The sequence below is a fragment of the Apis florea genome, unplaced genomic scaffold, assembly GCF_048593485.1.
Source record: "Apis florea isolate Af1SG1 unplaced genomic scaffold, ASM4859348v1 contig_3367_pilon, whole genome shotgun sequence".
NCBI classification, from domain to species: domain Eukaryota; kingdom Metazoa; phylum Arthropoda; class Insecta; order Hymenoptera; family Apidae; genus Apis; species Apis florea.
In genome coordinates this window covers 4,932,996-5,077,174 of record NW_028256746.1, presented here as the reverse complement: position 1 = coordinate 5,077,174, position 144,179 = coordinate 4,932,996, and the positions used below count along the sequence as shown (strand labels likewise).

The 144,179-nt window shown below is 37.9% G+C and overlaps 10 protein-coding genes across 22 annotated transcripts; 5 read left to right on the top strand and 5 right to left on the bottom strand.

Moving 5' to 3' along the window:
- The first annotated feature begins 82,729 nt into the window (after nucleotides 1-82,729).
- Nucleotides 82,730-85,135, top strand: LOC100870278 (mitochondrial import inner membrane translocase subunit TIM50-C). The gene is made up of 8 exons (XM_003695545.4): nucleotides 82,730-83,236; nucleotides 83,488-83,828; nucleotides 83,896-84,015; nucleotides 84,108-84,215; nucleotides 84,299-84,430; nucleotides 84,499-84,622; nucleotides 84,700-84,803; nucleotides 84,901-85,135. Exons 1-8 carry the CDS (start codon nucleotides 83,095-83,097, stop codon nucleotides 84,991-84,993), a joined length of 1,164 nt encoding a protein of 387 aa, XP_003695593.1. The 5' UTR covers nucleotides 82,730-83,094; the 3' UTR covers nucleotides 84,994-85,135.
- Nucleotides 84,900-88,693, bottom strand: TAF1C-like (TATA box-binding protein-associated factor RNA polymerase I subunit C-like). 3 transcript variants are annotated; one of them, XM_086911825.1, is made up of 13 exons: nucleotides 88,508-88,693; nucleotides 88,083-88,438; nucleotides 87,900-88,001; nucleotides 87,683-87,813; nucleotides 87,502-87,592; nucleotides 87,313-87,432; nucleotides 86,908-87,106; nucleotides 86,705-86,840; nucleotides 86,318-86,538; nucleotides 85,965-86,230; nucleotides 85,715-85,888; nucleotides 85,219-85,613; nucleotides 84,900-85,099 (listed from the first exon to the last, which is right to left on the bottom strand). In XM_086911825.1, the coding sequence occupies exons 2-13, from the start codon at nucleotides 88,324-88,326 to the stop codon at nucleotides 84,998-85,000; spliced, it is 2,181 nt and encodes a 726-aa protein (XP_086767951.1). In that variant the 5' UTR covers nucleotides 88,327-88,438; nucleotides 88,508-88,693; the 3' UTR covers nucleotides 84,900-84,997. The 3 variants fall into 3 exon arrangements, with proteins under 3 accessions (XP_086767951.1, XP_086767953.1, XP_086767952.1); XM_086911827.1 differs by having other exon boundaries at nucleotides 88,083-88,184; nucleotides 88,508-88,691; XM_086911826.1 differs by lacking the exon at nucleotides 84,900-85,099 and having other exon boundaries at nucleotides 85,122-85,613.
- A 256-nt stretch (nucleotides 88,694-88,949) lies between these two features.
- Nucleotides 88,950-94,056, bottom strand: LOC100870155 (lysophosphatidylserine lipase ABHD12). 9 transcript variants are annotated; one of them, XM_086911832.1, is made up of 11 exons: nucleotides 93,999-94,056; nucleotides 93,096-93,178; nucleotides 91,849-91,931; nucleotides 90,729-90,847; nucleotides 90,552-90,657; nucleotides 90,286-90,485; nucleotides 90,035-90,170; nucleotides 89,844-89,961; nucleotides 89,585-89,746; nucleotides 89,378-89,505; nucleotides 88,950-89,311 (listed from the first exon to the last, which is right to left on the bottom strand). In XM_086911832.1, exons 3-11 carry the CDS (start codon nucleotides 91,917-91,919, stop codon nucleotides 89,272-89,274), a joined length of 1,080 nt encoding a protein of 359 aa, XP_086767958.1. In that variant the 5' UTR covers nucleotides 91,920-91,931; nucleotides 93,096-93,178; nucleotides 93,999-94,056; the 3' UTR covers nucleotides 88,950-89,271. The 9 variants fall into 9 exon arrangements, with proteins under 9 accessions (XP_086767958.1, XP_086767955.1, XP_086767956.1 ...); XM_086911829.1 differs by lacking the exon at nucleotides 93,999-94,056 and adding an exon at nucleotides 93,545-93,683; XM_086911830.1 differs by lacking the exon at nucleotides 93,999-94,056 and adding an exon at nucleotides 93,368-93,605.
- Nucleotides 93,842-94,623, top strand: LOC100870393 (U6 snRNA-associated Sm-like protein LSm6). Its single transcript, XM_003695546.4, has 3 exons — nucleotides 93,842-94,089; nucleotides 94,277-94,367; nucleotides 94,449-94,623. Exons 2-3 carry the CDS (start codon nucleotides 94,277-94,279, stop codon nucleotides 94,595-94,597), a joined length of 240 nt encoding a protein of 79 aa, XP_003695594.1. The 5' UTR covers nucleotides 93,842-94,089; the 3' UTR covers nucleotides 94,598-94,623.
- LOC100868808 (TIMELESS-interacting protein) lies at nucleotides 94,520-95,882 on the bottom strand. Its single transcript, XM_012489124.3, has one exon. It carries the CDS (start codon nucleotides 95,880-95,882, stop codon nucleotides 95,091-95,093), a length of 792 nt encoding a protein of 263 aa, XP_012344578.1. The 3' UTR covers nucleotides 94,520-95,090.
- LOC105736021 (uncharacterized) lies at nucleotides 94,615-96,341 on the bottom strand. Its single transcript, XM_086911836.1, has one exon. It carries the CDS (start codon nucleotides 96,339-96,341, stop codon nucleotides 96,105-96,107), a length of 237 nt encoding a protein of 78 aa, XP_086767962.1. The 3' UTR covers nucleotides 94,615-96,104.
- A 1,271-nt stretch (nucleotides 96,342-97,612) lies between these two features.
- Nucleotides 97,613-107,016, top strand: bgm (acyl-CoA synthetase bubblegum family member 1). The gene is made up of 13 exons (XM_086911822.1): nucleotides 97,613-97,747; nucleotides 101,511-101,578; nucleotides 102,501-102,549; nucleotides 102,619-102,823; nucleotides 102,901-103,035; nucleotides 103,518-103,713; nucleotides 103,781-103,882; nucleotides 103,976-104,122; nucleotides 104,358-104,833; nucleotides 105,294-105,508; nucleotides 106,019-106,170; nucleotides 106,247-106,372; nucleotides 106,706-107,016. Exons 2-13 carry the CDS (start codon nucleotides 101,516-101,518, stop codon nucleotides 106,898-106,900), a joined length of 2,061 nt encoding a protein of 686 aa, XP_086767948.1. The 5' UTR covers nucleotides 97,613-97,747; nucleotides 101,511-101,515; the 3' UTR covers nucleotides 106,901-107,016.
- Nucleotides 107,017-107,512: 496 nt separating this feature from the next.
- endos (endosulfine alpha) lies at nucleotides 107,513-110,796 on the bottom strand. Of its 2 annotated transcripts, XM_086911824.1 has the most exons (5): nucleotides 110,670-110,796; nucleotides 109,060-109,220; nucleotides 108,898-108,961; nucleotides 108,555-108,671; nucleotides 107,513-108,356 (listed from the first exon to the last, which is right to left on the bottom strand). In XM_086911824.1, the coding sequence occupies exons 3-5, from the start codon at nucleotides 108,937-108,939 to the stop codon at nucleotides 108,186-108,188; spliced, it is 330 nt and encodes a 109-aa protein (XP_086767950.1). In that variant the 5' UTR covers nucleotides 108,940-108,961; nucleotides 109,060-109,220; nucleotides 110,670-110,796; the 3' UTR covers nucleotides 107,513-108,185. The 2 variants fall into 2 exon arrangements, with proteins under 2 accessions (XP_086767950.1, XP_031773576.1); XM_031917716.2 differs by lacking the exon at nucleotides 110,670-110,796 and having other exon boundaries at nucleotides 109,060-109,376.
- Nucleotides 109,377-110,644, top strand: LOC100869718 (uncharacterized). Its single transcript, XM_086911823.1, has 3 exons — nucleotides 109,377-109,441; nucleotides 109,595-109,671; nucleotides 109,756-110,644. The coding sequence occupies exons 2-3, from the start codon at nucleotides 109,654-109,656 to the stop codon at nucleotides 110,527-110,529; spliced, it is 792 nt and encodes a 263-aa protein (XP_086767949.1). The 5' UTR covers nucleotides 109,377-109,441; nucleotides 109,595-109,653; the 3' UTR covers nucleotides 110,530-110,644.
- Nucleotides 110,797-127,937: 17,141 nt separating the features above from the next.
- On the top strand, nucleotides 127,938-138,730 carry hbn (aristaless related homeobox homeobrain). Of its 2 annotated transcripts, none has more exons than XM_086911865.1 (5): nucleotides 127,938-128,434; nucleotides 132,789-133,078; nucleotides 136,514-136,601; nucleotides 137,305-137,802; nucleotides 137,880-138,730. In XM_086911865.1, the coding sequence occupies exons 1-4, from the start codon at nucleotides 128,362-128,364 to the stop codon at nucleotides 137,766-137,768; spliced, it is 915 nt and encodes a 304-aa protein (XP_086767991.1). In that variant the 5' UTR covers nucleotides 127,938-128,361; the 3' UTR covers nucleotides 137,769-137,802; nucleotides 137,880-138,730. The 2 variants fall into 2 exon arrangements, with proteins under 2 accessions (XP_086767991.1, XP_012344573.1); XM_012489119.3 differs by having other exon boundaries at nucleotides 127,959-128,434; nucleotides 137,305-137,756.
- Nucleotides 138,731-144,179: the final 5,449 nt, after the last annotated feature.

The following is a 144,179-nucleotide window of genomic DNA, read 5'->3' as shown; positions in this document are numbered from 1 at the left end:
CGCGAGCAAGTACAAATTCACAGTAGCAGACGGTAGGGACGCTCGCGAATATTTATGCTTTCGAAAAACGGAAGAGGGTAATATCCCTGGCCGAATGAAAAATTTATTCCGCGAATCGTTGTCTGTCATTTTGTATCTTCCTTAAAGGGCGACGCCCGGAATACGATAATATCCATCGCGATCCGTAATATTTCCCGACCGAACAATATTTTCTTCCCGATTCGAGAAAAACAATTCTTTTCAACTCTCGTTTCCAACTTCATCGATCGTCCGCTCCATAAATATTCCACACGATCGAAAAAAAAAAACCGATCCACCCACGAAAACACGTATCGTTCCCGTGTTCATCGATCCAGAGCCTGAGCGATAAACCCCTTAATCGTCACCCGATCGCACGCAAATCCTTCGCTCGGAAAGATTTACTTATCAACCGTCGTGTAAGGCGGTAATTAATTATTTGGCCCCGAGGCCTACGTGGCTCGCTCGCGCGCGCACACGCTACGAGAGACCGAAATTAATTCAATTTAATCCACGCGAGGCGGCCGCGAAGAACTCCAGCTTCTTCGTCCCTTCCTTCGTTCAAGCGCAAAAACAAACGGGCCAGCGGAGCCACTTATGCAAAACACCGCCGATGGCGATTAAAACTAAGTAACAATTAGACGACGAAAGAGTCGACGAAATCCCTGCCGCGTGACCCTTTAACGACGCGACGCAAAAGCGGATCCTTGGCCTCTTTCTTCCTTCCGTCTCGCGAATCTCCAAAGAGATCTCGTATCCGAGTTGTCCGCTTTATTCCTTTCTTCTTTCTCCCACGCTCGTTTCTCGACTTCGCGCGCGAACCACCTACCCTCTTAATCCTTCCGCGACTATAGTCGCTTTGTATAAGATTGAGCTACTGCAAGCGATTGTAGTAGTTCTGCATAAGACTTCATTGAGGTATTACGAGTGACTATAGTCGCTCTGCACAAGATGCCACTGAGGTACTCTATAAACGACTATAATCGCTATATATAACATGCCAATGAGATATTAGAAGCGACCATAGTCACTCTGCATAAGATACCACTGAGATACTACGGACGATTATAGTCGTTCTGCATAAGATATCACTCAGGTATTATGAATGACTATAGTCGCTCTGCACAAGATGCCACTGAGGTACTCTATAAACGATTATAGTCGCACTATATAAGATGCCAATCAAGTATTATGGCCGACTATAGTCACTCTGCATAACGTGCCATTGAGATATTAAAAATGACTATAGTCGCTCTATATAAGATACCGATGAAGAACTACGGGCGACTATAGTCGCTCTGCACAAGATGCCACTGAGGTACTCTATAAACGACTATAGTCGCTCTATATAAGATGCCAATCAAGTATTATGGCCGACTATAGTCACTCTGCATAATGTGCCATTGAGATATTAAAAATGACTATAGTCGCTCTATATAAGATACCGATGAAGAACTACGGGCGACTATAGTCGCTCTGCATAAGATACCACTGAGATACTACGGTTATAGTCGTTCTGCATAAGACTTCACTGAGGTATTACGAGTAACTATAGTCGCTCTGCATAAGATGCCATCGAGCTACTACGAGCGACAATAGTCGCATAAGATGCTGTGTATCGTATGATATGACGAACGATCAAAATTATTGCACACAGAGTATCTTTCTTTGTACGAAACGTAGCATCGATATTTTGTTTTCCAATAAACACCGTCAAAGAATTGTGATGCGATCTTTCTCGAGCACCGTGCACATTTTTGGTGCGTTGAGCGAAAGCGTCGCGGCGGAGAAGTCGCCCGAAAGGGTTAAGCATGGCTCTCGGTACGCAAGTTGGGGCAATTTGACGAACGCGGAGTGTGGAAACCGCGACGGCAGCCAGAGAGACGGTGGCCACGCCCCCGAATGCGAGTAACGTCGAGTAATAATTGGCGATATCAATTAAAAAATTTCCCCTCGTCACTGGCAATTAATTCGGACCCGTTTCGAGTTTCTCGTCGAGTTCTTTCTTTCTCTCTCTCTCTCTCTCTCTCTCTCTCTCTCTCTCTCTCTCTCTCTCTTTCTCTTTCTTTTTCTCCCTCCATTACTTCGATCCGGAATGAGTCTACGTTCTTTCGTCGCTGTTCGTTTCAATCGTGCGTTACCCGCACGAATTTTGCATTCTTCTTTTTTCATGGAACGAGGGTTTTATACGTGTATATGATATTTCGAAAGAGATCCGTTAAGAGATCCGTTGCGATCCGGGAAGACAAGAATAATATAAGGATGGGATAAGTTGCAGCGTCACGGAAACGTTTGACGGTATTCGTTTCTCCCGGAGGTATGCTTGCAAGTGTCGTACACGAGCCACTTTAATACGCAGTTAACAGGGCCGTTTACATTACCTACGTTACAAAGTGTAATCGCTGTAGATAGGATGGGAAATATTTTAACGGGAGGGAGGGAGGGAGGGAATAAAACATAGAGAGAATCTTCCGTTCCTTGGCTGAAGAAACGCTGAAGAAAGAAAGAAATTGCATAGGATTGAATTCCACTTCGCCTTGTAATTAAGCAATAAACGGCCACGAACATTCCAACGACGTCCGCCGATAAACGGAAAATATTTACGAGCCTAATGCACGCGCCTAAAAATTCTACGCGCAATTAGCGTGCTGCGTTTCGCGTAAAACGTACCCGTTCCTGCGAATTGCCGCGCAAATTTATACTCAGGAAACGTGGTCGAAAAGGGAGGAGGAAGGGAAAGTAGCGCTTAACGAACTCTTACGGATAATCGGTAATGAGAAAGGGGAGAGAGGGGAGAGCGTCGGTGCGAGCGCGAGAGAGATCGTCGTTGCGTCTGCGGGTAATTATAAGTTTTTCGAGATGGGCCGGGTGGATCGCTATTCAAGGTCTTTTCCATCGTGAACATCGGGCCAAGTGCGATCAAAGTCGTAACGACAGCTCTCCAGGCACAAACTCGAAAGTTTTCGAAGGCGGAGTGTACTTGCTCTCGCCAAGTTAAATAAACGATACCTGTTCTCTCGCGTCAAATCTTCCCCGTTATGACGAAGCTATGGGAAGGGGGGAGGGGGAAGAAACTATCCGATTTAATCGATCGACGTCGAAGAAATCTCGTTCGTTTCCACGAAGGATCTCGTTTATAATCGAACGGTCGAAACTTCGTTTTATTCTTGCGTAGTGTAACAAAGTTGAGGCGAGGCGGAGCGAGTTCTCGAGCAAGGGGGGAGGGTGTTCACGTAGCATGGGTACCCAACGGAACCAACGCTGTAATTCGGCCGGCCCGATGATCCGGTCGCAAGAACTGTCAGTAACAAATGTGCAGTCGGCCGCGAGCAGCACGGCCGAAATCGCGCCATCAGAAGTCACGGTAACTTTAATTACCAGTTTTCAATTCGTTAGCGGTGCGCAACCGCGATACGTGACCGGAATCCGGCCGTTTTGCCGGGCAAAAAATTAGCATGCCTCCCTGCGACGTACCGCAGTCCGGTTAATTTGCAAAGACTCAAGGAATCGATCGGTCGGAATTGTCGTAGATTGGCCATCGAAAGGGGGAGGCGAGTGGATAATTTGAAGCGGCCCAACTTCGAATCGAATCGTTTCACAATTAAGTTTTTCCTTCCTGGACTGTTTCCATCCGGAAATGTGATTGACGTGATTTCGTTGATGTTTCGTCGCGTGCATAATTCAACTTCGAACGAAATGCGTTTAATCGTCACTCTTGGTCGTTTGTTGATTTGATACCCGATCTTAAAGCTTCTTAAAGTTTACGAGTAACTTAATCGCGTTGCATACACGTAATTGAAACGGGAGGCGATTTGATTCGAATTGACACAGACGATATCCTTTACATTCTCGATTCTAACTAATCGCGTTGGAATTAACATAATAAGTGAATATCGCGCCAATTTATCTCCAATTTTCACAATACCGTTAATTATTATTTATGATATGAACATTCATCCATCACGAGGATGCGGTTAAACACGGTCCATCGTTTTCGATTTCTCATCGAGAAATCCCCGAAGCGCTGTCTATCAACACAACGAAGCGTTGGATAAACTCATCCCCGATTCACGCTACGAGTACGAACTATCTCGCGTGCATCCACGTATAAATAGATACTTTCACAGCGAGCAAACGCTCGAATTTTAAATTAAACGTTCGATTCGCGCAAATTCGTCGTTTCGCACGGATCTAAATGCGATAATTTTAATGCATTTAAGCTCGCGGATAACTCCTCCTTTCGCATCGAATTTCTGCCACCGGACCTAACACTGCCGCTGGCCAATATTACGAGTCGTTCGATCGTCTAGATTAAAATTCAAATGAAAACTCGGAACGGGCGAGTAGGACGACACCGACGTTTACGAGAATTTCGCGTGCACGCACGAGGAGCCGTTGTGCGAAATTGGAAATTCGAAACGTTCAAAGCCACCGTGATACGATACGCGCGTTAATTTTAAATAACGATACAATTGATACGTTTACATAAATTCAATTAAGGGATATGCGGCTGGAAATTATCATTTACCCGCATCACCGTAACGCGAGACGCATCGAAAAAACAAGTGGTCGGGGATGGGGATAACGTGGGCCGCCGTGGGCGTTAGCTTGTGTGCGAATCGTAATCGCGTTATCGTAACGCCTGCCGCCTCCCGCTCCCAACAAAGGGAAATTCGATTTTGAAAATACCACGGCGCAGAAAACAATGCGTTTACCGCATTGCGAAATAATTTGCTGCCGGTGTTGTCGTTACGCGTTCTCGCGACACTGTGCCGCGAGAATGTAATCCAATGCCGTATCCCCCCCTTCCTGCCGTATATCCCCGCTTTGTTACGAGGGGAAACGGGGGGGCTAAACATCATTATTTGTAAACGGGCGGGTATTGATTGATCGAAAAGCGATGAAAGTCGGTCGGGCATCGTGCCACGCCTCGCCCCGGCGAAAGATAGATCGACGTGGAAACGAACGCCATTTCCTGCCACGGCATAAATTTCGTTTCATGGAAATGAGCGAAACTCGTCTGGGCTTTTGTTTAAATCTGTTTCCGCGCGGAACTTTCCACGCCGGGCCCAGAATTTATTTTGTTACCACGTAACGCGATAGACGGAAATTCTTCGGACTTCGTTTCGTTTCGTTTCGTTTTATTCGATGATATATCGCGAGGAATTCCTTTGTCGAGGTTCAATCCCGATTCGATGAACTTACTTTCCAATTAAAATCGTCACCCCTCCCCTCCCCCCCAAGTATTATGAAATATGAAATATTTCCAACGGTATTACCTGTTGGTAATTAATCAATTATTTTTCCCACGGTATTTCATTTATATAAATTCGATAGACAGTCAATTTAACGGATAGATTCATTCGTTATCTTCGCTGTATTCGTTTTCTTGTTCGGGTCGAAGTGAATTTATAATTGGAATAAATTCTATTTCGTTTTTTTCTTTTTTTTTATATATATATATAAACTTCTATTATAAGACGTTCTTGGAAACAAACCTGTTCCTGGAAAGACATCGTATCGTTACACGCACAATCCGTGTATCGGTCCTCTCCTTCCAAAAATCGTCGAGCTTAAATCGCTCGTAACAAAGATTTAATTGAGGCAATTAACGAAGACAGAGTTTAGAAGTGGGGAAACGAGAACGAGAGTGACAGGGAAGTGGTGCAAGAGAAGGGTTGTCTGGTCGATCGAAAAAGAGAGAAACGAACACGCGTGTGCCTCAATATTTATGTACAAGGTGTTCCAACAACGCGATTTCCAGCTAAAAGGGGCAAATTAATCGCTGTTATTACGAGAGAACGTACACGCCTGTAAGAAATTATTTACACACGAAGTAATTCCACTGATAAAATTCAATTAATACGTCCTTTGAAGCCGAAATTATAATTAAAATATTGATTGACAGGCGTGTTTTTCCGCAGGCGTCCGACGAAAGCTTTTTAAAAGCGTCAAAGATGGATTTAATGTCGCGCCTCTTTATAACTCTATTATAATGTTGGCTGAAATTTTTAAAATAGTTGCGAAATGAACCCACGCTTTCATTGTTCGAACGAAATTCTATTTCGATTATTCTTACGAATATTCTCCGTGCACGTGATTACTCTCGATAATTAACTAATTTCGTTACTGCATCAAAGCTTAATGGATCATGGGGTGGGGGGAAAAAAAAAAAAAGAAAAATTAAACACTCAATCATTTTACGCTAATTGCAAGAAGCCAGAATCGAGTGATCGATATTCAATCATTAGGGAAATTTAATCATGCAGATACAAATAAAAAAAAAAAAAAAAAATAGACGACACTCGGAATATATTCGAAACGAAATAAATGTAAAAGGATTATAAGAATTATATATATGCGTATGAATATTCATAGGATAAGTTGTAGTGGGTCAATTTCTTCCATTTTGGAAAAAGCCATAAACGATACCATCGTTATTAATCGTTCCAACTATTTGTTATTTCCAGAACACCCTGTACGTCACGGCCAGCCACATCTACACGCGCACAAGCCAATAGATATACAGCGGAGTGTGAGACGGTCGGCGTAAGGGTGGAAGTCCCTGTGAAGGGTCCTCCACTTTGCCGAAAAGCAAAGGACTTCGAATGCGTTATTTGAAAAGGGACGTCCGTTCCGTTGGGGTGGAGAGAGACGAGGCCGAGAAGTGACCCTCCATGTATTATTCCCTTCGAACGTCATTTCAAAAACGGCTTATCCGCCGCGAGACTATTAATGTCAAGCCTCCTCTTCGTCGACGCGTAAACGGAAGGGAAGGAACGACGGATGACGAGGACTACTAGGACGACGGACGGCGAAGACGACAACGACGTGAACGACGATCTGATTTGTCCAGAATCCTTCCCGATTTAAGGCGACCGACCCCGGATTTAAATCCTTCCGACCAGCACTCCGCCGTAATGAAGCTGACACCGAGCTCGCCACAGCACATTTCTCTTCACCGGAGAAAGAGAGAGAGAGAGAGAGAGAGAGAGAGATTTTTTTTTATAATAATTAACACGTCCAACACGCTGAGAATTACGTAATTTTCGATGAAATAAAATATCATCCGGCTGTATATTACGGTTTTACCGTCGATATCCATGGCCCGACACGAAACTGGCCGGATATAAAATTATTCGTGTTCCTTTGCGCACGATTATTCGCGTTCCGTTATGGAATTTTCGTCCAACGTTACACGCCGCGTTTTACCTGCACGCGGTTCACGTACGCAACGTTGATCGATTCAAGCGCATCAAAGGGGGATCAACGCGCGAACGTGTTACGCGCTTGGCTGTGAATCGCTGTGAATAACCGACCGTTCACCCTTGAGCGAGGAGAGCCGTGAAGTCCGCGATTGATTCACTGTGAATTGGTTCACAGGTGAATTTCAATCGCTTGTCTTGAATTTTATGAAGAGAGATTATAATATGTAAACCGTAAAAACAAATAGAGAGGAATATCTCAGAAAAGGTATTTAGGTACGTAATTAATTGTTCGAATAAAAAAATATATATATCGAGGAAAAAAAATCGTAATAGAGAAATAAAGCACAAAGGCAATCGAAAAGTAGAGAAACAATTCGTGCGCGAAATAAAGCAACCTCCGACAATCGTGGGATCCTCCCATTTGGAAGGATTAGAACGTAACATCGCATTCTCGTCGTGAATATCTTATGCTCTTTTCTCTCTCTTTCTCCCAACCTTCTGAACCCTATGACTTCATAAACGTTTTCATAAATTCCCGCTTGAAACGCGGCGCCACGACGAATGGGACATAAAAATCGGCCGATTATTCTAGCTACGTGGGGGGGACAGTTAAGCGTTATCCGGCAGATTGTCTGCAACGTTCGAACGTTTCCATCGCGGTACGGATAAAAACGCATCGCTTACCGATATCGAAAAATCGTTAGGAAGAGCGTAACCCCGGCAGATATATACGTCGAGAGATTGGCCGGCGTCGCGTGTATAGGAGGATCGAGGAGAGACGAGTCGCGTATACCTGCTACAGTCCATACCCTAGGCTCTCACGCCATTTCAATTATTCTTCGTTACAGATCTCGCGGCCGCGAAACGTTTTACTCATTTGCGAGCATTGCTCGCGATCCTCCGTGTTTGCTTTCCGAAGATTGCCGCGATAAATCAACGCTTCCACTGAGAGATCGGGAGAATCAAGGAGGGCGTCGAGTTTTTTATTCGGTTCGATTTTCCAGCGAGCAAGCATGAAGGATGGCAGCAGGATAAAGAGAACCGAGTGGACGTGATTTACCGCACGAGCTCGTTTGTATAGTTACGTAACGAGTTTGCGTTTTAATCTAAATATTCTGTTTCTATTGTGCCGCCCGTGTTCGTAGCGCAGACATGATTTTTTCGCAGCTCGGAACATCGATTCGAACGGTAAGATAAATAAAAAACGAGAAAAACGAGAGATGTTCGAGACCGTGTCCAGACGTCGACACTTTTATTATGGCAATCGTAAAATAAGTTAGCGATCACCTGTGTTCGATTGATCAAATTTATGCCGAGGCTGATTTTATATCGTATCGAAAAGGATTTTTCGTATTGGACGACGTTCACGACGCGTTTTCGTGGCGTTCGAATGAAATACACAAGATATGTTTAATTACGATAAAAATTACGGACGAGAACATCTTATTTTTAATTCCGTCGAATGAATGTGTAAAAATCGTGAGAGCAAAATGACAACAGAGGGAAGAATGGGGTGCGAGACTGAAGGAAAGAGCGCTTACGGTTTTGTTAATTAAATTTCTAAATTAATCCAGGTCGTCGCGACGCCACGGGCGGGCTAATAGTTTCTCTTTATGCCGGCACAACGAACAGCTGAGAAAGTCGACATTTCTAGCACGTGCGACTACGTTCCTACGATCGTTTTCCACTTGCCTGGAAAAAGGAAGCTTGCTTTTATGTCGACGAATACACGATCGTCGATCTCGAGATTTGCTTTCGATGACGAAATTATGAACGATCAAAGAAATGAATTGAATCGATAATCTTACGATATCTCGACGATTGGATTTATGTTAAATTTTATAAATTACAATGGAAGCTTCCGAAAAAGCTTAATGGATTGAAATTTTAATGTACCATATAATACCATATAATAGAGGTAATCTTAATATAATACGGTATTTACATAATATTATTTTAATAAAACATAGTTCACAAATTATAATAATGTTCTTATGGTCAATATAACACGGTCAATATAAATTTTAATAATACTGACGTAATAATACTGTAATGTTTTCATTTTATAGTATTGAATAAAATTGAAAAAAAAATTTTAAAAATACAAACATTTTTCTCGATATTAAATCCCGTATTATAGGATTAATACCGTGTATAATAATATGTATATACGAAAATATGAATAATAAGCTATTTTCGTTAAATTCGTTAAACGAAAATATTGAAATCAATCGAGTTACTCAATCGTGTCATTAATTAAATGTTTTCAATAAATATTCATGCACTCATAGAAGTTACAAACTTACCGCATTCGATGAGATGTCAAATCATCGCGATTCGATAAATATTTACACGATGAAGATTCTCCTTTGCAAACATGCTGTGCCAGTAGTGTTCATGCGTGTAATGATATTAAGTGTATTTAACCTATATCCTGAAAATAAAGCAGAAAATTAATATGAACATGAATATTGGATTATTATCATTAATGACATCATTGTGTACTAAATTAGTGTACCGTTTAAAGTCGTCAGCATTTCCAAAATAAAGATAAAATATACACATTCGTTCTCGAAATTTGTGACCGAAAATACGACATATTTAACTACGCAGTTAACGTGATTCACGTTATTATCTTTACGCGGGAACTCTCATTGGAGTCTATAAACGAACCTCAAGTTTGCGTCTTGACGTTTATCACTTTTCACTACTCACTTCTTGAAAGTTATGAACTTCTCTGAAATTATGAATCACAAACAAATGTCGTTATTTGATTCTAAATGTACCGAACCGAACTGGACGAAAAGAACGCAAAATTCCAACATGGCTGACAAAGGAATGCGCGATACGTCTCGCGCATCAAATTGCGCATACGTCTTGCGCATAAACCGCGCGAATCGCGTAGAGAAGAATATCAAGAGTTCAGTATTAAATTTCATGATAATAAATTACTAAAAACATTTGCAGTCACGATGGCTGTTAACAAAATTATATAAAATAATAAGATACGATTACGTTTTAATTATAAATCGATTAGATAACACGATATGATTATAACGTGATCAAGAAAAATTTTATTAAAGCGGCCTTGTTTTTATGTATTTTTTTTTTTAAATATCCATTTTTCACTGCTCACTTCTTGTAACTTTTCTAAAATTATAAAATTATTATTAAACCAAATAAACGTTGTTCTCTTTCGAGTTTATATATACCGAACTAACCAAACGAAAAGAATTTCAATATGGCTGATCAAGAAATGCGCAGTACGTCTCGCGCATCAAATCGCGCATACGTCTTGCGCATCAAATTACATATACATTTTACATATCAAATCGTGCATATATCTTGTATATAAATCGCGTGAAACGCATAGAAAAGAGCATCAAAGCGATAAATTATTTTAAACAGTTATATTAACGATAATTGCTAAAAAAACTGCACAAAATAACAAGCTGTGATCACATCTTGATTATAAATCGAATAATACGATGTAATTATAATTTAAGAGAGATTTTATTATATAGCATCTTTTTTTATACGTCTTTTTTTTAAGAATAATCATTTTCCATTGTTCACTATTTGAAATTTTTTGAAATTATGAATCATAAATGAACATTGTTATTTGATTCTACATATACTGTATCGAAAAAAAGAACGCAGAACTGGCTAATTGAGATGCGTTTCGCGCATTAAATTGCGCATATATCTTGCGCATCGAATCGCGCATACATCTTGTACATAAATCGCGCCAAATGCATAGAAAAAGACGCCATTGTTGACGTCAGTGTTAAATTTCGTGACAATAAATTACTTTTTAAATCGTGTTAATAGTCGTGAGAGAATTGGAACAAAATAACGAGTTACGGTTTTAAAATCGGGTAGATAACATAATGTGGTTAGAATTCAATCAAAGAAGTTTTTATTAAAGTGTCTTCTGTATTATTATAACCTCTTTCAACTCAAACTTCACGCTTTAAAAAGTTCTTATTAAGAAAAGTGTGCAACAAAATTGGATGCAGTGTTTGATTGTTCTATTCAACTAAAATAGAAACAAGATTCCAAGGATCTCAAATATGGATACAGAGGTACGTACTCATCTTTGTCAGAATAAAGGAGGTGTTCATGAATTTTTCATGAATATCGCAAAGACCGCTTTTCTCTTTATTGAATCTCTATTACGCTGTAAGAGAGAGTACATTCTGCTGTACTCTCTCTGTATAACTTAAAAATTCATAAACATATCATTTATTAAACGTTTCGTTATACATTCATTCTTTCGTGTTTAGTTCGAAAACTATTAATTTTATACAAAATGTACCATTTCGTATCAACGAATGATACAATTAAACAAGTATTACGTACTTTCAATAAGTAAAAATAACGTCTCGTGTCAAGAAATCGTCGTATATCGTTATCATTTTTATGGGACTAAATTTATATTGAAACATTAATATATTTTACAAGTGACTATGTCCTATGTGTATCCGCGCAAATCATAAGAAAAAAACGAATAGAAACTAAGAAGCAGTATCGTCGGACAGGGAATGGGAATGGCAGCCCTATCCTTGTGTTTGAAATACGATTGCGACACTGATATAAAGCATGTCACAGGGTTGGAACTTTTATAGCGTACTAAAACCACAGGATCGAGAATGATCCACAGGATAAAGATTCGGAGACACCGAACGGCTGGAGATACTCGATCCTTCGACCTCGTACACACGGGACCGACCAGCTGATTGTTCGACGTCGACGTGATATCATTTCCGTCGCGATATCCACATACAGCTCGATACATCGTATTTGAACATTGTTTAAAGGTTAAATATCCTCGTGTGCACGAGATATAATCTTATTTAGTGTTACCGATCGGTGACGATTTTAAAATAAAAATTTAGATAATAGAAGTAAAATATTATTTGTTAGACGTTAAAATTTTCCCGTATAAGTGTAAATCTTTATAGATTTTGAAATTAGATTAGAAATTTTGAAAAAAAATGTGATTGTCCTATTTTGTAATTTAATTTTTTAATCGGTGATAAATATGCAAATGAAACAACGCAAAGAATAATCTAAAGTTGGAATAAAGCAAAGGATTAGAAGAGGCGATGAAAAATGTCGTTAAGAGAAACGATGAGAATTGTAATTGCGCGAATAGGATAAAAAACGAGGATTCATAATGGAACACCGTGGTCGTAGAAATTTCTTTTATTCGGCAATCGAGCGGGCAATATATCGCCTAAGAAAATTAGCGATCATCGATTTATTGCAACTTTTTTTTATCGGTCCCGAGTGTTTTCCTACGAATAAAATGGCGATGAGGTCGTAAACGAACGTCGAAGAGACAAGAAGAACGATGCCACTTCACGAGAGCGGCCGTTAAGGTTAAGTTGAGTTATCGTCGTGGATTCTTGCAACGGATCGACGTTGATACATCGTTTTACAAGCTTACATGCCACCCATTTACAATAAACTAACTGATCAAATATATATTTCCATCGATATAACGAAACTTGAATTTATCGTGGAAAATTTTGATAGGCAAGGCATGAAAAAAAGGAGAACATTTATTTTATCTTCGATCGTGTTGTTTACGAATCGAGAATCAATTGACGTTCAAGCAACGATAATATACGCGTAAGTAATGAAAAAAAAGAAAAAAAAAAAAAAAGGAAGACGAGACGAGAAAAAGTAATGGGGGAAGGGAAAAAAGGCAAAAGCAAGAAATAGTCTTTATTCGAGCGATATTTAAACGAAACGACTGGATTCTCAGCACGATTCATCAAACGATTCGACATTTTAAGAGCGGATCAAGCTCAAATTTATAACGCCGTGGCTCAAAACGGACGGTAAATTTTAATTCGGGATTCGTAGCTCCCGGCACAGGGATTCTCATATATATTTAAATCGTTAAATTACAATGTAAAAGTGTGTGACCGTTGTTAGCATCGACACCACGGCAATTCCATCCATCGTTTCGCCGCGCAAAAATAATACGCGGCTAATGGAGCTCGTACGAATCGTAATTATGACACATTCAAACCATCGATACGAACCGAGGGGTGTGAATAACAATTTACGAGCACAGTCGCGTTTAACGAGTTCAAAGACCCTTACGATCCACGTCATTACCAGCACGTATACCGCGTAGCTTGATGTTCGCGCGTTGCAATTAGATTCCTTGCATATTATTCTTAATCATCCGGAAAATACCGCTCGCTACGTACTCGTTGCCACCCGGTTAATATTAATTCCATTTTGAATTACGTTAATGGGGGAAGTTAATTTACCTCTTCGTCGATCATTCTCGACATTTTCACTTAACCATAAATTCCCGAAGGAATATCTGAAATACAGTGTGACACGACGAGCCGTCTTGTTAAGTAATATAAAATATAATCCAGAAAAAGATGAATATTACACGCAAAAGATATTTCATCCTATTTCATTTTCTTCTGTTCGTACCAACGTATTCTCAATTTCTTATCATACTTATCAATTTTTTCACTTTGGTGATATATGATTTCGATTTTTTTTTCTTTTTTTTTTTGAACTTAACGTAGACACATTTCCTCTTCTGTATTTTGTTTCTACAAAATTCAATTGGTAGATAGATAGATAGGTAGAACAGGAACGCGACATTGTGTGAAATTTTGCGCATCCGTTATATCGTCTATCAAAATGAAACGCGACGGAAATCTGGAGAAAGTGTAACCCGTTAAGCTCGCGCTCGCTAATATTATATATCTGTCCGCGCTAGACGGCATATCCAGCTCTCTGCACGTCTATATAACCATTCGTTTCTCCAGAAAAGCAACAGACAAGCCAGCAGCAACGCCGTTACACACCACCCACCGCGAATTTTATCGTCTGCACGACCGCGGCAATAAACCGCTATATTTAGTGCGGCCCACGAAATCTCAACGTCGAACTAATGAAAAGCTCGGAGCACACGTTCGCGCAATATCCTTGAATCGTGCTACACCCTCGGGGAAAACGTCTAATTGGGTCAAGGGGCCGTGACCTCTTAACGGCTAGCATGTGTGCCTATCAGTTAAGATGGGTTGAAAAATGGGAGGAAAAAAAAAAAAAAAATAGAGGAGAGAGAAGAAAGGAACTGCTTGCTTGGCAAAGTTGGAAAGGGTTGGTTGGCGACCGAGTCGAGTTGGAGGCTGTCAAGGTCGGATTATTATTATTTTTTTTCCTCCTATTCGGCTAAAAAATTCTCCGTTCTTCGTTCTAGTCTTTCCTTTATTTATTTCCTTCTTCTTTTCTTCGATATCTCTTCTCAAGTTACACGTTTTTGATTTATTAATTCTGATAATTAATAATTAACTCAACTCGACTGCATTGGTATTTTCGTCCTTTGTTTACTTTGTGTATTTACTTATTTATCCTTCGAGACGAGATTTCTTGTTAATTAAAAAATTGTACAAGATTTCCTCCCTTAATTGCCATTGCCGGGGAAGGTCTCGTTATTGTGCCAAAGACAAGGTATTGCCATCAAGGCCGGGGAAGTTAGAAACAGTGAAATTTCTATTCAGCTACGATATTAAAACCATCCCCCGCCGCTTTGTGCAACGGTTGAATTACGAAATTACTTAAAGGATCTCCGGGTAACTTCTACCGAAGACTCTTTTAATTAATAGTTCGCCAGCTACGCGTTGAATACCCACCAGTCACCCAAGTGGTTATCAAAGTAATCCCTGTTCAACGTACGGAGAGTTAAACGAGATTTTTCTTCAACTTATCCGCTTCTCATTATGCAAAAAATAAAACCGATAAAGTCGAACGAACCGATTATCGAGGAATAAATCTCATCGTAAAGGTGCATCCTCGATTACCCTTTTATTACCCTTTACAATTCCAGACACGGATTTATACAATATTCTTATTTTAATACATAGTCGTGTTAACAAGACTCGCTCGATACGTTTAACCACACGATCACAGAGATATTTAAAATATGGATAAAATATACCTTCGTATATCCTGAAAAAACAAATTCGATCGTCAATATTATAAATTCGTAGGCCTTGTAATTCGACGAATTCTCGATTCTCGCTTCAAGATTTTCATCGTGCAAGAATAATATTGTAATCGTAATCCTATATAAAAAAAAAAAAAAAAAAAAAGAAAGAAATCGATCCAATCCGAATCATTTCCATTTTACGTGTCATAAAAGAGGACGAATGTATCAACTACGGTCGATTCTCGATTCGCATAATTTGAAAAGATCGAAGCTACGTTTCCTCGCCGCTTTACTCGTTAAACGACCCACTGACCTAACTCCCCTTTCGAATCATGTAGCACGCCGGAATGAACGGAAGCGCCTATAAAAAGCGAAGTCTGAGCAGTAAGTCTGGATAAGAACCATCGACAGGGTTAGTGCTCTTAAAAATGCATACGATCCAGCTCATGTGTTTTTTATGCACCTCCTCCCTTGCTATCCCTTCACCGGCACCCTTTCGGCTTAGCCGCTGCAGCTGTGCGCGCTCGATTTTTCGTACGAGCCGTGTCAGGGTTTCTCAACCCCGATACATCGTCATTATCATCATTCGAAACGAAGGCATTCGAAACGGTGTCGACGTAGGTTACCCTCGATTCGTAACGACACGATTCGGATCGATCGTTAAACGTAAAACTGCGAGCGAAGATGATTCGGTGGAGTCTGGGATAAATAAAGTTAGCCAAGTGTGGAATATTACGAGGTTCGTGCAACTCGTAGCTGCGAATGCAAGTAGAGGCATCAATCTCGGTACAAGCTCCCATAACTAATTATAAGTTTGTTTCACTTTGGTAGATACTAAGCACACCGTACTCTCCATTGTTTGCCAACTTCAACAAGGGGCGTTGTCCCTTTGTGTGCAACGTGAGACTGGTAGCTGACCCATCTACTATCTTCGATTCTACGATACGACGGTATTAATGTTCGGAGAACTGTTGCCAACTAATGACGAGACCGACCAAGGAAAATTCCCTTCGTAGCTAGGTGTACCTAGCTTGTTTATATTAAAGCTGACTATTGTGTAATTCTAACTAACTCTACAAGTTGTAACGTTTATCGTTGCGAGAGCTGGAATGATAAGAAAAAGGGGATAAGAAACTGGAAACTCCAGTAGCGATCGTTTTATACGTTTATACTTTGTTTTTGCTCCAGTAACCTTCTTTTCGAAGGGAAAAAACCGGGGGAGGTTGTCGAATTAAACGATATCCAACAACACTCGTCGGCCGACAGAAGAGGAAATGATTAATTATCGAAAGTATATCGAGTAGAAAGCGAGCAAGAAAATCGATGAAAGGGGATATCGAGTAGGAGCGAATTAATCATCGTGACAAACGATGCATGACACGCTGACAGCAATAGTTAAATCATACTTCACGGCGACCATGACTGTTTATAATCGAGCAACACGTATTATGCTCCGGGAAAAACGCGGCCTCACCACCGGTGGCATAAATTAGTTTCCGATTCCATATTTGACCGATCGATTAGCCGCTAGAACAATCTGCCATCCTTCCGAATTTTCTCCTTCTCTTTTCTTTTTCCTCTTTCTTTCCCGAATCGATTCCTTCGGTGAAAACCTCTGGCCCCTGGAGAACCGGCCATCGTAACCGCTTTAGCATTGCTGGATGCACTGGGTGTCGTTACGATGTCGTAAGAGAGAAAAAGAAAAAGATAGCGAGAGAGAGAGAGAGAGAGAGGGTTCTACAATTTATTACACTTTCCCGTTAAATAACCTCGCTCACAGGTCGGAAGGAATTTGATCGATGGAAATGTTGGCCTGGAGCCCAGCGATAATGCAATCTCCTTTATCATTATAGCGGCTGGCTTATGTAATTATACTCGAAAATGCAACTCGAATGCAGTGTGTAATGATTTTTGAAGCACGTTTTATATTCCCGGTCAATTCTTGTTGAATATGTATGAAGCGCGTAAAGATTGGGAATGTAAATCGAGGGTGAAAGAAAACGAAACGAAATGGGAAAAGAAAAAAACTTACGCGTTACGAGCGTTACGAGCGTTCGACAAACGAGACGAAACGAGACGAAACGAAAGGAGAGCGAACCTCGTGCCTATGAATTTTTTAAACCGACATTGTTTCGCGTGCATCGAGCTTTCTTCGCCGATATCGGCGAGAATCGATACGATCAACAAATGGCCCCGTGCCTTTCCATCCATTTGGACGGAACAGAGAAATCACGATTCACCGGGGGACAGATTTAACACACTGTGGCAAACGGAAAGCCACTGGACCGACGATATTTTCCCGTCATAAATCAGGGGCAGAGGAGGGGAGGAGAGGTTCCCGATTACGTCAGTCCAGGTGGTTCCTCGAACAAAAGATGGAGAGAAGAAAGAAAGGACGTGGAAAGTAGCAAGAAATTCCGAAGCGCGTCCTGACGCGAGCGGATTTCGCAAGTAAGAAAACAAGGGAAAGGGGAGGGGGGGGCGGAAGGAGGAGGGAAAGAGAGGGAAAGATAGGTGGAAGGCATTAATTTCTAAGCTTTATGCGGTTCTTATTAGAATCTCCGTGGAGACGGTGGCCGGGCGGCCAGCTGCCCCCAGAAATATGACTCTATTTTTCGTCTGGCGTCGACTTATTTGCGCGACTTGGTGAAAATCGTCAGGGTTGGGGGAACGACTAACAGTTTATAAGTTACACGAAAGTGAACAGTGGAGATTTGATCGTAACGTTACTCACCCCCTTTCTCTTTTTCTTCTTCCTTCCCTCCATTGACAATCCCGATATCATCTCGCCTCCTCCCGCTTGCCTCTTCTCCTCCCTTATATTTGACGCGGTTATTTTCAAGCGGGTTTCACGACCGGGCGGGCGATATATCGGCTATACCGATAGCGTTTTTAAAATTCTCTCCGCCGCGTGGTTCCTGTAAAAACGTCAGGATAAAATGCCACGACTTAATTAAATGCATTAAAGTAGTTTTTTGTCGCTCCCGCCCGTTTCTTATATTATCACCATATTCATGAAAGTAATGGTAATTACATACGAGACCTAAAACCGTAAAAAGCGTAATTTTTCACAGGGAGGGAAGGAAAAATGTTTCCCTGATAAAGAGTGCGTAATTCTTCCCTCGCACCCACTACTGTTTGGCGCGCACGCACGTGCGCATTTCGCTGTGCCTTTACGACGACTGTTCCTTTACCTTTCTCTCTCTCTTTCTTTCTTCTCATCGCGCTCGAAAATAAAAAGATATTTAATATCGAAACTGTGCACAGTAATATCGCACAGAAATCAATTGCTTTTTTCGCTCTTCCATTTATTTATTTCTTCCTTTTCTTTTCCTTTCTTTCCCTTTCTACTTCTTCTTCTTCTTCTTCTTCTTCTTCTTCTCCCTACTTTTCCCCCGTTGCATCACAACGGGGACGACGTATCTATCCACGCTTTTACGCTTATCTCTCCCCCTTATCTCGTTCTTCCCGCGTTTCATCCATACGTCGAAGACGTCCCGATATTGGTAGTCAGTCAACCGAACGGGTCATATGAAATTCTGCGCCATCGTTTTCCACCCGGTAATAGAGTATTTCTATACAAGGCAGGGAATTTAATTCAACGATCCTTTGAATGCCGCGCGCTTTTCCCTTTCTGAGCATCGCGGATGAAAAGTTGGAGGGGTTCATAAATTCGGTTGCAAGCGGAGAAGCATCGCGCTTATGCGAACAAAGGGATCCCGGGGAAATCGGCATGCATCCGGGGCCGTGCATAACTGGAAAAGAAAAAGTTGGGGGAGAGGGAACGGTAAATAATTACGTAGGGCGAATAATGACGGAAATCTGGCGTGGTAACTAACGCGAACGCTTAATTATACGCGTTAATTTGAGTAACAATTTTCCCTGCTAAAATACACAAAATCAGAATCGTATCACTATTTTTCCTGTGTGATGAAATTGTAAAATAAAAGAGAGGGGGGAGAGGAAGAAGAAGAAGAAAAATAGAAATTTTTTGAACGCTAACCATCGGTCGTATTCGCGACCTATTCCGATAATAATCCATGGAAAATCCTCTTTTTTTAACGATGAACTCGAACCGATATCGCACGGATGATAGACGAAAAACCTACTCGATTTCGATGTTGCTAAAAGCCTTGGCGATCAGATAACAGGGCATAAAAATACGCTCGCCGGTTGCAGTAATAAAATGAGCACAAAAGATTATTTACGCTCGCTGCACTTACATCCAATAAAGAACAAGTATTGGACGACATCAGCATGCACGTGGATCCAATATGTTCCCTTGTGTTGGATACCGATGTGCACCACCGCCACGAATACAAATAGCAAACGAGAGAGACGAGGCGAGTTGGACGCCTGCCCTTTTAACCAGACTTCCAGAAAAATTGATATTCTTGTTTGCGTATCCGTCGTGCATCCGTCTTAAAGCGTAATAAAGCTTATCCGATCGACCAGCAGAGATTTGCAAGCGTGGCGGATCATTATCACAGCTGGAATTTAAAAGATCAATCGTATAATTGTCGATTGATTGTTTCGGGGGGTGTAATAAGAGAGGGAAAAATGTCGTGAAATTTATTATCAGTTCAATTTCAATCTCATCGTGCTCGAAAAGAGATGGAATTTTAAGAAAATTGCACGGTCGTTGCATCGAGAGATTTTTCGTAGAATTTCTATCCGTGATATAAAATAACGGACGTATCTTTATTCTTTTATTAAAAAATATTACTACAACGAGGCGTATCGGAGATAATCTAGAGAAGAAATGTAAAAATTTGGGGAATAAATAGTAGAATAAATAAATGTTGTTTGAGCTAAGAAATACTAACATCTTCTTCTTCGTTATTCTTTGTAAACAATGGAACGAAGAAATTAAATGACAAAGAAGATACATGGTGTATTTGTACGAGTAACAAGGACACGAAGCGAGCAAACGTTAACAAGAAAGAGCTACGGAAATAAAAGTAAGCACGATAAAGGATAGATTCATTCTGGTAGTAACCGTGAACACGTGATTCTTACAAAGATGGAACAAAGGAAACAAAAGAGGCGAAATTGAGAGATAGAAAGATCTTTTGTAACCGTTAAAGAATGGAAGAAAAAGGGTATCCGAATCTAAGAGCGCTTTTAAATCAGCGTAACCCAACGTATTGCTTGCGGCGTTCACCTGTGGTAATGGCTGCATAAACTCTAGACTCCGGTTCACGTCCGTTCTTTTTCCATTCCGTCGAGAATTATTTGCTTGTACTTCTTTCTTTTTACCTTTTCCTACCGAACCCACGTTACTTATACTTCGCTTATTCGTATCCGTACGTGATTACTTATTCGCTTCAATATCCCATTTTTTCCCCCCTTTAATATCGATGGAACAATTATTTATAATATAATTTTCAAAAATAAAAACGACCGATCAAATTCCAATAGAATTCTAAAAGACGTCGACACCGAAAATCTAAAAATATCAAATTTCGCAAAAATTTTTCATAAAATTTTCAATCGAATTTACATTTTGAAAGAAGCAATTAACCAATAATTCTTTCGATGTGTTACCGATTCCCTTCGTAAATGGGGTCCAACTTATCGAGAGATTAATACCAACTCCAGACGACAAAAAAAAGCATATATATATATATATATAAATAACTGTTGACAATTAATAAGCTCGAGGATCGAGAATGGAAGATACCTCGTTCCGTTTTGCGTTATACCCACGGTATAATGGCGAGGTGGTCTGAACTGGCTGGTGTCGGAAAGATCCTGCTTGCACGAATTAACCATTATAAGTACGAGCAGAGCGGACCAGGATATCGGATCATTTGTAAAGCAATAACGCCGTATAAATCTCCATCCTTTCATTACTATAAATTCCCGGCCGTTGCGGATTTTTGTTCGTCGCCACTCCGACCGGTCGAACGGCCGGCAATAAATGTTATATAGGTATATAAAATTCAGGCTGCATCCGCGCGGCTGTGTTGTATATAATCACAATTAGCGTCCTATTAGGCGCCGAATGTGCCTCCTTATTTATACCGTGCATTAACATACCCACCTCTATGTAAACTTATATCATTTCCATCATCCCCTTCCAAGCGAACACGGGTATATCACGCCCCACCCGAAACGACACGATCCACCTCGTGGAAAGACAACAACAACGGGCTCTCCACTCTTCTTTACCCGCCGATTTACGATTATCCGCACTTACACCTGGCCAAACGTTAAATAACGTACACGTATACGCGGCACTCTTTATAAATGGAATTACTCTTGTAAACACTTTGTTCCGCGGACGGGAAGCGGTCGTTTCGCGGAACGTACGATCTCCACGCTGTTGCAACGAAGATTTTTCGGATAACGATATCGGTAATGATGGTTCTCAACATAGTCGATTACGTGGAAAAGTAATATTTGGATTTTCTTTTTTCTTTTTTTTTTTTTTCTTTTTTTCTTTATCGTATTTCGTGTATCGTGGATATAGATATTGGATGAAAAATTGCAGGAATTCTTGTTTCTCTCTCTCTCTCTCTCTTTTTTTGATTCTCTGAGACGAGTTAAGTTATATTGTCTAAGCGACATTTCTGTGCCATCGTGAAAAGAAATTGCACGGATATTTGATTGGATAGATAATAGCTGGCTGGAGAAATCGAATCGAGAAAGAACAATGAAAACCACCTCTCGCGGTGTGGTGATGCCGCAGTTGCCCAAGAAACTCAAGAACCACTCCACGGACCGATGGTGAGGCCCCGAGGTCAGGGCCTTGCCCATGGAGTATCGTGAGGACCCCAGCAGGGTGTCCATGCTTTCCTCTGTATTAATAACATGGCCCGGCCGCTGCCAGCTATACATTAAGGAAAATAATCATCATAATCGTGCGTAATACGTCCGGTGAATCGCAATTTTCTCTACCTTCATCCGGCTAGACGCGAATATATCATCCCGAGATGTATAAGCATCTCGAATTCATCGAAAATCTCTCTCTTTCCGCACGATATATTCGAATCTTTAACCAAATCTTCCAAATAGTAATAGTAATCGATTCAACGATCATATCTATCAGATTACTCGCCAATGCACAATGAAACAAAATTTCCAGAAAGATTCGAATCGACTTAACGAACGATTCCATGAACCAACCCATCCCCGACTAACCCCTACTTTACTAAACCGAAACTACGTACTTGGAAAAAGTGGATCGAATCGGCGCGAAAGGAGGTCGATCGTGTTACCGGCCGCTGGTAAACCAGCGAATAAAGGAGGGGGCGAGCCTTAATAAACAGCGAAAAATTATATTTGCTTTTTAATCTAGCCGCGCATCGTAAAGCTCGCGCGCTCACGTAGTTCGTTAAGGGGCACGTATTGCTAACAGGGTGTATATGCAAATCATGTACGGAATTAATTTTTCGCATGCTGCGCATACACGGTCGCGTACACGCACACGCGCGCGGGGGCGCACCGCGAATCCATCGGGGGGATAGACGCGGATATTGCGAAATGCTAGGGCAAACCGATGGCCGCGACTATGCGTACAATTGATTACAGACGTGATCGTCATACCGCGCTAAATCCGCGACATTCTCCTCAATCTTGGCTGCGGATTCGACCACGTTCCCCGATTCTAACCCGGAACAATCGATATTAAACCTCTCTCCTATCCCTGACAAAATTTCTCGCGATTCGATCGAAGAAATTTTCTGATTGATGGGATCGCGTGCGAGACTGTCCTCTCAAATTTAATGGAAATTAATACGAGAATCGCCGTTCGAGAAATGGACTTGATACGTTCGTTTCCTATATTTTATATAACGTCATTTTAAACCGAGGTGAGTATTTTAATACCCATCCATGGTGAAAATTTGACACGTTTCAAAGATTAAGGTTACTCTTCCCGATTAGAAAATGAGATTTATCGAGTTGCTACGATACGATACCTCGTACAATGTAGCTCGAACTATAAATTACACGCCATATCCGTATAACGAATTATAGAATAAGGAATAATGAGATTCTTGTTAAGAATATAATACAAGAAGACGTGTTACAAAATTAATTCTGACGATGATTAGGTTATTCATTTAACTAATTTCTATCTAATTTAAATTATTCCGTATATACGTATATAAGAGAAGGTCGTTCTTAATTGTGAAACGGTCGGACGATATAAATATAACACTACTTAACGCTAATGACTCACCAAACGGTTTAAACGTAGACACACGCGGTGCTCCTTTGCCGGCGGGACACGTTTTCAATAATTCATTTTCCGGATAAGGTATATCGGTAATAAAGTGACTTATATCTCGGTGTAAGCCGACGACAGCACGCGTGACATTCGTTCACGTGGAATCACGGCCGGTTCCCGGAGAACTCTCTCTCTCTCTCTCTCTCTCTTCTCCTTTCGTACGCCATTTCTTCCTCTCCTCTTCGTTCCCCTTTGTCGTCGTTCCAGTTGTCGTCTCCTTTCGGAATCGCCCATACGCGATTCGAGTTACCCGTCACGGGGCTTTGTTATGTATTTATGTGCATATTCGCCTATTTGTCGAGAAATTCCAGCGTCGTGTCGGCTCTAGGCTGCTCACGACTCGTTCCATGCTCACGATCCGTCGACCCCGAGAACCATGTGTTTACCCGGCGTACACGCGCGTCCTTATACGCTCGTACACGCGAACCAGTGTGTTGTGAGCTCGCCAGACGCCGCGAGACTCCTCGAGCACTGTGTTGTCTTCTCCTCTGTTGTGTTCACGTGACTCCAACGTATGGAAAAACCGTCGTCGTGCCCTCCATAACCGGGACGATTTTTCACGGATTCCCCGCCGTTTCTTCGCCGAGCACGCCCGATCGAACGAATGTTTAAATCTATTCGTACGATCTATGAAAACCAGGTGCGCGAGATATGCATACGTTCGAAACCGCGGCTTTCTTGAAACGAGTCGAAACGAGCAACACCAGATTATTTATCAAATAATCGTACGAATTATCAAACGATGCGTTTCAAATTTGATGGAGGGAAAAAGCGAATACACTCGATTTTTCGTTGCTCGATAAACAGTGTTATCTGATATCGACGAGCGGAATTTATGGCGTAAAAGTTTTCGTCCGTGATCAGGATCTATCTGGACAGATATTTATATTTCATTAGCAAACACGTGTATCTTTTTTTCTAGAAATCTTTTTTTTTAGTCGACGATATATACGATTCAAAAGAAAGGTGTTGAACACGACGAAAGAAGAAATAAAATTTTAAGGTGTATTATTGACGAAATAGTTGCATAAACAGTTTTTGATTCCACGAAAAAGTGTAAAAAGTGCGTAGAGAGAATCTTTGAGAGGATGTCGTTTGTTTGTCGTTTGTCGAAGATGAAAAAGTTAAATTTCCATAACGTTGCCAGCGAACAATTTTGTTTAAATAAACGCGGCCGTGTGAACGTATTATAAGCATGTTGCACAATGATATAACTGGTTGTTGACTTCTCCGCGAAAAACGTTGTTCTATGTGCTTTTCATCTGCATTCTTTATTGTCGATAAATTATCCGGTGCGAGTGCTTGTTGCCTCTGCCTGATAAAGTATTCATCAACTTTGCGGAACTGCCGCCGAAACACCGTGCGTACACAAGATCTTGGGAAATTTTTTATCGATGAAAGTCATTCTCCACGCACTTTTGATTACGACGAAATTTAAAATGAAATACCGCCGTGTAACATGAAAAAAGTTACCTATAATATACACCCTAATAAAAATATATCTTTACTTACTTACTTGCTTGCTTTACCTTATTTTACTTTACTTTACTCACTACTTACTACTTATCGATCATATCTTTGGAACGAAGACAAATTAAGTAATACGTTTACTCGCAACATTTACTCAAAATGAGTTATTCCTCTTATAACGCGCATATAAATAAACGTTCCATCAACTTCGATTTACTTAATATCGAAGGTAAACAAGAAGCAAAAAAAAAAAAAAAGAGAGAGAGAAAAAAAAGAGAAAGAGAAAAGAATCTGTTCGAAAAGATGTATATAAATGAAATAAATCATCGAGATACGAGTGTGGACCGAAGGAGAAACATATTTCTTCCAAGGAGCGGCGGTGTTTTGCTTCGTTAAGGATCGATAAAGGAAAGAAGCGAGGAAGGAAGGTTCGAGGATGGTGGCAAAAATACTCGGAAAATTGATGCTTTTTCCAATGTGGACTGCGCGTCATCTTGTAAACACTTCTTTCTCCTCCCTTTCGGTCGTTGTAAATAACGAGCAGGCGGTGCTCCCGGCCCGGAAAAATCTCTCATTCCGGTTTCCTCGCAGCGTAGAGGCGCTACACCGCGGCGAGGTCGTTCTCCAGATTTATTGATTACAAATTGCACGGCGATCAATCGCTTAATGGTACCGGCCGCGCTCTCTCGCCAGATGTATTTATGAATCAATACAAAATATAGCCTTATTAAATCACCTATCGCCCCCACCGAGGCCTTATCCAGAGAAGGGAGGGGAGGGGAGGGGAGGGGAGGCCCTCTAACGTAACGTAACGTCGTGTTTGTACCGCGATTAATGCGCTTTCGAACGCGATCCTGACGGCTATTATTTTCTTCGTAACGCGATATAATCGAACCGCAACCGAGATCAACATTTCGTGCGGAAGAAAGGTTCGATCGAAGGAACGTTCGAGGAGAAAGGGATAGGGGGAAGGGGAGGTGGCGAATTTGCATTTAACTTCTCGACACCCTCTGCATAAATTTTTCCTCGTAAATTGAAATTCTTTACGGTCCCTTGATTCGTTCGACGCGATTTTTTTAAACGATCGATCGTCGTTTAACCCTTGCACCGATATTACTCCGATTCCAATAATTTTTTTTTTTTTTTTTTTTTTAATAAATAAATACGCCGAGTATATATGGAAAATCGCGTGCTTGCTTTTTCTTCGATGGAAAAATATGTCAGAATTTGTTTTAAAATCTTAATTTGTGTAGAAACAAACACGAAATCTATTTATTTATGAGTGAATTTTTAAAAAAGAAAAATTGACAAAAAGTTGAATTCTCTCTTACCTCGACGTCTCAATTGGAAAGATCGAAAGTAATCATTTCGTTTAACGGAGAAAAAGTTTGACGTATCCGTGGTGAGAAGAAAACGAACCGGTTTACGTATCTTATTATACAATTTCTGACAGAGTTGGCGAACGGAAGGAGGCGAGGGCACAAAAGAGGCCGGGGAATGCGAAGAAATAAGATCAAAGCTAACGATCGATTCCTCGGAGACTGCAGCTTGGCACGATCCTTTGCCAAGATCGTTTCCGGAAATCGACGACTCTGTCGACGTTAAAATTCAATCCCAAAAGTAGGAGGGAGGGAAATAAAAGTAGAGGGAGAATACGCAGCCGAGAGGAATTTCTTCGCCTCTCTTGCGAGTCGAATCGCCTTTCGCGATCGATAGCTCCGTTCTTCCATGACCATTACCCGCTTAATAATAAATAGATAAATTTTATAATTTTCATATATTTCCCTCTTCGATAAATTATTTTTAAGAGTTTAAGAAATAGCGGAAATTAGAGATGCGCGATAATATTTCTTTTCTAAAATTTTATCGAGAACCGAATCGTCGTACGAAAACGTCGTAAACTGTGTCACTTTGGTTTATCTTCCATCTCTTTTAACGATCTCTTAGCGCAATGATAACGGGACGAGTTGTTTCAAACGTCGCCTCATCGGCAAGGGAAAAAATAAAGGGAAGGAAGAAGGGAGGTAAAGAGAATAATAAAAAAAAAAAAAAGGAAAACGATAGCGAATAGGACGGGGAAAAGAAGAAGTTCTTTTCCCATGGAAAAGAAAAAGTCAAAGCTTTGAATACTGCACTCGAGGCCCCCGTGCCGGAGCCAATTGCCGGAAATCGGCGGCTCCTGGGCGACGTCAAAGTCGAGACGAAACTCGACATCGTCGTCAAGCGACAACGACGAGAAGACGTCGAGAACAGAGGAGGAGGAAATGGAACGAAACGGGCGAAGAATGGAAACAACTGGACGACGATGAACAGAGAGAAGGAGGCTAGTCGACAGCGCGAAACACGAGGAAATAAATAAATCAACGAGCGAGGCGGTCTCCTGGGTTGAAAAGTGGAAGAAAACGATCGACGTCGTGGGGTGGAGACGAATAACAGGGGCGGGACGAAGGGCTACGCGCGAACGAATTCGAAACAGGGTTGTGTGTATATATATATATGCGCGACTCGGTCTTCCTTCTCTTCGTTCTCCTACTTCTTATCCCTCTGGCTTCATTCAAATGTAAGAACTCGAAAGGAAAACGCATTTTCTCTCTCGCGATCGAGAGGGAATCGATCTTTTCTACCACGAGCGGAAACGGAAAGGAGGCCTTTTCCAGAGGCGCCGCAGAGATACAGCCGTGGAGAGCGGAGGATACTCGGCCGATACTTCGAACACGGAATTCGCTACACGGATCGCAACGTAGCGTGCACGTGCGCGGAAGGGATGACGAATATTTGTCACGATTATTCCGCTTCGAATTACGGATCGATAGAAATTTGAGAATCGTCGACGTTAATTCGTTTGCCCGATCGAAGAAAATGTGAATTGACGAAAGTTGAAGGAATCGAATAACGCTTTAAAATTTTGATAAAATTGTGTCCAATTTATCTCGTGTTAGCGCGCTTTTCGTCTCTAACAGAGAAATTCACGTCAAGATAATATTTTCCGTAAGCGGATGGTTTATTGTTAATTACGTATAGAGAGAATATTAAGCTGCATAAAAAGGAAGAATTGCATCAGAAATTTCGTATCTACCTATCCTTTAAAATTAAGAAAATAAACGAGTTGATAAATTGATAATATCTAAACAAGGAAAATCAACGATTTTAGTCATGTACTTTGGTAAATTTCATGAAGTTTGTACCGGCATCAGAATTAATTACCAGGAATCTAATTTATTCGGGAAGTTGATAAGCGGAGGAAAAGGATAATTGATAGTGATTTTGTGTGAGTGAATAACATGGAAGCGCTCTCTCGTACGAAATCCAGGAGCTAGAGCCGTAATCGGAGAACACTAAAACGAACTGGTCGTTATGTCAGAGGATTTACATATTAGAACTCAAGCCCCCGAGATTACACGAAATTTGGGGAGAACTAATTTCCCTTTGCTCGCGGTATTATTCGATTATTGATTTCCACGCGAAAATTTCCTGTTTGAAAATAACTCGTTATTTGTACAATTGAAATGTTCGTGAAACGTTCGCTTTTGTACACGCATATATATACACGCACACGCACGCACACACACACACACACACACACACACACACACACATACACATATATATATTTTTTTTTTAACTGGAACCAAATTCGAAGCATTCGTACAAAAGAGGAAATGTATGTATAGATCTAGTACGTTTCGTACGTTTCGTAATTGCAAAAAAATAGACATTCAATTTATAGTGCGCTATTTGCTTTGTAAAAATATTACGAATATCGAATTTTTTTGTCGAAACAAAGAGAAGTGTAACTATGCACAAACGCTAAACATAGTTGGATAAAAAAACGAGACAGATATTTTCGTTCGTTTTGCATGTAAAGTAAAATAAACTAATTAAGCGTTTCCTCTTCTTTTTTTCTTTGTTTTTTTTTTTTCTTTTTTTTTTTATTCGTCTCTCCGCATTTTTCTCGCGTCTCGCAAGAGCGTTCAAGAGTCTAATTTTCAACGATGAGCAACAAGAGCAACGTCCCCTGACAGGGGAACGTATTAGGGAACCCCATGTAAAATTCAGAAGCCATCGCGCACTATGACGTCAATAAACTAGAGCGTAAGCCTCTGGTGATTTATTCTCTGCAACCATCGCGGTGGCAATATACGCCATATTTAATGAATTATGATTGGCCACTGCCAGTGAGATTCTTAATCTCGAGGAGAAATAAAATTCTCCCTCTCCCTGCCTATAAAAATTCTCCCTATCACCTGCCTCGAAATATCGTAATTAAACGAAACGTAATTAAACGTAAATTTCATCATTTCGATCCGAATAACGCGAAGAGAAAAATTCGAACTCAGGATCAAATAGATATTAAATTAAAATTAAAATTAAATCGAACGGAATTAAACGTGGATCGAAACGTGGAATCAAGCTCAAATTGGAATTAAAGCGAGATTAAAAAATCCGGGGATGGGGGTGGGGGAAAAAAACTCTCCCTTATCTCGACTAAAAATTCGAAATTCGCTTGAATCCACGCCCAAAAACAGCCGAAAAACGCGATTGATTAACCGAGGGTTTGGTTAACGAGTTTGGTCAACCGGAAGAAGATTTTTCACGATGAACAAGTAGAAACGTGCGTAAGACTGTGGAGAGGGGAGTGTGTTCTGGCGACGTCTAGGGCTCGGTTGTCATCCTGTTTACGGCCTCTAGAGCACTAACTAGAGCGGAAACCGGGTGGCCAGCATTGTGTATCCGGGACTGGCTTTAACCCGCGGGCCTCCGGATTAAGTCAGCGTCGCTGCATACACTCTGTGCGTTTTCCTCCGGCTTCTTTGTCCCCTCGCGGCGGTGGTGGCTCGAGTTAAGAAACTTCCCCTCCCCGCGCCCCACCGCGTTTCCCTACGCGCGTGCCTCTAAAAAAGGTAACAGGTGCGGAACGCGCAACACCGAGAATTGTCCGTCCTCTCCCTCCTTCCTTCTCTCTCTCTTTCTTTTTTTTCTCTCTTCCTCTCCACCGTTTCTACCCACCGTTTTCCCCTACCAACAACCAGAACAATGCTAATTTATTGCGCGGCCGATGCGCTCTAAAAGACGCCGCGAACGATCCTAGACAAACGCGCCAACAATGCGACAACCGGCGAGTTTGATAATGCCAGCTCGAGTGACTTCATCGTTCCATTTTTTCCACGAGCTTTTCTTAGGAATAGAATAGGACTGTTTAAGAAAATTATCGATATCGAATCACGTGGAATTCCAAATATTTTTAAACGACGAGACTGGGAAGAAGAATAGGATGTAAAAAAAGTATAACGGAATGATAATCAAGGATATCGATCGATACCTTTCATTAAGAAACGAGACTTGATAAAATTGGCATTGGCACGGGGTATAAAATTGGTATACATCGGGAAAATTATTCGTTTCAAGACGATTTTCAAAGAGCGATTTTCCGTGCAATTGGACGTCGTTGCGTGATTAGAGGAGCCAACTCCAATCCGGGATTCTTCGACGGCGTAGACAGCTTGGTTTTCGTATCGCGCCACGGTTTTTTGCCGGCGCACAACGAGATGGTGCGCTACGCCCTCGCGCATTCACAATGCGACTCGTCCGGCTTCTCGTCCCTTCGGCAGATGCGCGAAGCTTGCCCGGAATGCTCGAGAAAGAGAACACCGCCGAAGAAATCGAAGTAAGAAAAAGAGAGAGAGAGAGAGAGAGAGAGAATGAAAGAAAAGAAAGAAGGAAGAAAAAGAGAGATATTTGATTGATGAAGTGCGCCGTACGCGGAAGAGAGAAAAAAAGAAGGAAAGCCTCCGTCCGGCGCAATTACGCATTCGAACTTCGCCATCAATCTTAATTACCACGGCCACGGACGAAAAGAGTTCGTTAAAATATTAAATGTGCGCGCTTTCTTTCGCGCGGATAATTAAAAACCGAAAGAGAGTAATGATCGCCGGGTTTCCTTCTCGCGATTACTTACTATTCGAAACACGATCCGATCAAAGGCTATTAACGCTGCACTTTGTACACCACGTTGTCGATCAATCGTCCAGATATTCCGTATTGCAAATACTGGATCTATGCCATCTATTACATTGTTCCACGGTGAGTTCCATCGCGTTTCCTCGATCGTTTCACAAGAATTTAGAAAGTAAATATAAGCGGGTCCTTCGGAAAATTTTCTCGTTCTAATGTCGGCACTTCAAACGCGTGTAATCGGCGATAGTAATAAATAAATTCCGCGCGGAACGGGTATTACGGCTTCTTTGTACGTTCCTCGTGATTGGTATAAATTAACGGAGCCGGATCGGTTTCAGCCCGCGAAACAGCCGTGTCAACGTAAGATTTATCGTTGGTTGGCGTGGAAGAGTTGCACGCCACTCTCGACGGAATGGGCCGTCGAATTAATTGCCGGTTATCTTCTCGCGCAAACGTTCGATCGAGATGCGATCGCCTCGATATTATTTCCAATATCGTTTTTTGATTCGAGAAAAAATCTGTGAATTAAGTTGTTCCATTCACTTCCACTCGCGCAAATCCAAACACGATTTAACACATTCGTCACGTCTCGATAATTGCGTATAGATAATTGGTTGTAATATTTCAAATTTATCGTTACACGACTAAATTTGAATGAAGCAAAGATTGAATCGTTTATAATTGAATTCGATAATACGTATCTCTCTATCTGTCCATCTATCGGTGTGTATAATTTGCAAGAAAAAAGAAAAAGGACGCTCTTCGTTCGAAGCAATATACATATATATATATATATCGAGATATAAAAATCGCATTGAAACGAGATAAAAATCGAGAACGACGAATAACGAAGGAAGGAGTCGGAGGAACTACTTTGGCGGACTGTACATGGGCAAAAAAAAGGCGGCCGATATCTATATTTATAAGGCATCGGCGAAATACTGACCACCCCTCCCGATCTTTTGTAATTAAAATAATAAGATTAATGTTTCGCGCGGTGGCGCGCAAATTGAGCATTTATACATATGTAACTGTCAGCCGGCGAGACATAATGGCTTTGCCTACGTAGCGTTATATACCTTAAAACGCAACTCCTCCTTTTTTACAACCGCTTTAATTGTACTCATTACGCAGACACGAGGGACACGCACGGCATCATATCAATTCGCCCGGCGCTTAAATCGATCGATTCCAGATAATGAACTCCAGTTAAGCCTAATAAGCATCGAGGGAGAGACAGAGAGAAATGTGATTTAAAACGCACGATGGTGCGGGAACACGTTTCCGTCTCGTTCGAGATAAAAACCGGCCACGTCTCAATTAAACAACGTGGCTGATCGAAACGCAATATTCCAATATCCATATTATCCAATTGACGGAGGAGAAACAGATTTTCTTTGCTATCGTATCGACCCTTACAAAGTAAGGTCGAGTGAAAGAAGGGTGAATGAATAGAAGAGGGAGGGAGATTCGTTTTATTTCGCGTCGAGTCGACACGGCGGCGTTGAGCAGAAACTTTTACCGCGGACTGTGCCCCGGCCGAAGGCCACAATGCATGCATAAAACCTCTCGCGGGCCGCCTAATCGAAATGCGAGGTTCATTTGACCGCGGGGCTGCGATCGCACGAATCCAATCGGTAATCGAAAAAACTCGGGGGTCGGTCGGCCCGTTTTTATTTTCCTTTCGCCTCGGACCGAAGCCCGGCCCGACCGAAGAGAAGTCGTTCGTTAGCTATCATTTGCATTTCGCCCGTTCGTATTAGTTACATCCGACCGGCTGTAATCTAATTAGCCGTCCAACTTAGCGGATCGTTAGCACGTCCGCTATCGTGCGCATTATGCGCTCGATCCGAGAGGAGGGCGAGATGAGAGAATTATCGAAATTATCGGAATCGGAAGGAACGGAACAAGAGCGAGCGACGTGTCGTACAAAGTGTTCAACAACTTAACTCTGTTGACCCGAACCTGTTCTCCAACGTTAATTCGTTCGACGACATCGAGTTCGAAAAGTGAACGACCGCTTCGAATCAACGGTATTTCAACCGTATTTCTCATCGATCGTGTTTGTTATCTCTTCGAATGTTTGTCTTTAGATAGAAATTTCAAGGATCGATAATCACTATTCTCGATTCAATTCTCGAAATCGAGCCGCGTGAAAAATGTAGCGCGCAATTGGTCCGATGAACCGTCAAAATCGGTCAAAACTCGGGCGTGTATCGGGGCGTGCGGTTTCCGAGACAATCTGCGATCGCGGTTGCGGTTTCAACGTAGGCGGCCCAAGATTCAGGGAGCGCATTACGGATCGTGACGACCGCAAACGAATATGCGCGCGTTCATTCTTCGTTCGCGCCATCTCTTTCTCACGCCGCGCCGATCTCCTTGCCGATGCCTCCGTTCGCGAATTAAAACGTCCTGTCATTCATTCGCCAACCGTGGAACGTGGCGTGAATACGCTCCCTCCTCGTGTAAATTGTTTCATTGGCGAGATACCTAGAGATCTTTCCTCTTTTTTCCACGCGCAATTACAAAAGACAGGTCGGCGGTACCACTTTATGGTATCCGGCAACGGGGCCCATTCTTCGAACGCATAATATCCTGCTGGTCAGAAGAAGAATAGGTAACGCACTCGAGGCTCCAAGTGCTATTGTTCTAAAAAGCTCTCACCTCTTGCAAGCAATGCGGGCAAGTCCTTAGTCCGCCTCTCTTTAGTCTCACGCGCACCCTTTCCTTCTTCCTATCTCGCCGCGCCCTGCACTCCTTCAAAAGAACAATCGTGAGAATTATGAGAATTACGAATCAACATATATATATATATATATTGTACGTATTACTTAATACGTATTAAAATTTTTGCTTTTCGCATTGTTAGCTGGAATAACGACCAACGTTATTATCTCGTTGGTCCTTGTGGTAAAAAAAGATTAAACAAATATTTTTAAAGTTTGGTAACATAACATCGTTTCATTAAAAGAAGAAGAGAGTTACTTTCGTTGAAGAAAGAACGGGTTCGCGGCGTGAAAGGGAAAGCAACGTAGTTTCGCGTCTTGATCTCCTATTTGTCCGACATAGTTTCAATTCGAGCAACGAATTGTCGTAAAAAACTATCCCCAACGACCAGTTCTCTCACTGCAACATTTACGCTCGCTTTTGTTCTCGCTACGATTTCGAGCGAGCAGGCCTAGCCTCGCTCGAGCCGCGTTTATTAATAAATAAACGAGACGGAGAGCAAAGATGGATCATTCTTGAAATATGAATCGGGTTCCGTCGAGTTTTTCCATGAAGAGCAAACTTTGATTCCGCGAACGAGGAGGGGGAATAAAGCCACGATCGAGAGGAGGCTGTTGAAAGTTTGGAAAATAAAGGAAACGCTTCTGTCGTGCAATCACCGGGAAGAGGCAGACGCGACTGGAACAAAAGCGAAGGGATGGCGACGCGTTGCTTCGAATACATATCGCGAGGCAACTTCCTCGTCTCGAATAACAGCCGAGCAGATTGCTCGTGCATAATTAAGGAACCAAGTTGATTTCGTGGAGAATTCATGGAGAGAGAAAAAGTGGCGCCGATCTCCATCTCGAGATCGTTGCTGAATTTTACGTTACGCGAGGAATCGAGCGAGCGCCGATTGGATTACAAGGATTTTCCATGTGAATGAAATATCATTGTTCACGAGCGACATGATAGAGAGTGCAATATTCAAAGAATTTTCCATTGAAAAATCGAGAAGAAGACGTGCAAGCGCAAAAGAAAGAACGAAGGGGACGAGTCAATTAGAGGGACGATGAAGATTTCAAGAAGCGAATACAAATACGAGGGATTAAAGGATGTAAAAGTAGGTGGCTATAGGGTATAGGGCCCAAGTATGGGGAAGTATCGGCTTCGCGCACAGAGATTAAACCGGTAAAATGCAAGTGGCCATAAAACCGGTAAACGCTGCGCCCTCATCTCCAGGGCGCCGGGACGTCAGTTTAATGACGGGAATAATTTTACTTGTGACCCGACCGAGCGACGAGCCGAGGGAAAACCGGTTCTGCTACCGCAATACGTCAATAACGCGCCGAGGCGAAATACGAGATATTCTTCGTGACAATTCTTCAAAAAACAAATTATTTCTTCTTCCATTTCTGTGAAATGGAATTCTTTTTTTTTTTTTTTTTTTACGAATGTCGAAGAGATTGTCGTTTCGTCGCGTTATCGTTTATTCGTAATGATCATTGTAATTTTTTACATCATATTCGATCGTAAAACGGGAGAGGCGTACGTAAATCAGAAATGTAAAATCACGACAATTTCATCGGCAATGGGGATCGAACGGGATTGATTAGCTTTCGAGTTAAATTTCCTCGAATAAAAACAACGTCTACTCGTGCTTTAACATCTGATTTGCCGTGTTGATGAATCGAAACATCGGCAAAGCTGAGCACACACGATCGCATGAGAGAAACTCGGTAAATCGGGGATCACTGTGGATTAACCGACATCCCGTGCGTGTAATTCGACCCAGGACCGAATCGGCCATTAAATTTCCCCGAAAATACCCAAAGATCCGAATCTATAAACGCTTGATTCATAGCTTTTCGCCTATTTCAAAATTCAATCATTCCACGATGAGAAAGAGGAGGAGGAGGAGGAAAAAGAACAATATCGAAGAAATAAACAAATTCGTACGAGAACGAATCGTGGAACGGTGGTAAAGTATTTCCTCCGTGATATTTTGACACGACACGATCATTAGCGTAATCGGCCGAGAGAGAGAGAGAGAGAGAGAGAGAGGAGAGCCGATAAATCAGAGATCGGTCGAGATTAGTCGACATTTGGTATGCGCGATTCGGTGTCGGGTGAAAATCGGGCAACGGACTGAAGCTGCGCAAATATACATGAGTCTCGGCAAGCATGGCCGCGACAAACATCAATTCCATCCGCTGCTTATGCCGCCGGTGAGAATTCTCCTCGCGTATCGGGCATCAATGCCACGTGTAATACCGGCAGAAACACATACATACGTACATACATACATACATACATACGTATATTGGACGATGGAGGCAGCGTAACGTGGATCGAGATCCGGCATTAATGCTCGAATCGATCATACGAGCTATCGGTATTAAGGGGTAAATCATTTGCCTTGGCCGATGTTGGCGGCGGTGGTGGTGGTTGTTATGGTGGTGGTTGTGGCAATGGAGGTGGCGTTGGCTGGAAGCGTTAGAAAGTTGTTGCTCGTGCGCTACCACCGCCGCTGTACCAAGTAGCAATTGCCGCTCATTTGTCAGCCGCGCCACTGAAATATCGTGGCTGAAATAGAGGCAAACCAACCGCGTTTCCTACTGCCTAGCCGTAGTATCGGTCACTTTACGCTTTGATCACCATCCTACACGAATTTCCTTAATGGTAACGCCGTTTCACGAGCTGGCGTGCATCCGGGTAGGGGGAGGGGAGTAGGGTGGCTCGATAAGGGGTATTAAGGGGTTGCCTTCAGCTTTTAAGGATTTAAGGGTCGATCGGGAGATTAAGTTTGGATGGAGGGAGATTTCAATGCTCGTGACGCGACGGATATTTTGCAAAGAGATGATCGTTCGAAGTAAGAAAAATCTTTTGGAACGATACACGGTTACGTATTGAAGTAATTGCTCGCAATATTTCTTTTCCCTAGCGAGTGGTATTTTTCAGAGTTTCGTAGATTTTTCCCTTCTTTCCCCCACCCCCCCCCCGCTCCTCTTTTTCTTTTCGAGTTCCCCACCGACGCTCTCCTCTTATTTTTCTCATTGCTCTTTCACATTGCGTGTATTCCTCGAGTGCCTTTTGCCTTGAGCCTACTTTGACCAAGTCCTTATACAACTCTAATCCGTAGACAACTCTCCACAGTACTGAAGAGGTCGAAGGATTTACGGTCGAGGTACCGCGCACCGTTCGAGCAAAAGTGAGAAGGATAATGCGAAGGGTGGGAGGGAAGGAGAGAGAGAGAGCAAGAAACCCAAATGCCGAGTACTATCGCTTCAACTAAAAGGCATTACTGTATCCTAAGAAGCATTTATTCAGCCACTCGTTTACTTTAGTAAGTAGCTTTATCCCCTTTGTTGAAAAACCACCATTTAATGATAGATCGCTACTTCCATTCGCCGTGTTCGGTATAAATAGTATTACGTATATAAAACAAATTTTTTTTCTTCTTTTCTTTTTTTTTTTTTTTATATCCTTCCAACAAATCCTCGAGTTTAAAAGCCAATTCAAAGTTTAAGATCCACATTTTGCGATTTTTCCACGATAAATTATCGTGCCCTGTCGCGATTTTATTCGTGACATTGAAAAATTCATATGACGGTATGACAAATGTTACGAGGGAGCACGTCGTGTCCCGTCGTGTATCGAAACGTGTACGAGGATCCCGAAATCGGATCTCCTCTCCTCTAGCTTCCATTCCTTCGCGTCCAGGTAAGAACACGGTGATGGCATTTCGTTCAATGGAATTCCAGCGTCGAATTCTTGGACAGCAATTTGCCAGTTGCGTTCGGATTTCGCGAATTCCTAGCCCGTGTATCGGGCCAAGAGGTAACCGCCGTAGTCGATAGGTATAAAAACGACTCGCATAGACGCACGGACCACCCCACGTGATCATCGTCCACACCATGTTAGCGATCAACCTTGCAAATATATATATGTATATATATTTGGCCGGATAACGTCGGGTTGATTCATCGGGTTGATTCGGAATCCGAATTATAGCGCGTGGATTCAGGATGAAGAGTGACACGACGCTGATCGCTTGGCGGACTCGTAAAACACGGGAGAGACGATCGATCGTTTGTCTCGGTTGATCCAATTGCAAATGGAAGGCAGGGGCTTCGCGAACTGTCGGACGTTCCCATAAATAGCGGGGGTCGCTCCTCGCGCCACGACGTCGAAAAAAAAAAAGGGAAAAAGGCGAAGAAGAGCGATAGAAATAAAAGTATGGGACTGTCAACGGTGGAAAGTTGGCGAGGCAAAACGCCTCGTTTTCACGATCGATCGTTTGTCCCGTTTGATCCAATTTCAATCAGGATTTCGTTGCTCTCGAGCAACCATCATTTATCTTTCAAAGTTCCACTCCAGTTAACCGATAACACGACGAGACCCGTGTTCATATTTTACTTTCCGCTCGCTACTTTTAATCAAGCCGTTTTTTTCTAATCCGCGAGTCACTGTTCGCCTCGAGACACGTTGCCGGCCAACAATGTTTCAATTTCAGCTTCTCAAAGGGGAAGATTAATTGAAAAAAAGCAAGAAAGAAAGAAAGAAAGAAGGAAGGAAAAGTAATGGAAAATTGCGCTCAACGCGATACGATAAATACGATAAATTAAAAAGAGAAGGAAGGAAAGTTGGAAAGTAATGGTTCGTTATATACTGGGTCCGATTCAACAGGAAAATTCCCACAAACTTGGGATTGATTGGCGGGCAGCGTATATAACTTAATAACGCCTATCCGAGTTGGAGCGAAGCATCCGAAAGTATAGCCCGAAGCTCGTAGCTCTCGGGTGGAATCCGCGGACGTGGCCGCTCGCTGGGCCACGCACGCACGCATATGGGAGGCGAGGGAACGCTAAGTCGGAAGGGTTATGATACGCGTGTCAAATTTGGACGGGGCCCCGAGAGACCGCCCACGCGGCCGAATGGAGCAGAGTGAAAAGCAGCTCTGCCGCGATCGGGGCCCGAGCGGCTCCTCGGTTAATTATCGTACCTACGCCACATTCGTGCGCGTAAATCACTTGACGATGCCTTCGGACGTGAGATGTTTCCTCCTTCCTCCCCTCCCTTCTCCCTTTCGCCTTCTTTAACTTCTTTTAACGCTGATTCCGATCCCACTCCGCTTCGTTACTCCAACTCGTTTTATTCTCCCCATGTCTTAACCCCTTTTCGCGAGCAGCCTCTCCTCCACCAAAATACCACCTCCCCCACCAAGGAACGCATGCATCTCTCGCAGCCTATACACGCGAGGCGGCCTAAAATATGAACGGGCCCGAAGTTAATACGGCATTTAATCGAGGATGCGTAGAGGCACAACATGGTGGCGTAGCATGACGGAGGAGTGCGAGTGGACACGGGGCCCCTCCGTGCGCGGAAATCGAATAGCCCCGTGTGTGTGTGTGTGTGTGTGTGTGTGTGTGTGTACATACAACGACGTACGGGCATCACGGCTAATTATGAAATATTGCGGGGCCATCGGCAGAAGACCACCGCCGGCTCCGAACCGTCCACGCGCGCCTATATGTCACGCGTGTGTGACCTCGCCAAACTTGCCTCCCCTCTTGCCCTATGGCCCCGAATCCCGAACACGGGCCCCAACCGCTGGTTCGCACGCGAACCGAGACTTTTCTCCTTTCCCCCCACCTCCACCTTCTCCCAAATTCTATTATCGCCGCTCCTTCCGACCGAGCATACGGAATTATAGGGGATTAGCCACCTACTTCGTTGCCCCCGCTCATATTTATTTGACCGGCGATAATACGAAAAAAATCTTTCCGATCTCTTTTCCCTTTCTCTTTCATCTCACGCCTCTTCTCACGCTCGCTACGCGATATAATAAAACTCGGTACATTCGGCCCACTCCTCCTCCTCCTCCTCCTCCTCCTCCTCCTCTTTCTCAGTGATTTAAACGCGACCGCAAATTATCGAACGGTCCCTTCACGGTTAATCAGAATTGTTGCTTGAAAAATCGTTAAAAGCTCGGCCGATAATTTAACACCGTACGTTTCACCTTCTCTCGCCATCCTCTCCCCTCCCCTCCTCTCTTCGCGCGCGCGTGTTCGCGATACGAAGAAGCGGCCTTTATAACCTTGTGAATGGTGCACCGTGCGGAAGAATGATCGGTAATGTCGCCGTGGAATCTCGTTTGCGTGCGTGAAACGCTTCTCCCAGGGAGAGGACCGTTTCGCGGAACGAATTTGATTTAACTCGAATCGCGCGCACGCTTTATGGCCCCGGCCCAACTTTCGGGGATAAAGTCGGATAAAAGCCCTCCTACTCGCGCGATTCGTCGCTTGCTCGCAATTCTCGCTGCCCTTTTCGACTACTGACAACCGAGTAACGTAACGTTGTAATTGACCGGATTGAATGGAATCGCCGTTTCTCATCCCCCGAGCGACCGATCTCAGGATCTCCTTTAATGGAAAATGTGATTTCGCTCTCGAAAATCTCTTGCGTTCACGATACAACCTTGGATACGTTATTGACGATTATTATATCTTGCGGGGGAATTCGTTATTATTTTTTATTCAATTATTTTTGTAGGTATACCAGGATATTTATACGAGATACTTTTTTTTAAAATGCTGTCAACGTGCGCGCAGAATTGTTCGGGGAGGGATTAGGTGTAAAAGGCGAGTGAAAAAACGAGGATATTTGACGAAGGTCATATTTATCGAAAGCGCCGTTTCAACAATTACGCTTCTCTATACGAAAAACTGGCTGATATTCGTGCATCGAGACCGCTCCTGTTTGGGTAAACGCAAAAAAATGATCACCTAAACGATGCACCTTCAAAGTGCAGCTGCGAGAGAAACGAGGTCGTAGGGACATAATCCTTCTTATTACCGTTCAACTTTTTACCCCCGACACTTTTTCCCGTCATCAAGCAAACAAGAGATACGATTCGCGTGATCCTCCGCGCGGTGTAAGGATTTTTACAATGGAAACTGCACGGGCCGCCGCTGTTGAATATTAACGACCTCGTCCAAATGACGGAGATCCTCCGTTCAGAACAAAACATCGGGCCGCGTCTTTTCATTACCGCGACGCTGCTTCATCGTTTAAATAATGTACACAAGTCTTTGAGAATACGGCCAACATCGTAAAGAGGTTTAAATTAAACATCTGAGAGATACAAAGGGCAACTGTATAGAATCGTAATCTTCCTTGCCACGATAACGGATTCATCGATTCACGAGAATTTTATAACGAGTTTTAAAACGAAAAAATTGTGTAACGAGAAAGTCGTACCTCTAAAGATTCTAAAACCGCAATGATATTCTTGGACGTCATCTTCTTATTACATCATCTCACAATTTTCCTCGAATGTTCCACATATAAGTAGGAAAACGATCAAAGCGTGGTCCTACAGTTGACAAAACGAGGCAACTTCCCTCGAACATTCATATATCTCCGCGCAAGAATCTTCTCCATCTTTAGAGAGCGGCTTGACCACTCTCTGGTGGCTTTTCGAAAACGTAACGCGGCGCGACCGCAGAGCGTTCGTTTGTGCGACACCGCGGCGACGTGTACGCGCGGGCCAGCTACGCGCCGCAAAACCGCAGGTGGCGCGAAATTTTCGGCGAGGAGTATTACTAAGTAATTTGTTCCCTCTCCTGTGTTAAAGTCTGCGGCGTAGAAAGAGGGATCGTCGTCGGCCATAAGCCGCAATACTATAATCTCGTCCGCCCTCCCTTTCTTCTTCTCCCTCTACCCGTGAAACGATAGACCAACACGTGCAAGGAAGAAACCATCTCCTCCCCTTTCATGGCCACCATCGACGACCAAGAGTAAGGTAATTAAAGCGGACAATGTCTTACACGCGAAATTAAAAAGTCGCCCCCCCGGGTAGCGAGAAATACGATACGCGCGAGTTAATGCACGCGAGCTCGTCTCTACACGCGGCCTTATATTTCCAACGATAAGTTATTTTCGCGGGGTTATCGCGCGAATTTGTGCGTGGCATCGAGGCGCGCTGAGCGGGTGAAAAGCCGTCGGATGGATTATTGGACGAGCAGTAGCGCGATTGACGAAAATCTGACGAACAAGGGGGATCACGATCGAGGCTTGGAACTATACATGGAAACGCTATTAAAACCTAGAGCGCGTCGATTCGTTTCTATCCTAGGCGTGCTTGAGAATACGTAGATGTTCAGGGTTAACTGCGCGTTTCAAGATCTCTTTTGAAGAATCTTTCCGATGGTCGCAGGGAATTTTTCAAAGTTGCCGGGTGTCGAAACGGGTATCGAAGGAGTGTTGCAACTTAGAAGGAAGGGAACGATTCGAATGGTCGGTCATCGAGACGTTAATCTCCGATAACGGTAGCAAAGACACGAGCTTTTTAGGTGTTCTATAGAATACCGGTATGAAATCGAGTGACATCTTTTCAATTTCGACCGATAAACCGGTCCAACGGTGGGTCCAAGGGATAAACAACTTTTTTTGCACAGCGTCCCGAAACATCGGTGCGCAATTAAAACCGGGCTTACGTCTTACCCGAGTGACGTTAATCCTTGATAATGGCGGCTAGGACATGGCTCGCGAGATCTTTCGGCGGAGCTCGAACTCGGCCAATGACGGTTGCGACGTGTTTCGTATCCCATCATTTTAAAATGCAATTTAATCGTGTATCGATCTTAATATCGATTTTATTTCGATTCAATTTCTCCATCTACTTTCGTACGATGGAATAATAGAAGTCGAAATTAATTGCGCGGATATTTTCCATATTTCCTATAATATTTTTCTTCGCTTCTTTCGTCGTAATTATAATCGAAATTGTTGAAACGGTTTCGCTATAAACTCCGTTGGCATTCCGTTATTGGCGTCGATGTCCATCCTTCTCGCAATTACAGACGCATCTCCCGGAATACGAAGGAATACGAAGAGGCGAGGTACAGGCCGAGAGTCATAGAAGACTCTTCGTGTCGTCAGCGCTTTCATCTCAATCGACACACTGGCGTGGAGATAAAGACATAAAACGTAACGGGTGTCCGTGAAGAGAGTGCATAATGGTTAGCTCGCGCTTGGACGAAACGATCGAAAACCGATCGACGAGAAAGAAGAAAGAGAGAAAGGAAGGAAGGAAGGAAGGAAGAAAGGAAGGAAGAAAGAGGTTCGGTCGATGAACGATCGAAGCGATCGAGCAAAGATGCTTTCTCTTTCCATCTTTCTCCTCCGTCCGCTTCGTCTTCCCTCTCCCTTTCATTTCGCTTCTTCCTGTCGACCCGCTTCTTTCCTTCGTCTCTTCTTCCCGTTTCTTCGTTCGCGATGCGACGATGTGTGTGGTCCATCGTGGCAGCCGCCAGGGTCGACTCGCTAATAACACCTCCCCCCCCCCTCTCTCTCCCTCCCCCTTCCGCTCACCTTCTCCCTCCCTGTCCATTCTCTTCCATCCCTGACCCATCGTCCTCCCCGTCATCTCCTACTCTTTGGCCCGGTGCCGGCCAAGGAAAAGGGTAAAAAGGTTCCACCAAAGATTCAGAACCCAGTCCGCAAATCGTCTTCTATGAATGCCTCCACGAGAGAAGCCCGAAGGCTCCCGCTCTCCCGTCGCTTCCACGCGATTCGTCATCCTCGTCCCACCTTCCCATCTTCTTCCACGTTCCTGCCCCTACCCCTTCCACTTCCCGTCTTTCCCTTCGCCGCGTGAGAGGGGCTCGCCGAGATCACGCTCCTTCCTTCCTTCCTTCCTTCCTTCCTTCCTTCCTTCCTTCTTTCTTTCCTTTCTTTCTTTCTTTCTTTCTTTCTTCCTTCCTTCCCCTTTTTGCAACGCGCTCGAAAACGCACGAACGCGCGTCCGCTTGTCGAGCTAGCGAATTTTTCGCATTCTATCGCTTCATTATAAAGGCCGGCCCCTTACACCGGCTCCCGATTTCGGGGGATCGAGACGCGACACTGGCCACGCAGTCGAATCACGCCGTCCTTTTAGAATGTACGAACCTGTTTTCGGATCCTCTCTCCCTCCCCTTCCGACCGCGTGCAACGTCGAGGAGGCATCTCTCTCTCTCTCCTCCCTTTCTCCTCTTCTCCTTAATCGTACGTCTGTGAATTCGCGTGGTATCGACGTGGCTCACGATTTTGCCATTTTTCTACGAATCCTTCCTTCTTTCGAGAAATATATATTCTTCGCTATGTTGATAGTTGATTTTAACGTGTTACTCGATCCTTATTCGATCGAATATCTTATTTTTATATTTTTTCCAAGGATACGCTAATTTTGCGAGAATATATATATATATTTTCTCGCAAAAGTCGTAATTAGACTATGCCGTGTGTAGAACAGGCGAAACAGGTTGAAAAATTTAGCAACAAATTGGCCGTGGAATCGTATAAATTTACATGGGGCGCGCAGCCGCCGATGGTCACGATAAGTCATTTTGCGCGGGTAGTCACGGTTGTCTGCCAATTCTTGGCCCGCGCTGCCAACCAACGAATTATCTATTCGCAAATTAGCAAGGGAGGGGAAAAAGAATTATGGCTGCTTAAAAGGTTGGCCGTTTCACGAGGGCCATTTTCTGCTTTATCGTTTCGCGCTTGGCTATCCACGTAAGCGCAAAGTAATGATCGATTGTTCGCCTCTCCCTTAAACGTCGAAAATTTACGTTTCGGTTTTTACGAGATGCTCCTCCTGTCAGCTTCCATCGAATTCCTCCGCGTGTAATCTCAAACGGATAAAAAGGGAAGGGAGATGAAAAATATAGAATCGTCCTCTTCTATTCCGTATCCGGAACCAAGACGACGAAACGAAACATTTTGAAATTGAAATTTACTGCCTCGAATTCGGTTATTTATCGATGCCGCTCGAGCTTCCGTTTTGTGAGCGGACCCCTCACACGTAACGCGTCCACATAAACCGCCTGTCTAAAACGTTTTTTACGATTACAGGGTTTACTAATACCGATGAATTATATTAATGATCCGCGATACGAATGGGTGGTGATCGTTCACAGGATACGCGTCTTTCCGTTGATTCTCGATTTTGTTTCTTTCGGCAATTTTCGATCGATTCGTTCCTCCGTCCAGAGTAATTGACGCAAAATTTCAATCATATTGATTGCGCCGCCGATTTAAATCCCGAACACCGGCCCGCACCGACTCGCGTCTTTTTTTTAAGTCATTAGTTTTCGAAAGCCATTAGATTTTGATTCGGGGTAGCCAATCGCAATAACCGTCCCGTGACTGCTATCGATACTCTGTCTGATCTTATTGCATGTCTCGCCTCGTGGATTTACGTGGGCAAGTTGGGCGGAGTCATCGCCAGTGGTTCTCCGCTTGTTCCCCAAATCGAGGCGTGTGCGCTCGAAATATTCTTTTCGAATTTTGATCAAACGAGGTCTTGACAAATCTTTCTATTCTCCCTTCATTCGGATTTTCTGAATGATCTTTCGAACAACGATCGATATTGATCAGCCAGCTTGCTGGTAATTTTAAGATTTGAATTTTAAATGTGATGATTTTTGTTCGATCGTTGAAAATTTATTCGTAGATTCGTTAACGCAACGTTTCGTACAACGCGCATCTTTTCTCCCGATAAGAAAAGAAAAAAGTTATAGCATCGAGTTACGCATATACTACTAGTTTTAACGCAAAAATCCGCGAAACAGCAACTTCAAACGGTGTCAATCGAAAAGTAAATATAAAGCTGCACAGCTGGATTTATCAACGATCCCGTGCATACACGTATCTCTTCCCCAATGCTTCTCTCTCTCTCTCTCTCTCTTTTTTTATTTTCGCTATGGCGACAAGTGCGATCCGCGCGAGTCCCATCGTTCTATCAGAGAAACAAAAAATGTGTTGGAACGTTTCGAAAGGATGCGTTTAGAAAATGAAAAACGTGAAAAAAAAAAAAAAACAACGATGGGAATAAAAACGAGATCAACCGTGGATGGGGTTGACAAAGAGGGAAGAGAATGAAGGGAGAGGATGAAGGGAGAGGAGAATGGAGGCGAATTCTGCGCGGCGAAGTCGTTCATCCCCGACGCTATCGTTCGATTCTCGCTCGTCGTACTTTGTCATCATACCTCGTGTTTAACGATTTGTCCACGCATCAGATTCCAGATTCTCTCTCTCTCTCTCTCTCTCTCTCTCTCTCTCTCTCTCTCTCTCTCTCTCTCTCTCTTTCTCTCCGGATCAACTGTCTATCATTTTTCCACGTGGCCCTGTTTCCAGCCGTCTCTGGCCGGTGACGAGCGTGCCATGCCCTCCAAAAAGCCATCGTTAGAGCAATATTTTCGCCTCGCATAAAAAAGCAAAAACCAGCTCGTGTGTGTCTGATGGCGCGAACAATACCTGGCGATATCGATATCCCGGTAAAATCGATAATACATTTCCCTGGAACCGATTGAACAGAGGCTAACCTTTCTGATCCCTCGCTTTTATCCCTTCTTCCGATGGTAACCCGAACTACTGATGATAGTACACCACCTCCCCGATACTGTGTCACTGATAAACGACCGTCCTCCCTCCAACAACAAATTATTTTCTCTCGATATATCCGAACGAAGAGACCGAATATTTTCCCCGATTCTCTCTCTCGTTCGATGACGACGATTAAATCAGCGTATCGATCCTGAATTTGAATTCTAATAGAAGCCGATTATTCGTATTCCAGTCTTGAAACGGAACAGTTAAAAACTCGCCATTTGTCAAAATTCCAATTTCAATTATCATTTTAATTCCAAATTGGAGATCTCAAATTACAAGATCTCGAAAGATCCGGACGGACAAATTTCAATTATTTCACTCGATCGTAAATTTCATCCAATTAGATACGTCAAAAGCACACGCACGCACGCACGCAGGAATAGAATCTGCATTACGTAAACCAGAGGGGAGAAGGATGGATTCGATTGACGGAATACTCTTCGAACTTCGGGCAAATATCTCCCTCTCGAATGTACACGTGGACGCGAAGCTAAACACCGTTTTCTCTCCCACCGGTTTGTGAACCAGACGACGCACTTACGGCGGCCATTTCTCACACACGGTCGGACAAAAGCCGGCGCGCGATATAAACACGATACGTTACAGCGTCGCCGATCTAGTTCAACGGGTTAAGGCGCGTGGTCGAAAAAAAAGAAGAAGAAGAAGAAGAAGAAAAATATCCAGGTGCGCACCGTTCGGCTCTTTAATAATTGGACAGGTGGACCTTGTAAGTGACCGGTAAAGACTGGTATTTTCACGCACGATTAACGCGATCGGCGCGTGCTACCATCGAGGCACGAATCGAGGGCGTTCGAGCGCGCCTATTATTCTCTTCTAGGCTGCAACCCACTGACATCGCTCGAGCTAAACTCGACGTATTTGGTAACGTTTCGAGAGTTATATATATATATATATACGCGTTAAAGGATAACGATTTACGGGTAACACGGTGCGCGTTGAGAAAGGGAATGCAGCCGAACCTTTATAAGCGGGGAAGGAACGAGAGAGAGAGGAGAGAATTTTGTTTCGCTCGGTTTCGCTTCGTCGATTAAAAACACTCGCAACAAATAAATGTGAATAAACTTTCGCGCGATTCGAATTATTTGCCGCGTATTTATGATATGTCGTTTTAACTCGAATCTGATGTAATCCTTTCCACAAGTTGAAATTTATGCACGTAAGAGAAACTTTTATCATTATTGTGTCTACTGTCGAAGTAATTACGGTGTCGCAACTTGTTGGCGACTAGTTATTTGATAATACGTCTACGATAATACTTTTTTTTTTTGTCTGTCAGAATTGAAAATTATAGTATTTTGAAGAACTCGTTATTTGTAAGTTGATATTTATAAAAAGGGTTTTCTCTTATTTCTCTCATTTTAGCATTGCGTTTAGTTTATCGATTTAAAAGAACGGGATATCGCGCTATAGTTTTATTGGTTACGTTTTCGTCATGTTATAATTTTCGATCATCCAATCGTATCGAATACTTGAAAACAAAAGAAGACATTTGCGAATTTCTCTTTTTTTAAAACTCTTGGAAAATTATTGATCAAAGAATTCCTTTAACTCGAACATCTCTTTCTTTCGGATTCGAGTTCCATTTTGCAATTAATCAAATCACTTAAATTTACAATTTCCAATTTCTTGGAAATTGGAATTAAAATAAGGAAGCATCGAACATTTTGAAAAGAATAGAGAATAATAAAGAAGCGTAACAAATCTGAAAGCTTATTTCTTCCATTACGTAAAAATCTTATTTCTCTCGATATTGAAAAAAAAGAAAAAAAAACGTGTCGAGTATTCCTTATAATTTGGTTGCGATGAAAAGCGCTTTTTAGTACACCGTTCTTCCATTCTTTCTCTCTTTCTTTCTTTTTTTTTTTTTTTTTTTTTTTGTTACCATTAACGTGTGCGACATGTGTTCCTTTTCACTTGAAAAGCGCGAGCTTTGTGCTTTTGACGCGAAATACGAAAGAAGAAAAGCGGTAATTACTATAGCAAAAATTTCGTTGTAATTTTACCGCAAGAAAGGGCGAAAGAAATATTATTCATTATTAAATCTGATTTGCTGGGAACCATGAACGAACAAAAGCGTTATTGTGCGCGTACGTACTCTGTGAAACGAGTCATTGTCAAATTTCGATCGAGAAAAATCCAAAACTTTTTATTACGCGAGAATTATAATGAGAAACAGTGTTACATCACTTGTATAATTTTCCAATTTTAATATTTCAAAGATAAATAGAGGGGGGGAAAAATTAAACAAAAAAAAAAATGAAAAAAATACATAGTTATACGCAGGAAACGAATCGGAGAGAAGGTTTTAGACTGGAAAACCATGGAATGATGAACGAGGAGAAAGGTGGCGGAGAACGATCAGAGTGACGCGCGATTATTAAAGAGTTAGTTTCAAGAGTGACACCGCGCCTCATTGCTTATTCAGGCTGCATACTTTATTAGGCTGGAACGAAGACATACGCAGCAAGATTATGAGTCGGTCTCATCCTTGATGGCGTTAAAGGAAAGGACAACGACGAGGAGGAGGAGGAGCTCGAAGGAACGGAAGGAAACGCGGGAGGGAAGGAGAGGAACGGTAAGGAGGGAGGGAGCGAAATGGAAGAAGGACAGAGTTGGGTACACAGCCGAGTTGCAAGGGGGTAACTCGGATAGAGCTTGTACAGAGCTACTGGCGTTTAACTTCTAATTGAATTGTGAATCCCAATGCTGGAGCGTTGGTACAGAAAGACCCGGCAGTTAAATCAACTGTGTGAGCCGTCTAATTGAATTATCAATCCCGGTATGGCGGTGAAGAAGGAAAAACCTCGGAAAGATCCTCCGTGATCGAGATAACGAGGTTAAAACGCGCAAGGCAAGGATATATCCGGACGTATATATATCGGTTTTGTAATGCAAGTAATAACCGCCATTACGTATCCACGCTATTCGAGTTCGATACACACGGATTCCGTGGATCAAACGTCACCCGTAAATCGAGGAGCGAATCGAGGAAATGACCATCCTCGAACGAAAACAAATTTAAATCGCGATTAAAGCTTATTACGATTGACGCGTAAATTTGAATTTCTTATTCGAAATGTTACGTTGAAACGATATTTTGGAATGAGATTTCTTTTTTATCGCGAACGACTTAATGTAATGTGCCTCTTCATTGATAATGGAATCGAGATCGTTTTTAAAATATACTCCAGTATATATGTTCCCCTCGTGATGACAAAACCTGTCTCCGATCCGATCTCGTTGCTAACTCGTAAAATAATACCTCGAAATAAATCTCATAAATCGTTATCGGGAGACTCTTTGGTCAAGTGTTTAGAATAAAGCGAAAATGAAGGGGACGGGGATTTAAAAAAAAGAAAAAATACCGCTATATATCTTTCTTTAAATAAACGAAGAAAGCGAAAGAAATCGTTAAGAAAATTAAGACGCGAGAAGAAGGGAATAGGATGGAAAAAGATTTCGCGGAATAATTAGCCTCGCGTGTTAGAAAATTTGACACGGCTACACCGGTGTACCGGTTGAACACCGGTCGCGTCGCTATTAAATTATCGAACAGACGTAGACGCGAGCTTTTGTGGAAGGGATATACACGTGGAAAGCTACTATAATTGTAGTAACTACGGCTGGTGAAATGAAGTTCAGCTTCAATTTACGATCGAACGCTGAGTTACACACACCGTCTGGCGGCCGAATTGGAACCAGGAACAACTTACGCTTCCAGGTAATTAATCAAATCTGTGTGCGGCGGCGACAGGTAAACTTTAATGAACGAACAATACGGCGGTTTCCGTTAAAATCTCTTAACCGCAAATATGCTCCCAGAAACAAGCGTACAATACCGTGGAAATTATCGGTTAAAGCAGGCAAACACACCTCCCCCTCCCCTTCCTTCCTTCCTTCCTTCTTGCGCAACATTCCGATCGATGATTTTGTTGTTCGTTCGAAAGGAAATTACAATATTCGCCTGACAACTATAACTTTCCCCTTAATCATCCTCCCTTTAAATATGCTCGCGATGAAAATATTGTACAGGTAATAATATTACTTCACGATTAATTAAAACGGATGAGAACCGGATGAATCGATATTCGATTACGATACGCTCTCTCTCTGTCTCGTAAATATTTGTCAAACTCGATGGAATTGGATCAAAGAACTTGTGTCTCGACACAAATATATTAACTGCGCTCCTTAAAACGCATACGATAAAATTAACTATATAGGATATATATATATAGAAATTTCTTCCATCGACCGAGTTGTCAGTTGGGGAGGAAGAAAGGCGCGATCCAGGATATATTCCGATATTTTATTATACACGGAATAAAGTACACGGCGCAAGCTGGTAATTTATGACAGTTTACCTAGCACGCTCGAGAAAGCTTGGCTCGACATTTGCAGCGAAGCGGGGCGAATTTCGTCTACGAAGCAAGACGAAAGCGACAGTCGGCGTACCAACTATATTCGAGTTCCACGCTTCGCCTTCTCTCTAGCCGTGCAACACTCCATGCCCTCTCCCTTCCCCCTTTCTACCGTTTTCCTCTCGAGAGCGTAACAACCGGAAACGAAGGAACGTTTGTTGGAGGAACGTTTAACGCCTGCCAGAAAGAAACTGACGTTTATCGATCCGCGTGCATCGAACGTTCCTCTATTCTATATGCCGACCGAGGGTGGCACGGCGCTGGGTGGAAAAACGTCGGTAACGAACGAACGAAAGAACGTAAACGAGGGCGTTACAATTAAGCGAGGAGAAGGGAAGGGTTATGCAAAGAAGAAGCGCGATCCGAAAGGGGATCACTTTTTATTCCACTCACGTAATCGTGTCCGCGATCGCGATTTTTTCATCTCGGGGGGGGAGGCCGGTTTCTCACGAACGGTTTCTGCTTCCCGTCTAATTAAGGGGCCGCGAATGGGGCGCATAATCATCCTACTATCTCGTATGATCCACGAAACTTTTGAGGGAGGCTGGGAATCGCGATTATTTTTAATTCGATCAACGTCACGCTCGAGGAAGTACTACGTACTACTCCCTTTCCCCTTTTTCTGTATCACGAGTCGAGGAGGAGGGGGAGGCGGATTTGAATACGCACATGCCAAATGTCCGCCGCGGCGGATTCTCCGCTCGTTCTGCCCATCGATCCGTTTGTCCAGCCTCGCTCGTGATCCCGCGGCAATAAATAAGGGGAGACGAGACGCAGTAGGACAGTCGCGATGTCGTGCGGAATGCATCGGCTTCTGTCAAACGGGCGAGTGGTGCGGAGACAACGAGGACGAAGAGAAACGACGAGGGGGGATGGGCGACGACGATGCGGCGGTCCTGGAGAGGGAAAGGATGGAAGGAGAGAAGGGGGAGGAGGAAGGAGGAGGACAAAGACGACGAAGACGAAGACGACGACGACGACGACGACGACGAAGGGAACGGCGACGGGCCATTGAACGGGCAGAGGAGCACGTTATACCCATCCGCTGATCCGAGTCTAGATTGCATTAAGGCTTTTCCAAAATGAGCGATCCCTTAGGTCGAGAGAGTGGAGAGAAAGGGAAGGAGAAAGGGAGAGGGAAAGAGAGGAGGCCCCTGTGCAGATCCTACTAACGACTCCCAAATGCGGACAAGCCGAAGGTCCAAGGCACGTAGACCTCGTCACCTTTTCGTGCTTTCGGCCGAGATTTCGTGATATCGAATACGGGACGCTACGAATGGAACGTAGCTGCCATTTTAACGATGCAAATGATTCGAAACGATGCCGGATGGAACGGCATACCGATCCTAACGTATCCGAATGACCTCTGAACAGGAATCGAACCGCTCTTTTTAAATCGTTCTTCGAGCGTCCAAAACGAAGTCGTATCCTCGATAGAAATTTCGGATCGACGACTATCGTGATATAGAGGAGGAGTATTCGTGTTATGAGGATTATATTTTTCGATCGCGATTGAACGGAAAGGACGAGGAGGATCGTGCCTCGTGGTAGTTGAGCAATTTTACGATCGAGTACCGGGCTTAAAGAGATGATACTTTTGCGCGAATTTCGCATACAACTGATGAGACACCGCTAACAATGCCCAGTCATACATCCAAGTCGCCAAGGACACCGACGGTCCGCTGCATACAAAACGAAACGAGAATGCACAGCGATCGTACAGCGACACAGGAAGAATCGAATACGAATCGGGCTTTTCTTTAATCATGTATCGATTTCTTATTTTTTTTTCCCCTCTCTTTTTTCTTTCTTTTTATTTTCTTTCTTTCTTTCTTTCTTTTTTTTTTTTTTCTTGTACGATCCCTGCGAAAAATGCCGCCTGGTTGTAAATCGTCCGTTTAGTGCGCTCTTTCGGGGAACGAAACACCGCTTGAATCCTAACAGTTTCGCCCGTCCGTTTCTCATGTTGGTCTGCCACGTGTGCCTGAACCTTCGACATTGTCGAATCGAAGAAAATTTAACGTGGAAAATTTAACGTGTATAAAATCCGGTTTCTTCCGGATTTTTAACTTTGGGACGGATGATATAATTAAAGGGGAATGCGCCTTCGCTAAATCGAACGAGAGTGCAATAAAATGGGAGGAAGGGAAAGACTGTCGTGAAATGAAATTACGGGACGCTGAGCAAGCACGTAACACTTTTCACGACGACGTATCCCCCTCTGAAAATCCTGCAGGAACGTAGGAATTCAGAAATCAACGTTAACGAACGGATATTGCATCAGACGGCAATCAAGGAATTAGTTTCATTAAACCGTCTAAGGGTCACTCGAACTCCGATCAGTTTGAAAATTGACACGTTCGATGCGAGGAGGAAAGAGGACGCTCCGTCGAGGACACTTCCGTGAACTTTAATCCAGCGTGTATCGTTGAATTTATCGGAAGAGGAAGATATGTCGAATATCGATAATTTAATTATAACGTATAACGAGCACGAAAGACACGGATCGATCATACTCTCCGATCAAATTCCTCGTTTCGTTACTCCCGGGCTATTAAATACCTGAATCGCGTAATTTTCAAAAAAATTCCCTATATATATATATTTAAAACGCGATCTTCGAGATTGATCATCGGATGAAAATTCGAAACAATTGATATTAAAGATGAGAAAATTTCATTGGCAATATATTCGAATATTCCAAGAAGAAGAAGAAAACAAAATGATATCTTTCGATATATATATATATATACATACATAATCGCAGACGAGCATAATCCTCGATTCTCCAATATGCAAATCCGATCGAAAAGGGCGCGAAGATCGGTGTGAAGGCCGTATCTCGATTTATACTTTCCATATATTATTCCCCGGGCATCGTAAAACGATACTTCCACGGAATGAACACATTGCCACGTGTGACAAAGAGCCACCACCGGCGACCACTAAACGCATTACGTTTCCTGTCGCGCGCCTTCCAACACCTTCCACCACCGTGTTCCAACCAATCTTTCTCCTGTCGCGTACGCAAATACGCGTAAACGGCTGTAACTATCCGTATCCAACCGCTTCTGCTTCCTCCTCTTCTCCTCGCTAGACGGACGATCGTCAGAGGAGAGAAATATCCTCTTGCTTCGATATATTCGAATAATAAACGAACCGTGAAAATATGTATCCAACCCTCGACTCGGTGTTTCCCCGTGCAAACTACTTTTATTGTTTGTCCGTTGGTGGAAAATTGGCGGAGGGTAGGGGAGAGAAAAAAGGGGGAGGAAGAGGTGGAAAATAGACCTAGGTCGCCTGTGGGGACGAATTCATCCGGAGATTCACCCTCCCTCCAGCGTTTCGTCTCGAAGATGAAATTAAACTTCTTGCTGTTTGCGCCGCGGTTTGTTGTTGCGCAATTTAAAACAGCGAGGGCAAGCATCGATACAAATCGATCGAAACGTGCAACAACAATGGGATAAAACGTCTTTCGAAACGATCTTTTTAAAAAAGTTCGTAACTTTTCGAGAACGAATGCACCATTGATTGATTCGTATCTCAACTTATCGTTTCAAAGTTTCGTTTCTGAGATGAGTAAATTCGAAAATTCGTTGAATACAAGCGAAGAACCCGATTATATGTCGTCAATTCGAAACGTATTAACCATCTTCTTGTCTGTCTGGAAGATAAAATATCCGTGTTAGAATTCGAAATAGCGAAACAGGGCAGACAGGATGACTCGACCTACATTTCGCAACACCGTGGATGCAAACAGCGGGTGATTCGGTGGCGATACCGAGAGTATTTTTGAAAATGATCGGGGGAGGGAACGAAGGGAGAGGGAAGGAAAAGAGAGAGAGGGGGGCAGGGAGACGGGACGATCGAACAAGTGAGTCTGTCTCTCGTATGCACACGCACACACGTGGGCCAGCGCTCGTTAAGCGCAGTGCGATTCCTCGAGATATCGTGCCGGCTTTAAATCAAGTCCGTCTGCCTCTCAACTGCTGACTGACTTTGAGCCAAGTCCACGGGCGTATACGTAAAACAAAAGAATCGTTAACGTCCACCGCGACGATGCACCGTGGAACCGCGGCGCATTCAAATGAGCTATTGGCCATTGCAAAAATGACGACGAGAAGGGGAGCGAGGACCCGAACACGAGGAGGAAATCGAACCTGATTCGACGAGAAATAAACCTTGGCCTTCCCTCGCCATTTTTTCCCCGTGAAATTTCGAATTTCAGTTATTCAGTTTATATGGAACGTCGATGCATGAATTTCTGTGTATTAATTACGGATAACGGAAGGGAATTCAATGTTTTCTCGTTTTTTCTTATGTGTGTGTGTGCGCGTGTGTGTGTGTGTATAGCATGAATTACGCGAAATTTCGTAATTGCGGGTAGGAAATTCAATATTTTTCTTATATTTTTACTTTTTTGTATGGACGTAATTATTAACGGATCACGTGGAACGTGTTTTCAAAATGTATTTGGAAAGAATCGAATATTGGATTTTGTGAATGTGGATTTTAGAGAATGATCACGTGCGTGATTAATCGCGGCGAAAGAAAGGAAGGAAGTAAAATTTGGTTTTATTTTCGAGTAAAAGGAGCACGTTGAACCGTTCGACGATATAAAATACCATCAATATATTTGACAAGTTTAAAAAATACCTACCATCTTTTCCTGGCCTTTCCCGGTGGTCCACGCACCCTGAAATTACCTTATAAAAGATCGCGGAGAACGTGCAATGAATTAACATTTAATCAAGCTATATCTAAATGCTTTCTCAAAGAGTACCGTATCTTTAATCGGGTTATAGAAGTAATTGCCTTAATAGCCGTCCAATGACCGTTTATTTTCGATCGTAAATTAATAGAAAGATGACACGGCGGACATATTCGACAAAGTTGTTCTATAAATTGTTAAGATTTACGCGTCAATTAATAGGGCTTGGGCAATACGGTTTAATCGAAATCAGTGTTCGCGCGATGATCGCCACGCATTTAAACAAGCCGAGGTGGAAAATCAATGGTAAGAAGAGTGTCGCGACCACCACTCTGCCGTACGGTATGTGTTACATGGACGCGATCCATGCACGAGAAATCAGACCGGTTTGTCGATGAGGCGAGCTACGTGTGTCCACTGTTCGTACGATAAATTTTAACACGGTACTATTATGCCGGGGATTAATAAGGATCTACATATGATTTGCCCTCTTGTTCGTGTTTTGCGATTCCTCAATTCCCACGAACACGGAGAATGACATTAGTCGATATCATTAGGGAATAATTTTATATATCGAAATTGCATTAAGCGAGCAATCGCGTCAGATTATGACGATACAAATTTTTATAACGGCAAGATTTTGATATTCATTAGAAAAATGGATTAAATGGATAATCACAGGCAAAATGGCTTCCTTCTTCTCTCGTAAACTTATCTAAAGGAAACATCACTCGCGACTGCGGTGAAAGATAGCATAATACTTGGAAGAGAAGAAGGAAAATCGATCCGCTAATTGCGCTTAAAAGGGATCTAATTTCACGAGCATCTTCTTCCATCTATTACCGATACTCCTTCGATAAACGATCAACGAAACTCCCCCCACCCTGGCGCTATCTCGCGCGAAACGCGTCATGGTTGGTCGCGAAATCAAAAGGCGCGCGTTACCGCAAGTCGCTTTGAAGTTGCATCGAGTCGAGATTGATCTTTGAGAAACTCCATTTCTCGACGAGGGCCACGCCATCCCCGATGCGGGGATAAAGGGAAACGGACGGGCAACAGACGGTAGAGATTGGTATTTCTCTTAGCGGGTAACGACGTTTCAAAAACACGCGGCTACCGTGTCGATAATTGGCAGGCCAGAGAGGGGGGACAGATGGGGGACCACAGTGGGTGGCCAAAAGGTCACGAGGATAGGTGAAAACGTCTTGAAAAAGCGGAACGTTAAACGTTCGTTGATGGACGAAGATGAATTGGCTCAAGCGTCCACGACTTGGAGGGGTGGCAGGTTTCCAAGTGACGGCTCGTTCGAGATCGAGGACGATAAACGTGAAATCGTTGCGTCATTGAACATCATTTTTACCCATCCACGTCCCATCTAACGAGGGAATCGCGCGAAACCGCGTTGCATTGAAACCGATTTCAATGAAGTTTCTCCCCGCGATACGTTTCGCAATACCGTTCCGCGTTGAATACAGACGCATATATAATACTCGCCTAACACGTTTAATTTTAATCTCTCCCGCCTATTTCTACTATTTTTACTCTACTCGTATCGACGACAAACGGATGAGAAAATTCTAAGATTACCCACGTCACGGAATAAATTCGTAAGAAAGAAAGAAAAAAGAAAGGAGAAATTCTCCAAGCCCTCTTCTCGAGGGCTCCCTTCTTTCCTTAAACGCCTACGCGTGGATGGTGGACGGTCCGTTTAATTTAATCCACCTTACAATCCGGCGGCATTCGAGGAGGAAAGGGAAAAAAAGAAAGGCGCGCGGGCACGCGTGTGACAGTGTACACACGCAAGGATGGGGACACGGCGCTGTGTAAAAGAGGGATAGAGCGGTCGATGCAGAATTGGCCGGTGCTCATCTCTACTGCCTAGAAGCCAGTGCATCTCCGAATATGATTAGCATATGCATGAGTCGGCCAACCCCTTTTCTCGAACGAGTGACCGCGCATGTCACCGTCAACCTTCTCCTCTACCGCCATCCCTCTCTCTTCAACACTGGTCAACGTGCACGCACGTGAATCTACGCGAATGTACGTGTGTGTGAACGTGTGCGCGCCCGCATACACACCAGAAACTTCAATAATACCTTCCACGTCCCTCAATTACCTCCTATTTAATTACAACGCCGCATAATTAACGTCGCGAGAACACCCCTCTGGGTGATGCGTCGCCGCTTGTCCGGTCAACTCGTGGACACTGGCAAGGTCGTGTCCTATATCTAAGTTGCCGCACATTGCGGATGAAATCGAATCTCGAGGAAGGAATTTTTCGATTTGGAAAATCGTGAAATTTGTCGTCCAAGGACGATCTTTGGTAGAAGGAATTTGAATGGCGATCGATACGAAGAAATAACGTGAATCAAAGGAAATACTGGTAAATACTTGCTAGTATTTTTTAGATTTTACGGAGGGAAGAGGGATGTTCGTGTGTAGAAAAATTGATAATTTTTTTTCTAAAGGCAAATCATATATGGATAAAATTTAAATTCTCTCTTGAAAGAGGGAGAATTGAAAAGATGCACGAGTGGTTTCTCACGCTTGAGGATAAATCGGGCGAAACTGTTTGAACAGCACGAGCAACGAAGCTCGAAATTCGTCGAGTACACGGAGAAAACGAGACACTTATCCGCTCTTCCGATGCACATGTCCGTAGCATTCCTACGGACGCGGCTAAAAAGATCACGCACGCTCGATAAAACTTTCAACAGAGATCTCTGTCGGTTGCATAATGCACGAAAGCATGGACAGTGAGAGGCGGCTGCGAAGACGCGAGCAGTTTCTCACGTTGCATCCTTGCCAAGGAATTCTGTTCTCGCGCGGTGCTCACCTTCGTCCACTTAAGGAATCCTATGGACGGCAGGGAAATTAAGTTAGTTGAAAAGAATCCGAGGCGAGCGAGTCCGAGATTTAGAAAATAAAATTCGACGGATAGAATAATCATTCGAAAAAGAAGAGAAAATGTAAACCAGTTTGAGTATCGCGCAATTTTGTTACCCTAATTTATCTCTTAGATACGATCTCTTCTTCTGCGTGTATCATTTTAACTAATAATGATAAAAAATACGTGGAAATAATTCGAAATGTATGCTTGTCCATCGTAACTCTCATTCGAAAAAGAAGAAACAAATTCTAAGCAATCAAGTTTTTCCCTTTTAAGTTTCGTCGAGGCATCACCTGTATAGATCCGTCATTCTCTTTGCATCGTGGATTGAGCGTCCCGCCTTTCTCTTCCACCGCTGAAATCACCATTGAAAGGAAGGAAATTCCAACTCCGCGACGCAGGAGTTGGCCGCCATTCCAAAAAAGGACATCGTAAATTGTGAAAAGTGGAAGGAATGCTCGGATAAGCGTGCGAGATCTCGAAGGGAATACCTTAAAGCGAAAGGCTGTATACTTACACAATCCTTACGTATATGTATATATATATTCGACCTGAGTTTAGAACGATCGAGATATTGGACTAATTTGAGGATAATCGCAAATCGATGAACGATCGATGAATATAATGGAAACGTTCTAGGACAGAATCGGAGAAACTGCATTACCAGGCGGAGAGCGTATATACAAATGGATAGCAGGTACATAATAGGAAACGATTGGTCTTTAATTGGCCACATCTGATTGGAAACGACCCTCCAGCCATTCGCCACTTCTATAGGCCGATTATAAGCTTGAGAGAGAGAGAGAGAGAAAGGGGGGAAGAAACGTCATAACGTTTTAAGCGCGGTTAATAGCGCGACCTACCAAAAACATGAATTTCGCCTCGGTTGAACTTCGTAATCGGTTCAGCTTCGATGCTTGGCCAAAGAGAAAGGAAGGATCGAAACGGGATGCTCTTTACGAGAATCTCCATAATTGAATAAAATTTGAATAACATTTTCGGAAACAATACTCTTAAACGAATAAAGTTAAAAGCTAATTGGCCGAGGTAAAACGTTTAGCCAATCGGCCCGTCTCTTTCAACTTGGTTCGATACCCGTTCGAACGAATCGCGCCTCCTCTTTTTATCCCCCCCGCTGCGAATAGCGGGGAATTTGAAAAAAAGATAATCGGAACTATTGCGTGAAAGCCGGGCCGATGCAAATGAAAAACTGATTGAAAAGTGGGTGCCTTAACCGTTCTGATGGACTATCGATCGCCGCGACAAGAGCGAAAGATACAGTTTTGACCCGACTGGGCGGGTAATTGTCTTCCCCGGGATTGGCATACAATTTCCGGCCAAAAATGTCTCTTCCAGACCGGATTATCTCTTCTCGTTCAACTTCTCGGTTAAGCGTTTTCCGGGGGAAAAAAAAATAGACGGTTTCAAACATTCAAAATGATTCTGTCAACGATGAAAGTCAAAAGCAGACTTTTTTTTCTTCTTCTTCTTCTTTTTTTCATCCTTTCTCTCTTAACGGGCATGGTAAATCGATATGAAATGGCTATCAAACTCGTTTATCTATTCGTAAAAACGAATAGATTCCAAAAGATTCTCCCTCTTTCTCCCTCTCATTCTCTCTCTCTCTCTCTCTCTCTCTCTCTCTCTCTCTCTCTCTCTCTCTCTCTCGAAATAAAAGTTTACCGAAGAAAGAGGAACAACACAACACTCCGAGTTGTGCTCTGTATCTTCGCTCCTCTTGGAAACGTTAGGGCACGAAACGATGGACGGGAAAGATTGGGGAGAGAAACCGTGGCCCTTTCACGCGGCAGCCTTTCAAGGCGGCGGCGCGTCGAGAAGTGACGGACTTAGATTAACTTAGGAAAGAGGCTGGTGGAAGTTCAAAGGGGCGTCACGGCGCCATACGCCACCACGAAGTATTCGAAGAACGGCGGGGAGAGATTCGGCGGGCGTAGTAATCTGAATCGAGCAGCGTGGGGAGGAAGGGGTTGGGCAACGTCGCGCGGAACTTTAACAAATTTACGCGCTGCAGGGTGCAAGTGGCGAGGCGCGCGCGTGTTCCCCAAGTTCGTTCTTGCGCGGCTGGTAGCGCGACCCGTGACACCGAGTAAGCGCCACACTTTCGTATCGATTATGGAGGAGAGACGAGGAGAAGAAGGAGAAGGAGATTATACGAGGAGAGGAAACGACAACAACGAAGCGAATTCACGATATTTGGCTACCGATGACCGACTCGATGATGGTCGCCTCGAATTCGTGCGTCTCTTCAGGACCCTCCTCCTCCCTCCATTTCTCGAAAAGACGACGTTAGACGCGGCTCGAATACAGAATTAGCTACTCGGAGGTAATTGATCCTTTAAATGAACATCTTGAGGGAGCTCGCCGGGATGAATTCGCGATGAGAACACGCTAGTGCGAAACGGTGTCGTCGTTAACGGTTTGTCGGGTGAAGGGACTTTATCAGTTCGCCGTAGACGCGGCGAAGTGTCTCGGAATTATACGGGTCCCAACGTTCATAAATCATGTAGAGCCGCGCCGCTAAATCATATTTCTGGGATATGGCCTTAAACCAGCCTGCCCCTTTCCAAGGAAAGCACGGGGAAGCGAAGAAGCGTACAATTCGACAAGTGTCTCGAAGTGGAATACGAAGATCCCTTGTTGAAAATTCGAGCGAGCGATCCAACTTATCGATAAATTCGCGGAAGAAAGCTGATTGAGGGAAAATTTCCCTTTGGATAGGTTTTGATGGTGGGGATTCTAGAGTGTCTTGATTCGAATTTTTTCACAATTTTATACAAGAGCGCGAGAGAAAATTTGAAATTTCGACATTTTCACGCTCGACGATACCTGTTTAAAATATTCACGTAGTTTTAAAAGCGGGGAAACATTGAAAGTTTGGGAAAAAGTAGGAGGGAATCGTCGATCCAAAGAACGACGCGTCGCGTCGAATTCTCGAAGCGAGTATGTAAACGACGAGATTATATATAGGGAAAGTGTGTACAAATGTGTATAAATAAATGTATCGGCCACTTCGTATGGGTGATGAAACGCGTGTGTGAAAGGGGTGGCGCGTATCCGTGAGGCGAAGAGGAGCGAGCGAGCGAGCCATTTAATAATCAGTAAACTAGTTACAGCCTCGCATACATTCATGCAGAAACGGCCTAGCTCGGTCGCATGTGCACCCTGAATTATTTACACGGAGGATGACCGCTCGCCAAAATGGACTTAGAATTCGCAATTAAGGTGCACAGCTCCATAAGCCCGAAACGCATTATCGCATTATTATTAAAATCGAGTAAAGCCGTCGCGTTCACCTTGCGTTCACCGCAAAATGCAAAGACCTTGGTTCGCTTTAAGCGGAAACGGAAGAAGGGGCGATCGAAGAGGGGAGGGAAAGGCACAGGCATAAACGAGAACGAGAATTGGACGGTGACGAATTGATATAAACGTAGCCGTTTGCGAGAACGCAACTTACAACAAGCTGGATTAAATTTTGATCGGAAAGGGGGAGGGAGTATATAAGCTATACGTATAGGTGCACACCATAGGGGAGTTGGACTAGGAAATTCCGGTACAGAAGACTTGTTTGTACAACAATTTTGTTCACGGATGGGTGTAACACTCGCCACCACAATGCTTTCGAATAATCGAAATTCAATCAGAAAGCATTGCAATGTATACAAGCGAAGCGGCAATCAAGTGTGGTGGGTGTGGGGCGAAATGAAAAAACTCGTGGATTAACGCGTAGCGGTGTGCGTAGTAGATCGGCGTAGATACGCGATCAACTTTCTCTACCGAGCTGATTGATATTTAAACAAGCCGGAAATGCAAATAAACAAGTGAAGATGTGGATAAACAAGCTAAAAATATGTAAACAAATATGCGAGAAATACAAACGGACAAACTGACACGCGTGTTCCAATTTTAATACTATTACAAAAAAGTTTACACCCCTGTTTGCAAATAATCGGAATGATGATTATTCCGTTCGTAACGCGCGGTATCCGACTTAGCTTTTGGAATGGATTTTTTCCTATAATTTTTTCCGGATCAAGAGTGCAAATTCAATTGGGGCAAACAGGTAATGTGAAAATTTAATTAATCAAGTGGACTTTTCCATTTTTGTTAAACCATTCGCCGTTTATTAATAACAGAGAAACGTTTCGAAATTCAACCACCTTTGAATTCATCGAGTGGACGGGCCGCGTTTGCTCAATTTTCTCTCTCTCTCTCTCTCTCTCTCTGCTTCCTCTTTTTTAGTATTATTTAGCGCGGAAACACAGTGACCCCTGGACACGCAATAACGGAACAAAAATTTCCTAGAACGTTCCGCGACGCCAAGTGCAAAGGCTTTTTATTGAAACGCGCGGCCGAATGGATTGCGCACACATTCGAGACGGACCACGGACCGTGCGTGCAAATTTTATATAGGTTAAATAGGGCAAGCGACCAGTCCCAGAAATAATTATCCCAGTCTCTCTCTCTCTCTCTCTCTCTCTCTCTCTTAATTCGTTCGCTTTTGTCTAACCCATCGTTGTTTTACACGATGTCCTCCAGTCTTCGACCGCTCATATCGACGATCGAAAAATCGTGTAAAAATTTCCAGGAAATAAATGATTTTGATTTGATTTTTAAGAACAAGCAAAAGAAAAAAAAATATATTCGCATAATTTCGAGATGAAATTACTTTTCGAAGCGAAGATCCCGTTATTTTACAAGAAATAACACGAAGAAATATATTTCGAGGTACAATTAGCAAAGTAATTTATATTTTCGAAAAAATGATACGTTCCGTTTCAAAATAAATTAATTATCCTCTAATTAACTTCGAAAACGCTTTCTTACGTCGTAAAAGTTCTTAAACGAATCGAGTCGAGTTTTCTTCTCTTCCGAGAGACTTTACGTTCTAGAGAAAAGAGAAGGAAAGGATACTATCTATCGTATCTATCGTTTTATATATGTGTAAAACGAACGATCTTTAAGAAAAATTATTAAGACGTTTGAACCCGACGCGATATTTAAGGATACGAGCGATACGAGCCGGTTGAGCTACGACATCGGTTGAACCGTCGCTGCTAATTCCCAATTTCATGCGCGGGAAACTATAAATCTACGCGGAGGGAGGGGATTTAAACGGCAATAGGTAAACCGATCGGTGTACGCTCGCGTTCCTACACACTGCATAAATCCTCGGTAAGCTGTAGCCCAACTTTGCCCTACGTGCGAATCGCGCGTGGGCATTGCTTTTCCACCGACTCGCCCCCGCGAATATCCCTTCACCGGAGGTGACCGAGCCCCGCGAAAGTCTGCAAATCGTCGAGCGGTTCTAGGGAAACGGGCGCATCAGACTCGAAATTGATCAAATCCCGAACGACGATTAAATTTCTGCGACGATAGATTCGATGCGACGAGGATCACGGAAACAAGGCAATTGAAACAATTTAATGTATAGCAAGTTTTATACGAAATTTTAATTTTAATTAGCTCGAAGATTTTCGTTTTTTTTTTTTTTTTTTTTTTTTTTACTACCAATAATTCGATTAATCTTCTGTACCGTATCAACTGTATCAACTGCCGATATTACCGATATTATAACGATACGATGTGATAATACTTGGCTCGTTATATAAATAAATGAAAAAACTTTTGGTATCTTTTTTATGCAAATACGAGAGGATATCGTAGATTTTAAGAGAGGGGGTCGAAAAATATTAAGCAGCAGTGGATTAGACGGTAACGAGTGGAAAGAAAAATTTAATTCCAGGCGTGCACGCTTACCTCTCCGGCAAATTATCCTTCCCCCTCCCTCCTCCCCCTCCCTCCTCCCCCTCCCCTCTCCCCCCGGAATCGCGGAAATATGTAAGAAATGTGCGATATAAAATTCCTGGTCGGTTGAAACGAAAGGAAGACACTTTTCTCTCTCTCTCTCTCTCTCTCTCTCGCTCGCTCGCTCGCTCGCTCGCTATTCCTCGTATCCTCGCGCGGCAAAGGAGGAGGGGGCGTGGGTAACTGCGCGCTAACTGAAATTAAAGTAAAGGAAGGAAAGTGCGCGCGAATTTAATAAGAGGAGTGGCCGGTGGTAACCCGTCGCGCAACATATTACAACGAACGTTGGTAACGCGTGGAAAATATTACGCGCGTCCGTGTAATCTCTAAACATCCCGTTAAAGGGGTGCCCTCATAACGAATAATTAATTAGCCTCGGCCAGCCCCCGTCGTCGGATATGGACACATATAGTCGAAAATAGTGCTCGATCCTCTCCCCTCTCTCCTCTCCTCCCCCTTCCCCCCTCCCTCCGTATATCCCGTCGGCAATACCTTAATTCCAGCCACCGCCTAGGAAGTAATTAAACGTCCGATGATTATCTATTTCCTACCCAGACCTCTCCGTCTATCTACCTCCGCCTCCTCCTACTCTCCTCGCCCCCGGTTCCCGCGCTAGCCACCTTTGCACAATGACGATGCCGCCACCAGTTGAACCGGAAATTGCCACGGAATCAGGGTTCAGCTGCTCGCACGCTCGGCAACATCACACATCGACACGTAACGCGCACGAGTTATATGCATACACGTGCACGCCATTATGGGGAATCGGGTAAATTCCTGGCTGGGATGGTACCTGTACCTGAATTAGCATCCCTGCTCGAAACAGCCGTTTTGAACTTCCTAACCCCCTCCCTCCCTCGCCCTACCACACGGATCCTACTCCTTTGCCATCAAACGCACAAATCGCCTTCCGACGACGGGGTTTAACGCCCGTAGCTTCGAGAATGGGAACGACGAGTTCTCTCGATTCGGGACGCAACGATCTCGTTCGACCTCGTTGGGTTGATTCGTTGGTCGTCAGTTTGAAATATAGGATGTTTAAGAATATAGGATGTTCAAGGAATAAGGGGATAAATTATTATATACCCCCGGTCCCGATAGGAATTGAGAAAGAGGGGAGAAGAAATCGGTGCATGGAACAAGGAGGAGAGGATTCTATGAAAAGTGATCAATGAAGGGGCAAATATTTAAACGGTGGGACCGGTTCGATTTTAGATATTTGAGTTTCGGGGAAAAAATCCAACCTCCAACGCGGAGGGAATTTAATTTAAGAGCCGGGGTCAGGCTCTCTCTCGTCTTTTTTCTTTCTTCTCTCTCTCTCTTTTTTCTTTCTCTCTCTCTCTCTCTCTCTCTCTTCTCTCTCTGATTCCTCGGTGAACTTACGAACTTGTTCTTTAACTTGCGTCGAACGAACGTGAGAAAGAATTCAAACAGCGAGCTCGAAGCGCGCCGCCTCGAACCCTGCTTTAATTCTACGCTCCTACCGTGATATAATTTACCGTGTAATCAAGTGAAGCATCGCAGTGGGTTACTCGAACCATTCCTAGCCGTTCCCGCCTCGAATTTTTCCGCTCCCTTCCGCTCGCGATAATGTAAGGTCGAGTAGGGTACCGATGTTTCATCATCGTTTCGATAACGCTACGTTAATAGCGCGCCGTTGCACGTGCGCGAATGTAAGTGATGATGGTGATGGTGGTGGTGGTGGTGGTGGTGCACGTCGCCACGTATTAATTTCTCATCCGTTCACGGTATCGAGAATGAAACATGATCGAAATCATCGGCGAAAATGCAGCTCGAGTTATACACCTATGATGATAACACGCGATCCACAAAAGAAGAAACACGGTTTACACATACACGGAGTAGTATCCTTCCTCGTTTTTCTTTTTTTTTCCCCTTTTTTTCTTTCTTTTTTTTTTTCTTCTCTCCCCGTGAAAAATAATGAACAACGAAAATATGCACGCGCATATTCGACGAAAATTGAGACGATAGCCGAATCCGTAACGAAACATTCTTTCCAACGAATCGTTATGAATGAAACATTTGCGTATTCGTTTTTTTTTTCCTCTTTAATCTCTCTTTCTCTCTGTCTCTCTCTCTCTCTCTCTCTCTCTCTCTCTCTCTCTTCGTTTCTTCTTTTTTTTTTATCTTATATACCATACACGATGTAACATTTCAGGGGGATAGTTGTGAAATATTCAGAACACAACGTTTGCGTGCAAAACATGGGTTTTATTATTCGTATCCTCTCAAATCAATCGAATAATCTTTGAGAGAGGACAACCACGTTATCTATTCGAAAGTAGCAGAGAAGAATAACGGGGTTAAGGAATTCCTCCTGAAGACGCCCCGACGGTACTCGAACGTCGGCAATCCGTTTCACTACAGACAGACAGAACGAAATCCGTTGTCACATGTTTCAATGAATAACGGAGCAAAGCGTCCATCTTACCAATTTACTCACCATCTTTCCTTCTTCCTTCCGTTCGAATGCGAGGCGATGCTCCGTTACTTGCAAGCGCATATTATGTACAACGATGCGTGGTAATAGATTATCCATATCACGATGCATATTAGGTAGAGGGTCGCGTACATGATCGAGATCCGGAATATCCATACGAGGAAACTGCTCTTCCAATTCAGAGATTGATTCATGTTCGTTAGAGAAGAGAATCGATCCACTTCTTGCCAACGATAAACGCTCCGATCGATCGGAAACGCGAGGAGAAAAACTTTGGACGTGGGCCAAAAAAGAAACGGTCACGTGTCACGCGATATTACGAATTCACGCATAGACGCGGATGCCACCGTCGTCGTCTCCTTGCTGTATCCCTTTCCTTTCGTTCACGCGCGAGGAGAGAATGAGAAAGGGTAAGGAGAAACCTCGTCGAGAAACACCGCTTCCCTCCTTTTTAATAATCGTTTCAGGATAAATCTCGAAGCAGCGTGAAATACGTGTGCGGTTACAGCCGTTGCTCGACATCGACGGTTTCAACAATAACTGTTTTCGCGGCTGTACGCGGAGCGTGAGAAAGCAGCGGAAACAAGCGACTGTAAACAAACGAGGATCTCGTCTCGTCGTCCCGTTTCGTCGTCGAGCATACTTCGAATTTGTTTACGGGACGAGCGAGGCCCTCCTTCTGGACCCCTGCCCACCCTGATCGACATTGTATCAACGCGCACGTACAATAATTTTCGTGTTAGCCATCGTATCGAAATCGTATACACCGAAACATTGATTCTTTGATTTAACAGGATTCTGTCTGGCCAATCCATCCGTATAATTGACATTTTTCTTACCGATTATAGGTTAAATATGTATAATATTTATATATATTTATTATATTGAATATATTGATTCGGATATATTTCATGAAAAAAATCGAATAAAAGCTCGATATTAATTTCTTTGATATTCATCATCACGATCGTATAATATTAATAGTATTGTATTGTATCGTTCGCTTTATTGTAACAAAGATGAAATCGCGTAGTGATGAAATATATAAAAGGAACGATGTAGAAAGAACCAAGTTTCTTTTTCTTGGGAAGAAGAAAATACGATATCAAAGTTTAAAATATAGTTTAAAGCTCTTCGCACACGTCATTTCACTCTGTCTTTATCCCATTTCATCTAAGGCAAACTTAAATTGGTTATAACTCGATACATAAATTCGACATTTCGTCCACTTTTGCGTTCGTTTTATCCTTTGAGAATCGAATGTTCCAAACGTGTTCCACGAATATCCAGTACCACCAGACATAAGGTGATTTAATTCTTTGCAAATTGAATTCGTGATTGGATGACGAAAAAAAAATTGAACCTGTTTCCCAAAAACGAAGCTCGATCGTAGAATTTTCGAAGCTGATATTTCAAAATATCAAGATTGACGATTATCATCGTTCCTTCGGAACGTGGCTACCGTTTTTGTGGCGGAGGATCTGTCGGAACTCGTCAAACCGTTTAAGACGAGGTCGGTCCAAAGTAGAAACTGCAACCTCATTCGTTAATTTACACTGGTGGAAGTTATTGCCAACAGCTCCCCCACGGGGCAACTGTCAATTCCTGGTGGGTGGCGCTTGTGTGTCGTGTAACGAGGAATTCTCACATAAATCAGAGTTATTAATGGATCCAAGGGTGTCGGGAAAGCGTGTTCCGGGGAAGAAGATCGACCGCGCGGTAATGCGCGTATGACCTCGACAAACATTTAACTAATCTTGTGTACTCAGCCTCAAACGAGCCCCCTAATTTAATAACAAACGTATGCTGATGCCAAGCATCCGAGCGTGTTGCATATTCATCCTCGATTAATGATCCTCATTTGGAACCCATTACACCCTATATAACGTGAGAAAAATCAAATTATCTTGGTATTAATATTAATTTAAAGTGGTAGCATTTGGTAATAAATTATTTCGCAAGTGTATTCGCTAAATTGTAATAAATAAAATTTGAATTTCTCTCATCGAAAGAATGTCGTGTTCGTTAAAACAAAACTTTTCAGATATCACGATCCTTCGAAACGAAATAAAACGTAAATGGTAAAAATTCCTATTTCCAAAATGTTCGATAAATATTTTTTTCTCTTCGATCTTCAGGGAAGAGTCTTCAGGGAAAAGGCTCAAGAGCGGCGCGAAAAACAGCGTGATTCTCGAAGGAGAAAAAGAAAGGAGAAAAGGAAAGTCTGTCAGGAAAAAATAAGGAAATTGTAGCGAAACAAAGGAGGAGGAGGGATAAGATAGAGGCAAAGAGGGAGCCCCCTATTCGTGAAAATAATTACTCAGCAACTACCGCTCTTGTAGTTACCATTAGCAACGCAGCGAAGGCAATATTCCAAGCATCGGTAATCGTATTTAAAATTGACAAATTTGTCGCGTTCCTCCCGTGGTGAATGCTCGTCGAATCTCGTCTCCTTCCTGTATAATTTGTGTCCCGGGGTACCGCGCAGGGGGTTCGTTAACGACGAGCAATTTGTTCGTCGAGTGTTTATCGGGACACTCGTTTCAGGGAAATGTAATGAGGTCTGAAAAGAAACTGGCTCGGAACGAAAGTATCGGAACTTTTTCATCGGCCCCTCCTATCATTTTATTATTAATATACAATCTCGCGCTTGATTTCTTCTCCTCGATCGGGACTAGCTAACGATTGCTATTTAACGAGTTGAGAAAAACGAGCTACCGAGCGGGGAGGGATGTTATAACGGCTGGGAAGTAACGATTTCGTTGGATGTTCGAGGTAAAAATATTTAGGTCGGAGGTTGAAAAACCAAGGAACGGAGAATGAACGAGAAAGAAAGAAAGAAAGGAAGGAAGGAAGAAAGTAAGAAAGAGGAGAGGATTTTTTTCTTTCCATTCCATCTTCGAAAATCGACGTCGATTAAAGATAAATCGCGTTCGAATTAACGGATGTGACGAGAAAAATGCAACAAATTGCATCTCGTCGATCCTTTTCCCCTCCCTTCTCTCTCTCTCTCTCTCTCTCTCCCCCAATTTCGTCTCGTTTCGGTTTCGTTTTTTGCGTAAGGGAGAAAATTTGGGCCGGCGAGCGACGGCCGCTCGTTGTGCCGGTCGATTTAAACGAAAAGAGTTCGAGTAACAGTTGGGGCGCACCGATGCGTTCGCAAAAGCTCAACGAGTTAAACCACGAACTCAATTGGACGTCTGAAAGAAACTCTGCAACAAATGCGCAAAGTCTGGCCCGGGCACAGCCAAGTGCTTAGTCGTTTGACTCCTCATTTCTGTTCCCGCAAAAACCTGGATAACGACCACCGACTTTGTACTTGATTCGCTATCGACGTTATAAAACTTCCCTCCCCTTTCCCTCTCTCCCTCTCTCTCTCTCTCTCTCTCTCTCTCTCTCTCTCCATCTACGCCTCCATCATTGTACATAACACGAATGTTCACGTTGTGTCAATACCGAATCTCTCCGGGGTGGGGATGTGCGAACAGGCTAGAAAATGTATGGAATAATATATCTCCATGGCGATAATCGGAAAATTAATTAAAACGATGCAACGGGAAATCGTGCAACGGGGGGAGATCATTTTGACAAATAGTCTATTTAAACAAATAATTTTCGATAGTTTGGTATTATAATTTCCATTCGAAAATAGGATATTACAAAATATAAAATGAAATATAATACGAAATGTTATAAAATGGAATAGATATTATTCGTATTATTAGATTTTTTATGAAAATACGCATATTTTACGTGAATGAATATATTTTAACGTAATAATAATAATAATAATAATAATAATAATGCATTTAATATGGGGATATTCCGATTGTGAAGACGGTATATTATATTTAGAAGCGATAAAGAAAGGTTATCGCGTGATACATTGTTAAAAGTTGGCGATCTCGGTGGCACGCACGTATCGAGCGAGGGGGATGGAAGAAGAACTTTGCAGAACAAACCGTTCGGAAGGATTACCGCGAAATAGGATACACAAGGTGTGGCAGGGAAGCATATAGGTACTTGTAAAGAAAACAATCTCGCGTGCGCAAGAAAATATTTTCAGAGAAAACGGTTCTCCCGCGTAACGAAATTAACCAGGTTGCGTACATGCATGAACCGAGTATAGTAAAATTCCTGAAGCTTAATCCCCAAAGATCACGCTTATTTTCACGAAACGTAAATGAAATGGATATTTTATTGTTCCCGTTTTCGTTCAAAAAAATTCTTATTCTGAAAAATTAACACGGTTTTATATATATATATGTTGTAAATTTTTTCCAACGAGTATCTCAAAAGTTAAACGTGATTATAGCGATCGAAATAGATTGAAACTTTTTAGATTTTCATCATCGCACGTATGTTGCAACTCTATATTACAGTCATCGTTAATGAGCCATTATCTCGTGCACGGAATAAGACGTTCGGCCTCTTTAAAATTCAGCTGACTATCACTGATTCTTAAGCCACGGCGCGAGCTACCATCTGCATTTTTAAACGTCTTGAGCGTCCGTTAAGCGATGCACATACGAACGATGCTTCGTCGATGGCATCGTTTTAAGATTAAGGTCGACACTGTGTGACACTTTCGCGTATTAACATTCTTGAGTGGCAACGATTTGTTCCCTTTCTTTAGCCCCTCCTGCATCTAATAATCCGGATCGCTAGCGCTGCAATCCCGTCGTAAAATATTGTCTTGTCACTTCTATCTCTGGCTGGATTAAACGTTCCATTCAAGGGAAAAAATTCTTACTTTACTCGAATAATAAATTTTTCTATCTGTGCCTTCCTTCGAAACATTAAAACTTTCCCCTTGTATATTCTTATAAATTAATAACTATAGGAAGAGGAAGAATAACGATATATAATATCATCGTTACATGTAGAAAGAAATTGATGGTTAATCGCAGAGCGGTCCATAAATGTTCATAAACGTTCCCTCTGAAATGATTACAACGAGGGCACGTGGCAGCTCATTCAGCCGTGCAGCAACCATGTTGCCCGATCCAGAGATAATATCGTAATTTTTACAAGCGCCTCTTCCACCGAGCCCCCATTGTTATATCTTGCACCGTGCAACCCTCGAGGTGCACATTGGCCGAACACTTTCACCGGGTTATCCTAAGAGCTTCGTGATCGAACATCGGGTCGATCGAAGGGCGACGAGGGTGATAACGGGTGGCCTACTTTCCCTAATTTATTTGTTTTTGGTTGGCGAAACGTTCCAAACATGGTTCCAAAAATTGTTCCATCTCTCGATCGAGGTCGAGGATCGAGCTCGTGTGGATCGGCCGCTGGATGATCCATTCACGAACGGAGGAAAGTGTGGCGTGGATCGCTAATTAATCAAGCGAAAAAGCGATTTAATTAGCGCAAAGATAGCGTATCTGATTATCCGGCGCAAGCCGCGTCAACGTACTCGTGCGAAAGTGGCGGCGGCCTAATGATCGCATTCCCAGAAATCCCAGGCGAGGGTGGGTGTCGAGGACACGCGCGCAACGCTTACGTACAAACTTCGGTGGACATTTCGTGTCGTAGGCGCGTACGTGTCACGGAGAATTATGCCGATCGATGCCGAATCGGCGGCCGAAGGGACGAAGGAATACGAGAAAGAGAGAGAAGAGAGAGTGTGTGTGTGAGATAGATAATATTGCATGTTATTTATTATGTGCATAATTAGAGCGAGAAACAACGAGCGAGCTGTTGGAAACGCTATTCGAGAAGACGCGTTTCTTCGCACCATGTCGCCGAACAAGTCGTCGAGAAATCACAATTGCTTTGGGGGAAAGGGGCGTTATATAGCTTTCTCCGTGCCGTAAATAATTTGATGGATTCATAAGATAGATAGAAGTGGTGAAAAATTGAAAGCTCTTCGCGATCGATGTTTCGTTAGAATATTTAGAAATTTGGGGAAATTAGAGATTTTGCATTGAAAAATTGAATACTAGTTGTACCGCATTTCGATCTTTTCTTCGCGATGTATTATATATACGTGCGCGTGTGTGTATAGTATTGGATGGAAAGACTTAATTTGAAGGAAACAGTATCGATGAAGAATATAATTCATGCATGAAATCAGTTATCTCTATTCATTCGCGAGACTTGACTGATTTATGAGGCATAAATTATATAGTATATTTTGAACGGAGACGATCAAATATAGACGAAACTTTCGATTTAATTAAAAACAAATAAAGTTCGATCGAGGAAGATAATCGTTTTATAGATTACCTCGACGTTTATTCATGAAGTAGCTAATTCCTGCTAGCAACTATAAATCATCGATGGCAATCGAGGTCGATGCTCGAGGTAATTAAAATATCATTTGAACGTTCAACGAGAATTATCGTAACGGTTGCTTAAACGGAACGATTACTCGGAAACGTAGTTAGATTCCAGGTGTCGAGATTCCTATCTCTTATTATTATCCCGATAATAATAACGGTAATTAAACCATTTCCAGCAATTCGTAGCAACACTTTGCGCGTAATATGTGTTTCTGAGTCCAAAAGCAGCATATGGTCCAACATGCTCGCCGTCCCAGCATCCTTTAAATTCCCCATTAAAGTATGTTACGCCGTTTACATCTCATGGCAGATATTTCGCGGGGTTTATCGATCATTCCTGCTGACGAGGGGTGTAGCTCAATCGAAAAGGGGTCCCTTTTTCTGGCTTCCATACGCTTCCTGCCTCGTTTCCAATATTCTTAAGAGACGAAAATATATCTGTCGACACTGATATAGAGGATATTCATTTGACGAAACAATCAATTACGAGTAGAATGGAGATTTTATTCGCTGAATATCGAACCCATTTTGAATAATCCTCGTAGATTCCTTGCTAGTATATATGTCTACTTCTCTGATATTTTCGTGTACTGTATCGTCAACACGCGACGTATTTCAAAATTCCCCTTGTAAAATGAATCACCTCGAAATCGTGCACACGCTATATTTAGATTTAAATAGCGCAAAAGGATATTCAAGATATTAAGATATATATATATATATATATATATATATATATATATATATATGTTTTATATATTATTTATTTACGTATATATGTGTATATACGTAAAATCAATCCTAAAACAAAAAATAAATTTAATATGCAAAGATGTACATTGGACAGTCAATGCTTAAGAAATCTAGAAAATTTTATCGATAAATAAAAATCAATAAATGAACAGCTTTACGAATGAATACAACGAAGACCTTGTGTTTGCCTCGTCCCAACCTCGATATAACTTACGAAACTTCACCCCTTTAGCATCAGCCCTTACTCTCTCTCTCTCTCTCTTTCTCGTGATGTAATGGGTGCATAAATTATACAGTTTGAAATATGCTAATGCTAGGCTTAACCGGAGCCGCTATATCAAGGGACGTAATCTAATAAAAAAGTCGGCATCCTCGGAGGAAAGTCCGAGAAACGTTCTCGTATTCAATGCCGTTTCGTGGCCAACGATAAGATCGGATGGTTAAAGCTGCGCGCGCAGCTTTTCTGTATCGCGCTAATTACGAATCGTTCCAATTAATCGGCAAAAATCAGCATCAAGGTTATGTATCAACACGCGATCGTATTGCCGTGTTTATTAAAAGCGCATACAATATTGCCTCTCTTTAGCGATGTACAAAAATATAAATGCAATTATTTAATCTCTGGTCGTGATTGCCTATAACCGGTTCGCCGATAAAATATCGTATATCGAATAAGACATTCATGAATATTTAATAAAGCGTAAACGTTTTAAATATTCGATAAACTGTTTCTCAAATTATCACTTACGAGCCTTTCCAATGTAACCTTTTCGCATATCTTTATCTTTTACCGGCCAAGGATAATTTTTCCCTGACGTGTTGCATTAAATAACAATGTGTCTCGCACGCTCATGAGAATTCAATTCGATTCGTTGTGCGCCACACCTGAGAGATCTCGTCTTCCATTGTCCAAGTATTTCTAATCACGATACAGGTGCGAAATGGAAAACATCGTCAACGATCAACACATGGAAATGTTAATAATAGAAATACCCCGCCTGAAACCTAATCTTCAAATCTGAGATAACTTCCCCATTGTTCGTGGTTAATTAAAGCTTCTCTGATCTGAAAAGAGAATCGAAATTGATATTCTCGTGTACCTACGCTATTAAAAATCAGCGTTTAAACGCAAGGATTGAGATACCTTGGTGAACACTCGCGAAGATAAGTTTCGTGAAATCGCTACAAATTCATACAAACGGTATTTTGGAGCTCGGCCAAACGCAATACGCCGGAACACGATACCTTCCCATTATACATTCCCCATTGTTTCGCCGCGTTTTTCAACCCCACGAGGAACTATTTGTTTCTTAGCTCTAAATAGAAATTCTCGTTCAATTCTCGGCCGACGACAAGCAGCCCGTTAAATGGTGAAGAACGAAAAGAGAGCCAAGGTTTTAACCCCTCGTCCGTGAAAGTTTGGGAAAACCTATTTCACGAGCTGATCGCTTTCCTTCGAGTCACGTCAGAGTTCGTCTGCTTTCTCCCCTGATTCTTTTTCTTTCCTCTCCCCCCGCCCCTCCTCCTTTTTCTTCCTTCTTTCCTTTTGTTTCACTTCTTTGGTCTTTCTTTCATCGGACAAGGGATCGTTAGTTCAAGATAACAAATTAAGGAAGCAATGAGGGAACCGAGGGAAAGGGAGAAGCGGATCTCACAAAGGTATATTACATTCATTTTACTGGCAAACGACCGATATATCTAATCATTAGAAATCTGCATAATGGTCAGTTAGCGTGTCTTGTAACGCGCATACACACACACACACGTATACACCACCTGAAATGGTTACCTTCGTCTGCACGTTTAGAAAGAAATACCCTAGGCAGGTGAACAAAAAATTTTTCGCTTTAACGTTCATCGAAGCGCCTGTTTTATTGCGGCGATTCGCCATTAGCACTCCTGTAAAAACAAATTTCGAAAGATTGATTGCGAAGAGAGCAATCACCGTGATAAATATTTAATCAGTTAAAAGTCAAATGTTTATGCGACATTTAAGCTTTCGGATTTTTAATAGCAACGTACCTCCGCGAAGTTTCCGCTTCGAATGATCGAAAGAAGGAAATACTAGCGACATCTATCCGTACCGTACTCAACATTCTCCCCGATCTCGAATGGTAACTTTGCGGATTATTTTTAAATGTACGTACAGAAATTGTTTCGACAATGATGATTTAGAGAAAGAAAGAAAAGTATTGAAGCGAAAAAAATCATCTATTTTCAACGATTTTGTTTAATTAATATTTCCAAAAGAGATTTTCTTTCTAATAGCATCCATCTTGCACTCGGATCGCTCTCGGTTTCCCATAAATTTCCCTAACTACTAAATCGAGGATGTTACATATTCGATCAAGGGTCAAACAAATAGAAGAACGAAACAATGAGGTTGACCTGACACGTCCTACTTTACATATAATGGGATGCCATAAGTTACAATGTACAGAGGTGGCAATACACCATACTGGTGTGTATATATATATACCGTGGCTTCATACCTTGTTGGCACAATTGTGCACAATGGTCCAAAGTTACGATGGACCAACCGACCGAAAAGTAAAAGAAAGGTAAAAAAGAGAGAGAGAGAGAGGAAAGATCATAGAGCAGAAAAAGTCGAAACATTTGGATCCCACTTACCGAGCCGGATACAATGCATTGATTAATGAAGGACATCAAGACCGACACGCGGTACCCGCTAAGAATTTAATATGGGCCAACACCGTGTGATGCCGTCCGAATGTTTTACTAGCGTATTAAGCCTGTCTAACGATGCCCCGGGTGAGAGACGAGCATATTTTCATCTTTGATATACGTCCCCTTGTCAAGGATGTCAGGTGGCGGATCCACTGAGAATGATTGCTAATAAAGAAGAAATAATGATCCTATTTCTTCCCCGAGGTTACCTTTCGGTAAAAAATGTACACGGTAAGTCGGCCTATGTTGTTTCGAATAACTTAATGCTTCATTTCGTATCCTATAAGAGAAAAAAAAGAAAAAATTAGCCTGTACCAAATTTTACTTGTGATATTCTTTTTTTTTTTTAAGTATATCGAATAACGGTTTTCAAACGATTAACCTTAATTACCAATCGTTTCACTTACGGATCTTTTTGTCAATCTTTTATAATCGGGATGAAAGTTCCTTCTGGAGGATTTAATTTCTTCTCGAGGTATAAATAAAAAATTCGAAGGTGTTTCGAAGTCGGGCAAAAGTGGTTCAATCTCTCGATCCATCCTGGCGATAATGAACGCGAAACAATTTCTTGCGTCCTCCAACCACGAAATCGCGGTGCCGCAATAAATTCTCCGAACAATGCGGCCAGCGCCCTCGTTTCGATCTATATATTTTTTTGATCCGCCGTTTTCGCGAAACGTATCGGTCTACGGTGTCCAAGTTATTGCCGCGTGGATGAGCAAAAGGTATTGTTCGATGCGTATAGATCGCAAGAACAAAGTCACGTTGTACCGAATGGAATGAGAGTAAGGACACGCGGGCCATTCGTCGTGGTACGCAACGTGGGTGAAACGATGATGGACCATTAGTCAACGAGGTAGAGGAAAAGCGCAGCTTAAGGCTCGCCGCTCGTGATAGAGTAATAAAAACGCCTTGAAAATCTGACTGGCTTCCACTCCGAATCTTTCTCTTTTCCCTTTTCTATTTCCCTTCTTCTCTCTCTCTCTTTGAAATAGCTCTGATTAACTTCATTCACGTGCTCGTGGAAAATCGCTTGAAATAATTACTGGCAGACTTAATTTACTCGATTCGCTCCGAAAAATTCTCTGGAAATTCGGAGAAATTCGGCCTCGTTTGAGAGTCGCGTGTTCTGAAATGAAGCGTGGAACGGAAAGAGTTATGACAGAGAATATTCATGAATCTTTACCACGTTCCTTTTTCTTTTTCTTTTTTTTTTTTTTTTTCTTCCTAGGTTTTTCCATCAAGGTATAATTTTGTATAATTGTATTAACGGAATTTTATGAATCCAAGTTATTAAAAAAAGATTCAATTGTGTACCAATAACGAAATGAGATAAATGAAATGTTATGATGCATATCTCACGAATTATTTCTTCAATTGTTATCTAACAGATTTATTTCTCTATTCGATCGTGACTTCGATTCTCTGATATCAAACGTGAAAGATATTCCTATGTATTCCTATATGTATTCGTCTTCAAATAGAATAACGTAATAAAATAATGCAATGTACGTAATACAATATAAAATGTGATACATTACGAATTGAAATACGTCTACCAGCAGCGGATAAACGTTCGCAAATATGTTAGACATTTTGATCACGTTCCAACGCGTGTACGTGTACGCATGAAATTTCATTTGCTAAGTATTCACCGTCGACGTAACGCAGCATCACGTACTGTAATCGGTCATTCCTACCAATCGTTATTATCTATGCAAATATGTGAAATATATAACAATTAATTTTATTGATCGCTCGATGAGAACACGCATCGGATTGTATTATCGATAATATTATTCGCGTATTCTTTTTTTTTTTTTTGTATGTGTGAAATTCAACTGAACGAGTCTTTTACAAGAATTATACCATCTTTTTACAATTTGTCATTTTTTTCGGAATAATAAGGGGATATATACCACCGAAATTCTTCAAGATTTCGTGTACTATACGTTAAAAAGTTTCGCGATTCTTCTAATATATCGCTGAACTCGAACTAACCCGTCTGTGCTAGAAGACCGTCGTCAAATTTTTTTTCCCTCCGATCTTTTTCCCTATTATCCGAAATGGTCGTCGCGTACAGCTCGGGCAGTCTGAAAAATATGGCCGTCCCCTACCGCCACTCATAAGACTCAAGATTCAAAATGACGTAGAAACAAGTAGAAGTGTAAGAACGATTTTATTCTCCCAAAAAAAAAAAAAAAAATTATTCTCTTCCCGTCTTAACGTAATAATTCATCGTAAACGCAACGCCCGACACAAGAGTTTTTTTGCCAACAAGTAAAAAAATTTTTGCAAACGAGATTTGCAAATAAAAATATATATATATATATACGAGATATTAAACAAATTATTCGATCCCCGCAGTCGGCTGGAGAAATATACATGGTGCAGTCTAGTCGGTCGATTCGCAACTTAGTTACTTCGAATGCGATATATATTTTTATTAAAAATCGATTCGTGGCTGAGGGCGCGTGCGAGGCTCAGCCGTACGATAAATTACAGCGTAATATCCGCATAGAGGGCGAAACAATGAGAAAGGATCACGTTGGAAGAATAACACCGCGTTTGAACAAGTTTCCCTATAGATACGGTCGCGATGTAAATTCACGCGAGACTTAGGCCGGGAGGGGAGGCGCGAGCGGAATAGAATTGGCGGAAGAGAGAGGGAGAGAGAGGCACGTGAAAAGCATCGTACTCTGTTGGCCGAGCTTTTGTCGCCGCGTTCTACGCGCGGTACGAAACGAAAGAATGAAATTCGCACTGTCCCGAATGGTATTGTCCGCGGGAGCACTGTAATCGATCGTCGCTCGATGAATGGCCGGGAATAGAGAGGCGAGATCGAAGGATGGAGGAGATGGGCCGCTACCGCGTGCACGGACAGATACGCAGAGCCGATTTTTATTGCGAGCCACCGCTTCCACCAGCTTTGTAATTCAGATCTATATGAAATCTCCCCGGCCATCCTTATCCTCCGTATAAAGGAGAGAAGTCTCGGTATCGAGGAACTCGATCTCTTAACACATTTCTCTCTCTCTCTCTCTCTCTCTCTTCAACGATGGAATGTTCGTCGAAACGAACAGGAGGGAAGAAATACTCCCATTTTTAAATACCGATGGATAGAGGGCAATGAAAAAAGTTTCATCGAGTAATTCGGAAAAAAAAAAAGAAAAAAAAGAAGAAGTAATTCTTTTTCGCTTCTCTCGCGAAAGCAACGTTGAAAGCATGACATACGGGAGGGCGTATAAATACTCGTTTTACAATTTCAACTCCCTTCCCCCTCTCCAATTCTGGTCTCTATGAGCGAGGGGGAGAGAAAAGCAATTTTTAGGTTAAAAGTGGGACGCAAAGTAGCGCGAAAAGTTAGATTATTAAAGTCTCCGAATGGGTGGAGAGAAGGCGTATTATCCGCGCTTTGGTTTACTTCAGATTAAGAAAGTTCAGGCCGGCTCGTTTTCGCGTCAAAACCTGGTGAATCATAATAACGATCCGCAAATTCAACGTGTACTTGAGATATAAAAAAAAAAAAGACGTGAAAGGAAAAAAGAATAGAAGAGAAAGAAAAGGAAAAATGGGAGAACGAAGAGAAAGGCGGAGAGGGGAGGGGCAAAGAGGTTGTATATCGGAATTATATCGAAAAGTATCTCCCGACAAGCGAATTAATAGTTTACTCAAACACTCAGGATGCAGGATGATTGGCGAACGTATATATATATATATATATAAGAAGTTATCGTAAGCGTGTTCGTTCCGTCTAAGTCTCGACCGTTATATTTATGCCAGCTCGAAACGTTACTTTCCCACGCGAGGAGAATTACTCGCGTATCTCACGCACACGCTTTTACAACAACGCTCGACGAACGCTGATCGACGAAATATCAGATCGTAGCCGATAAAAATGTCCTGCCTTCGCCGTACGTATGTAGGTACGTTTGTTCTCTCGCGTAATGGAATTATCGTTCCGGGAGCACGCGATACTTCGATTACGCCAAATGCTCCCTTTCGCGGCCGCCTCGCTCGCAACCCTCCACTCTGCGCCACCCCCACACACACACTTACTCCATCCTTGATGCTTCGACGCATATAATTCCTGCTTAGACGGGTCGAAAATTACGACGCGTCGCGACGGTCAATTACGATCGACGCTTAAAAAGAGAGATTAGAGGGAGAAACAAGGAGAAAAAAGATTAGGGGAAGGGAGGGATCTCGCGTCGTGATCTGAGCTTTTTTTTTCGAGAGTTTCGAGATCGAAAGGTGAATCGTCGTTGATTCACTCGTCGGGAAGGAATGAAAAATCGATGAAAGGGAAAAAAAAGAGGGGAGGGGGAGAAGGAATGGCTGGTGAATAGTAGCGACGCGTCCCTGACAACTTGAATGGCTATTCTGGGCGCAGAGAAGGAATTTCGAATTGGAGAATCTTTCTCGACGCGAGACCGTGTGTGCAAATAGCAGCATCCGGGTCCGAGTGAACGAGCACCGCCAAGAATGACGTTTACAGGGGACGTAGATTTAACATAGATCCCGAATGTAAGAATTCTGTTTTAGATGCTCGAACGAGAATAATAATCGAGCATTTAAGAAGAAAAAAAAATAAAATATTACGAATACAGGATAGATTCGTGTTTGTGACGGATTACATGAAATCGTAGATTAATAGGCATTGTTTAACTAACCAGTTATGATTTGCATCGAGATTATCCGGTATCACATGGATGAATGGAACAAAATATCAGAATTAAACGATTCCTATATTATTATACGTATAACGTATACGTATATGCGTGTTGTAATTGTGAAAAATGGATCGAAACGGTCCATACATCCTTTTGATTATGCAGTCTTGAATTTTTTAAATTTCAATATAAATTTCACTTTAATACAGGATTTTCTATCATAAATATTTAGCAGAATATTGTGCCAGACACAAATCAACGAAAAAAAAGTGAAAGGCGAACGTAAGCTTGAAAAAGAACGATCGGTCTTGAGATGTAAAAATGCAGGAACGTAGTACGAGGAAGAAATAGGTCTCTCGCCCGAAGGCAATTTGTCGCGAAAAACTTGACGCGCAATCTGAAAGGAAAACAGAAAGCGTGTAGGGCAATGGCCAACAAACGGTATACGTATACGGTATATACCTGGCCTTTTTGCAATAATATGGAGGTGTGCGAGGTGTGTGCGGCTCGCTCGTCTGCTCCGTGAAAATATTTCACATATTTTTGTTAGGAATTAATTCAACCCGTAATACTCGTTGGCCAGCGTGCTCACCGCTGAAAATTCTCTTGACAAACAACCCTCTCGGCTGCATTCGTAACTCCGTCTCGCTAAAGGGCGAATCGCTTTTGTATTTGTACGCTTCTCGCACAATGTGTAGAGGGGCTACGCGACCGTGTGTATAAGCGAGCGGTGAAAACGCGGGTAGATCCAACGAAATGGTCAGCAGTAACTTCCGCCTCTTCCTCGGCAACCTCCGCCCCCCGTTTGCAATCCCTTACACGCCCGCGCGTCTCTACTCGTGCCACATGGAATTCCTCAAGTTTGCCCAGGGACAGAAATTAGTTGGAGCGACGTAATTGCTTGAATGTATGCGTTCGGCCGTTAACATTATGGCACCTCTCATTACGGTCCTAACAGCAGCTGACACAAGCAGCAGACGGGTTCATCCCGCGCGTACGGTTTATGTATTGCGGGGACAAAAATTTAAGCGTTGTCCTGGGAAATCCTGGAAAAATTCAGCGATAAATTCGTCCCTTAGTCGTGAGGACCCTATTTGCTTTTTTCTTTTTTTTATTTTTCAAACGATTATATGTTCCAAGCCTGACAGAAATGCAACCATTGTTAAAAGAGGTTCGATATTATTAGGAACGTATTTAGAAAAATAAATAAATGGAGGCGCAATGATTAATATTTTTTATCGATAATACATCACTTAACAATGGTCCCAATTTCGTTGGCGATCGTTATTCGAGATTGACGCGGTGAGTGAACACTGGCAAATTATTGTCATTCCATTGGGTCATCCCGTTAGTCATGATTAAGCAAATTTCATACCCGACCTATTAATATTAGAGTGGTTGACCACGCGATGTCCACAAAATTCCCCTGGCTAGTATAGAATGCATATACTGACCTGACAACTACCGTCCACTAGCAAACTTCCTCAAGTTGATTAAATCAAGCTTCAGATGTTGCATCACACGTTGAGATAATTTTGTTTCGGACAATTAAACCATTGTTATTTAATCTGTAATAATATTTACGAATAATTAAAACTATATGAAAAAAAATTGTGAAATTGCTATTGTATCGCTATACAAATTTTAAATAATTTTAAATATCACTTTGAATATTTATTAACTTAATTTAAAACTGAATATTACTATAACGTAATAAGCAAAATATAATAAAAAAGTAAAGAAAATGACATAATAAGAAAAAAGTAGATATTATTAATCTTAATAATTCAATATATTATATTATATAAAATTTGAATTTGATATCATATTCATGTAACTATAAAAAAATTTCTTTCTGGATATATAAATATAATATATTTATGAAACAGTTTTGAAGAATCGAGTAGAAATCAAAATAAATACAAATATTGATATGTAAAAATATCGATTAAGACTTATTTGTTAAAATATAAGCAATTTAAGTTTGTATTAGATGAAGTGAGGCGGAAATAGAACGAAATGACGCGACAGTGGAAAAAGAGCTATCTCATTCTATCTGTATCTCGCTTCATCTACAATCTTCAATTGCTTATAATTTACTAAATAAGTCTCAACCAATGTTTTTGTATATCAACTTTTGTGTTTTTTGGCCCCTATAATCAATCCTCCAAAGTTATCTCACGAATATATTAACACTCTATATATTACAAACGATCTGTGATTTTAACTTCTTGTAAACTGCCTTTAGATATGTTGGAAAACTAGATTTCTAAAACATCGACTCTGTCTAACATATCAGAAAATACGAACACGAGCTCTTTGCGTACATCTGCCAGAAAGCTCATGATTTGTTTAAAGTAATGGCATTTGCGACAAAAAGTATACGACATTTATACAAAATATACAATGCAAATACAACAACGATATACTCAGCACTTCGTCTACCGATCGCTCGAATATCAGTTGTTCAAATGGCGCAAAGACATTATTATAACACTGAAGGTAAGTAAATACAAAAAATATAACCTTATTATAAACCGAAACACGCGCTAGCTGCATGTTGTTTATTGTGAAATTTTTTCAATGATATATGAATGAAATAAATCTTTATTAATTTTTTAAATAAATAATACATTAATATTATGTAAATAATTTGTTTTCAAATTTTCAGTTTCTATACAATAAAAAAATATTTAAAAAAAAAATAAATAATATATAATAAATAATAATTGTTTATTATTTTTCTTTTATAGCACATAGACCAAAAATAACAGGTAGTCTGACAAATATTCAATCGTCTGGAGGAACTGTGCAATCTTTAACGCAAGATGGATTAGATAATAAAAAGTTAGAAGAAGAAGCAAAAGAAGAAGCAGAAGAAAAAGAAAAACGAGAACAATCACAAAGAGTGCTTAAATATAGTTTTGCATTCTTGGGAGTATTTACCACTGTTGGACTGTCTTATGTAATATATAATTTAACAAAGGCTAAATATGATGAACATGGAAATGTTATCGAAGATGAATTTTCAAATTTACCATTTTATGAAAGAATATATAAAATGCTTAAAAGGGAATTTAATTATTATACTAAGGTATCAAAAGTTTAAAATAAAATTAAAAGCACATATTTTAATTGTAATTGAAATATATGTTTTTTAGATGGTTCAAGAACCTAGTAGAAATAAATTACTTCCAGATCCACTCAAATATCCTTATATTCAACCCCCTTATACTTTGGTGCTAGAATTGACAGATGTATTAGTACATCCTGATTGGACAGTAAGTAGCTTTTTTTTTTTTTTTTTTTTTTTTTTTTAATATATTTTTATTCATAAAAATTTTATGAATATTTATTTTTATTATTATCTTAGTATGAAACTGGTTGGAGATTTAAAAAGAGGCCTGGTGTGGATCAATTTCTAGAGGCTATAGCTCCACCACAATTTGAAATTGTAGTTTATACAGCAGAACAAGGAATGGTAATTGAATAAATTGTCAAAATTATTTTATTTATTATTTTCATATATCATTTATATATATATATTTAATATGACTTTTATAGACTGTTTTTCCTATCTTGGATATTTTGGATCCTAATGGTTATATCATGTACAGATTAGTAAGGGATACAACACGTTTTGTAGATGGTCACCATGTTAAAGATTTAAATGCTCTTAATCGTGATCTTAGTAAAGTAAGTATAGAATTTTTATCTTAATAAAGAAAAATTTGTTATATATATTTTATTCATTATATTATTAGGTTATAGTAGTTGATTGGAATCCAAAAAGTACAAAATTTCATCCTGAGAATACTTTACAATTACCACAATGGATTGGAAACGATGATGATACAACGCTATACGATTTAGCTGCATTCCTTAAAAGTATGTGTTTTTTTATATTAATTATTATAAATTATATACATGTATAATTATTTATTTTATTTATTCTTATCCTGTAGCTATATTAGCAACAAATGTGGAAGATGTACGAGAAGTTCTTAATTATTATAGACAATTTGATAATCCATTACAAGTTTTTAGAGAAAACCAACGAAAATTTTTGGTAATAATTATATTATATTGACTATAAAATTAACTATAAATATTATATCATTATATTATATTAAATTTAATTCTTATTATTTATAAAATTTACCTAGATGCAAATAGAAGAAGAGGAAAATAAAGCACAGCAAGAAAGTAGTAAGGTACTTACATCAAAATGGAAACCAACATTTCATTGGAATCGCTAAATCATTAAAAAAATGCAATGTTGTAAAATACAAAAATTTGTAAATTATCATTAACATATTCGTTCATTTTGTCGATACATATTGTGTAATTATTGTATAATTTTTGCTATAAATAAATAAACAAGTAATTCATATGTCGAAATATTTAATTTTATTATTTTATTAAGAAAATATAATTTTATCTTTATTATATATACAATTATTAAATTCTTTAAGTATTCATACCTTCCGTTTTTTTCGTATATTTCCTTTTTTTGAATGTGTAGTTTTAACTTTTGGTAAAAGATCTTGTAATGTATTACTGTCATCCAAATAAGTTATTTCTTGAGATACACTTATTAATTCTTGTGTATTTGGCATTGATATATTCTCCATTTCTTCTTGTGATAAAATTGGTGCTTTTGGATCTGCAGATTCTAACCAACTTAAAACTTTTTGATGAGGTGCTGTTGTTAAAGGTAATGGAACTTCCTCACATATTTCCCACATAGCTAAAAGTTCAGGTGCCAATATATCCATATAAGTATTTAATTTCTCAAAGGATTGTTTCCAACTTGGTTCAAAACAATTAATTGAATTACGTTTATGATTTTTCAATTGTAATTTTTTATTTGTAAAACCTATTAAATTAAAATTATATATGTATATATATAATATTCAATTTAAATAAATCTATATAATTTTTAATCTTTTTAGGATGAAAAAATTATTATTTATTTACTCTTTAAAAAATGTTCCACATTTAACTTATTAGATATTGTAAGAGGTACTATAGTATCTATTTGTGCAGATACTGCATTTTCCCAAGCATTTAATAAACAGCATGATTTACCATTAATAAATGAATATTTGTCTAATGCAGTATCATGTGTTAAGCATTGATAATATATATCTCCTAAAAAACATATTTTCATTAAAATTTTTAATTAGTGAAATATAATAAAGCATAAAAATAAATATTAAATATGTACCAATAGAATTTTGAAGAAATAAAAATATATTCTGATTAATATCTTTAATAATAAAAGAACCAGTATTTGATAATTCAAATCTATCTCTCAAATATGGATTTAAACACATTCCTTGTATTTGAGATTCATTTAATGTCTCTTTAATATGAGGAGGAGTATATGGATAATTATATGAATGTGAAATTTCATTAGTTGTCCAAGTATTTACAATAATTGTAGTTTCACCAGCAATTTGACTAGATAAAACAACAAATTCTTTATCTTCTCTAAAAGCATAAATTTATTATTACATATTTAAATATATTTATATTATGAATAATTATATATGAATAGTTTATTTAATTTTCTTTTACCTATTTATTACAGAACCAATAAGTGGTGGACCTTTAAATTGATGAATCCATTTTTGTTGAACACTTTTTTGTGGAGAACGATTATCACACATTAAAACACTATGATAAGTTCCTATATATCTACAAAAATTATTTTTACTAGCACAATCTAATGAAAGATATTCACATTTTTCTAAATACAATTTTGGACATATTGTTAATGTTGGTCGATCAAATGGAACCTGTTACATAAAATTAATATATCATTAATTAAATAATTTTATTATTAACTAAGTATTACATTAATAATAATATATATTTATAATATATTTATAATATATTTATATTAATAATAATAATAATAATATAGACAGAATATTAAAAAATAATTAATATTTGTATTCTTACGCGAATATCAAGATAATGTAGGCAGCATCGATCTATAAATAAAAGAACATTAGGATCTATAGATTGAAATTTTATACTACTCCATGAATCATCTAATAAAGTAGTGTTCAATATAGTACTAGAGTTTGTTGATTTCCTATAAAATTAAAAAATATATATATAAATTTTTCAATCATAGAAACATGTATATTTACAATATTTACATTTTAGTCATATCCCATAATGTCACACATCTATCAACATCAACTAAACAATATTGATTTGCATTAAGAGGATTTAAATCTGCACTAATATAAGGTATTTTTGATATTTGTGTATGTACTTCTGTAAGATTACACTTATTATCACGTTCAGATAATATATAAAAATTACAATGCTGTTTATATCTACCTAAAATCATACCTAAAATATGAATTACAAATTATTAATTTTATAATAAAAATTTTATATAGTAATAATATATATAAATATATTCTAAAATTTATACATTAATATCATATCATATATCATATCATATATTATATATCTCCACAATAATGATATATATATATATATATTATTAATATTATTTTTCTATTTTAAAATAACTTTAAATATATGTTACTTACAAATATCAACATTAACATTATGTTTTAATTCATACAATGAACCACCGAGTTCACATTTAGCTGCTTTTTCCAATAAAGGTTTCCATAAAAACTCTTCTATATTATCAAGAGGTGTACTTACTAGAAATAAATTAAAAAATTATATTGCTAAATTATGAAGAAATATTTTTATAATAATAATAATAATACCTAATTCTCCCATAAATGGAAAAAGTAAAATGTCCTTATTATGTAAATTTACATGGTTCATAGATCCACCAGTGTAATACCAATTATAAGCCTAAAAAAAAATTACATAAATTTGATTTTGTATTATAAAATTTTAATAGTTTTATTACAAAAAGAATTAAAGCATTAATTTTTATCTTACTCCTTTAAAATAAGGATCTGGATCTTTATCAATAATTTGTGCTAAATCTGCAATATATTTAGGTATTTTAGCAGTAATTACATCTTTCATATGATTCCATTTTATATCTTTCTTGTATATCAATTTTAAATCTAAAAAATTTTATTATTATAATCTAAAAATTGTTATTATAAATATAATTTTTTTTATAAAATTTTATATTTATTATTAGATTTACCTTTTTCGTGTTTCAAATAATAATGTTTCATTCTTTCTATATCCTTATTCATATAATTCTTAAGAATGACTAATTCTAATGTAGGATCTTCTTCATTCAATACTATATAATTTATATATATAAATTATAATATTTATTATAAAAATATATCTTTTAAATTATTAATTAATTCAATATATTTACCATTTCGAGGTAATTTGGCAGGTGGCAATAAAGGTTTTGGTAAATCACAATGATAAGGATATTCTTGATATTGTTCTATAACATTTTCTAAATCAGAATCATCTACAAAAAAATTAGTATGTAAATTATATCCAGGTACTAAATAATGAGGATAACGTTTTAAAAATGCTAATTTTAATTTATCTTTCAAATTTGTTTCTGCACGTTTATATGATTTTGATGTTAAAATACTTTGCTCCTCCATTTTTATTATTCCTTATAATTAGCAATGTTTATTATATTTAAAAATTTTAGAAATTCTTTGTTTATATATATATTTTTTGTTACATTTCTTTCTTTATAAGTAATTTATTAATCTAAAAAAAGAATTATTTTGTAATAATAATACAAAATAAATAAAATAAAATTTCCTTTTTTTTACTAACATTTCATTTATCAATATATTTCATATTTTCAATATACTGTTTACTAATTACAATATTAATCAATATTGTTAATATCAGAAATATTGATAAAAAAAACATGTTTATAACAACATATACACGTGTTTTCAAAATTATCATAGAATATAAAACTACATTAATGTATATCCGTATCGAATATTTACCTATAGAAAAATCTATTGCAACGCCCTCTACATTCTATAAATTATAATTAATAATTTTTTAGTTACAATTATCTTTATAATATAATTTTATAAAAATATAAATTTTATAAAAAAAAAAACAAATTCTATAAATATTAAAAAAAAATTTAATAAGATATAAAAATCGTAATTTTTAATATATATAATATAGTTATCTATAATGAGTTTTATATTTCGAATTTAGTTTAAGATTTTTGATAGGATTTTTAAGATTAATGATATCTTATTTTATTTTTTATTTAATAAATGCAATACACTTAAAAAATACCAATATACTTTTTTTTAATTTTAAACTGCACAATAGAATTTCAATTAATCATTCAATTTTATTTCAAACATAAATTCATTACATTTTTAATAATTGTTTGATGATAAATTTTATTGTACTTTACAGGATATTATAAGTAGCGAACTATTTAATAAAAAATAAAATATAATTATGCAATAAATAAATTTTATACATGTCAATAAAATTGATATAATTATTGAATATGTGCAATACAAAAAAATATTTATATAAAAGTATTGACATTTAAATATAATTTACTCAGTCTGATTTTTATGTGCTTTAGCTACAAATGATCTGGAAAAAATTATAAAAATTATTAATAAACTTTATAATAAAATTACATTAATAGTTAATACTTACTTGATTACATTAGGTAAATTTTTATAACGACATATATATTTATGTCCAAGGCCATATAATGCATCAATTCTTGTCATTTGAATGCTATTTGTATTATTTCCATGATAATTTATTGCCGCTTTAAACAACTAAAAAAAGCAAATTTTTTATAGTTTCAATTGGAAATCTTTTTTTATGAAATTTTATAAAAAAGAAACATATTTGTACCTTTTCACCTAAAGCAAATGGAATGATATTATCATCTTCTGCATGCAATATCATAATAGGACATTGAATTTTTTCTACATGTTTATCAGATTCAAAACGAAGAAAGTTATCATAAAATGGTTCAACAATTATCCAATGGAACCATGGTAAATGTTTAAATATCTAAAAACAAATTAAAAATTTTTAAATTAGAATTTTAAATTGATTTTAAATAAATATAGAGGAACCATGTTTTTGAAATTATTATTTTTAATAGTACCTGTGCTAAAGGATGTTCACTTAATTCATCTGCTATATTATTAAATGGTGATTCTAAGAACAAACCTGCAGGTTGAACTTTTTTTATTGCTAATAATGCCAATACATGAGTAGATACTCTATAATATAATAAAAATCTAAGTTTTAATTTTATCATTAATTTTATCACTTTATATAAATATAAATTTATACCCAGTTCCTAATGAATGTCCCCATACAAAAACAGGAGTTGTACCATTTACTATTTTTAATAGCCATTCAAGTACATATTTACTATCATTAACTACCCCCATTTCAGAAAGTTCTGCTTCTTCACTATCACCATAGCCTATATTAAAAAACATTGCAATCAAAAATATTTGACAATTGTTTACATAAAATTTTCATATGAATTTTTTTTTACAATTATAACATTTATATTATAACATATATTTTAATCTTACCTCTGTAATCAAAACATATAACATGATAATCTAAATTCTGAAAAAGTTTATATAATTCTAAACGATGGCTACTTGCTCTATTACCACTATTACCATGCATATAAAGAAAAATAGGTTGTTTAGCATTTTTTAATACAGCTTCATAATCATTAGCAGTTGTAATAGTGGAATCATTTAATAAGGATTGAGGTAGTATTTGCCTAAAAAAATAATATGTATTTAATTTAAATATATTGAAAATATATATTTATTTATCAATTATCAACCATAATCCTATTTTCACTTGTTCATCAGTTTTTAAATAAAAATTTCTTGTTCCTTTCATTCCAACTGATTCTGGTTTTGAAAAATCTACATTAAGTGGCCATTGCACTAAAAATATATCACATATATAAGTATATAAATAAGTTTATCAATAATCTGTATAAATAAATTTTACTTACCAAAATTTAAGAAAAGAATCTTTTTTTGAAAAGCATAAGAATAATGAAATATAATAGGTAAAAGTCCAAATATAACAAGATATGTAAATATCGATACCTTCATAATCCAAAATAAATATCTGCAATAAATATATTTTACTATTATTATAAATAAATAATTATACTTTAGTACGTATATTTATTTAGTAATAATTTAGTAATATTTTTAAAAAAATAAAATAATTTTAAAATAAATTCCATAATTTATACTATATATTATATTAGTATATTTATTTGAATTTTATTTTCCAATCATAATCTTTTTTTTTAAATATTAGTTATAATAAATAATTATAATTTATAACTCTTAGTTATAAATAAATAATTAAATAAATAAATATACAAATAAAATAAAAGATATAAAAATAAAATATATTTATACAAATAAATAAATATATATATATATAACATAAATAAAACAATAATGATAAAAATCTCTCATTATAAAAACATTATATCTTTTTAATTTTATAAAAATTTAATATTACAATTTAAATAAAGAATAAAATTGCATAAAAATTATATCTACAATTTAAATAATAATTATTACATTTTTTATTATTTGAAATTTAGTCAAATTAAATAAAACTCAAAAAAAATATTGTATTTATTTTATAAAATAATCTTTAAGAAATTCATATTTATTCAATACTAACATAAAAGATTAAAATGAAAAATTTATTAAAATTTCATATTAAAAAGTAATTTAAGAAAATAAATAATATATTATTATATTTAATAATTTTTTAATTATTATTTAATAATGAAAAAAAAACAATATATTTTAAAATTATTTAATAATTAAATATTAATACAAAGTGCTTAGTATATTAAAATAAAATTATCTTTCTTCAAATATATAAAATTTTAAAAATATTATTATAGTAAATATATATTTTATAAGAAAGATAAAAATATATAAGAAATTTTAAAATTATATTAGATAAGATTATATTAAATAAGACATTTTCTTAATAAGAAATAGGAATTTTCTTTATTTTAGAAGTTATATTATAAAATTATTAATTCTAATAAAAAAAAGATAGATGTGTTGTATTATGATTATAACAAAGAGACTTACATTTTTGTATACCAAATATCAAGAGCGGCGAAAGGTAATATTGCTGCTAATAGCAGATAAGTTGTCTGCATATTTGTTAGTAGCTATCAAACACAAGGTGCTTTTTTAAGTTCCCCATTAATGTAATTTATATGTGTCATTATAAACTACTAATATACATTAATGATGTAATAATAAATATAGTATCATTTGTTTAAACATGCATGAAAGTATAATTATATCCATATTTATATCATTATATTCATAGATTATATTTTACAGTAAATTATTATTAATATTAAAAGAAAATTAAAAATTTTCTCATATACATTATTTTAATATTTTCTATTATTAAATTACCTATGTAAATTAAAATGCAAATTTAATCAAAGATATAGATGAATTATGAAATCATTGATTTATAAGATTTCAAAAATTGAAATTTTTAAAGATTTAATATTAATATATAAATATAAGATTTAATATTAATCTGCATATTATTTTGATTAACAAAAGTTTATGAATATCTAACAATTTTGTCATTTTTTAAAATAAATCAATAAAACGTCAGATATAATCATTCTGATTATTCTTACTTGTTCTTATATTGTTATTTTAGGACTTTTTTTAAATGTAATCATTTTTATTTTATTTCATTACATCCCATGAATCCAGTGTTAAAAATATAACATAAAAAAAGATTGAATTTATGTATAAATATAATATATATTATATAAATAAATATATATATTAAAAATTATGTTAAAATATTTAAATTAGAATCAATGAGTTCATATTACATGCTAAATAAAATTAAATTAAATTAGATTTATCAGAGTATATACAATTTATTGGATAATTTTTGAAAATTTTTTTATTAAAACCAAAAATAAATCATCAAATCAAACTAATAAAAAAATAAATAATTATATATAATATTGATGTAAAAAAAAATATATATTTGAAAATAATAAAAATTATATTATGACATTCATATCGTTTGAAAAAAATATAAGCTAAATAAATATTTTAAAAGTTTAAAACTTTTTTAAATAATTAATAATTTAATTAATAACTTAATAATTTTTTTAAAGTGGAAATAATTACACTTATCGATAGTTTAATCAACTTAAAATATTAATTAAATTAAATTGATGTATCAAAATGTTAGTATTAATTCGTAAATTTATACGATTGTATATGTATTAAATCTAAGATTAAAATTATATGATCAGATAAAAATAAATGATTAAAATTAAGAATAATACCTCTTTTTAAAACATTTTTTTGGTAACCAATGTACCATAGTAATTGTAAATTAGCGAAATTTCTGCAAACAACGTATCTCTATCTATGAAGTATAAAGATTTATGTAATTACGCTTTAATTATAATTCTAATTTATATATTTATTCATAATAGAAAGTAGTATAAAAAGTAAAATAAATTTTTAAAAATCATTTTTATTTTAACTTGCAAAAAGAAAATTATTCAAATTTTTCGTTTTAATACCACCATATTTAATGATAAAATAATCTCACAAAAATATAAGATATATGGAATGTCCTCTATGTCACATTAATTACATAAAAATATAATGAAACATAAGTTAATAAGTTCTATAAATTAATAATTATTATTTTCCAAAAATTTCTTTAAATATATTTTAATAAATAATTATAAAAATAAAGTTATAATAAACATCACTAAACAGTTACGTTTTAGTCTATAAAGTTTTTTAATTTTTGTTTTATAGACTATATAATCAAATAATTATACATAATACTATAAAAATCTTTGAAATATATTAAAGTTGAATATAACTATCGTTTCTCTAAATATTAATATATATCTTTTTTATTTTATAAAAATTGTATAGAATATAAAAAAAATGTAGAATATAAAAATAAATAATAATATTTAAATGTTATATTAATAATAATTAAATATATGAATTATAATAAATAAAAAAGTAATTTAATAGTATTTTGTTTCATAAAATTCTATAAAAATTTAGTTTATGGTTATTATTTACAATTAGATTGGTTGATTTATTTTAAAATAAATAAAATATAATGTTCAATTAATATAAATGCATTTAGTAAAAAAACCCTTTTATTTTATATTTTATCTATCATAGATATAAATATTTATATTTACTTGTAAACCTACATTTATTACGATCACCGATTCGTTAAATCTCATCAATAGTATAAATTTATTAGATACTGTGTATCAAAAAATAAATTAGTAAAATTAAAAGGTAAAATTATAAAATTTTTAATAGAATATTTTAAATATAATTTAAAAAGTGTTTAAAAAACATTAAAAATGCATAACAATAACAATTATAAATGATAAAATTATCTTAAAACGTTATTCTAACCTCATTTAAGAAAAAAAAATAATATATAAATAAATACTTATTTTTTATATATATAAATTCACAGATGAGTCGCAAAGAAGCATTATCTCAATTTATCCAACAGATACATGGACGTCCTGTTGTTGTAAAATTAAATAGTGGTGTAGATTATAGAGGTAATGTATTTATGTATATCAGTGTACATAAAGTATCTTAAAGTATAATTTAATAATTAAAAAGTTATTTTTATTTTGTAGGTGTTTTAGCTTGTCTTGATGGTTATATGAATATAGCACTTGAACAAACAGAAGAATATGTAAATGGCCAATTGAAAGACAAATATGGTGATGCATTTATTCGTGGTAATAATGTATTATATATCAGTACACAAAAACGTAGAACTTAAGTAAAATAAATATATAATTTATATTATGATATATTTATTTATTTCACATTACATAAACATCTAAGAAGTATTTTTCAAAAATTTATAATAAATAATGTATTTAAGATCATGTATTTTATAATATAATGTATTTTTTTTTCTAATTGCTACATCAATATAAATTTAAAGAATATAAAATTCCTTAATGACTTTTTTACAAGTTATATTATAATATTTATATTCTTAGATCCATTATTTTTTAAACTATTTATTTTTTAATATAATAATTTACAATTTTCTGATAATTTGCAATTTTAACTTCTTCAAGCTTTTTTTATTTAGTTTTTTCTTGCATTTCTTTAAATTTTACAATCTTTTTTGGATAGCTTTTCCAATTTCTTTTTAAATGTTTTTTTATCTTATTATTGAACTGCAAAGAATTAACTATAATAACTCTATAAATATTAACTGTAGATAAAGAATTTATATTAGATTCTAATTTTTTCAAATTTTTTTATTTAGTTTTTTCTTGCATTTCTTTAAGTTTTGCAAGTCTTCTTTGGATAGCTTGTTGTCTATTTTTTTCTATACGTTCTTTTACTTCATTACTTAATTGTGAAGAACTAGAAGTATTAGTTGTAAACAAAGAGTTTGCAGTATTAGATTCTGATAATAACTTATCAAATGCATCATTATTAGTTGCAGCTACATTAAAAGATTGTTGCATAACTTGTTTTTGTTTTTCTATTTGTTCTGCAATTAATAAATCAAATTCATCAATAGGTTCATCTTGTTCTTTATTTTCTTCTGCATCTATATTGTCCTGGTTAATAATATCAATATCTTCATTGATCATATCTTGTCTATATTTCTTTATAAATACTTGAAGATCCTTTTTAGTACCTAATTTTTCTAATCTTTCAAGAAAATCATCAAAATCTAATTTAGGGAATAATCTATGTCCCCAATGTTCTAATCTTTTCATAATTCTATCCAAATCTAATTTTTCATATCCTTTTTCATAATATTTAAAGCCTTCAAAATATTTTTCAATAGTATGAATTCCTTTAGGACCCTTTAAACGTTCTGTATTTAATTTAGGCAAAGGATTTCTTACTATATGTTTCTTAGATGAAGTTGATGGATCAATTCTTTTTACAATATTCTCTTCTTTACTTTCTTCATTTTCCAAGTCTGATCTTTGTTGAATAATATCTTGATCTTCCTCTAACTCTTGATTTTCGTATTGAATTATTATGTCTTGTTCATTTTCATTGGAATCGGAAATATCCGATATCGTCATCATATTCAACAAGTTGTATTACCACTTTATATACAAAATATTAATTCTTCGTTTAATATTAAATTTTTTAGAAAATTCTTAAATATAAATATTTAAATGCAAAAAACTCTAACTTTTCTTCTCTTATTAAATAATATTCGTTCTTTGATAATTATATAATTGTAATGATAATTTTGCCGGTTAATGATATATGTAGGTTAGCTTTTATAATATGCACATTTACATTTAAAATTCATTATCATTTTGAGAATCACAACTGTTATTTCCTTTGTCCATAAATTTATCGAATTCGCCAGTAGATTTATTCATTCTTTCTAAAAGCGATACCAATAACTTTTTATTTAATTTATCAGTTTGTGTTATTTCCCGCACAACGGGTTCATAATTTGTAATCGGAGGGCGTTCCGTTATTTGCAATTTTTGTAATGTATCATTCTTTTCTTTCATAGGTGTTCCTGGCATTGTAGATTGTTTAATTGAATTATTATGTTTCACTATCACAATTTAATTTTGGTTATATGATAAGTTAATAATCTTTTGCGTGACAATAAAATTCTTTAACCTATTGAACTATCGCGTATATGTGTGTGTTTGTGTGTGTGTGTGCGCGCGTATACTATTGTCTTCTGCGCATGTGGATAACTTGATTTTTTATATTAACTTTTAATAATTAAAGTTAATTATGATATATAATGTAAGTTTATATCAAATTATATAATATTTTTAAATTAAACTTATTAATAAAATAATTAATTTAAGAAAAATATAAAATTATTATATAAAAATTTCAATTTTCCAACATATATATATTATGAATATATATCTATATATTATATATTTTAAATTTAAAATTTTAAATATATTAAATTTAAATTTAATTATTTGAAAATAATATATAAAAAATAATATATTTCATATATGGCAAAATTAAATTAAAAAGAATGTTAAAAAATTTTTTATATTATTTTATTATAACAAATTATTAAATGATTTTGAATTTCTTTTATATTTTTTAAATATATTAATGTATTAAAGATTTTTATAGAATAAATTTAATACAAAGATATATTATAATGAACAGTTTTTATCATTAATATTAGAATATTACAATTAATGTTAAAAAATAATAATAAATTTAAATTTGATATTTTTCATTTTATATTTCTCTTGTTTAAATCATTGTATTTTATTTAATGGTAATTTTATTATAAATTTAATTATTTAAATTATAAATTTGGAATATATTAATCATAAACAAATATTATGACAACATTCATGATGATGATCATAATGACACAAAAAATGATTTTTCGTAAACGAAGGAAACTAATTTTATTTAATGAAATTTGTAATTAAATAATGGAAAAAAATATTTTATAATGATATTTTTTATATATTTGAAAAATTATAATTTTATAATTTATTGCATTTCATTGTGTGTATTTCATAATGTTATTAAAATATTGATATTGTAAATGATTATTTCAGAATAATGATTTATAAATAATGAATAATGAATAATGAAAATATATTCCCACATATTTATAGAAATAAATTTATATATATTTATATATATCTATATTAAAAAATATATCTATATTTTTTATTTATTTATACATATATCTGTAACTTATTTGAATTTTTGCAAATTATCGCTACGTAATAAAAGAATTGCAATTATTGGTTTCAAGTATGATATTCTATATCAAACAATCGTTGACTATGGATTAGCGCGGCAAACTCAGAGTTTAATCAGTATCACAGCAACGTCTGTACAGTACGGAGTTATCAAGTAGAAGAAATCAAAGACTACTTTGAATTGTACTGTGTGAATTTAAAATTATAAAATCATCATTTAAGAAGGAAAGGTAGGTTTTAAATTTGAATATTTTTATCTATAAAATTGTTTTTTATGTTATTTATAAAATTTTCAAATATTATATTTATATAAAAATTTAATATATTAATAATGTAATAATTAATAATATAATTAATAATATAATAATAAATATGAATATAACATAATATGAATAATATGAATAATTTTTATAATGAATATAACTGAATTAATCTGATTTTAAATAATAATAATTGATTTAATATATTATAAATAATCAAATAAATATAATGATTATATTTTATTGAATTCGAAATAATATTCATTATTTTGTGATATATTAAAATTATCATTATTACGTGATTTTTTTTTATATCAAATATATGATTTCGATGTGGCGTGATCACTAGTAACGGGCTTAAGTTCATTCCCCACTTTTCATCTTCATTAAAGAATGTAAGAAAATTTAATATTTAATATACATTATAAAATAAAAATTTTAAAACATTTAAAAGAATTTATATGAATTTAAATATGACGAAGAAAATTATATTAATTTAAAAATTTATTTATTTTTTTAATAATAATATAAATCATGCATTAAATTTTATATATGTTGCATCTAAAGAATCGACCAATTATAAACTTCAATGTAGATGAAAAAATAACTATTGATTGTAAATGATGACTAATAAAATATCAATTTCATGTGTTTTCTTTATACATATATTATATGTAAAGTACAGTGAAATGATTTTTAGAACAGTAAAAAATAATTGTCAACATATTAAATGTTCTTAATTTTCAAATAAAAATATTTTTTATTTTAATTATGAACAGTTATTTAAAAAAATTTTACTATAATAAAAATCGACTGAATTTTTGATTGATAAAAAATTGATATTTAATTTTTTTATAAAACGTTTATTAATCTTGTTAATAACTTTACTTAAATGTATAAAAATTTTAATAATAAAATTCTTATAAATATAAAATATATTGATAAAATATATATTTTTCGAGTAAATAAAAAATATAATGATTTTAAAATTGGATTATTCTATAATTGGATTAAAAAAATTTATTAAAAATAATTAAATAATAAAATTTCATAAATGATAATTCCATATAAAACGATAATTTATATTTATAGATAATTTAAAAATAGGAAAAAAAAACAAAATTTCTTTATCATTAATCGTTTCAAATTTATATCTTTATTTTCATTTCTTTCATTATCAAATAGATTATAATTTTTAATTAAAAAAAAAATTATTCGAACTATAGACCCACTTTCTATCTTCGAATCATTGACATTTAACGGTACTATTCTCAGCAGTACAAAAAGAAAGGAAATGAGAGAAAGAAACTTCTATAACAAAATTATCAATAATATTGCATTTTTTTTGTTATTATGTCTTAAATTCATTCATAAGTTTAAAAATTATAATTTTTTTTTTTATTATATGTAGTTCATCAATTTTTAATTAAAATTAATAATTATAACAATTTATACAAAAATTCAAAATTTCATTATTTTATTTAATATTGAAATCAAATTATAAGTAAAAAAATAAAAAAAAAATAAAAAAAAATCTGTATTTATATTTTAAATCAAATAATTCATATTTTAATTTTAATTATGTAATAAATGAAAGTAAAGATATATATAATATTTTTTTTAAAATGTATATGATGTTTTTTTCAAGTTTTATTTGTTTTCAAAGTAACTTAAATTTGTAATTTAATTTGTTAATGGAAAAATACTATTTGTTACATAATCGTAAAATATCAATTTTATATGATTTCTGTTTATCATCTAATGACTCTTTTATTTGCATGTTCATTCTTGGATTTCCGAAATAAATTATCATGTCATAATTTAATTTTTTATTTTTTCTTTATAAAAGATCTAATCGAAAAAATAATTATTTAATTACTGTGACTATTAATTAATATATTTTTCCATTCCTTTTTTATCCCAATATAGATGACAAGGTAACATATGAAATGTTTCACCAATTTAATTAATCAGTTAACAATTCAGTTAATAAAAAAAAAATATATTCAATGTTTAAATGTGCCAAAAAATATTATTTTGTTATTAACTTACATTAATAGTTTTCTTATAGAATAAACAAATTCTGTAAGAATTCTATTTTTTTAATAATAAGATACCTGTAAAAGTATTTTACTAATTTTAAATTCTAATAATAGATGGAAAAGTGAATTGAATATAAAAAAATTATTTATTAAATTAATATTTTGTAACTTAAATATATCGGTCTTTTAAGACTGATAAATAATAATCACATTGTAGCATAATTCAATGATAAATGCGTCAATTAATTTCATTATATTATTTAAACGTATTTATAATTGCTATTGCATTTTCTTTATTATTTTTTAGTTTTTTATAAATTTTTTATAAATTTTTATAATAATCTTTAATAATATATATATAAACAAATTTTTTGAATACAATAATATATTTTGGATATATTTAAAAAATCTTTAATTTGTGTTGGCATATTGATTGAAATTGATTCCATTTTATTAAAAAATTTCTATATTATTTCTATAGTAATTTTTATAAATCAATTATATTGTTATAAAACAATAAAATTTATACTTTTTTTATATAACTTTTTTTTATGTAATTTCTTTCGATTCTTTTATCTAATTTATAATGTATCTCCGAAATTAAGTTTTTTAGTAGTGTATTAAAAGATCAAATTGCTCAATAACAACATTTATGGTCAAGATAATTGATAATCATATTTTTTTAATTAAAAATAATTTTTAAATTTTTAAATTCAATTTTTTTAAAAATTAATTTTTAAATAAAAAAAATTTATTTTATATGTTTATTTTCATAAAATTAAATTAAAATTAATTCTTATTCATTTGTATCTAATCAAAAGTCAACAAGTTTTATATATATATATCTTTAAAATTATGATCCAAGAGAACAATGCAATACATTTGAAATAAATTAAAATAAAATTTATATAAATATATAAATATAAATATAAATTTATATAAATATAAATTTATGTAAGTTTATAATTTATGAAAATATTTATGAAGATGACGCAATATAAGGATGCTAATATAATGATGCAATATGATATGATAAGTAGATTTTTACATAATTTAATAATTAACTAAAAAGAAAAAAAATATCAAAGTATCACGTAATTAATTTTAAAGATTACTATTAAAGACTTAAGAAAGATTTAGTAGAGAGTTTATAATTTAAATGATTACGAAATAAATCATAAGATGTTATTTATAAATTTATACATTAATGTGTAATATAAATGCAACATTTTTCATTTAATATAAATATACTAAATATATCCAATACATATACGTATAAAACTTAATAAATAGTTTCACATAATATGTCTGAAAAAAAGATTGAGATTTAAAATTTGTATTTATATTATTGTAAATAAATTGACGATTTCAGATTTCCCTATTTATATGCTTATCACTAATTGTATCAAATATATAAGATATTGTTAATATATTGAAATAAGATGATAATTATTAAATTTCATGAAATATAATGTTTAAGATAATTAAATTTAAGATAAGATTAAATTAAAAAAATTAAATTATTACATATATTATTATTATCATTATTATTTATAATTTATATTAACTGTATTCATATTCGAAACTATTATTTATGCCAAAATATTTATTATAAAACAAATTAAATTTTAAATATTTTTATTTAATTATGTATAAAACTTACTATATTATGTTTTACTGTACTATTTTAGATAATATGACGACGATGCAGCCAATTCAAACAAATGGAATAATAAAGGATTTTGCGATAAATGAAAAGGTGTGATAATTAAAAAAAAAAAATCAAATAATTTTTTTAGAAAATTTATTTCTAATATCATTCGTCATAAATCTATCAATGTTCTTTTCTCTCATCTTCGATTTTAATAAATTCAAAACTTGAAAAAATTATGACATCATTTGGAGAAATTTTTTTCATTATACATAATTTTTACAATCAACTTTAATTTTCAAATTATTCATAAAAATTTTTTTATATTGAATTCTGCTTATATGTATGCATTGATGCAGCGATACGTCATTTACATATATATATATTCTTTTAAGTTATTTATTAAATTATTAATAAAAGATGAAATTCTCAATCTTTAAACAATTAGAATAATTTTTTTTTGTAATATAAATAGCCAAATTTTTAATTTAATCAATACAAATTCAATAAAAGATAATTTAAAATGAAATTTATTCCATTTCATAAATTAGTTTGATTATATTATACTAAAATATCTATCCATGTTAAAATAATATATATATGATATATTTAAAGAATAACAAAAAATGTATATAAAGTATCCATATATTAATTAAATATATATAATGTATTTAAATTGAGAATATATATCATGTTTTATTCATATAAAAAACTTAAAAAAATATGTATATAATGAGATAAGAAATGATCGCTTAAAAACGTAAACAACGTATACACAGGCAAAATTTAATGTAATTAAGTAATGTAATATCAAAAATTTTTTACGAATAACTCGAAAATTAAAATTGACTGTTGTCATGTATAAAGAAAAAAATTGTATAAAATAATGTTCTTTATAATATATTTCAAAGTCATTAAAATTAATATGGAAAAACATATCGACAGGTTCGTCTAATTCATATTTATATAATAAAATAAAATAAAAAATAAAAGAAAGAAAAAAAAGTAATTAGAATTTTTAATCTTGCAGGATATAACGGACAAAAATTTTATGCATTACAGCGAAACTGGTCTCGATGGTAAATATCCAAATTTTTAAAAAATTAACGAGTTTTAAAGCATATTTATTTCACTTATTTTATTTATAGGACCTGATCAAATTTTACCTGCTGATAGCTTTAAGACCACAGAATACAATGGATGTGTACGAATACAATTAAATAATGATGATGTTAATTCAATGCCTATATCAATTCCTGGATTAATGTCAAATACAGTTAAGAAATATTCTAATCATTTAGCTTTGGTAGCAAGACCTGATGAAAATGGTATAAGAAAAACATATACATATAGGTAAGCATTTTACAGAAATAAAAAAAAATATTTAATATTTAAAATAGATTACTTGTTTTGCTAATATATATTTTTAGTGAGTATGAAAGTCAAGTGAAAACTGTAGCCAGGGCTTTTTTGAAATTGGGTTTAGAACGGTACCATGGAGTTTGCATTTTAGGATTTAATAGTCCAGAATGGCTTTTTGCAAATCTTGGTGCAATATATGCAGGGTAAATATTACATATATGAATATTAAATAGATTAAATGTACATATATGAAGAATAAGAAGGATAATATATCTAATTATAAATCACATTCTTTAAAAATAATTTATATATTAAAAATTTTCTTATTATTTAAATTTCTAAAATTAATTTTCAAAATTTAACAAATTAAATGAATAAGTATTTTCATAGTAATAATTTAATTAACTTGTCAATTGAAAATTTAAACAATAAAAAAATTCTTGAATTAAATTTAAGAGAATTCATATAAATTCAAACTTATTAGCTTTTGAATCCTTTATATATTGTATGTGAAAAAGGAAAAATTTATAACAATATTTTATTCAAATATTTTATGCAATATATAATTATATTTACATATAATATAATTATAATAAATTTATACATAATATAATAAATATTTATAAAATATATAATTAATATATAATATAATATTTTATATTATATTAGTTTATAATTTTTTTAGAGGATTTGCAGTTGGAATATATACAACAAATAATCCAGAAGCATGTCAACATTGTGCTGTAATCAGTAAAGCAAATATAATAGTTGTTGAAAATAGAAAACAATTAGAAAAAATATTACAAATAAAGCAGAATCTTCCTCATTTGAAAGTAATTGTTCAATACGAAGGCAAACCAGAACAAAAAGATATTTTAAGTGTAAGTCATTTTATATGATATCAAATTTATTATTAAAATATATTTAATAAAAATTTTTATTTATTAGTGGAATGACTTAATAAAAATTGGTGAAGCAGAGTCTGATGTCAAATTAAATGAAGTTCTAAAAACAATTGCAGTGAACGAATGCTGCACTTTGGTTTTCACGGTGTGAAAAGTTAATTTTTTATGAGATTTTAATATTAAAGAATGTTTTTTAAATTATTAAATTAAAAAATGAAATTATAATATTTTTTTACAGTCAGGTACCGTTGGAAATCCAAAAGCTGTAATGATAAGTCATGATAATTTTTTATCCAATGTTCGAAGCTTGAGTAATAGTTTGGAATTGAAAGAAGGTTGCGAAACTTTAGTTAGTTATTTACCACTTTCTCATGTTGCAGCACAGGTAAATATAAATTTTTATGATTGTTATGATTAATGACAATTTGTTACAACATGATTGAAAAACAAAAAAGTTTCACATTCACAATTAATGTTAATTTGTAAAAATGAAAATTTTTAATACATAAATTTATAAAATGAATATTTATTATGTAAATTATTGATATGAGTGATTTCGAGAAATGCATGGAGATTCTGAATGTATAGTATTATTATAATTATATATTAAATGATTCCAGGTAGTTGATTTATATTTCATGTTATATATAGCTGGCACAATATATTTCGCAGACCAAAATGCACTTAAAGGTAGTTTAATTAATACTCTGCTTATGGCACGACCTACCACATTCGTAGGTGTACCAAGAGTATGGGAAAAGATTTATGAAAAAATGCAAGCAGTTGCAGCTAACAATGGATTTATTAAAACATGGATTGCTTCTTGGGCAAAATCACAAGCTCTTTATTATAATATAAATAAAATGAATGGCAATGATCACAAACATTGGAGCTATATAATTGCTAAATATCTTGTTTTTAATAAAATAAAAGCAGCACTAGGTTTGGATAGATGTAAATTGTGTATTAGTGCAGCAGCGCCATTAAGTTCCGAAATTAAACAATATTTTTTAAGTTTAGATATTCCTATATTAGATGTATATGGAATGTCTGAATGCAGTGGTGCACATACTCTGAATACACCATTAAATTTTAAGTAAATATTTATTTTTATATGGAATATTTAATTTAATTTCGATAATTATAAATATTTTTAAAACTTTTGTTTTTTTTTACTGAAAAAAGCTTCAAATAAAAATTGAATATTTTAAGAAACATATATTTTAATATAATTGTTTTATAAGTATAAAAAATATTTACGACAAAGTATTAATTACAAAACATAAAAAAAAAATATTTGATTTTATTTTAAATCATAAAGCTAATCTTTATGTGATTCTTGTTTTATGTGATATCCGCTAAAAAAAAATATTTTTATCAAATTAAGTGCTCTTCAAAATTATTTATATATATAACTTATATCTAAAATATTTTTCGATGTTATCAATATTTTTAAATGTTCACATTAATTAATTTAAATATGAAAACATTTTGTTTTTAAAATTATATTTCCATGATTTATTTAATAGATTTTTCTTGATTTATTTTTTATTCAGATTAAATAGTGTTGGTCGACCTTCATGTGGATTTAACACAAAATTGTATAATCCAGATAGTAATGGTGAAGGAGAAATTTGTTTGCATGGAAGACACATATTTATGGGATATTTAAATGAACCTCAAAAGACAAATGAAGTATTGGATGCAGATGGTTGGTTACATTCTGGCGATATAGGAAAATTTGATTCAGATGGATTTTTATATATTACAGGTATATATTTATATACATATATATATAGAGTCTTGCATATGAGTAATATTTCAGAAATTAATTGAATAAAAATGATTAAAAGAGATTATATAAACTTATGTCCTTAATCTTGTTTATGAGATTTATAATCAATTTTCAATTAATTCATTTTGTATCTGATTATATACTTTCATAGAATATAAAATTGAACAGATAATTATATTAATAACAAGATCTTCAAATATATGTTGAAATATAAATAATCATGTTAAGCGAAGATAATGAGATACAAAATAAGAGAATAGAAAACTCATTTTACAAATATTTTATAAATAATTTCAAATAGAATATATGAATTTTTCATTTCGATATTTTATATTTATTATATATTGTAAGACATTCTGCATATATGTTGTACATATAGTATATATACTATATAGCAATATATACTATATGTTTTATATATATATCTTTATATATTGTATAACATCATCTAATATATCTATATATATGATTATATACTGAATATAGGAAGAATAAAAGAATTAATTATAACTGCTGGAGGAGAAAACATACCACCAATTTATATAGAACAGTTAGTATTAGCTGAACTACCTGTATTAAGTAATGCTTTATTAATTGGAGATAAACGAAAATATCTTACTATGTTAGTTACTCTAAAGGTAAGATATAGATATTTTGAATTTCTACATATGATAATATTTATATTTTTTTAAATTATATAATTTTTATTTTCAGACTGAAATTAATGCTGAAACTGGTGCTCCAAAAGATAATTTTACTTTAAATACTTTAAAATGGTTACAATCTATTGGAAGTACATCAAAAACAGTTTCAGAAGTTTTAAAAACACATGATCCATTTGTAAGTTTATTAATATATACAATGTATTAATTTGTAAGATATTTTTAAAATTAATTTTATAAAATTTAATAAATACAAAAATTGGTATATAAAAATGTTAATTGAAATTTTAAATAATTTATAACATTAAAATGAATGCATATTAAATAAAACAAGTAATTTAATTAACAAGTAATCAATTACTTATAATTTAAATAACATTCAATTGATATTTTTTATATACTTTTATATTTTTTTTGACTTTTGAATGAATGTTACAAATATATTATCCTGCATATAACAAAAAATTTTTCAAATAGAAAACAAATTATTTATAAACATATGTTTTTATAGGTATATGAAGAAATTGATAAAGCAATTAAAAGAGCAAATACTAAAGTAATAAGCCATGCACAAAAAGTACAAAAATTCCAAATTTTGCCGCACGATTTTTCAATTGTTACTGGAGAATTGGGACCAACACTTAAAATTAAAAGAAATATTATTTATAAAATGTATGAAAATTTGATAGAAGACATGTATAAATAATATATATATATATATATATGAAAATTATAATTTAAAAAGAAAAAAAAATATTTCTAAAATAAAATGCTTTAATATTTAAAATACGATTAATAAAAAAAAAATTTATTAGAACAATATTTTAGCATAATATCAATTTACAATTGTATAGATTTATCTTAATTATTAAATTTAGCATATATATATATTTATAAATAGCAGATATGTACATTAATTATAGTTGATTTTGGAATATTAAAAATTTTATTGCAAAATACAAATTTATTCTATAAAATTAGAATAAGATAAAAATAGAATATATTTATAAATAGCAACAATAAAAATAGCAAAAATAAACTATAAGCATATATCATATGCATGATTATTAAAATATATGTGATTTAATATTTAAAATGTTTTATTTATAAGTTTATTATTTTTTTACTAATTATTTCAATAAATATTTCACATATAGAAAAATTATCATTCAATATAAATTTCATTATTTATACAAAAAACAATTTTAAAATTTCTATTTTGACAAATATGAAAAAAAAATTAATGAATAAAAGTTTATTATTCAAATTTATTTCTTCTTTTTTATCAAAATAATGGGAGTAATTAAATAAATATTGGTAAATTTAAATTGCAATATATTAATAATATAGTTTACAATAAACAAAACAATTGCTATATTAAGATTATTTTAAGTTAAATACAGATTTTAAGACAATCTGACATCTTATAAGAATATAGTCTAAACACATCACAGCAACTTTGGAAATGCAGATCTGTATAATATCTCATTCTGAAAATCTATTGCATGTTACAACATTGTTTTTTTTTTTATCACCAATCTTGTATTTTTAAATATTTAACTTCATTACTTATTTTAAAAATAAATTTTGAAATTCTATATTTTCTATATTTATGTTTTTAAATTATCATTTTAAACAACACAAAATTATTAACACTTTTAATAAAAGAAAGATCAGAATAATAATATTTGATACATGATACATTATCATAAAGTATATAATTTGTTTTTTGAAGTACCTTAAAAACTTTCATCTTTGGAATGTTTTTATGGCACATGATATGATGATTACTAAAAAAATATACATATTATTATGAACATAAATCTTTTTCAATATATTGATAATGTATAAGCATTCAAAAAACATAAAAGTTGAAGTTTCAAAATAATACCATCTATAAAATATAAAGATATTGAATCATTTAAAATTCAGATTGCATATAACCGCATTATATCATTGGAGTTGCAATACTTTTAAAACAGTACAAAAATTTATGATGTAGTTGTTGTATTAAATTTTTGTTGAATTATAGATGTTTTTCGTTGTGGTACTGTTTCAGGTGTAGGTATAGCATCACCTGTTGGCAAAACACCAGCTGGCTTAGGCTTAGCTGTATATTTTTGTTTTGCCATTTGATAATCTCCAGAATCAAAATATTTTTGCTGAAAATATATTACATATACATTATAAAATTTTTATTATCTCTTATTTTATATATATATATATTAATATAAAATATTATATTTATAATATATATTATAAATAATATAATATAAAATTATTATTATTTTTAGAAAATTTAATCAAATATTAGATCATAGATATTTAAATAATAAATTTATAATAAATAATATTTTTACCCCTTTAGCTAGCCTTTTTTGAAGGAATGCTGAATGTCCACTAATTGGACGTCCAGTATTTGGAAATTTTGCTCTTAATTTTGCTTCTTCTATTTTCTCAATGTCATTGGAAGATAACTAAAACAAAAATTATTTTTTTATAATTGTCATACGAATATTGTTTTAAATCACTATATTAATAAAATTTTTATTTAGCTATGGCAATATATATAATATAATTAAATAATATAATAATGACATAAAATATTAGTATTAAAATTTGAAGAAATTTCAAATTTATAGAGAATTCAAATATAAATTTTCAAGATAAATAAAAAATAAAAGTATTATTTTAAGATTTTACCTCAACTGTTTCAGACAATTCGTTTGCTTGATCGTTGCTCATCGTTGCTGTTTCTAACCACTTTCTTCGATGATAAATTTAAAAATGTTATTGGTTAAATATTCGTTTTAACACTACTATACAGAATCATATAGCAAAGAAACACAAATATTATTTACTTACATAAGTTTTTATTTTTATAAGATTTATTCATTTACTATTTTACGAATTTTATCGTTACCGAAAACAAATAACTGCCAATGAAAACTGTACATGAAAGCGTACAAAAAACAGCGTTTTATGTATAATTATATATTTCTAGACAGCCGTTATTGAAATTCAATCTAGATAAATACGAATTTTCATTGCGTAAAAGCGATAAAAATTGACGTTTAAATAACGATTTATAAATGCATTGTACCATTAACTTGTATAAATGAGTTATCATCAAATGTGCTAATAATTCAATGCATATGTACATTTCCGATCAATAAATATATAGTTAGTATAAAAATTTTATCTCAATAGGTCGCTCATCATCTGCGTGAAAACATATCCTAAATTTGTAAATAATTTTTAAGTTTTAGAGTTCTATTTATAAAATATTATTATAAAATGTAATGAATTTAATGTATATATTGAATATAAATATATTATATAAATTAAATTCATTAATCAAGAAACATATCTTTCAATTAATAAAAATTTATGCATTTAGGAACAGTTAAAAGTGATTTGTAACGATTTTTTGATGAAGTGTAGAATTCTAGAATTGACATGGAATATAACAGTGAGGTAATATTTCTTATGATAAAATGTTATTTAAAAATAAAATGTTATAAAATTATGTAATAATTAAAAATAAATTTTAAAAAATAGGTGGAATCGTCTTTACAAACTGATTCTATTTTAAGTACTGCATCGAGTACAAGATATCGCGAAGAAACTATTTCTGTAGAGGAACAATCATTATTAAATTTTTTGCAAAAAGGAATATTAGAAACAAATGAAGAAAATATAGCTTTTGGAAAACAAATATTACCATTATTGAATAAATTAAATTTGGAACCACAATCTTTGCCTAATGACATCAAGGAAGGATTGCAAAAAATAGCTTTAGTATTAAGAAATGAAAAATTGAGTGATTTTAATGATGTTGCATTGAATATAGTGAACGAAAGAAAGAAAATAGAAGAAAAGAAAAAACAGCATGAGGAGAAACAGTTGGCACTATTATATGATGACCTATTCAGAAAATATTCCAGTTTTTCAAAAAAACTCAATTATTTACAAGAGGCTGTAAATTCTCTTGAAAACTTTATTGAGAAATCTCAGAAAGAACAAGAAGATATTTATTGTAATCATGCTTCATTGTCTACAAAATTAAAAGAATATCAGCAAACTGTAGAAAAATTAGAAACTGATTTAATAGATATGCAAGTTGAAGATCTTTACCCTACAAAAATATTAAATAAATATCACAGGTATTTAGAAATGTCTGGTGAATTAGCGGAACTTAATCATTATCTTAATCAATATAAAGACTTGCCACCAAATTTGCTACAAGCTAAAGCTTTAGTTGATGTTAAACGAAAAGAATATGAAACTTTGAAGAATGCATTATCAGACAAAACAAATTATTATCTTGAATGATTATAATAGATAGATAATAAGTAATATAAAATTGTCAATTAATATATTATTTTTTGTAATTTTTTTCACTTTTGTATAATAATAAAAAAATATACGTATACTTTTTAATTTATAAGTTTTTTTATCAATTTATTTTATACCTATTGATTCTTCAATCTCATTTTTAATTTAACTTGATGTGCTAAACATGTTATTTATAATATTCGTGATTATATTTCATCTGTAACAGTAAATAAACAGTATATGGATCAGATATAAGAGAACAATAGACTAATTTTATGAGTGAGATTCAAACTTGACTATCAAAAATATAATCGATTTTGATATTGATTTCGTTCTTTGTTCGTAAATAATGCGAAATAATTAATTAAAGTATTAATAATAAGAGCTAAATCGAACAATACATGTTTATATGCTGTTTGGCAAATAGATTTTTAGTAATTTATTATTTGATACAGAGAAATAATTTTTTTTACAAGCAATATTGTCGAAGGAACAAAAATTATGATGATATATCGTAAATTTGTAATAATGAAAATTGATTATTGAATAAAATATTCGCGATTTCTTGATATCGTATTATAAATAATAATATTTATTAAATAAATTTATTAATTAATATAATAAATAGAAAAAGCAAAAAGTATCTTGAGGAATTTCTTTATGAGGTTAACTTTAAATTTATTATTATAATTTAATAATCACGTTTCTTGACAATCTAAAAATATCAAGCTTTTAATAATATATATATATATTATTTGATATATTGATAATTTAATATTTTTAGAGGATAAAATTATTAAGGATAATTTGAATAAAATAAAATTGAAAAGAATTATCCCGCTAGTTTTAAATAATTGATTATTTTATAGATCTAATTTGACAGATATGATAAGAATTGACCATCAACGCCATCTCTCGAACGCCAAAAATTGATCTTTTGAAAGTGCGGTAAAGTAGAGTAACAATTGAAAATCTACGTTATCTTTTGAATATTTTTAAAATGATGACTTTGATAATGAAGATTCTTACTTTATCTTACTCTACTTTTGGAAAGATATCTTCAGAACTCAAAAGATGACACTGATTTCCCAATTTTTACTTTATCTCTATCCTTCTCCTACTATTTACTCTTTTTGTCTATACTTACTCTTATACTTAATCATAGACGAGATGTGAAATATCAAACAATATCAAATTAAACATATTTTTATCATTTCTCTTTCAAAACTACAATATATCTTTATTTTTAATTAAAATTAATGTTATATTATATTAATTTCTCGGTTTTATAATGTACTTCTAGAATAATGATTTCATAAAACATAATATATTCTTATACAATTTCCTTACGAATGTATTTAAATATCATTTTACAAGAAAATTTACTTAATTCGAAAATTGTAATTCTAATAAAAGTTGATTTTATATGTACAGCATTATAAATTAGTTATGAAGTAATAATTAAATTTTTATCCACAGGAAATTTTTCTAAAGGAATAAAATTAACTTCTAAAGTTTTAATATGTTTTAATTATATTTTCGTATTCGAAAATTTTTGTTATAATAAGATAATAAAGAATTCTAAACATTTTGTAATTTAAAATTTCTATCTTATATCATTACAAAGTTAAACATAAAAATATAAAAAATATACAGCATTGATTTTATTTTTTTAATAATATTTCATAAAAAAAATTTATACAATTTATTATACATAAAAATCTATGCATTTATAAAGTTTTATTAAAAATAAAAAATTAATCATTAAAAGATTATTAAAAATAAATAATGTGATAGCAATCGAACGTAAACAATATTGAACTCGTTAAAGAAAGTAAGAAGAAATTAAAAATTTTTTTTTTAAATTGTAAAATTTATCTTTTACAATTCATAACTCTATATAAATATTTCCGGAACATATGATTAATTAAATATATATGAGTAATTATTATTACTTAAGAAAACAGAGAATAGAATTAAGATATTAATTTTCAAATTATTTTTTTAACTTCAAGATTTAGAGTATATTTACAAAATATATTTGATTTTTAATGCTGTGCACATCTCGTCATATTTGATCAATTAATTAATTTATAATAAAAACACTTTTTTATATAGAATATATATAATATAAAATAGCGTGGAATCCATGCTAGTTATTTTAAATATATAAATATAATCATATATATATATATATATATGTACAGTTATTCTATAAGAATATTTGTATTATTTCTTATTTGTAATTTTATATTGAAAATTTTCAATTCCAATAAGTGATTAACATTGTCATTTTATTCAAAGTCGAATCGATAACATTGAGAATAAGAGTAAAATGATAAAAGAGGCATTAATGTTCCTGAAGTATTGGACAAAATGAATGCATTAAAGATGTTAGATCTATTTCATGCATCTGTAATGTGTGATATGATCATATTTTATTGCGATATATTAAAATAGATATTTATAATTAATTAGCATCTATCTAGCTAAGAATAAAGATATTTTCCAAATTAAATAAAAGATGACAATAATATTTATAATTAAAATTCGAATCATTCCTGTATTATTCTTACAATATTTCTTTTCAAAAATGAACATGTATAAAACTGTCGTGAGAAAAAATTGTAAATTGTAATATATTGATATTATATTAAAACATAAACATAACTAATCTTTCTTATAGAAAGATAGTTTCAAAGAATAACTTTTCAACTTGATGATTTCGATTTTGCGATCTCTAGACGCGTATTATTTATATATATATAAATATATAAGTATCAATAATTCGTCCACATTTCTCGGCGAGAAGAAACTGGTACATAAACGAGGGAAGAAATAAAAAGTGTATAAGTTAAAAAAAAGAAAGAAATCCCGGTAGCCTCGAAGCATTCGCGGCATAACTCTATCCGTATATGCGGAGGTTGGCGACGAGGAGGGATCACCCCCGACCCTGATTCGCTCGTCTGAAAACCTTGCTCTTTTACGCAATTTTAGCGTTTATTAAAGTTTGCTCGCAAATGAAACGAAGCCCATATAACCTACCTAATTTAGCGAGTAGCATTTTCGAGTGGGGGCCACTCCAGGAGAGGAGGAGAGGCCGGGTTCTATTGACAGCGGTTATTGCCTAACTGCGTGCCTCCACCTAATATGCCCGCTCGGGGATTCGCATGCAGGGCCGCTCGAACGAAAACTGCGAAACACGCCTGTGAATCTTTAATTCCGCCGGTGGTAATCCAGCATCCCTCTCTTCTCTGACTGCACTCCCTCCCCTTCCAACCCAGTCAGCCGGCCTATTCCAGCTTGATTTTTCCCTGGGCTCGCGAGAGGCGAACCGTGTATCGTATGGGAATTCTTTATCGTCCGTTTGCAAACGAACCCCCGCCATCGTGCTGACTTTTCATTTATACGATCGTCGATACCTGCATCACGCATCGATCTCATCCTTTTCCTTTTATCTTTCTCTTCTTTCTTTTCTTCACCCGCTGTAAAGTGCACGCGTCTCTTTGTTTTTTTCTTCTTCTCTGTTCCTCTTCTTCTTCTTCTTCTTCTTCTTCTTCTTCTTCTTCTTCTTCTTCTATTTAACCTATTTGCTTTCATTCCTTTTTTTCTTTTTTTTCTTTTTTGCATACATTTTGATTTTAATGACGACATTGTTTTGTTTCGAAGTACCCGATTTTTTTCATCTATCCTCCATATTTTTTTCCTCTCCTCGTCATCGTATAAATTTTTGATGGAATATCCGGTTGAAGTGCGCGCGCCACGAGAGGTTCATTTAGTTATCAGTTATGAAAAAGTATTATTTTTTTTTTTTTTTTTTTTTGTATCATTTTTATTCTCCCTTCTTTTTTTTCCCCTCCCTCCTCCCCCATTGTTTTTCGAACGCGCACGAAATAACTTGATCCTTTATCCTCGTGATCGAGTGTCATCATCGTATATCATGATACGAGGAGCGTATCGTTCAATCGTCGAAAAAAAAAAAAAAAAAAAAAAGAAAAAAAGGAAAAAAATAAAGGGGAGGAAAAAATGCGGAAGAGAGATGTGCTTGAAACGATTATTATTACATAGAGGAAAACATTTTTTTCTGTTCCGTTATAAATATTTTTCCTCCCCTCCACTCCCTCTTCTGCCTTCCTTCCTCCTTTCGAAATACCTTAGAAGAATTGGTCGACACGCGCGAAATCATCGAATCGAAGCGCACCATTTCCCGAGATCCGCCACGATCGACGCATATTTTTTTTCTTTTTCCATCGTAGCGTGGCACGATCGCAAGCGGATGCGGGAGCAAATGACGGCCCTGCCTGCATTTGAAACTCTGTTAACTCTCCGAATATTAGCTCGTCGAGCGAGATTAACCCCATTGTACCCCGTTGAAAATGATGACATCACCATTAAACTCCCGTCGGCTTACGGAAATTGATTAAACTATCAAATTAGCTCTACTAATATCAACACATCAACACGGAATACCGTGTGTCTGGCTACGGAGGTTTAAATCCGTCGTCGCCGGCGACGATGACGTGAATTTACGTGTCCAACGATCGGTTCGACGTTCGCATTCATCGAATCTGATTATATTTCCTAAGAGGTCCGCAATCACGAGTCTGTTGCACGCACGTTTCGAAATTTGGAAGGAGCGAGCTTAATATACCAATAACCGAAATCGTGGGGTGTGTCGACGATCACGGGGGATTCACGGGGGTGCGAACGAATGAATGAAAACAAAAGGGGAATAATAATTTAAGAGGATCTTTCGAGGAGAACGATTTATAACTGTTTGAACGATTTTACGAGGTAAGAGAAGTTTGAACATTAATTCTCATCTCTGCTTATACATTTTTATATTATACAGACGTCCTTCCATCCTCTCTCGCAGTCGGAATGGGAAAATTCTTACACGCGCTCGGTCAGAGCATAATCCTCCATTCGAAAAATCATCAAACGATAATTGTGCATCAAAGACTTTCCGGCTAAGTCCAGTGATTTATTATTGTCCCGTTTCAACACACCCGGCGTCCCCGGCAACCGTTTCGGCACAGAAACAATTCTACCGAAGGGTTTGTATTAGACAAATGCGGTTTCTAATCCATTTACCTCGTTTTGTAATTCTCTAACCTCGTAAACCGGTTTACAACAAGCATGACTCGTGTACAACGTTTCCAAGAACGGTCGCGCTTTCATGTTTCCTTCCTATTAAATTTTCAGATTAGAAATCCGATTATAACAAACGCTACGCCACGATCGTCGAATATATATATCTATATATTCATATATAAAGTGTAATCCTGGAATTTGAACTTATATCACTTCCCATTCTTATTCTTATGTTTCCGTGACAGTGACAAACTGTTCCCCACATCCTTTATCGCGCGTTACAACAACCGATAATTATCGTGTCTTATCGTTCTTACGGATATCGACACGCGTTATATCCATCCTTGGGAACGGAGACGAATAAGATCAGCAACTTAACTCGCTCGCCTCGCTCGACTCTTCTTTTCTTCGAATAAACGTTGCACGGTTACACATACACGATTTAACGAGTAACAATTCGATCGTGTAACACAGGGGATAGGGAAACTATCGTGTCGGTGTGTCGAGGCAAGCATCCCTTTGCATCCAGGAACTACGGAGCGTTAGATGTACTGTCAAGGGAAGTGTGAACAATTTCGTGCATTGTCGAGACTATAATATGGATGGCTGGCAGGATAATTATTGGAGGCCGTTTGAATCTAACTGTTTCCTTCATTAGCAGTCTCAGTTCGCTCGGCTGTCTCCTTCACCCCTACCCTATCCCCCTCCTCCTTCCCCCTCCCCCTCCCCCTCCCCCTCCTCCCTCCCCCTCCCCAGCCCCACCCCTATCTCTATCACTTCTTCTCGCGTTCCCTCCCTCTATCTGAATTTTGTGCAGAATTACCCACCATTATCATAATTGCGCTATTACCGATAATATCTGCGACTCAGCTTCGAAACTGTACCTCGATGCTCTTAATCCATTTTCTATTTGGACAGCGGGCTTTCGGTGGACGAGAAGTCGCAAATTCCGTTGCGTAATTTCCGCCCCATTGAGCGTCTCTCTTAGGTATGGAATTATGTGTTTCGCCTATGGACGCTGTAACACCGATTGCCAACGCGGGGAACGAACCTTTGACGGCGTTTCGTAGCGCGTCGATTAAATAAAAGAGAGAGAGAGAGAGAGAGAGAGAGAGAGAGAGAGAGAGATAGGATAAAGAAAATATTCGTGCACCTAGCGACGGTTGTCACGAGGATTTCAAACGCGATCGAAATCAGATCAGTGGTATTATTATTTCCTCGATGGGAAAAAGTTAATGTCAAAGACGCTTTGGACGATTGAAAGGTGAGAAATAACGATCGCGTTAGGATCGTGAGGATCATCTTCGACGTCGATCGATCGATTTTGTATCCCTGGCTGGCAATTAGAAGGGACAGCGGGCGGTAAGCTGAACGTGACAGTTTTTAGTAGGGTTGGAAGAACGGAGGGCTACCTCAATACCGCAAATAAATCCCGACTCCATTATTGTTTAGTAACGAGGTCGGTCAGGGAAGACCGGAGTGAAACGGTGTGCCCCGTAACATTTGCCTAATGTTCCTTGCTTTGCGCCCGTGTATTCCTGCTAATCGTAGTGTATTCCATCACGGATACGACCAGTTTATCGGTTATTGTTCAAATACGTTTAAATAATAATTGATGAGATCGAAACGTAACAGCGAAATTTAATTTTAACGATGTTATATTATAAAAAAATTCGTTTAATTCAAAAATCTTTTCGAGGCACTTTCCTTCAAAGTAAAACGCGTTAATCGAATCGAAGAAATTTACGTACACGTTCGCGTAATCTTTCTTCCTTATCTATCCCTATCACCCGTTCGTTACGAAGAAGAAGGAAAAAGACGAAATGAAAGAGGAAAAAGAAGAAGAAGAAGAAGAAGAAGAAGAAGAAGAGTAAAAAAAGAAAAAGAAATTAATACCTTGCCGATGTCGTGATTGCAACTTATCTCGTTAAATTCCCGTTTCTTCGACGGGACTGGGAAAGTAACCCGTGGAATACGTAGACGAAGCATTGGATAGAAAGCAACGAACGGGCTGAGAGGAGGTCTAGAAGTGGAGCGTAGGTGGGGATGTGGCATAATTACGAATATTAATTGCGTTTCCAACGAGCTGCTGGAACCGGGGGCTGCTGAGTGCAGATGTCAACCTATTATCATCCCTTACGTTACAATGGAATATCTCGCTTTCTGTGTGTTGCTTCTGCTCGTCTTCCGGAACCTCCTTCTCCCTCCCTCCATCTCTCTCTCTCTCTCTCTCTCTCTCTCTCGTCTTGCTTAGTCTCCTCTCCCCCTCCCTCATCTTCCTCTTTCACCCCTGCTCCCTCGGCTGACGGTATCACCCCAGCTTTATTGCAAAGTTAACAATGTTACTCGTTCTTGAATAGCTGCGGAGCTATCATTATCAACGTGTCATCAGCAGGACGAGGATCGTCTGCTTTTATAAAGTAAGAAGATGGTATGGAAACAGGAAGGAAGGTGGATAGACGCGCGGGTTAACGTACGACGATCACGAGAAGGTGTCTCGTTTCATTTCTTGCGGATTATTCCGCGGAGAATCGAAATCGTCCCCTGTTAAGCGGGGCACAAGGGAAGATAGAGCGAAGAAACCTGTTGGATACGAATGGTTGGTCGATGAGCTCGAGCAAGGGAGAGGGGAAGAGACGAAGAGGATAATACGTATACACAGAGTAGTATTTTTCTCGTTCCAAGCACCCACTCGGATTCGTCATCGATGTGACAACGAAAAGTATCCGTTGTTCTTAATTCGTTAACCGTTTAATCGGGACTTTCGAGTCCCGAATTCCGATTCTCATCGGGCCGAACGACTCTTCTCTTCGCGAAACAGGGAGCGCAGCCTCTATATAAGGGTATAATGAAATTTCCTGTCCACCGACGATTCCCGGTGACGATCGCTAAAAAGCCTGATTAATCGTCGGAACTAATTATTTAAGCGATTACACCGGTAGACATATCGTTGTTATTCGCATCACGACAAACGAAGAGAGCCGGGTAATTACATTCTCGGCGATTGGCCACAGAATCGCGGCCTCCTCCTCGACCGGAAGGACAATGGAATAAAATAGTAGCAGAGGGCTTAATTTGCCGTGAGTGCCGGCTATACATCTCCGATCGACGCTGAAAAAAAGAAGAAGAAAGAAGGAAAAAGAAGAAGAAGAAGAAGAAGAGGAAAAAGAAAAGGAAAGAAAGAAGAAAGGAAAGAAGGGGTGCCAGTGGAAGAGGGGCGACGGAAGAGGGATGGAACGCGGAGGAGGGAAAAGGTGGAAGGAGAGAGGGAGAGAGCCGTTTAATAAAAGTATGAATATCGCCAATAACTCGTCGCTCGTTCCCGAATAATTTCCACTCTATCGGAAAATAATTATACTTTATCGCGGCGGTCCTGTCTCCTCTTCTTTTCTTCTCCGCACCCCCGAACTCCTCTCCTTCGCTCCTCTTCTTCGCCCTCCCTCCACGACGTCTCAAATCGCTCAATTATATTTCCTCTTCGTTCCTTCTGCCTATTGTCTCCTGAATCCTGCCACCGACCAATCCACCGTCGCCGTTACCCACCGCCTACCGGAGAAATCCTTTCGGCGACGATCATTTCCTCGTTCTTCGTTCGCCCGTCGATTTCCAGCCTGCTCCTCGAGCCCGGCTATCCCTCTATCCGGCCGCCTCTTCAACGGCTAATCGGCGTCTCGTTCTCCTCCACTCCGACCGATGCTCCCCGTTAATTCGATCATTCTTCTTCGTTCTTCTTCGACGGCTAAGTATCAAGTGCTGGTAAACGAGTAGTGTATATTGGATGGCGAAGATTCAATGATGCAACAGCCTCGACACGCTCCGACCTCGCCATATACCGTATATATATTTATTAAATCGCGTCGATGTGTTTAAACGCCCGTTTATTCGCTCGATTCCTTTTTCCCCCTATTTCTCCAGATACGATCGTATCCTTGGAACGAAGTAAGAGAAATGGAGAGCGAATAGAGAAGTGAATCGAGATGCGAACCGATCGTTCTTCTTCGGCCGGCGACAATCGTTCACTTTCCCTCTCCCTTTCCCCCAATTCGTTTCAACGACGACGTCCAACGCGTAGCCAACGCGCACACGTCGCAAACAAAGCGTTGCTCCTCTCTCGGCTCCTTTCAACGAGCGATTAACGCGCGATAATCGAGAGAGCGCGCGGTGCGCGTCCAAGTTAATTGACTAAGATAATTCCCGATCGGCCCTCGAGGCAGACGTTAAAAGCTGCCAACCAGCCCTGAAAATAAAAAAGAGAAGGACACGGTCACTATGCCGCTACGTACGACGATGGGTGATCGCCGCTTCGAGGGCTCGATCGTTTGCCGGGTTACGGCAGTTAGGGTGCGGGAAGAGATCGGCCGTGAAGGGGAAGAAGAAGGACGCCGCGAAAGGAAGCGAAGTGGGGGTGGTGGAAGGAGGGCGAGTGGAAGCGGAGGGCGAGATGGGGCGAAATATAGAGTCCTTAACGTGCGTAGGGGGACGGATCGTTGGGTGGATGGCACGCGTGAATGCGCCTTTATAAAGAGCAGTCGGTGAATTGATATAAGTGAGCGGTTATTTCGCGATCATTTGGAATTCCCCGTGAATACAGGGTGGGACGAGGACTCGGCGCACTGTTGGTGGTGGTGGTGGTGAGGGTGTCTTCTGGGATCGGTGGTGGGACTCGTGGGGAGTATTCAGCCACGTGTAGCCACGGTTACGCTACGGTAACGGATCAAAGCCAATGGCCCTGATCGGACTTCCGAATGTTCCTCGCCGGTGTTCCTCGACATCCACGAATCCCTTCTATCCAATCCCGCTCACCCACGTACCACGGCTCGCGTGCACACAGACGCGACGCAGGGATGTGCCTTTGCGCGCGTGATTCACTCTCGTCTCGTTTATACCCCGCTCCTCGATTCTCACCTCTTAATATCATACCTTCGTTACAGGCTTTCGACCAGGCGTCTGGCTGCGTTACCGTAATTGGCATCCCTGATACCGAACGCGAAATTTTCTCTAATTTATCCGATCGATCAGGCCCACCCTTCGGGGAGACGCTTTGAGCTCTGATTGAATGTTTGAAGAAAAAAAAAAAAGAAAAAAAAAAGAAGAATTTTAAGTAATCCGAATTCGAACGTATCGAAGCGAATAATTTGGTAGATAATTCGAAAGGTCGCGCGAAGCAATTAGGAGACGGGATCTTGGGTATTAATCGTGGTTGCGTTTAAAAAGAATCGCGAAAACGCGTGATTTTTGTAATGTAAAATTTTCACCGAGCTAATTAAGACGGATTACTTTTTTCGAGTGATGGTTTTTCAAGAAGTAGGCAATAGAGATATATAAAGACGGATGATAAAGAGAGGGTGGGATAGAGGTTAAAGTTTATGGCGCGGCGAGGAGAGATCGAGGGAGTGACGAGGGCACGGGCCAACGAAGAAATAAACCGGGCACAAACACAATAATTACTGTCTCTTTATTTGGCTGTTTGTCGGAGACGAGGTCTCGGCCTTCTCTGTCCCTGTCTGGTTTGGACGGAACGTGGTGCGCGTCGTCGTTGTGCAGAAGTTAATAAAATCCCGACAGCCGCGTCGGGGTGCGCAGTAACCACTCTCTCTGCCTCCACCGATCCTTCCCTCCGCCTCCTCGGGGGTTAGTTTATTTAGCAGAGGCGTAGTCAGCATCTCCTTCTTGCTTCTATCCTTCCTTTTTCTCGATCTATCCATCTATGCGGTTAGTAAGTACATTTTAATCTCGCCCACTTTTCGTCTCGTCGACACTTTTCGTTTCCTTCCAATCTTACGGGTTATGAGTTATGCTAGCAGCATTGTCGCGCGTAATTTTTTGCCGCGCTTGAATTCTGAAGTCGCGTTTCAAATAATCGCGTAATACTTCATTATCGCGTTAAATATATTCACAAAGTAATCTAATCTCGTGATATTTCTTTTTCGTGTAATAAGGGTAATTGGGTATGTAAATAAGACATTCGTATACCGTAAAAAAAAAAAAAAAAAAAAGAAAAAGAAGGAATATGTGCAGAGAAAACTGTGACACGATAAGGTCGGTAGCTGGGTAATCCACCCTTTTACCTCTTTCTTCGCCACTCTTTCATTTGTAGACAGCGTGTACAAATCTACTTGGTTGTATATACGTACGCAAAGGATCGTTGGTGGTGGTACACGTCCACAGAAACGTAAAGGGGTAGTCTTTACCCCGTTTATCCCATAAAAGTCAGCGGTTCTTCGGTCTCGGTTTATCCGGTGTGCGGCGTGCCACCCGACAAAGCCTGGTGGCGCCTCAGGGGCCAATAACGCGACGCCCCTGATATACAACCACGAAAGAGCGTCCACCCCCGACCACCTACCTCTTCGTGGCTGCTCGACCGCGTTGTTATCGCTTGAAAAGGATCCGAGCGTTAAACAAAAAAAAAAAAAAAAGAAAAAAAAAATGACGAAAAAAAAATAAAGGAAAAGAAAAAGGAAGAGGGCGGGGTAATTTTGGGAAAGGATACCGTTGTTTCGCTTTTCAATTTTTTCAATTTTCTTATCCTCGTTCGACTCTTCTTAATGTTTAATAAAACGAACGACAAATTAAACGCGCGAGTATCTTTTATTTTGATATCTACTTATTCATCGAAGATGAAACAATTAAAAAAACCGATTTCTCGTTATCCTATCTCTTTCTATCTGATAAAAATAAAATGTTTGATTGAAAGAAAAAAAAGAAAAGAATCTTGAGTAATTTACTTTGAGCTAAGGTAAAAAAAAAAAAAAAAAAAAAAAGAAAGTTTTGTAATTTATAAGCATCGAAGAGAGTTTATCAACGAACGGATGAAGCGGATAGGAATGGGAAGAGTGGCACGATAATTGTAAGATTAAACGTTCGAAACCGCCGATTATTTCCTGCGCTCTGTCTCTCTCTCTCTCTCGTCTGGCTTCAATTCGATTCGAGCCACGTCGATTGCTTAAACATGCAGTCTTCGCCTCGTTTGTCTCGTAAAATTCAATGGTTCTCTCCGGTTCATTCGATGGTAACAATACGCGCGTGCCCCCGGGGGATAATAACTACGTCCTTGATACCGTGACTTCCCTTACAGAATCCACGCTAAACTCGTTCTCCCTCCTCTCCCACCCCCCTCTTCTCCCTTTCCCTCTTTTTCCTTAAAAAGAAAGGACGCGGGCCAATTTGAGGCTCGTATTATCTCGTTGTTTTTACACGCTCCAATAAGCCGGACTACGACACGATGCATAGATAAACGATTTTATACCCCTTGGCTACCATCGTTTTTTCCACGATGAAAGGAAGCAGAGATTCATTCATTCATTCATTCGTCGTAATTCCCCGATGCCTTTTAACATTGATTTAATATACCCATCCCCTCCCCACCCCCCTCCCCCTCGACCTTCTTTGTCATTAGCATCGATATCATTTCCCTGTTACGCGATATTAACGCGTTTAACTACCGCCTCCGTCGTCGTCCACCCGCTATCGTTGCGATTCCGGTGCTTAATGAATTACATCGAGATTAATTTAGATTTATCCACGACAATTTCTATCTTTATATCATTCGATATTTTCGAAAGGAAAACTACTATTCGAGATTATTATCCGAGCGTCAAATTCCTTCTTCCCTTCTCCCACCCTCTCCCCCCCCACGCATCTCGATTCGATCGTTCGATCGCTCGATGATTTTTTTTTTCAATGGTTCGATTATCGATTCGATACGGTATATAAAAGCGTATGAGGGCTAGAGAGAGAGCGAGAGAGGGAGGAAGGGAGGGAGGGAGGGAGGGAGTGAGAAACGAGAAATGTAAAATGCGAAAATAGAAAACAGGACGAGGAAAAAAAAAAAAAAGAAATGAAGGTAGGCAGGAAAACAAGGAAATGAACGAACGAATCTCTTTTATATTCGTTCGAATTAAACTAGCAGAACGATTTTTTTCCCCCTTTCCCTCCTCCGCTCCGCGCCATTATTCGTCACAACGCTAATGAAATACAATGTTACCGCAGCGTGAAGCTGATAGACAGGGAAGATTTGGAGATAAATTTTTTTTTTTCCCCACTCTGTTTCTTTTTTCTTCTTTTTTTTTTCCTCCTCCTCCTCCCTCGTCCTCCGCGCGTTTACTCGCGATCGAGTTATCCTCGCATATCCTCCACCTCGTCGTCGTCGTCGTCGTCGTCGTCCGGCAAATACGCGAGGACAGGGAGGTGGGGAGGGATACCTCGACCGAACTTTCGACACTTGAAGACGCGCGCCGGTTATAGGCGCGTCGGTAGTTCTTGGCAAGGGGCTGGCGTTTGATCTTCGTGCCGGTTCGTCGGCTCCATTGTGAATTGTATCTGCTTCCTTTACGCCCGATTCCATCCCTCCCCTCCCCTCCCTCAACCCCCGTCACGCGTTACCGTCGCGCGCGCGGCACAGAATCTCTTCTCTTTTGCAGATTTAATGTTGCCCATTGTAGAATCTCGCCTCGCATGCCTTCCTTTCCTGCCTGCCCCCTCCTCCTCGCTCCCTCTTTATTCACCCAACTCCCTACTTTCGATCAGTGATATAACAATTACACCCACGAGTTATCAGCTCCTATCCCCTCTCCGATCCTCTCGATCGTATCAAAGGAACACTTCTCCTCTCCTCTCTTTTTTCCTTTTTCTTTTTTCTTTTATTCGAGATATCGTTTCGCGAGTAACGAAAACTATAAGAGAAGGGAGAACTGGCTCGTGGAGCTGTCTGTCTTTCTCTCGGTTTCGTTTCGTTTTTCTTCATCGATTTCTGTATTGCTGTGTATCGATGATACAAAGTCGGTTAACGCATGATCGGATTCCCGCGAGTAAATAATATCTCGTTTAAGAAAAGAAAATTTATTGGAAAGAAATTTTAATGTTTCTACTTCGAGCTCGGAATCTCGTCGAAGCTTTCTCATCCTTTAATATATGTGATTTAAAGAAATATAACGTAAGTTGTGAATAATTTTTGGTTGTCGGATACAGGTGAATTTGAGTAAGATTTATTTCATTAAAGACGAAGATTATCTACGTTGGATAATGACAACAGGAGGATTTTCCAAAGATGTTCAAGGTTATCCGATTCAAGGATAAAGAATAATTAGGATTTCGTGGAAATTTATCTGATTGTCAATCTCTTGTTAATTACACGACAGTGTTCATGTAACGTCATTTCATCGGGTCACATTCGGTTATTATGTTACCGATCGTGGATCTGCTTGTTGAAAATTTATTGAAAAATTGTTCACTCATCACGTTTTCGATATCTCATTCGATATCGTGGCCCCTCTCTATTTAATTTTTTACAATTCCATATATGAGCATCGCAAACAAATAAAAAACAAAAGCGGTGTCGGTCGAAATGAATTCGGAGAAAAATTCTGCTTGTTTTTACCTATAGTTTTTACCCTGGACCCTTTTGTACGTTAATTTATTAACTAATAATATCAATAAATTGACAATTCAACATGTCATGCATGTTTTTAAATTTTATAATTTAACGTCAATATGGAATAATTAAATGATTCGCAATTTCTAATATTTATTCAGAAAATTTTATTTGTTCCGTTAACAAATTTGTTATTGCGAACAATTTGCAAAATATCTCGTTATTTGTAAATTTATTTACAAATTGTCATTATACAAATGTATCACTTTAATAATATACATAAAAATTAATCTTGCTTACAAAGTTGGTAGTAGTTAACAAGCGAATCCTAAAATGATTAGCTAGATAATGAATCATCCGTATAATCTTGCTAATTTTAAGATTACCGAATATTTGAATCTTTAATTACCTTCCTAATTTCGTTCTACACATCTGGAATGATCAACGATTACGGTTAGAAGAAGAGTTAAACATCTGTATAGAATTAACCGTTCAAGTATCTACTTGCGAAGGATCATCCTTTCACATCGTTTCTTGGATATGAGCGAGGACACTTTGACACGTTGTCGTTCCATTAACCATCCTTCCTTCTCAACTTTGAACGAATACTCCACTCGATTAAAATACATACGATACCCTCGTTCGTCCATCCATTACATCGAGGATAATCATTTCGCAAAATATCGTTTCATAAAAAATCATCGTTCTCTGATCGATTTTTAACCCGCGCGATACATTTTACGCGCGCAAGATCAATTTTCTATTTTTTTTTTTTTTTTTTTTTTTTTTTTTTTAATATAACGTTCATATGCATCGTCCATTCCCCCCCTCTGCACCGAATAATCTGCTTTCGTATGTATGTAAAACCATGACGTCGTTTCTCGTCGACAAAGCGTTCTGTTTCCAAAATCATCCGTGTAAGAGATATTTTTTTTTTCCCCGGCGATACGGTACCGCGATATTCCCAAAAATCTGGTTTGTAGCGTGACGAAACGCGGAGCCAGTGACCCAGGCCCAACCCCCTTTTCCTGTCCCCTCTGCCACGGTTTATTTGCATTATAAAGTCCACTATACAAAAGGGGAGGGATGGGACACGACACACTGTACACCCACACCTTTACGTGATTGACGGAAGATACTCCGTTTGGTTAAATAAATCCCGGAAATTTAATATTCGATCGGCGAATAGCCAGGGACAGGCCTGTAACGATCAAATTTTTCCCGATTATACGTATGAAATTTAACCGTTTAATTGCGCGACTTTGTTAAACGTACAAGCCTGTTAAATTCGTTTAAACGGCTGCGCCGTTCACGTTCGCGTATTTTGTAAAATTACACGCGAACGCGCCGGAGACAAACATTAAATTAAGAGGAACGAACTATTTCGCTCTTGGGCGTGAAAGATATCCGAATAATCGATGTTTAAACCCGTTTATTGGCCGATAACGATTTACGACCGCCATCTTTATCGCGTTACCTTCTAACGCGATCCAACGTTCTTCCCGACGAACAACGAACAAAATTATTAAAATTCATTATTGAAATCAATTAAACGTGATTATAATCGAATTTTATTATTGTTATTAAAATGGTCAAACTTGACTTCGAGTTTTTTTTGTTTTCACAATTATTAGAAAACGCGCCGATATCTAATTGTTTTAAAGAAATATCCGAATTGAGAGTATTATAAAAATATTATTCGATGTAATTTACGTTTAATCGGGGGACAATGGATCGTCGCAACGTCCGAAATGACACGAAACAGCGATTTTCGAAGGAACGGTTGAAATTCCTCACAAAGATGCTTTGGATTAACGACAGGTCACGAGGGGCAGATTATGGACGAAGATTTCGAAGAAGAAGGAATGAAATGTTGCAGAATGACACAGGAGTGTTTAAGATTTTGGGACCACAATTTCTCTTTGTCCTTAACCGCAAATTAGAGATTAGACTACTGATTTCAAAACTAATCCTCGTGTTGAGAAAGGCGTTGTCTTAGAATAAGTAAGGATAATCGTAAGCAAATTTTCGAAAAGTTTTTGAATGGGCCGATCGACGCGGACGACCTCGTTTCTCACAAATATGTTTCGTGCCACAGGATTTCAGTATTTGCCAGGTTTTACCTGAGGCTTCCGTTAGGTTCGTTTAATTAGTCGCAGGCAACCAGGTGTACGTTTTACAAGATAAGCGCCATGTGATAAAAATTTACGATAAAAATTTCAATTTCGAAAAATCGAATGACTCGATATGAATAATAGTATAACGATATCGTGCAAATTTTTCTTTCTTTTTTTAAAGAACAAGAAGGAGGAGAGAGAGAAAGAGAGAGAAAGGAAAAAAAGAGAAATCTCGAACGGTATGTTTTCGGTCAGATAATAAATCGAACGAGAAGAAAAAGAAGAAGAAGAAGAAGAAGAGGGAGGAAATTAATCGCGATCCAGAAGAATTGGCGTATATCTGAAGACGCGGTAAATAATTTCACATTTCGACGAGAGAAGAAGAAGAGGAAGAAGAAGAAGAAGAAGAAGAAGAAGAAGAAGAAGAAGAAGAAAAAGAAGAAGAAGAAACATCGCGTCGATGGATCGAATACGGATTGGTGGAAGCGAGAAAGATAGGATGGGAAAGAGAGAGAAAGGGACGGAGATACGGGAGGAGGGCAGATGGAAGGAAGATGGGGATAGAGAGAAAGAGGATCGGATAGAAGAAGGAAGAACTCTGAGAAGTGGGAGGGGGTAGGAGAGGAGGTGGAAAAAAATCCGGGGATTTACGCGGAAAGGGCAAAATATTCCCCGCCCAGGTCTCATTCAACCCCCGAGTACGGGGTGGCTTTGGGTGAGAAGCGTGCGCCCTCATTGGCGGGGAGGCTAATATGGCGGTGTTAGGGGTTGCGAGGTGGGGCGGCTGTATGCGATATTAAGGGCTGCTTTCATGTCCGACGAGCCAGTTCGTGGTGCGCCGTCGATTGACGCATTTTCTTTTCGAAGTCAGAGAGTCACGCGTGGAACATCGACGCTCCGTCACATCGTTCTCCTCCTCCTTTTTTCCCTTTCTCCGTTTCATTATCCTTCGATTCGCGCCTCCGTTCATTCAGTTCTTCTTCACGCGTGTAATCAAATTATTTCGATATCTCTACAACGTGTACGTACATACGTACGTACGTTTATTTTCTTTTGCTCGCGCCAAAAGGACGTTCTTCCACGAAGCTCCATCTGTCCGCGGGAGGGACAGCGGGAAATACGATTTCCTCCATTCTCCGGAATATCCCGGACGAGAGAGAGTATCTCTCTTCTCAGTGAATTATCGTGAATGAAACATCGCTTCCGATTATCTTTCGACCGAAGTTCGACACAAGTGATTGTTTAAGCATGGCGCAAACTTACAATCAAAAGAGGAACGTGTACAGCATCGATCAAATATTGGGACACGGGAAGGATGAAGGTAAGCTCTTCGTTTCTTTTTTCGCGTTCGTGTTATTTATCTTTTTACTCTTATTTTCTTTTTCTTTTTTTTCTTTTTTTTTTAAATAATCGCGTGAAAGAAATATCGCGTCGAATATCGTTTTCATTAAGTAATTAGAATTCGATTAATCGGATACGAGCAAGTGTCGCTATTTTTCCCGACTCGTTTAACATAATTTTAATATACTTAAGAGGTAATTACCATTTTTAAAATGTCTGTGACATTCAGAAGCGTTCGTGGCTTGCTAGTTTCTATTTACTCGCCGCAAAATAGCCGCGCGCCGCGCCGCCAATAAACTCGGCGAGCAATATTGCATTATTATCTAATATCTAATATCGTTAAGTAAACTAAGGTCTCATTTACCAACATTTTATTGCTGTCGCATCGATCGGGCCGCGATTGCGATAAAAAAAATATAATTTTCCTTCTAACTAAAACAAAGTGGGTTATCTATCTTAACCCATCGAGACCACCGCATCAGATAGACCTTCGTAATTGTGTGGCAATTTAGCAAATGGAGTTCTACCGATTTTTAAAATCGTTAACATCGATCGCCCGATCGATCATCGCCGTTCCCTCCCATCCCTTCCCCACTCGCGATTACGCGCTTCATCGTTCACACGCGAAAACAACAACGGGTAACGGCCACGTTGAAAATCATATTTTTTTCCTCTAAGCTCCCGATTCGTTACGCGCGCATTACGTTAATTATCGCCAGCCGTGAAAAAAGGCTAATTAGGTCGAGGTTCGAATCTGTACCGACGATCAACGGCACGATGTAAATTTACGACGTGGCTTAACGGCACGCGAGCTACTCACTCTCCGCGCGCTGCATGCGAACACACTTGTTTGCGAGCTTATTTTCCATGCGAGTCGTACAAACGCACGAACACGCAATTATTTCATTAAAATATATGCAACAATGGATTTCTCAAGAAAACCATGATTACGCGTAATATCGCTAATTCCGCGCCACGTGCCGCTGTTTCGCGATAAATTATGGCGTTTCTATATACGAGAACCCTCTCTTCCCCCCCCCCCCTCCTCCCTCCCCCCGCCCTCACTCTCTCTCTCTCTCTCTCTCTCTCTCCCCCCCCCTCCCCGCTCACTCACGCTTTTGCAATTGCACGACATCAAAAGACGCTTTAAAACGCGACGTTAACGATTAACACGTTACAAAGAACGGTATTTTCCTTTCGTTCAATTACGAGAGAATACGAAACGATTAAGCGACGAATATCTTTCTGTTTTTTTCTTTCGTTTTTTCTTTTGATTCGTGGCAAAAAAAAGAAAAGAAAAGAAAAGAAAAGAAAAAAGAAGAAAAAAATAACGGTAGTCGCTGATACCCCTCGATACTCTGATACGCCATAAAAGATTAATCAAGCCGCGTAAAGCTACACTTATTAAATTTCCACCAAGATACTCGTTGGAGTATCGCCAGTTTTTTGCTCCGTAAAGGATAATCCGGACCAGTTTAGCGGTGAACGTATTACCCGTAAACCCTCTTAAGGATTTTATTAGATTTTCAACGTAAAGCCGGACCTTGCGTAATCCGTTCCAGCGATATACATCTTCTCCAGGAAGAGTATCCCGAACTCGTTGTACCGTGTAGCGAGTACAGGAAACAAAGGAAACGTACCAACGTATTCATAAATACGATTCCTTCGTTTCGTTCCTACATCACCTGTTAATTAACACCGTTACCACTACTTCGATCGAATTTTCATACGTTGTCGACGAATTTGCTTATTACTTGCTTATCCGCGTTCCGTGATACATGTGGATACACAAGTAGGCACACAAATACACACACAGTCGGATGATCACTGTATACAGGTGGACCGATTATTGGCCCGTCCCGATTGTGGCGTGCAGAAATCAGGATGTGTTTGCGGATTTCGATCGTACAATCGTCTAACATAATTAATGCGTCTGACGATAACCGGGCATCGAGTGTCCATTGATACGGTTTGCCGGGTATCGCTTACAGATCGACACATTCGATTCGTCGTCGATTGCCAGCCGTCTAGAGAAATTATCGAAAGATGGAAATCAATCGAGATATTTCGTGGTCTTTGTATACGAATCTTCTTCTTCTTTCTTCCCTGTTAAATCATTTACTCGTTTCTCCTCATCTTTGACATTTTTAATCGCACAAAATATCCATCGAATCGATCTCCTTTTCAATAAGTGTTCCAAGACTTTTCACAATATATGGTATATAATCAACATTCTTACATTGCAAAGAGAAAGAGGAGAAATTTTCGAACCAGAGAATGAAAAATCGTCGATATCGTCGGTTAAATAAAATAATTTCGATCGAGGTAGAGAAATTAGCGAAGCGTGGCGGTGGAGAAGTAAGTTCGAGACATGTGGTCATCGGGTACGGTAAATAAATCTTTAATTTCGCGCCGCGAATTGCCTTTCCGGGCCACCCTCCCCGGCGCAACCCCTATCGGTGGGTCGTAGATTTAATAAAAAGCAGCGGAGAGTTAGGCATCAAGTGGGTGCCCCATTGTGCCCTAGCATGAAAACATAAAAATCTCTCTATTCATCGCGGATTATCCGTAGGTTGTTTGCGTAAATGTTAGTGCGATTACGTGCACACGTACACGCACGTATCCCCGTCTCTCTCTTCCACCGTCTCTGAACGCAGCCGGCATGCGTGCCAATTCTAATGATTCGCTTCATTCGCAATTTATCACAATTGCCGGCACCGAAAAGTAGGATTAACGTTATTACGCACGGGTAGTGGATGCGTGTCTAATTAGTTCAAGCAAACGTGTGTAAGAGGATGATGGGGAATCGTACGAGAGAGAACCGATATTGAAACTTCGTAAGTCGGGATCGTGGCCGATATAGATCCCTCGTTCGCGTGATCAAAAGCGTCGCCAATACTAATTAGACGATAATGCGGGATTAATCAAATTACGACGAACGATACGATATATATTAAAATATTGCTCACAGTTCGAAGGTGAGTTAGAACTGTTACGAAGGAATTACGAAATTTTCATTCGATAAATTCCTTCTATTCACCGAAGAGAATACCGATCCAACGCAAATCGATGTATCGATACGATTCCTTCGATCGCATTTCCCTCGCATCTTATCGTTAATCCCTCCTTTTCTCGCGAGTCGACTAAAGTATTATCAACACGTGCCTCTAAACCGTATTTATATAAGAATCGTTTCCAAGTTGCAGATAAAAAAACGACGTTCGTACATTTTTTTCGGGCGGTACGCTCTAACGAGCTGTTTAAACTCGGCCCGATGTCGATACTCTACTATAGGAAATATACGACAAAGCGGATATACAAAGAGAAATAGAAAGAGGGAGCGTAAAAAAAAAAAAAAGGAAGGGAGGGAGGGGGGAGCAATAAAAGAGGCAATAAAAGTTGGCGGGAGAAGGAAGGAAGGAAGGGTTGGAGAAACGAGCGCGTGCAACAACGTTGGCTACAACGTTGGTTGGTGCAAGGGGTTGCATCGTGACACAAGGGGGAGGGGAGGCGGAGGCACACGGTGTACGACATGCACTCGTGATATTTGCTAATCACTGGCTGGCAACGGTTTTTAAGTACTATTGACCGTACACGTACCGTATAATGTATAGGCTCTCGCATCGGATGCGTTATATTTCGTATATAGACGGATGCACAAAAAAATGAAGCGCCGGGTGAGGCTTAAAATTGGCAAATCCGCCGATCGGACATGATCGCCTCGTATATCGGGCGTATATCGGCGCCAGTCGTTGCACGGCTTAAAAATGAAATTGCACCCACACCGGCCCCGCAGCATCTCCAACCCTTCCCCTCGCACCCCACCTTTCCTCCCCGCTACTCCTCGCCGCCCGCTCGTATATCAGCGGGACGTCAATTTCGTTTTGGCAATGCGGACGATTCAGCTTAATCGCCCCGATCCTCTCTTTCGTTCAAGTATCGAAGGTCCGCGGGATCGTTTGATGCGCGTATTCTATTCGATAGCTGGCTGCGCCCGCAGCCTTTTAACGCCATCCGTTTCGTTTGTACGCGTTACTACGCCGATACATCGATATCGGCTGGGTTACAAAAGTTAACACCGCCACGCGTTTCTCGTATCTCGTCGATTGACGCCTTTTTGCTGTTCGTTCGACGATCTTTCGGAAGGAGAGGGGGAATGGACGATGGTCGGTTGTTGGTTAAGCGATTACAATCTTTGCGATGATGATGGTAAACCAGGGGGGTGGACGAATGGAAATATTATTGCGCGTGATGGAAGAGGAGAGAGGAGGAGGGAAACTTCGAGTCGATTGAAATTCACTTGGAAATGAATTACGCTTCTTTGCTGTTCTCAGATCACGCGACGTCGTCCGATGCGATCGGTGATACAGGGGACACAGAGCTCGGCCATTTGAGCGACCATCAAATGAACGATTCCCTTCACGATCCTTTGAACTTGGGCGAGTCGGATCGTTTGAATCTGGGAGAATCGGATCGGCCACGCAAGGTTCGAAGATCCCGTACCACGTTCACCACCTACCAGCTGCACGAGCTCGAGAAGGCGTTCGGGAACACGCAGTATCCAGATGTGTTCACCAGGGAAGAGCTCGCGATGCGATTGGATTTGTCCGAGGCTAGGGTGCAGGTGAGTTCAATTGAAATGCATCGATACCTTTTTTGTTTCTTCATTCACGACTTAACCGGAATTAAGGATTTTTCTCGGATCGGATTAATTACGAATTTTATTTCTTGCACGGGCAAAGAAAAAAAGGATCGTATTTATCTGTTTCTAAGGAAATTGAAACGAAATATTCGAGTTACGGATACAATTATAAGATTAATTATAACATTCGTCGTTGTAATTAAATACTTATGACGTTCCTTTCGAATAAATATCGCAAATAAATTCGATATTTCCGAATGTAAAACGAGATACGCGTATCGTTGTCGCATCTTTTAACCGTATTAACTAAAATACGATAAAATTGCGGTCGGTGAACACGATTGAAATTGTCTTCGTAAAGATGAACGGCAAAGATGCGGCGAGATTTTCAAGCGATGATATTCAAACGTAGAAAACCTCGTTGCCGAACGAGGCGCAACCTCAGCGTGGGCCTCTCAACTAATTACACACTATTGTACTGAAAATCTACCGCTTCTCTTCGACGTCTGTAATTTCGCGAAAGACGCGCCAGACCATACCCGTGCTACGAGGATTAATTTCATACGAGCCAGTCGAACGGTAAAGAGCGTACGGGGTCGTAATCTGCTTTGAAATTATTTTCCAGCCGCGCCTTTTAATGGTCGTGAGAGAGCATCTGCTGTGTGTATATATATATATATATATATTTTGACGTCAGTCAGAAGAGAGACAAAAAAAAAAAAATACCAAAAAAGAAGGAAAAAAATCGCGAAGAGACGAAAAAAAAAAAGAAAAGAAAAGTATATAAAATTATAATTAATAATAATTAATAGGGAAAATGGAAAAGGAAAGGGATGTAGAATTTGCACAAAATTGTAATTTTCGAACCGATAAACCGTTTGATCAGCTCTAAAGTTCAAAGGAAAACGCATCTCGACACGCGATATTTTAACGCGTTCCTTTATGGCTCCAACATTTCCCGTTAGGTCGATTAAACTTCGATTTAAAAAACGGTACGGGAAACGAAGTAGTCGATGTCGACGTGTATTCGTTCATTTTTTTTTTTCTTCTTCTCTTTTTCATCCCTTACGAATGCACTTTATCCTCCAAAAAAGCAAATTCTCCCGGTGGAAACGTTCCACTCCTTTAATTCTATTATCGACCATCGATAAATATCAGCCTCGGGCCTCGCCCCATCCGAATTATCGCGTTGTTAATCATCCACGAAACGTAGTACGGATTACGTGACGTGGAATCGGCACAACGACGACAACGACGACGACGACGACGACGATGTCGAGGGGGTGTGAGCCGCGGGGGTATTGGCCCCGCGCTCCCATAAATTATGACTTTTCCATGGATGGAAATCGGTTACTCGATTAGCGTAGGTAACCATCGTGTGACACCCTCGTGTGTGCGCGTGACGAGGAAACGAAGAACGGAACCGGCTGGATAAGGTAAATCGAAGCGAGACGGAAGAGGGGGTTGATAGCGAAAGAGGGAGGAAGAGAGCAAGAAAGAGATGTACATATATGTATCGATATATATATATATATAGATATAGTATACGTACATGTGTATAGTATAGAGAGAAGGGTCGCATGGATGGAGCCGGCGTCGAAGGGTGGCGTGCAGTTGAAAAGAGACAGAGAGCATTCCGATTGGCCCATTGTGGTACAGCCAAGCGACAATGCCGGCAATTGGCCGTCGCTCGACAAAACCGCTAAATGATCCGCCGCGGCGCAGTGGTGCCACGGCCACTTTATTTCAATCTAGGAAATCCTCCGCTACTCCTCCTCCCACGCCGCCCTCAATTCCAGATGCGAAATTACCCATTTTTCGGTATTAATGGCCGGCCGATGTATCGTGTTCGATCGTCGATCGGACCTGATGGTAATGGAATCGCGAATCGTTTCTGCCCCGTTTCCCATTTCCAGCGCAACAGACTTGTGTCGCGTCTCTCCCGTATCTCTCCCTTTCGCTTTTTCGTCCACGACGATGTTTGTTACGTCGATTCGAGTGTCAGACCACTTTTTATACGTTTCCACGACGTCTTTCCGAAAGTAAGTCATTTCCGATCGAATCGATACGAATCGAGCGAATTTTTTCGTAAATTTTTGCGAAAAATCTTTATTTTCTTTTTTCTTTTCTCTCTCTCTTTTTTTTAATACGTATTATTATTTTATCGGAGTGGATGGAAATTGTTGCACGGATGGAAAAATGTTGCGCTCGGCGCTTTCAACAAGTAAGAGAGAGCGTCGACAGGAAATTTGCGGTGGAGACGGTGGTGGAAACGTTACACCGAGATTGCACGGACGAGAGACAGGGGGATTCAAACTTTCGGGTTCACGTTGGGTCGGTTAAACGACGCGCTGCAAGGTTTGCGAGCACTTAGGCGTTAGCGGGGTATTCAGGAGCGATTAAATAATTAACAGCAATTAGGCAATTGAATTTCCTGCCCCGGCCTCGCGACGTCCTCCTCTTTCCATTCCTCGTGCTCCTCCTCCGTTCCAACCGAACGTTCCAAGTCACTTTCCCAACTTTTACGATCTCGACAAAGATATTCCTAATTTCTCTTTAAATATATTTCCACCAAATCTCGTTACTTACTCGCCAATTACGATCTCTCTATTCTTTCCCTTCAATAATAATTATTCATTACGATATACACACACACATTCGTAACATTCGTCGAATCGTTTTGCTCGATCATTTCGAAATGACCAAAGAAGATCGGGAGAAACGTTGGAGGGAGAACGATCGAGAAGTAAGTAAGTATCGGATGGAACGATCAACGCGTTATCGGATCGATCCGCAAACGGACGTTGTCTATCGGTTGAAAAGAGGGTTGGATTTTCCTGCACAATAGAGGCAGGATGTAAAACGCAATCTCCCTCGTCCTTCTCGTCTGTTTCTCGCGGGGTCTGGCGGTGGCCACGAAAAATCAGAGCAGCCCAGCCGGAAAGCGAAAGCATTTATACTGGCAACGGGGCCAGCGGTGCGCCAGGGGTTTTCGAAGGGGCGGCGAGGTGCGAGGGCAGGGGTTGCTTCCACTCGGGGGTACGGAGGAAATCAGGATAATTGTTAACAATTAGCTTAATCAACCTCGAGAGCAAGCTTTTGTTGGCTGGTTCTGATACGGCCGCTTGGGGTTCTCATGCGTCGCTCGCGCGCGTATTTTCTTCCAAGAAATAATTCGATCGTTTTACGCGACGATTGTCATTCCTCCCCTCCCTCCTCAGGGATAAAAGGGGACGATGGGTCGTGAAAATTGCGTCGGGACGTCGTTCTCGAATGAAAATCAGAAAATTACTCGTTACTACTTCATTTTATTTCACCGTTCTTAATCTTTTTAACCGGTTTTCATTTTTATTTGAAATCTGAATCCAAGGTTTTTTTTACGATTTATCGGCTTTTTTTTGCTTATCCTTGTTTCAGGTCTGGTTTCAAAATCGACGCGCGAAATGGCGCAAGAAGGAGAAAGTGCTCGGAAGGGATACGAATTTCATGCACGTGGAGCAGAGTGGTAAGTTATTTCGATGCTCGTTTTTAGAATGTTCGATTTTCCGATTCAACTGCGAGTCATGATGCTCGATTAATCAATACGCGAGAAGACGAGGAACAACAAGGGAAGATGAAATCGGCGTCAATTACGTTTAAGTGTCGTGAACTTTGCTCGTTCAATTTTTCATCGGATATTCGATCGTTGAGTTCCGTGAAACTCGTTCCATAATTAAATGAACAAGAGGTTTCGAATTTCCTTCCCCTTAAAACTACTTTTTCAAATCGTTCTTTAAAACGATTTTCGATTCGATAACAACAATAAGATCTTACGTAACATCGAGATACCGAAACCGAAAGTTCACGTTGTCCAAAGGAAAAAGAAAAAGAAAGAAGAAAGTTCTTTCTTCCTCGAGTCTCACCAAATTCCGACGTCGGTGTAAAACAAACGGACGTGGATCTCGATAAAACCGAGACCGAGGGAGGGAACGTGTCCATGATAGAACAAACGGCACGGATCAGAGCCACCTCCTCCTTTGATTCCCAACCAACAGCCAATTGATCCTGGACAAACGATCGAAAAGACAAAGACGCAGTTGGATCGCGAAATGCTAATTCTCCCTTCGAAGCAACCCCGTGGCGGGCAAAAAAAAAAAAAAAAAAAAAGAAAAATAAAAAAACTTCGAAACAACGAAGTAAAAATCGGTGCAAAAACGGTGTGATTGCAGGTGTCAACGAGCTGTCCCTTCACGCCCGCCTGCTCCAAACCGCCGGCGGTGTGCCAGGTGCGGATCCATCGGGAGGACCAGCGGGTGCCTTTCCCTGGTTCATCCCTCCGGTGTTCCCACCGCCGTGGCCGGCCAGCGCGCCAAAGTTGCCCCCGTTGCACGCCATACTCTCGCAGTACATCGGCCTACCCCTTCCGCAGAACCTGGCCTCGCTGAGCACGGTCCTTCCGGTCGGCCTCAACCCCGCCTCGACCCTCAACCACAACAACGTGAACGGGCACACGCTAGGGACGCACATACCTGGACACCCGTTGAACCTCGGCGTGCAGAATCTCCCGCAAAATTTGAGCTCGAAGCACGACAAGGAGGAAGACTCGGCCTCGTCCGACGACGAGATCAGGCGGCAGAGCGCGGAGGTGCTTCGAGTGAAGGCGGAGGAGGTTTTACGCAAGGTGGATAACTAACTGTGAAATTTCAAGAATCTATCGATAGCCTGATGTAAATATTTGTGGGGGGGGGGGGATGGTTGGATGGTTGGATGAACGTTTTTTTTTTTCTTTCTTTTTTTTTCGAAGATGTCGACGATTCACGGGATTTAGACGCCGATGCCTTGTCTTCGTAGCGAAGCAATAGGGAGTGAAATCATGGACGATGGATGATAAGTGGGTGGAGAATACGAAGAGAGAATACGGAGAGGTTTTCTCAATTCTGAAGAATTTCGTTCGCGATTATTAGGATTCCTGATACGAAACGCAACAAACCCTAGTCTGTCTGAGATTACTCTACGGATACGATTCATTTTGAGCTGGTTACGAGAAGAGTGAAAACCGCTGGCGGTTTTTCGACGATTTTAGGTTACCTTTTCTTTTCTTTTTTTTTCTTCATTTTAAAATTTCACATTTTATTATTATTATTATTATTATTATTATTATTATTTTTCCTTTCTTGGGTTGAGAATTCATATATACGGTCTTTGTACGAATATGTTTGAAAATAAAAATGCAATATCGGAGGGTTTAACGAATAAATGTCGCGGACAATTATGTGACTTGGGAAATTACTAGATTTTTGGTACCTTTCGCCACTCTTAAAGTGGTAATCATAAAGTAGTAACGTGGTAATTTCGATTCAAAAACGCACAAGATTGTTCCCGATATTTTCTCGACTTTTCGCGTCGACGAATTTGGTAATCGAAAACGAATGTCTCAACACGGGACAAATGGAAAAAATTTTTTTGAAGAATCCGATTTTACAGAAACCAACAAGAAATAAACGACTACTATCGAACGAAGAAGAATTTTTGTAACATACATGTATCATACGCAAACGTGCATATATATATATATTTATATATAGATCACGTATAGTTTCTTTCATGTAAATATGTAGGTAATTAATTATCTCGAGAGAAATATATGACGCTACTAAGATTTATCATACTTGTCATTTATCCGATCATCTTCGTCGAACCAAAAATCGATCGAAATCGAACCAACAACCAACAATAAATCCAGTTTCATACCAAATCTCTCTCCCTCCCTTCCCTCGCCGATCGCCTCGCAACGCAAGGAATCGCGTAAACGAACTCTTTTATTTTCGCCAGACGTATTTTCCAACCCTAATTTTCGCGCTCGTGCGTGTTAACCACGGTTAACGCGGTTAACACGCGACGAAATCGCTTCCGCGTCATTAATCACGAAAGAAAAGATTTCGTTACGACGACGATTTCCTGAATTCCAGATCGGCAGCTGGTCCCTGCTGCGGTCTCCGCCCTCGTAAGGGCGGGAAACGGGGCGCTTCGATTCCCACGGACTCTTTTCCCGTAAACATCGGACGCGGTGCGCCCGTTTAATCGCACCTACCGCGATTATTCGCTCGCTCGATTCATTCCTTCCCACGTGGCCACCTCGTCCCGTCCTCGTGTATAACACGCACAACGGCAATTACAATCCAACCAATTTATACGGCTTATCAGAAATTTATCTTTGGTAAGGACGAGGCGCGTAGCGACGACACCGCCGCGCGACAATTATCGTTATCGTTATTGAACGGAGCTGCGGCGACGCGGAGGGGTGGGACCCGAGGGAAGTAATTATTGCGCCACCTGCCCCGGGACGATCGTCATCGTTGCGACTCGATAAGATCGGGCAGATAACGCCGCACGAGTTTGCGGGAAATGTTGTGCTTTGTTTCCTGGCCGAGTTTTTCTGTTCTCTGATATTCCAACCTTCTTCCAACCCCCTTCCCCCCGTCTTTCTCTTCGTCATTGAGTCGTGGGAGTTTTTTTTTCTTTTTTATATTCGCGTTTCCTCGCTTCTCAACTTTTCGACGAATTGGAGAACGCAAATCCATCGAGTTTTTTCGCACGCCGATCGAAGTCTTGATTCGATGAAATTTATTTATCTTGTTCGGAAGAATCTTGACGAGATTTTTATAAATCTAAACGCGAACAGGTACAACAACAAAATAGATTGTGGATGGTGGATTTTGGAGGGAAATACTTAAGAATAATGGTAGCGAGATATTTCCCAGACATTTTATATTCGAAACATTAGAAGGAGCATGCTTTCGAAATTCCTCTCTCCCCTTGCATTTTAGCTCAACGACCGTGTCGCATAATGCTGTAAAGTTCCGCTAAATGGAACCTCTAGAAGGAGAAAGAAACGCTCTAGGTCCACTCTCGCCCCGCTTTCACTCACCGATGTCGATTCGTAAGCGTTTACACCTACACCATATGTTTTCCATACGATGCGCTCGAGTATCGATAATCGTTCAAAAGGTCAAACTCGAGGATGAAAATTGTGCACAACATCGTTCGTTTGACAAATTTTTTCCTTCACTCGGGTATTTTCTTCGCTCGGGTTCGAATCGCGAGATATAAAAATGGATGTAAAACGAGGAAACAAAGGGTGGTCGAAAAACTTCATTTTCGAGTGTAATGCGCGATGGTTGGCGCACGGTGCTTCGCGCATACGTCGACGGCGTGAAAAATTGCGAATTGCTCGGTCTCGGTACGGACTTGGAATATTCCGAATGTAATGAATTTTTAATAAAACGGTCCATTACAGGAATTTAATAAACGCGTTTATTATTCGTTGGAATTTAATTACCGCATTACAAGTTCACGCGGCGTTTTTCGAAAAACTCGCGGAAAGAATCGGCGGAACAGGGCCGAAAACGAGTAGAGACGTTGTCCGTTTCCTCCGCTATCTTCCATCGCTTTCCACCGCCTTCCTCCTCCTTTTTTTCTTTTCTTTTTTTCTTTTCTCCTTCCTTTTCTTCTTTTTTTCCTCCGCGCATAATCATATGTTTTAAGGAGCTGGACGAGGGATCAGAGTTGAATACCACTGATCGCGATCGCGACGGCTACGAAGGACAATTAGATTAAAAGCAGCGCCTCTCGCGGCGGCTTGAGATCCATTAGTGCCCATTGTACCACCCCATTTGTACCCCTAACGTACCACCCCCGTGTGCCGTTACTTCAGCCCCTTCCCCACCTTCTCCCCCTGAGCACAGCCACCATCTCGAAGCCAGGTACTTATTCTCAATAGTAATATGCTCACTTCATACTTCCATCCCCTCCTACTCCCTCTTTTCCCGCCTGCGACACCCACCAACGCGTCTACCTTGTCCTTCTCTTCCTCCCTTCTCCGCACATACGTTCCGTTGCACTCTCTCTCTCTCTCTCTCTCTCTCCACCCTTTCTCTCACTTTCACCATTTCTCCGCTCTTCTTTTTTCCGCGTTTTCCATCCTGCTTCCACCGTCCGTTCTTGAGAAGCACGGAAAGTGGCACGGTCTGAAAAGATTTCTCCGCTTGTGAAAATCACTAGCCGCGCTAGTGATACCAAGAACATTAATGATACCCCTAAATGACATCAATTAGTCCATCTGCCGTGATAAACATCCATCGTCGAGATTACTATCCTCGACTTCCTCCCCTCCCCTCTTTTTCCTTTCCCACACAGTCCGGGAAAACGCGTAAGTAACGCTGATTTCCAAATAATCACGCTTTCTTTCTTAACGGCAAAATCGTGGCGCGATGATGTTAAACGGCGATAAACTTTATTCCATTTCCAACAACCGATCGAGTCGGTTGTTCCCCATCCTCGTCTATTTTATCCCGTTTCGTTATTATCTAACGAAATCTTTTCCCAGAGAATTGCATCCAATGCAACTCTCTCGTCCTAAATTCCTCGAAACGACTCGAGTTTTTCCTACTTTGGAGACATATCCATTTCTATACGTTTATATGCTTTTTCTTCTCCCTCTTTTATATCCTAGGATTCCATGGAGGCAACAAAGGAAAGGATTTATATATCGTCTTGGAACCTCGGCCAAGCATCGATCTTTTGGTCGAACAAAATTTTATCGCATAGCGAGGACAGGCGAATGTTTCGTCTCGATGATTTATTTTTAATCGTAATATAAATATGTATGTATATTTTCCTCAACAATTTTCGTATAATTCGTATAATTCACGAAAAATGTATCGTCGCTTGTTCTCCCCCTCCGAAAGGTGCAACGATTTTTCCTCTCGTTTGCGAGTCTTCGTGTCTCGCTTAAATCGTATCCACATTTGCAAGTCATTAGTCGAGTTTCATGCCACTCGAAAACAGGACTATAATATAATGGTGCGCTCACGCTGTACGAAAACGGGGTGTGCTTACGATGTGCAACGTGAAACCAACGTGATACGATTGCGCAGCTATTGTTTACCGCTTTATCTAGTGGGAAATCATTTTGAAAGATATTACGCTTCATCCTCGCGCCATTTTGTTCCACAAATTTCTCCAACGAGTTATTCCAATCGATCTTTCCAACGAATACTATCGATACACTCATCCCATTTCTTATTCCTCGGGTATTAAATATTCCCCGTGATCGAAACTCGTAGCGACAGATGGAGCACAATCGTACAAAATAACAAAAGCAAACGTGAGCGAGCGACAAATAATAAAAAAAAAAAAAAATACGAAAGGAAAAAAGAAAAGAAGAAAGAAAGGAAGGTGGAGGAAAAGAAGAGAGAGAGAGAGAGAGAGAGAAAAAGCAGCCAATTACAGAGAAGTTTCTGGCCAAAGTATTCCTTAAACTTCAATGGAACGTTGGTGGACACCCGCGGCGTAAAAAATTCCGCGCGAAGACGCAGAAACGGGATCGGGCGACGCGGACGGTTTGAGAACCGCTCTCGTTCACACGTTGTGAAGCTGAGTGTACGATTATGCTTAAAAATTAGTGTCGTTGCGTTCTAACTCCATACACACGGTGCGTACACACTTCATTAAGGCCATTAGAAGGCATCTGGGCACAGCAAGGCGACGACCTGCAACCCCCGACGCAGATCTCTTTCGCCTTTTCAACCCCTCCAAGGGTGACCCCGACAATAATGGCTTTTACGCCGATAGGCTTACGCCCAGATATCGTGAGCACCCTGAACCCCTGGAAATTGAGATACCTTGCACGGTGCGTGGATATTTTCTTCTTCCTCTCTTCCCTAATAAAAAGTCCTTCCCGCTCTTCTTATTATTATTGTTATCGCCGATTTCAAAGCGATAAATCTTTTCAGAGATTAGAGAGATCGATCGATCGATCGATTGTATTTGAAAATTATTTCACACGGTTGCTTAATAAAATTGGAGGAACTTAGATTTCCTCCATGATGGATCTGTAATAACTTTCGAAATCTCGATCGTGCGAGCTAATACTTTCAAGGACGACTCGCTGCAACAATCATTCAACTTCGTTAATTATTGCAATTAAAGTTAACCGAGTACTCTACTCTTCGTTCCATCAGTTTCAACCAGGCATTACCACCGATTAAATTTCTGCATACATACGTTCCTCTGTAAAAATCGGGATCGATTAATTCGGCTCGATTAACAGCGCGAAAAGTTATTACGATAAATCAAGACGCGTTAAAAGGTTGTACCCTGATCCAGTTTAAAAAAGATCGAGGTTGATTCTATCAAAGACATGTCTTTCATGGCAAGAAAAGAGAGAGAGAGAGAGAGAGAGAGAGAGAGAGAGAGAGAGAGAGAGAAAGGAGGAAAAAAGAAGAGGAGGGGGGGTCCGACCGATCGGATGCTCCAGCTCGTTGAAAAGATCAAAGCTCACGGCATTCTAATGGATCGTGGAACGAGGTCTTTCACACTCGATCAATTTTCTCGAATAAGGCGGTTTTCGCGGGATAAAAGGTGCATCAAACCATGCACGTATACAGGACGCGCGCATCGGGGGTCCTCCATACGGGTGTCTAAAACGCTACGGACGGCGAATTTGTATTGCCGTGTATTGCGCGAGGAATCCTCCTCTCGTCTCGATCGGTTTATTAAACTATTTCATCTCGTTACTGCAATATAGATGTAACCGCTCTCCGTGTATACTCCTCCCCCTTTTGCATCAAAGTGAGTACACCGTAACGAAGGAGGTGCGTATCGAGAAAAAAGTATCGCATCAATTATATAACGAGCATGTTGCACGATGCACACGGAGGAGCCTTTGTCGTTTCGTAGCTAAAAGCAGAGGAAAGCGCGACTTTTCGACGTATTTCACAATCATAAATTAATCGTACTATTAATTTCCCAGCCGGAGGTGTGCAATCTAATAAAGCGTGAGACACGAAAGGCTGCGGGTACACTTTGATAAACCATCCAATTCCCCGTCTCTCTCTCTCGGCCTGTAATATTATATTACATTAAGCTGATTATCTGCGCCGCGCGGTTGTACATACTTTTTTATCGGGTTGCCTTAGATCGCCCCGCAATTCGCTCCGTTTTTTTCAATGCTCGCTACCAACGCGGAAAAATCGGGTTACGCCCGGGCAAAAAGTCGCCAGTTTTACGGCTTGTTTGCGCCGCGCCGCTCGATTTAACCAAG

Excerpts from the sequence above, each read along its gene's own strand:
- bgm (XM_086911822.1), top strand. The coding sequence starts at position 101,516 with ATGACGACGATGCAGCCAATTCAAACAAATGGAATAATAAAGGATTTT. Across the intron at positions 101,579-102,500 it reads ATTTTGCGATAAATGAAAAG|GATATAACGGACAAAAATTT; the intron begins GTGTGATAATTA and ends TTAATCTTGCAG. Across the intron at positions 102,550-102,618 it reads CAGCGAAACTGGTCTCGATG|GACCTGATCAAATTTTACCT; the intron begins GTAAATATCCAA and ends TTTTATTTATAG.
- TAF1C-like (XM_086911825.1), bottom strand. The coding sequence starts at position 88,326 with ATGGAGGAGCAAAGTATTTTAACATCAAAATCATATAAACGTGCAGAA. Across the intron at positions 87,107-87,312 it reads TAATGTTAATGTTGATATTT|GTATGATTTTAGGTAGATAT; the intron begins GTAAGTAACATA and ends TTCATATTTTAG. Across the intron at positions 86,231-86,317 it reads ATTGGTTCTGTAATAAATAG|AGAAGATAAAGAATTTGTTG; the intron begins GTAAAAGAAAAT and ends TTATGCTTTTAG.
- LOC100870278 (XM_003695545.4), top strand. The coding sequence starts at position 83,095 with ATGGCATTTGCGACAAAAAGTATACGACATTTATACAAAATATACAAT. Across the intron at positions 84,216-84,298 it reads ATACAGCAGAACAAGGAATG|ACTGTTTTTCCTATCTTGGA; the intron begins GTAATTGAATAA and ends TGACTTTTATAG. Across the intron at positions 84,804-84,900 it reads AAAACCAACGAAAATTTTTG|ATGCAAATAGAAGAAGAGGA; the intron begins GTAATAATTATA and ends AAATTTACCTAG.
- hbn (XM_012489119.3), top strand. The coding sequence starts at position 128,362 with ATGGCGCAAACTTACAATCAAAAGAGGAACGTGTACAGCATCGATCAA. Across the intron at positions 136,602-137,304 it reads CATGCACGTGGAGCAGAGTG|GTGTCAACGAGCTGTCCCTT; the intron begins GTAAGTTATTTC and ends GTGTGATTGCAG. Across the intron at positions 137,757-137,879 it reads CGGAGGAGGTTTTACGCAAG|ATGTCGACGATTCACGGGAT; the intron begins GTGGATAACTAA and ends TTTTTTTCGAAG.
- LOC100870393 (XM_003695546.4), top strand. The coding sequence starts at position 94,277 with ATGAGTCGCAAAGAAGCATTATCTCAATTTATCCAACAGATACATGGA. Across the intron at positions 94,368-94,448 it reads TAGTGGTGTAGATTATAGAG|GTGTTTTAGCTTGTCTTGAT; the intron begins GTAATGTATTTA and ends TTTATTTTGTAG.
- endos (XM_086911824.1), bottom strand. The coding sequence starts at position 108,939 with ATGAGCAACGATCAAGCAAACGAATTGTCTGAAACAGTTGAG. Across the intron at positions 108,672-108,897 it reads AATTGTCTGAAACAGTTGAG|TTATCTTCCAATGACATTGA; the intron begins GTAAAATCTTAA and ends TTTTTGTTTTAG. Across the intron at positions 108,357-108,554 it reads AAAAAAGGCTAGCTAAAGGG|CAAAAATATTTTGATTCTGG; the intron begins GTAAAAATATTA and ends ATATATTTTCAG.
- LOC100868808 (XM_012489124.3), bottom strand. The coding sequence starts at position 95,882 with ATGATGACGATATCGGATATTTCCGATTCCAATGAAAATGAACAAGAC.
- LOC105736021 (XM_086911836.1), bottom strand. The coding sequence starts at position 96,341 with ATGCCAGGAACACCTATGAAAGAAAAGAATGATACATTACAAAAATTG.
- LOC100870155 (XM_086911828.1), bottom strand. The coding sequence starts at position 94,031 with ATGAGATTTAACGAATCGGTGATCGTAATAAAT. Across the intron at positions 90,486-90,551 it reads CAAGTGAAAATAGGATTATG|GCAAATACTACCTCAATCCT; the intron begins GTTGATAATTGA and ends TTATTTTTTTAG. Across the intron at positions 89,747-89,843 it reads GTGAACATCCTTTAGCACAG|ATATTTAAACATTTACCATG; the intron begins GTACTATTAAAA and ends ATTTGTTTTTAG.